Below are 144,179 nucleotides of genomic sequence, written 5' to 3'. Positions count from 1 at the left end.
TCAAAGCTGAAATATCACATTTCCATAAGTATTCAGACACTTTACTCAGTACTTTGTTGAAGCACCTTTGGGCAGTGATTACATCCTTGAGTCTTCTTGGGTATGACGCTACAAGCTTGGCACACCTGCATTTGGGGAATGTATCCCATTCATATTTGGAGATACTCTCAAGCTCTGCCAGGTTGGATGGGGAGCGTCGCTGCACAGCTATTTCTGTTCTCTCCCAAAATGTTTGATTGGGTTCAAGTCCGGGCTCTGGCTGGGCCACTTAAGGACATTCAGAGACTTGTCCCGAAGCCTCTCCGGCATTGTCTTGGCATTGTCTCCCAGTCTCTGCCGCTGAATAAAATCCCCACAGCATGATGCTGCCACCCCCATGCTTCAATTTAAGGATGGTGCCAGGTTTCCTCCAGATGTGACGCTTAGCATTTAGGCCAAATAGTTCAATGTTGGTTTCAAGAGGGTCCTTTACGTGCCCTTTGTCAAACTCCAACCAGGCTGGCATGTGCCTTTTAGTGAGGAGTAGTTTCCTCTACCATAAAGGCCTGATTGGTGGAGTACTGCAGAGATGTTTGTCCATCAGGAAGGTTACCCCATCTCCACAAAGGAACTCTGGAGCTCTGCCAGAGTGACCATTGGGTTCTTGCTCAGTTTGGCCGGGCAACCAGCTCTAGGAAGAGTCTTGGTGGTTCCAATCTTCTTCCGTTAAGAATGATGGAGGCTTTTTTTAATTTTTTAATTTCACCTTTATTTAACCAGGTAGGCTAGTTGAGAACAAGTTCTCATTTGCAACTGCGACCTGGCCAAGATAAAGCATAGCAGTGTGAGCATACAACAAAGAGTTACACATGGAGTAAACAATTAACAAGTCAATAACACAGTAGAAAACAAAGGGGGGGTCTATATACAATGTGTGCAAAAGGCATGAGGAGGTAGGCAAATAATTACAATTTTGCAGATTAACACTGGAGTGATAAATGATCAGATGGTCATGTACAGGTAGAGATATTGGTGTGCAGAAGAGCAGAAAAGTAAATAAATAAAAACAGTATGGGGATGAGGTAGGTGAAAAGGGTGGGCTATTTACCAATAGACTATGTACAGCTGCAGCGATCGGTTAGCTGCTCAGATAGCTGATGTTTGAAGTTGGTGAGGGAGATAAAAGTCTCCAACTTCAGCGATTTTTGCAATTCGTTCCAGTCACAGGCAGCAGAGTACTGGAACGAAAGGCGGCCAAATGAGGTGTTGGCTTTAGGGATGATCAGTGAGATACACCTGCTGGAGCGCGTGTTACGGATGGGTGTTGCCATCGTGACCAGTGAGCTGAGATAAGGCGGAGCTTTACCTAGCATAGACTTGTAGATGACCTGGAGCCAGTGGGTCTGGCGACGAATATGTAGCGAGGGCCAGCCGACTAGAGCATACAAGTCGCAGTGGTGGGTGGTATAAGGTGCTTTAGTGACAAAACGGATGGCACTGTGATAGACTGCATCCAGTTTGCTGAGTAGAGTGTTGGAAGCCATTTTGTAGATGACATCGCCGAAGTCGAGGATCGGTAGGATAGTCAGTTTTACTAGGGTAAGCTTGGCGGCGTGAGTGAAGGAGGCTTTGTTGCGGAATAGAAAGCCGACTCGATTTGATTTTCGATTGGAGATGTTTGATATGAGTCTGGAAGGAGAGTTTGCAGTCTAGCCAGACACCTAGGTACTTATAGACGTCCACATATTCTAGGTCGGAACCATCCAGGGTGGTGATGCTAGTCGGGCATGCAGGTGCAGGCAGCGACCGGTTGAAAAGCATGCATTTGGTTTTACTAGCGTTTAAGAGCAGTTGGAGGCCACGGAAGGAGTGTTGTATGGCATTGAAGCTTGTTTGGAGGTTAGATAGCACAGTGTCCAAAGACGGGCCGAAAGTATATAGAATGGTGTCGTCTGCGTAGAGGTGGATCAGGGAATCGCCCGCAGCAAGAGCAACATCATTGATATACACAGAGAAAAGAGTCGGCCCGAGAATTGAACCCTGTGGCACCCCCATAGAGACTGCCAGAGGACCGGACAGCATGCCCTCCGATTTGACACACTGAACTCTGTCTGCAAAGTAATTGGTGAACCAGGCAAGGCAGTCATCCGAAAAACCGAGGCTACTGAGTCTGCCGATAAGAATATGGTGATTGACAGAGTCGAAAGCCTTGGCTTTTAGGTTTAAAAACCTGTTTTCGAGACTACTGTGTTCTTGGGGACCTTCAATGCTGGAGAAATTTTTTGACAACTGTAGGACCTTATATAGGCCTGTGTGTGCCTTTCCAAATCATGTCCAAACAATTGAATCATCTCAAGGATGATAAATGGAAACAGGATGCACCTGAGAGCAATTTCGAGTCTCATTGCAAAGGGTCTGAATACTTCAGTTTTATTTAAAAACCTGTTTAAAAACCTGTTTTCGATTTGTCGTTATGGGGTATTGTGTATAGATTGGAAAAAAGGAAACAAATAATTTCCTCCATTTTAGAATAAAGCTTTATAGTTACAAAATGTGGAAAAAGTGAAGGGGTGTGAATACTTTCTGAATGCACTGAATATGTACATACAGTATCTACCTCAGCTACCTTATTTATCTATCCTTTTCTCTCAGCATTGTTGGGAAGGTCCCATAAGTAAGCATTTTAGGCTGGGTTTCTGTACAGCACTTTGAGATATCAGCTGATGTAAGAAGGGCTTTATAAATCAATTTGATTTGATCTGTTGTTTATGAAGCATGTGACAATTATATTCTAGTTTAATGTAATCCTTGTAGCCATTGTGTCTCTTAGACATTGGATTGCATGATTTACAACCCATGTAACGGATTTCCTCCTCTTCGTCTGAGGAGGAGTAAGAATCGGACCAAAACGCAGCGTGGTAGGTGTCCATATTGATTTATTTTTAAAAAACACAACTGGACACTGGAACAAAATATTAAACGTGAATCAACGAAACAGTCCCGTGTGGCGACAAACACTGACACGGAAACAAACACCCACAAACCAAAAGTGAAACCCAGGCTACCTAAGTATGATTCTCAATCAGAGACAACTAACGACACCTGCCTCTGATTGAGAACCATACTAGGCCGAACACAAAAACCAACATAGAAAAACCAACATAGAATGCCCACCCCAACTCACGCCCTGAGCATACTAAAACAAAGAATAAAATAACAGACCTATGGTCAGAACGTGACAACCCACCAAACGATATAGGTAAAAATAATAACATTCATCCTTCAGAGCTAACGTATTGCCTTTCCTCATCCTTGGGTCAATTAAAGGAAATAAACTGCAAACATAAAGCACATTATTTAGATTATAGGAAACATGTTTACTGTAGTTCTGTTTACTGTAGTTCTTGTTTTTTAGATGGTTTTATTGGGATCTGTATCTCCCTTTCAGCAACATCCCATCAAATAGGGGATGTCCTGAGGACATTATGCGACGTTCCCATTAGGTCCCTTAAGGGTTACGGCACTAAGGTATCCCTCTGGGGTTCTGAGAACGTTCTATGAACGTTGCTTAATTGTCCTAAGGGAACGTTCTCCGGGGGACCCCTCCTCCACATTGAGACTTGTGCTGTCTGCCATCCTTCACCTGAAGAAGCCTGTCTCCTCAACATCAGGTCAGTTGAATGAGCCCATCAGTCCAGCAGTCAACAGTCACCGTATTGTTTTCTACCATCTACAGTATGGCATAACCTCAGGCCTTGTCACTCAATGAGTCGCTCACAATTATACCAACATGTGAAGCTCACAACATGTCATTCTGATCCTCGTCTGTCACAATGGAGAGAGAGAGGTTGAAAACAATCTTCAAGGGACAATAGTTGTCATTTGTGTGTGTTACGGCCGTGAAAACAGGGGAGAAATAATCATGAGAGTGATACGGTGTTGTATTCTCAATTTAACGTTTAGTTGAAATGAATTTCACAAAAGTAACACATTACAAAACAACAGAAAAACCATTATACAAATAACACAGCAAAATATCTTATTAACAACGTACATGTTCATTCACAATCGACATAAAATGGCAGCTACTCTCAGTACGATGCTATTCTTCACTTCAACCGAGCAGGGCTAATATTACTCTCTTCAAACTTAACTCTAACTTCCTCAAAACGTTACTAAGACACACCTTAAACACTCTTGACATGTTAGTGAGTTATAACATTTAAATTACTATTTTTATCATCAATATAGTACCTGAAAACAGGGGAGAAATAATCACGAGAGTGATACGGTGTTGTATTCTCAATTTAACGTTTAGTTGAATGAGAAAAAGACCGCGATTTTCCCCAGGAATATGGGTGGAGACCAGAGCAATCGATCTCCGGCTCAAAGATTAAGAGCATTTCGTAGATCACAGATTAACACTTTTAGGCACTACAAAATCAAGTAGTCAATATAACATTTACACATTACTCTCACAATTCGTACCCTTTGACAGATTTGAACTTTAACACAATTATATGAATGTTATCAATCTTTATCAACTGATACTGAATGCATCTTTTTAACCTTAGATGTTTTAAGATCCTCACATACTAATACTTTTTAATATATAACAGGCTATGAATATTTCCTTTAACCTGTCACACTCTCCCCGACAAAATAAATGTTGTCCCAACATTACCAACATTGTCTTCTTCAACAGTCCGTATGCACTGGACCTAGAAAATCCTCTTCTGTAAGGTAGTACTTGAGCAGAGGTCAAGGGTCACAGTTCAAATATAACTAACAAGTTATATTCACAGTCCATATCTGTTGACCAGCTATATAACATAAGCAGTATTTTCTCATACTATTGATCAACAGTCCATCACTTTTAATGATCTATATGCATAGTATGTAAATTGTCTCTTTTGACAGTCTGTGAAATCAGACAGTAGTCCATGGTCAAACATGTCAACTCTGTAGTCTCATGTTTGCTGAAGCCCATACATGTAAGGTGGCTGAAAGTAACATTGCTGTAGTGATGGCAGCCATGGAACCAGTCCTGGTGCAGAGTAGACAGGGAACAACTGTGGCTGTGGCTGTATACTGTAGCAGGAAGGGATACCAAGCTGATCATAGGTGATACGTCTTGGAGGGTGTCTCTCTCTTTGTGGCAGTGGGTAGGCTGGTCCCTCAGGTTCAGCAGCATCAGTATATGAAGGAAAGGCACTTGGTGGACGATCATCAGGCAAATTTTCAGCAGGCAAGTTACTCTCCTCAGCAGGCAGGTCTTTAACTGTTGTTGTCTCCTCCAGCCGCTTTTCAACAAGAAGCTGTGCTGGTAGCGTATCAGGGACTGGCACTGCAACTGTCTGTTTCACTGTTGGGGGCCTGTTTTCCCACTCTCTTGCTGGTTCAGCATTCCTCTCCTCAGGTACTGTAGATGTGGGAACCTGTAGCGGCTCATGATGAAGGTCATATTCATCCCCACTATCTTCATCAGAATCTAGAGTCTGTGATGCAGGCTGGTGTCTCCTCGTTTTCTGACTTCTGTCCACTTTGGTCATTTCTGGTTGTGTCTCAAAAGGTAAGTGGTCACAGGACATGAGCAGATTTCTGTGCAGGACCCTGGAGCGTCCCCTACCCTTTTCTGGTCTCAATTCATAAATCGGCAGGTCTGAACCCATTTGTCTCACCACTGTGTGAATTGTATCTTCCCAATAGTTACGGAGTTTTCCTGGTCCTCCTCTTGGTGTCAGGTTTTTAATCAGAACTCGCTCGCCAGGCTGTAGCACTGAACTCCTAACTTTAGTGTCATAGTACTTCTTACTTCTTTCAGCGGCTTTCTGAGCATTTTCATTTGCAATGGCGTATGCTTCTTCCATCCCTCGTTTCCAGTTCTCCACGTATTCTCGCTGGTTACTGGAACCTGCCTCTGTGCACAATCCAAAGAGCATATCAACTGGAAGCCTGGGTGATCTCCCAAACAGAAGATAAAATGGTGAAAATCACTTCGCAACGGGTGCAGTTATGGGCATAAACCAGTTTGTTCAGAGACTCCTTCCAATTTGACTTTTGTGTCTCAGTTAGTATCTTTAACATTTGCTACAATGTTCTGTTCATGCGTTCCGCTTGACCGTTTCCCATTGGGTGATAGGGTGTTGTCCTGGACCCCGCCATGCCACTGAGTTTCTTTAACTGATGGAACAACTGATTTTCAAATTCTCCCCCTTGGTCATGGTGGATGCGGGACGGGAACCCAAACTTCAGGGCAAAGTCATTGAAGATGAGATTTGCAGCAGTTTTACCTGACTTTGATGTGGTGGCGTAGGCTTGAGTGAACCGTGTAAAATGATCAACAATCACGAGGATGTACTCATATCCCCCTTTGCATCTGTCGAGATGAAGGAAGTCAATACATACCAGTTCAAATGGCTGTGTTGTCACAATGTTTGTCAGAGGAGCTCTTGTTGCATGGGCTGGCTTTTTCTGCTTGACACAGCTACAAGTTTTAGTCACATAGTGCTCGATGTCAGATTGCATATATGGCCAGAAGAAGCGGTCACGTACTAGTGATACAGTGCGGTCAGTACCTTGGTGTCCCATGTTATTGTGCAACTCTTCCATCACTTTACCTTTGTACTGCTCTGATAGAACTAACTGCTTGCGGGCTGTAGTGATCACTGTCTATTCACTGTCTATTGTCAATTTGTCCCATTCTCTGAATAGGCATTTTGTCTTTGGACTGAATTTCTTTTGCTCTTTAACTGGCGGTTTGGAACCAGACAGTTTGAAATTGAGCACAGGACGGATGACCGGATCAGATTCTTGTGCTTCTCTTATCCCATCTTTTGGGATCGAGCTGGTTGTTGCAGTGGTTGTCTCACCTTCAGCTGATACTGCCATAGATGCAGCTGAAAATGACCAAGGTACAACAGCCTCTTTCTGTACCTCAACTGCTTGTATCGTGGCGGCGATGGTGTCTGGTGGAAGCTCCTCAGAACATTCTCTCATCAGTGACTCTACATCCAGTGGCATCCTTGACAAAGCATCTGCATCACCGTTCTCTCTGCCTGGCCTGTACTTTATTGTAAAGTGGAAATCAGCCAAGTCTGCAACCCACCTGGAAGTGGTTGCGTTCAGTTTTGCAGTAGACAGAATGTAGCAGAGCGGGTTGTTATCGCTGTATACAGTGAAGGTCGGAGCATAGTACAAATAGTCATGGAACTTATCAGTGATTGCCCATTTTAGAGCTAGAAATTCTAGCTTGCTCGAGTGGTAGTGATAGTTCTTCTCAGCTGCTGTTAAGGTTCGAGAGCCCTAAGCAATGACCCTAAGCTTCCCCTCTTGCTTTTGATAAAGAACTGCTCCCAAGCCTTGGTGTGACGCATCAGTGTGTACAACAAATGGCTGAGTGAAATCAGGGAAACCTAAAACTGGTGGGTGAAGCAAACACTCAATCAGCTGTTCAAGTGCCTGTTGATGCTGGTCAGTCCACAGGATTGGCTTGTTTGAGGGCACCACATGACTTACTTTCTTTGTTTTTGTTTTCCGTGGGTGGTCAGGTAATTTCTCTGAATCTGCTTTCAGGAGGTCATACAGGCAGCAGGCACTCCTAGAAAAGTCTTTGATGTACTGTCGGTAGTAAGTGAGTACACCAAGCATTTTTCTGAGCTGGCCCACAGTCTCTGGTCTGATTTCTTTCAATGCTCTTACTGCTTCAAAATCGGCTGGGTCAACTCGGCTGCCCTCTGCAGACACTATTCTGCCCAAATAACGGACCTGGGGTTTAAAGAGATCACACTTACTTGGCTTGAGTTTAATGCCATACTCTCTGAGACGCTGCAAAACTTTTCGCACATCATTCACATGGCTGTCGAATGTTTTACTGAAAACTAGCGTGTCGTCCAGATAAGGAATGCAGATGTTATCCCGGAGCCCTTCCAAACACTCCTCCATACACCGCTGAAAAGCTGCAGGAGCGTTCATGAGGCCGAATGGCATACGTATCCACTCATAGAGTCCCCACGGGGTCACAAATGCTGTCAGTGGTCTGCTCTCTTCAGAGATGAACCCCTGGTGATACGCTTTCCCCTGATCTAAGAGGGAGAACCAGGAATTACCACCTAAACTGTCCATGATGTCTTGGACCCGAGGGATGGGCTGGCGGTCGGGATGTGTCTTTCTGTTCAGGTCTCTGTAATCTATACACAACCGGAGGGTCCCGTCCTTCTTACGAACGCACACGACAGGTGAAGAATATGAAGAGTTTGACTTCCTAACCCAGCCCTGGACTATGAGGTCATAAATGTAACCCTTCATCTCCTGATACAGTGGCCTGGGCACTGACATGTATGTGCGCTTTACTGGTTCAGAGTCCTTTAGAGAAATAGTCATTTTCAATCGTTCAATGCAGCCAATGTCATTGTCTGATCTGGAGAAGGAGTGACACTCTTCTCTAAGCATTTGCCTAACAACCTCTCTCTGTTCTTCGGTTAGGTGAGTTAAATCTACTGGTGGATCCCACTGTTCAGTAGCAGTACATGGGGTTCGAACGCTGGTGTGATTCACTGTGGCTGGGGTGACAGTTTTTTCAAAGACTTGGGCAGGTAACACAGTCATAATGGTTTGTACTGTACCGATTATTGTGCGTCCTAGCAGGGCAATGTCGTGGTCAGTGGGGTTAGAGACATCAAGCAGGATAACTGGAAAAACACCTTTCCTGACTCTGACTAGTGTGTCAAAGAACTCAAGGTCGTCTGGCCACTGCGGGTTCAGGTCTGGCTGGAAAAGCATTGTCATGTCATCTTTGAAAGGCTGGGAAGCTACACGGCACTCAATCTGAATGCTACTGTGTTTTGGTACAGCAACCTTCTCTTTCTTGGTTTTCACTGCGTATTCATCTGTCTGTTCTGCGCTAACAGCCTGTATAAAAGCTCTCACCTTGTTTCTATTGAGGCTTGGGAAAGCTGTTTTTACTGTACTGTATCGTTTAGTCTTTTCGGTCATTGTCAGGATGTGCTCGATAACATTGAAACCTATGATGGGATGTGATAGGTGACAGCCTTTCATTACCAGCACCGGGATGATCAGTTCCTTTGTTTGGTCAGTTTCAGAGGCTAGCCGAAAAGTTGTTTCAATCCATCCCAGGTACGGCATTTCAGTCCCATTTGCTGCAGTCAACCTTAGATCATCAGGTGAGTCCAGAATTTCTGAAACATCTCTCAGCCTTGCGTTTGGGAGAGATTCCTCTTTCCATCGTTCATCAATGACCGATACCTGAGAGCCTGTGTCCCATAGAGCTTGGAGGTGGTGGCGATTCAGGTGACACTCAATAAGGCACTGTCTGCCTACTAGCGAGGTGACCTTACGGGGGTGGCAACCTTGAGCTAGGGATGGTAAGGAGTGGGCATTTTCCTCTGTACAGGAAAACCTTTCACTATTAGAGTCAATTTTCAGGTGAGTGCATTTTTCCTTATGTTTAGTCCAATGTTGGTTTTGACATACTTTGGAACAGTACAGTGTCTCTTTACATGATGAACATTGTTTCAGGTTCTCAAATGAATCTTCTCTGGCACAATTTGCACATTCCTGGGACTTTTTGGTAGCTACGGTTAACACTCATCCCTCAGCGGTAACCCGTTTCCGTTTAAAGGGGCCTCCCTTGATGGTCTGGCTCCCCGGATTTTACATCCAGCTTGAAAATGTTCTCCACTCCCACATCGGAAGCAGTGTGTGCAGCGTGCATCTGTTCTGGCCTGCTGGCAGACAAAACACCTCCTTGGAGCTTGAGCAGAGTGGTTGGTATACCGGTTAGGTGCATATTGATGCTGCGCAGGGTCAGGTGCTTGGGACCGACTGTAGTTGCTGTAATACTGCTGCTGGGAAACAGGTGGCTGGGGGTCCCTATTTGGCCTCCTAACTGGGGGTGGGGCATAGGCACAAGGCGGTGACTGAAACATAGGCTGCTGTAATGTCTCTTTAATCTGAGCAATCTCTGCACTGAGACCTTTTAGAGAAGCTACACCTGTCTTAAGTTCAGCTAACTCTGTTAACAGTCCTGCGGGTATCGTAGTTTTGGCTTCCTTCACAGGACACTTTGCAGATGGCGTATCTTCTAACTGGACTACACTTACAGTTGTAGCAGGCTGTGGGGCATTAAACCGCTTTTTGTTTCGTCTTTCTATCTCATTAGCACAAGCAATGTTAAGCTTCTCTAGCAAAACCTCATCTGATGTTTTGCTCTCTAGCAGGAGAGGCTGCATGTCAATCCTGATACTGTCACTCTGGAGACCCGTAAGGACTGTGTGAAAACACATGCTCTGGACTAGAGCAGGGTCATACTTAAGCCCTGATTCTGACTCGTGGGATGCAAACAGTACTTTTTGCCTCAAATCTAAAACGCGCATCAGGAAACTTTGAGGGGTCTCCTTGCTATGCTGTGCTTCTGAAGCTAGCTGTTTGTAAAGCTCTGTTGCACTCTTCTCTTGGAAGTGGGAACGCAGGATACATCTAAGTGTGGGAAGAGTTAGCTGGGGTTTACCTTCCAAGTAGCTACGTAGCTGTGAGCCTGGAGAAATAGCCCTGACTACTGCGTCTACTATTTCTACCTCGGGATATCCTCTGTTAAGTCCATTTTCAATCTGATGGACAAGGCTGGAAAAAATAAGTTTTTCTTTCTGGCCCGGTTCACCTATCTGACCAGAAATTTTAAACTCTTTGCGCCAGTATGAGCTGGGCTGTGCATTGGGTGAGAGCGGCACGCTCCCCTGAAGATTGGCATGTTGTTGGGGCTGACGCAGAGAATCACTGGCTTTGGCTGCAATAATCTGCTCAGTTCCCACCCCTTGATGTAGAGTTACAGTTCTCAATTCCTCTATTCTGTGATGTGTTCCGGCTGGTTCAATATCATGGTCAATTTGCCCTGTTTTGTTATCTATGCCACTGATCATCTCTGTCATTTCGTCTCTAAGTAGCAACAATTCCGACATGCCGCCATCTTCTAACTCTGCAACTTCCTCTCTTTCAAGGAACATCATAATGCGAGTCATTAATGCTATGCGGGATTTGTCTTTAACATCTCTTCTCTGTTCGCCTGATATTTCAAGGAAATCACATATCTCTAGTAATTTGTCTTTAGTCAGGGTGTGCAATTCTCCTACTACCTCTTCCTGTAGTTCTTCCAAGGCGCTTGTCATGTTGACAGAACAGGAGGAACTTTTACTGTGCAGGAGTTGGCTCTGAATTAGATGGTCCTTACTGTCTCTGATGGTCGATCAATGGCCTCAGTTGACACGTACTTAACCACTAACTTCCAACTTCCCTCGAACAGCAACACTTTCCTCACTGCAGCCTGCCTGAGTTGTTATGTGGAGATTTAGCTGGCTCGGAATTCAGCGACCAGGGTGTGGAAACTGGACATCTGAGCAGCAATCTCAGCGGAGCCTCCAAAAATGTTACGCCCCTGAAAACAGGGGAGAAATAATCACGAGAGTGATACGGTGTTGTATTCTCAATTTAACGTTTAGTTGAAATGAATTTCACAAAAGTAACACATTACAAAACAACAGAAAAACCATTATACAAATAACACAGCAAAATATCTTATTAACAACGTACATGTTCATTCACAATCGACATAAAATGGCAGCTACTCTCAGTACGATGCTATTCTTCACTTCAACCGAGCAGGGCTAATATTACTCTCTTCAAACTTAACTCTAACTTCCTCAAAACGTTACTAAGACACACCTTAAACACTCTTGACATGTTAGTGAGTTATAACATTTAAATTACTATTTTTATCATCAATATAGTACCTGAAAACAGGGGAGAAATAATCACGAGAGTGATACGGTGTTGTATTCTCAATTTAACGTTTAGTTGAATGAGAAAAAGACCGCGATTTTCCCCAGGAATATGGGTGGAGACCAGAGCAATCGATCTCCGGCTCAAAGATTAAGAGCATTTCGTAGATCACAGATTAACACTTTTAGGCACTACAAAATCAAGTAGTCAATATAACATTTACACATTACTCTCACAATTCGTACCCTTTGACAGATTTGAACTTTAACACAATTATATGAATGTTATCAATCTTTATCAACTGATACTGAATGCATCTTTTTAACCTTAGATGTTTTAAGATCCTCACATACTAATACTTTTTAATATATAACAGGCTATGAATATTTCCTTTAACCTGTCACATGTGCAACAAGTAACAGAGAAATATAATGTCAGTATTTATAATCTGTCTTTACGTAGAGTAAAAATACAAAGTTTGAGGTTAACAAATGATTTAAGTCAATATTAAACCAATGTCTTTGTCAAATTAGTAACTAATTCAGTCACAAATGGGAATGATTCATTCATTTTAAATGCATCTGCATATTTGAATCTAATACATTTTAAATGCAGGCATAATAAGAGATGGCAATTCCGTGTGCAGTTAATTTGGTGTCCGTCGGGACATAAAACTGCATATCATACGATAAGAGTCTAGATCAAGCAGGAACAGGTACCTTTTTTTATCGCAGATACCTTTTTTTTCATCGCAAGAAGAGTTAGAAGACAGTTATGAATTTACAATTAGCTTCATCCTGGCAAACTTCTTAAGGTTTATGACAGTGTCTCTCTGGCCTTCACTAAAGGGCATGTGTGTGAACCATGAATTTCTTACGACAGCCCTATGATACCAGAGAGGATATATTTAGTGAGGATAACTAGTACTGCACAGTATAATCTGACACTTGTACCACAAGGGAGTCATACTGCATTGCTCACAAATGACAGTGTCACTGTTGGTTTGCATCCCTGGTGGAATAGGTTAAAGAGAACAAAACATGTTTTTGCAGTGGAGTGCCGCTCCACAAGACAGATCTAATAAAACTATATTTGATTTAGGGGGTATGATCTGACTGTGCTTGTCAGTGGTGAGTGAGCCCCCAGAGCTCCCAGACAGCAGGAGGAAGGACAAAGACAGAGTCCTTCAGAGCAATCTCAGTAGACTCAAGAACAGGAGTCTGCATGACTGGCCTGCTTTTGATGGCTGACTCCAACAGTGCATTTCAACTTCCTTCTGTTGCCAAGCCTTGCTCTCAGTTGCCCTGAGACTTAGTACAAAAACAAAAGTGTGCTGTTTCTGCCATTTTAGTTATGGAGATTTGATAAGAGTAATTATAAATATATAGGAAATAGATACATGGAATGAATGCATAAACATCAGTTATTGATTGGAAAACATTGTAACAAATCCATAAAATCATTCCTGCTAGTGCTACTGGTAATGGTCTATTATTGTCACACCCTGGCCATAGAGAGGCTTTTATTCTCTATCCTTCGTTCACTTTGTATTTGTATTTTATTTTCAGTGTTCTATTCCTATTAAACCATGTGAACACGTACAACGCTGCACCTTGGTCCTCACCTTCTTCCACCAACGGCTGTTACAATTATACAATATTTCCATTGCTTCAAACTAGTCCCGATATTTTAGTTTAAACTAGAACCAACAATTAACATTTGAACAACTATCAAACTCTAGTAAAAAAATAACAACCATGTTGAAAGTGTACTCAATGAGGCAATTCGTTAGGCAATGTCAAACAGTGGTCCTCTTCAGTTTGTTGCTGCTCTTCCTTACCTCTCTCCTTGGCTACAGAGAATACACTCAGGTCCACATTCACCATGGTGATTAAACCTCAGCCTGCGTCAGCCTACACCTGCCTCCTCTCCTTCTCAAGAGGATCCAACAGTGGTTGCATAACAAAGCTATATTGACACACTATGGGAGTTCCTTTAGCAGCTCCTTCAATCACAGTCTCATGGCCATTGGAAAACGTCAAATACCAGGAATAGGGGGACTGACTGCATTGCATTTGGGGAATTTGATTTTGGATTCATGTTGATAAAAGAAAAGAAAACGTTGTCCCCTCTTATTCTGGGATGGTCTTTTTACACAAGTATTCACTAAATAATATCGCACCAAGCAATAATCCGGTATTGTGTAACAATTAGCATAACATGAAATATAATTTCTTATGTTCATTCTATAAAGATACCTTGTAGGACAAGGTCCTGCAATGAACAAACTGAATTGAAAACATCAAATTAGACTCTTCCTCAGGAGAACTCCTGAATGACGATTGGATAAAAATGGCAGTTATAGAATATTGTACAATGTGTGTGCCTAATTTAGGTTTTGGGAATTAGTAACTGGCAGGCTTTTTTTCAATGATATGTTTGAATTATTTCTCATGGGTGTTCATAATGGCGATATAAATCTTTCTGTTTGCAATTACAGACTGGCATGGTCTATTCCCCACTGGGTGATCGCCTGCGAACAATGACATATTACCGGCTGGCCGACAATGGTCATTAAGAACTGATATGGGATTTATGGCCAGTCTTTAAACATGAGATGGTATTAAAGAGATTTGAATACAGTCAAAATGGCACAGCAGAGGATTCTGCCTGTTTGAGCTAAGATGTAGCTAATGAATCGTGGTTGGTTGAAATGCTAGGGGATGAAAGAGTTATTTTGGGCAAGACCAATTTCTTATTGAATAAAATTTGTCTTTATTTCATAACTTCATCATTGGTCGTAGTCCATAAGATGGTGGATGGTTATTGTTATTTTTTGTCATTAGTCTGGTGTCATATTGCTTTAATAAAATTATGAAATAGACTATTGGACATGATTAGGACATTGTACTGCTTATTGAGTGAAATGTAGGTTTTATTATACAGTACTTTCCACTGGTATTTGTCTGGTATTTATTAGAAAAGGATGTGGTAACAATGGTTACTTTCTGGTTCTTACACAATTGGTAACTACCTGGGAGCTAATGTTGGCAAACGGTGCTTGATTTAATGAATCCTAAGAAACAACCAAGTAATCCATAGGGTTTTACTGTATTATTACTAGTGCTCGCAGAGTTAATCGAGTTAACTTTTAATAATTTGAATTCCCAAATTTAATATTTTTGTTATCGCAATTAATCACATTGTCAGAAACAGATTGACATTGAGGTTAAATAAAGTGTGCTTTCTCATTTGATCTAATTTTGCTAACGGTTACATTACACAAAATCAACCAGCAAACTCAGAACCTTCTCCGAATAATTAAAAAAAATATATTAACGTTCACTAAAATAAATTAACGTTCACTAAAATAAATTAACGTTCATTAAAATGTTGTGCGCAACATCTGTAACAACCACCACAGACCATTCCCCAGACGTTCTCATTAGGTTTCCAGATAATGTAATATCACAATGTACAAGTAATGTTTTCCCAGCAAACCAAAATTGATTCTGTTCCCAGAACATTCATTATGTTGTGGCAAATGTTCTCATAACACAACAATTGTCTAGTTGTGCTTATGATTATACAATGTTTGTATACTGTAAAACATTTGCATGATGTTGCAAGGATGTTCGCAGAACACATTTTGTTTGTTCTTTAAAGGCTCCCAGAATGTTTCCTTTTGTTGTGGGAACAGTCTAGTTGGAACATTGTGGGGACAACACAAAATATATGTTCCCAAAACACAAAAACGGTCCAGTTGTGCAAATAACTCAAAAATATATATTTTAGGGAACAAAAAACATTCACCAGATGTTACAAGAACATTCCCAGAACACATTTAGTCTGTTCTTTAAAGGTTCCCAAAATGTTTAATTAGGTTGAGGGAATAGTCTGCTGGGAACATTGTGCGGACATCACAAAAAATAAACTCACAACCGCAGACAACTTGTGCTTCTTCACCTGCAGGATAGTCTGAGACTAGCCACCCAGACAGCTGATGAAACTGTGGATTTAGTTTGGCATTGTAATCGACTTCAGTGGGAAAATGCTCACCGTCGATGGCCACTGTTATGCTGGAGAAGTGTGCTCTTCACAGATGAAGCCCTGTTTCAACTGTACCGGGCAAATGGCACACAAGTGTGTATGGCGTTGTGTGGGAGAGCTGTTTGCTGATGTCAACATTGTTAACAAAGTGCCCCATGGTGGTAGCGGGGTTATGGTATGGGCAGGCATAAACTTCTGACAATGAACACAATTGCATTTTATCAATGGCCTGCATACTCACTAGACATGTCACCAGCAATATTTCTGCTGCTTGGCCGGCTCCGAGAACATTCCTTTGTGCTTAATAAGCATATGATTTGTCATGGAGCTAGTTGTGCTGTGATAGGGTTGCATTTTCCATGCAGAAAAAAAATATAAAACACATAAGAAATATCTTTGCTGCGTTTTATAAACTGCTTGTTATTGTAATCTCCAGCAGCAGCCGCTGATTGGCTGAATACCCAGGGAGCGAGGTGGTTGGAGTTGTCAACAAAGCAGCATGAAAGAAATATGATGCCAAGTTTTCTAACTACCGGTAGTTTCTTTGAGAAGATTTATAAAGTGATCTGTGTATTTTAACAACAGCATAAATACACCTATTTCACTTTTGCATGTCAAAAACAAAATGAGTAGTGATGCACATGCTGCCACTGTTTTGAACATATTAGATTATACTATTTAGAATGAGAGGTCAGCTCACAAACAAACATGTGCATCAGGGAGAATGGTTGTCACTAGTTACCACACTACTAAGCTAACTTATGGAATTGTTTTAAGATGGTCATACCATGGATCATTAAGCTATTTAATTTGGAATTTTAGGACCCCTGTATGTATAAAAAAAAAGTATATAAAGAGAATGTTGATAGAATATTGAATTTGGCCTTTAATGCAATTTTCTTTGTTGTCACAAAACGACCTCCATCCTTCCATAAATGTGTATGGTTAACCTGCAGATGAGTCCCGTGACATTGTAGTTAGTGGGCCCAACCTTTTCTCAAGCTACAGACCTTTTCGTGAGAAGACCAATTTTCAGGATGTCTCCTGGTCTGACAAATAGCGCTGTAGCCCTGCCACTTTCCATCGCTGATGCGGAATGGCGACATAGGTGGATGTGATGGATTGAGATACAGCCAATGATATCTTTAGCTTAAACTGACAGATTTTGATGGGGATTTTTTTTAATGATGTTATTAGATTGACGCGTGGGTGTGTCAATAGACTATTAAGACTATTGAGGATTAAAAAAACACAAACATAACAAAGAAATCTAGAATTTTTACTATATAGCTAATTTGTAGTTTTTTGCTTGTGGAAACCAGGGAGAACGCAAAAGCATGCAGATGCAATAAGTGAAAACATATGATCTAACTGGGGATAGCTAGCTAACATAATGTCAGAAAGCATGTTGCGCTAGCCAGTTAACTTTTATTATGAAATAACTTCATATTTCTGAGTCAGATATGAGTTTAGAAAGACTTGAAATTGGCATGGTAATTAGCTGGCAAGCAACCAGCTAGATATAGCTAGCTAGTTGCTGATCAAAGGTGCAGTACCAGTCATAAGTTTGGACATACCTACTCATTCAATCGTTTTTCTTTATGTTTACTATTTTCTACATTATAGAATAATAGTGCAGGCATCAAAACTATGAAATGACACAAATGAAATCATGTAGTAACCAAAAAGGTGTTAAAAATTTCAACAAATATTTTACATTTGAGTAGCCACCATTTGCCTTGATGATAGCTTTGCACACTCTTGTCCAAACTTTTGACTGGTACTGTAGATTACTGTTAATTTGAGCAAAACATCACCCAAACTATTTATCAATGTTTCTCAAAATTACTGTAGCTGGCTAATTAATTTGATAATGCATTGTGATTCAGCTAGTTTTATGCTGTTTTATTCCACACGTTGCCCTGTCACCTACAGTAGAACCTGATGAATAACATGGGGGGAAACAAAATTGGCCATGCTTTTTTGCCCTACCAGATGTGCAATGAGGTTTTAGCTAGTGTATCCCTCTGTCTTTCGACTCCTGTTGGATGTAAATGTCCGGTTTATCAGGTCCCAGGCTCCCATAACTGTTATGATTATTTATTTACAAGTTCATTTCAATTTGCTTTTTGCTTTGTCACAATCTGCACCTGATCTAGTCTCACATGAGGAAGTAAGCCGTCTGGCGCGTGAGACTCATTGGGAGGGAGAGTAGAGCAGACCTAGAAGTTATGACTTAATGGACAAATATTTGAGCACCCCAGGATGGTCCATTTACTTTGTGCTGTTATAATTTTGCTATGAAATCCTGTGATTTTATTGGGGCTGTTCTCCCTCATAGCAAATAGCTGGCAAAACAATCCAAGTAATGTTTACACGGCATATGTGCCCACGTTATTTTGTTGTCGATCAATCACAAGTGGGGCGCCGCCCCTAATGCCCTAATCAACAGGGCGACGCTGGTCATTTCTGCTTGGCATCAGACTCATTTTGTGCTTCAGTTGCACTGCACTTGATATGGTCCCTCCTGTCTTATTTTTCATGATCTGAAAAGCAAAAGTGATCCTAAATCCGCACTCATTGTCTTGGTTTGTAAATATGGGCCCAGAAGTACGCAGCATATAAAAAGGATGGGTGGAGTGCTAGTGAATAAGTTAGTTATATCTAAGAACACTAAAAATCATGGAATTCCTGATTGACCATACTGCCATAGCTACTGTAAATACTGAAACAATACGCTGTAAAAGAGCTTCCCTGGTGGTGCAGAGTTTAAAAGACTTGACTTTGGAACCAATCACTGCAGGTTCACACCCCATATGTGCAGATGGACAACATGTAACAAACAAAAGATTTGTAGGCTTGAATGCTGTTCAAATGTCTTATAAATACAATTAAAATGCCATGTGTCTGTATATCACATACAGTCCTCAAATATGAATTGTCATTAAATGGGGAGAGAAAGGTCATTTGGATCTAATCCAATCTGCTGTCCTATGCTACAGAATATGCTACAGTCTTGCATGCTCAAAATATTGTGGTGATATTAGTTCAAACTTAAATATAACATTTACAAAATGTTCTAAGGACCTCCAAGACAATGCAAAATGTACACTACCGTTCAAAAGTTTTGGTTCACTTAGAAATGTCCTTGCTTTCCATGAAAACATACATGAAATGAGTTGCAAAATGAATCGGAAACATAGTCAAGAAGTTGACAAGGTTAGAAATAATGATTTTTAATTGAAATAATAATTGTGTCCTTCAGACTTGGCTTTTGTCAAAGAATCCTCCATTGGTAGCAATTACAGCCTTGCAGACCTTTGGCCTTCTAGTTCTTCTGAAAGAGATTTCATCCCATGCTTCCTGAAGCACCTCCCACAAGTTGGATTGGCTTGATGGGCACTTCTTACGTACCATACGGTCAAGCTGCTCCCACAACAGCTCAATAGGGTTGTGATACGGTGACTGTGTTGGCCACTATATTCATAGACAGAATACCAGCTGACTGCTTCTTCCCTAAATAGTTCTAGCATAGTTTGGAGCTGTGCTTTGGGTCATTGTCCTGTTGTAGGAGGAAATTGGCTCCAATTAAGCGCCGTCCACAGGGTATGGCATGGCAATGAAAAATGGAGTGATAGCCTTCCTTCTTCAAGATCCCTTTTACCCTGTACAAATCTTCTACTTTACCACCACCAAAGCACCCCCAGACCATCACATTGCCTCCACCATGCTTGACAGATGGCGTCAAGCACTCCTCCAACATCTTTTCATTTTTTCTGCATCTCACAAACGTTCTTCTTTGTGATCCGAACAACTCAAACTTTGATTCGTCTGTCCATAACACTTTTTCCAATCTTCCTCTGTCCAGTGTTATTTTGCCCATCTTAATCTGTTCTTTTTATTGGCCAGTCTGAGATATGTATTTTTCTTTGCAACTCTGCCTAGAAGGCCAGCATCCCGGAGTCGCCTCTTCACTGTTGACGTCGAGACTGCTGTTTTGTGGGTACTATTTAAGTTCAGGACTTATGAGGCATCTGTTTCTCAAACTAGACACTAATGTACTTGTCCTCTTGCTCAGTTGTGCACCGGAGCCTCACATTTCTATTTCTATTCTGGTTAGAGCCAGTTTGCGCTGTTCTGTGAAGGGAGTAGTACACAGCGTTGTGCGAGATCTTCAGTTTCTTGGCAATTTCTCGCATGGAATAGCCTTCATTTCTCAGAGCAAGAATAGACTGCCGAGTTTCGGAAGAAAGGTCTTTGTTTCTAGTCATTTTGAGCCTGTAATCAAACCCACAAATGATGATGCTCCAGATACTCAACTAGTCTAAAGAAGGACAGTTTTATTGCTTCTTTAATCAGAACAACAGTTTTCACCTGTGCTAACATAATTGCAAAAGGGTTTTCTAATGATCAATTAACCTTTTAAAATGATAAACTTGGATTAGCTAACACAACATGTTGGAATACAGGAGAGATGGTTGCTGATAATGGGCCTCTGTACACCTACGTATGTAGATATTCCATAACAAATCAGCCGTTTCCAGCTACAATAGTCATTTACAACATGAACCATGTCTACACTGTTTTTCTGATTAATTTGATGTTATTTTAATGCTTTTAAAATTTGAACTTTGAACTGTAGTCTATATTGTATGAAGATCAATAAATATTATGTTAAACCTAAAACGAATATGCTATGAACGTCATAAAACCTGACTTATTTGGAAATTGTGGAATGTGTAACATTGTGGGAATGTTCTGTGCTACCTAATATTCACAAGAATATTCTTGCAACATCCCAGACAACTCCCATAACTAAATGAAATGTTCTGAGAACCTTTAAACAACTTAGACCAGGTGTTCTGCTAACATGCTAGGAATGTCCTGTGCAACCCAACTTAAACATTGCATGAATGTCATCACAACTGAGCATATTTTGTGTTGTAAGAACCGATGTACCCACATTGTTCCCACAACCTAATATAATGTTATGTCAACATTCTAGCATCATCAAATGAATGTTTTGTGCACCCTGACACAAATATTATCTGAATATCAGCACAACAGCACAGTTTTAGTGTTTTAGAAACCTATCTCTTGGTATACAGTATCCGCACAATGTTCCCACATCCTAAATAAACATTATGGGAACATTTAAAGAACATACTAAATGTGTTCTGGGAAGGTTCTTGTAACACCAGGTGAATGTTTTTTTGCATTGTAGAATTGTACAAACAACTATACAGTTTTTGTGTTTTGGGAACATATATTTTGTGATGTCCCCACAATGTTCCCACCAGACTGTTCCCACAACCTAATGAAACATTCTGGGAACCTTTAGTTTAAATATGGTCTAGGAATGTTCTACAAACATTCTATAATCATCAGCATGACTAGACAGTTTGAGTTATTAAAACATTTGCTGCGATCTAACCAATCTCCTGGGAACTTTCACAGAATCAATTTTTGTTTGATGGGAAGACGTCAATATTCTTGTAATATTTGCATGAAATATCTTAAATTATAAAAATGTAGCATGTTCAGAATGTGTTATTTATTACAAAGAAATGCAGCAACTCCTGCAAGTTAACTCAATTATATTTTTTTATCGTTTGGCAGCCCTAGTTATTACCCTAAGACCATGTACTTACCTGGTAATTTCTGTACTGTACCAGAAATATAACATTTGTCAATCAAGAACATAATAAAACTATATTAGCCTGTAACCGGTCATGAGAAGCAAAGGCAAAGTCATACTAAAGTACCTAGACAATATAATGAATCTCTCAGCGCCGTTGCATCCTCAATAGCTCTACAAGCATCTGACTAATTTCCAGTGGCAATTAGGAGCCTTTATACATTCCAAACTGCACTGCTCCTGCAGCTGCTACCTCTGAGGGAATATAAGGAGCTTAAACATTAGATGTGTTCACTGGAAAGTGAGATATCAAGCCTTTGCCTCATCACATTAGTGCCAGCCCTTAAAGTGACTGTTTACCATGAGGTAGTGTTCACGGCTTTTAATGAGCTCTCTGCCTGTTCTAGTATTATTCCAATTAGGCCTTCTTCTCAGACTATTGCATGATTACCAACATATGAAGCCTCAGACACCATTGTATTAGGTACAGCAGTGAATGGAGCCCAGACTGTTTTTCCTGTATAAGCCAGCACCTGGTGAATTACACATAGTAGCATATGATTAAACAGGTATTGGTTTATTAATACAGAGGAGAGGAGTATACACATCCCTTAGGTCACACCTGTGAAAATTCATATGCGAATTGAATATTATTTTCTAGAATTGTAATTATAGACTACAGGAGGTTACGTGCCACCACAGGTTTAATGTGTTGAATGCCTCCTTTCTCACAATAAGATGGTGTTCTCAAAATAATATGGATCGACTGATATTAGTAGTATAGATTTTGAATGACATCATGTCTCCTGAGTGGTGCAGTGGTCAAAGGCACTGCATCTCAGTGCTAGAGGTGTCACTACAGACCCTGGTTCAAATCCAAGGCTGTATCACAACTGGCTGTTATTGGGAGTCCCATAGGGTGGTACACAATTGGCCCTGTGTTAGGGTTTGGCCATGGTAGGCTGTAATTGTAAATAAGAATTTGTTCTTAACTAACTTGCTTGGTTAAATAAAAGATCTCTGATGTGATAACAAACCATCACTAAGAATAGGCTGATCTGATGTGGTACAATTCTAGCCACTGCCATATCCCCAGCTAGCAGAAGCTATTGTATTTCTGATCAAAACACAGGCAGGAGGAGAGTCAGCCATTTACACTGACAGCTTGCGGATCTCACATCACGATGGCTGTGGCTCTCCAGGAAATGTGCCCTTTATAGGACACTACTTTTTATCAGGGCCCGTGTGGATATGGTCAAAAGTAGTGCACTATATAGGGAATGTGCTACTTGGGAAGCACCCTTAATCTCATCCTATCGTATAGTGTGTCTGTGAAGATGCTGATTTGTCAAGAAACACACTACCCAGACATTAAAGTATTTATATTTTGACCCAAGAGAATGCTGTGTCATGATGAAGGACAACATTATATAGGCTACTTTAGCTATTAGCTATGTTAGTTGCCGTCATCACTGACAGAAAGCAATATTAGAATTTAATGTATAGTAGCCTATAATTCCAGAAAATGCTATTAAAACAGAGCAAAACAGGAGACATTGATAATGGCGAAAACCGACACCAGATTTAGATTTAGCCTAGATTTGACACTCTTCACATGAAGAAGAGACAGGGGAAAAAATTATACAAGAGAAAGACCTTAAAAGAATCAATTTGGCAAGGTGTCTGGGAATGTGACTTCATACAGCACTGTGATTCCAACTGTCTTCCAGAAAGAGTGGGATGACTGTCTCTCTTCCACACTGACAGGCAGGCCGGGGCCAAATTGACAGTTCTTTAAAGCAGCTGACAGAAAGCGGAATTAATGAAGTCATTGCTGGACTTTAATTGTGTTAAGAAGTAAAAAAAGAAAATAATCTAATATAAGAAAAGGTTACCAAGTCCTCTGTGGTGTCAGATTATCTACTTCTATGAATATTAATGTGCCTAATGAAGACAATCTTTGCTTCATTACCTTCATTATTCTGTATTCAGGTGCCAAGCTTCCACTGCCATTGATTTGTTGTTAAAGAACAAATATGTCATGGGAGAAATGACAGTCTTACCTTTTATCTGAAATGTATCAAAATGCCTTTCTTTTCAGATGATGAGATTCTTTTTGTGTGGATTTTTTTCCATGCATATTTCATTTTCAAAAACAGATTTGAGTGTGTATGTAATCGTGGCACACTTGCAAGTAGGCTATATTGGATAAACTGGATAAGCAATATTATTTTATGGTGAATTATTTAAAGGGGGCAGAGGGAATGTAAAATCTATATGGACATTATACACTCCATTCCACTGGACAACAAATAAACAGGAAGCCTCTAGAGCAAAATTGTTATAAGGGTAAATTACTGTGTAGACTTATGTTAATATTTTTATCATACTATACTATACTTCTTTCCTGATTCCAAGAGATAAACACAGTGATTCTATTGTGTCTAAGCAAATAGATATTAGAGGACAAATAGAGAATCTACAAGTCTGAGGATCATCAGCTTTGCAAGGTGGGGGAACGCAAATGTCGGCCATTGTTGGCAGATACCGTTATGTGATAAGATGTTTGATGACAAGTTACGTGCTCCTTCTGCATGCTACAGTATGGGCCCTGGGGGAGGGAAACACCAAGTGCTCCCCAAACTTCAATATTAACCGAGCATTATGATCACCAGTTTCATTGAAGAGACAGAAACACAGAAATTAAAATGAACCTCGTTCTCCATGACAAGGCTACCTGAGTCCTTGTGAAGGATGAGCTATGGCTATTTCTGGAGAATTAAGTGCCGAGTCTTTGCCACAGGGCAAACCCTGAATAGCCAGGGCTGAAATTACTTGAAAAGGGACAGGACTGATGTACTCTCCACATGTCATTGAAGGAGTGTATTTTCCCCCAGAACTCATAGATCAACATGGAAATCGACTGACTGTACACGAGGACTGATATGTAATGGTGAAATCTTTTGTGGGAAATGATCCTCCCAAAGTCAACAAATATACAACAAGGAAATGTATGTTCCTGATAAAAATGTATGTTTGTATGCAATATAATGTACATCTACAGTACGTGTTAGATAAACTGTATGCCATTTGGTATCACATTGTGCACTCAATGTGAGTTGTAAATATAATCATCATGACATCGTTTTGAAGGTTTTCTCAGGAAAGTCTAAAAACAACATGGAAGATTGAAATCCCTGTTCTGTTCTAAATATTCCTATTTGTCCAGATGTCTTTCTTTGTCCTGAATGGTTAATAAAAATGAATAATCACCTTAGCTAATGTATGTCTTGGAGTGATGTATACAACTGTGTGAAGGATGGGGAAGTATGTACCTCTGGTCTTCTTTTTACTGCATCTGACAGATTACTTTTTCAGTGTCTTCGTCTGTTCTCTACATGTGGGAGTTCCAACTACTAAACTAAGATATTTAGTCAAACAATAAACTTTGGCCATCATCACTGAATTACTGATGATGATTTGAAGTGTGTTTTTGGGAAACAGTAATTCAGGCCAAGATGATTGTGTTTGTGGACACAATCATTTTGGCGGATCATGATGAAAAATTCAGATTTTTTTATTTTATAGATGAGTTATTTTCATGTAGTTTTATTTTTCAGCAGTCTGTGTAACAAATGGAACTCACAGCACACTAATATTAAACAATTTGGAAGAGATCATGAACAGTATATGAAGTCATGAACAATATTTAGCTTCATTGGAATGTTTGACTTTTCACCATGCACATTGGCTTTTGTTTGAGATGCTGCTCAACCTCAGCCATTGTATGGCAAAGCAGTCTGTGACAAATTGATTCTTTTGATTCAGATACCGTTATTCTGTATTCCTGTTGAAATTTTTAAACATTTACTTTGTGTTAATTTTAAAAAGGTTGTTCTTCTTTTCCTCGTGAGGAATTGTTGAACAAGCAATGTTCTCAAGTGTATTGACTTCCATGTCACTGTAAATACCATTCGACTTTAAGGGGAATGTACAGTACACTGTATTGTAAACAATACAGAATATCTCATCATTTTACAGTTTATTTACCTTCTTATGAATATATGAATTAGTAGTAGTGTGCCGTTTATTTTTCCATCCGATCTCTGCAACGCCACAAACGACCCAGGAGACTGTAGGAAGTGCCTGATCTGAGAGAAAAGTCATGATAAGTCCTTCAACAACGCTTTTCTCTCTTCCACAAGCCTAGTCTGGCCTACCTATTAACACTTCCTTTAAATTATTCATGCTGATGGATAAAACACCTCCACAATTAATTGCATATGAGCCACCAGCACCCTCTGAAAACTACTGATAGGGCAGATACTGCAATCACCGCATAGCCAACACCCATTCATTTACTTTGAAGCGTTTTCAGGATTTTATAGGCTCATTTGTTGCAAAACAAAAATAATAGCAATTTTATACTAACACTATTATGTAAACATCGCTTTGGACGCTGAAATGAATTGTATCAGATATTTGGTAGGCTACAGTAGATACACACAGTAAATTAAGGTCTGATGGCCTCCTCCAGTAATAATAAGCATTGAAGAGATAGAAAGAAAGAAAAGATAGACCCTTAAGATATGAAACTTTCCTAGCTTGTATACTGTATTCTGTTTCATGGACAGAACTTCAGAGAAAATGAGCACCACACGTCTGACATGCTCATGTAAATTAGATTAGATTAGAACCCCAACCTTGAGCCCGTCCGCTATGCAAAAGGCATTTCATTTCATATATTCATTATAAAACATTCAATGGATGCAGTATTAATTGCCCTACTTATTTAAAAATCTTAAAGATGGTCGGTTGGAGAGTTTTGGGATCACACTTCATACTATATACATGTGTGTTCAAATCATCATTTTTCCCCAAACCATGTATCTTCTCGAAAAGCTCATATCTGGACAAAACTTTCAAACATGTCCATTTGAACCTTACCTAATTGACTTCAGTGACCAACCACTTGCATGTAGAGTGGCAGGTAGCCTAGCAGTTAGAGCATTGGGCCAGTAACCAAAAGGTTGCTGGTTTGAATCCCCAAGCTGATAAGTGTTGATGTGACCATGGACAAGGCACTTAACCAACATTTTCTCCAGGGGTGCCATACGACTTCAGCTGAACCTGTAAAATTCCACATTCCCCTGCATATATCCGGTGTGCATATATCCGGGGTATGTGACAATAATAAAACATCTTTAATATCTCAGATGCAATTAAACATAAATTCAATCAAACATTTGAACCGTGATATAGTCAATGTTGTTATTAACTTTTCTTTAGATTTCTGTAGATTCTGTATCATCAGACATAAAATACACAAGATATAAAATAATTGTATTTTCAACTACAGTATGCATACCCACAGCTAAGGCTAATGTGTAGCCCAGCGTTTTATTGCCGTGCTGCTGAGTGCAATGCCATGCATGCAGCCCAAAAGGCTTCAAATCATTGGGGAGATTGTTAGGCTTCTGTGGAAATTATGGAAATGTAGGGGGAAATGGACAAGCAACACTTCATAACAATTAATCAGAGTCCGCTGATTAATAAAGTTCAATATTTTTTTTATTCTCGATGATTCAGGGGATTATCAAAAGGACACTGTTCTTGTCATATTGATTAAGAGAACGCCTCTGCAAGAGGACGACGCGCTAAAGGGAGATGCTCTCTCTCTTGCCCGTAAAATAAATATTAAATGAGAATATTAACTCGTTAACCTTGACAAGTATTTGTAATTTTCATAAGGGGGGAAAACTATAGCAGATTCAGCATAAAAAAATGCTGTGTGGGTTTAAGAAAGGGATGTCAGAGGGGAGCAGGGTGAGAGGGACGACGACAACACACAACAAATTACAGAGAATGAAGAATGCTACTGCATGAATCCTGTCATTTTTATGGGCTGAAATGATTAATTTGTTTGTTCAAATTCTCAATTAAGGTAGGAGGAACTGTGGAGAAATAGAGGATGAGAGCACTGCAGTGCAGTGCGGTGCTGTATTGGCTTTGCTAGGACCCAAGGGAAAGATACCTGATACAGTGCATTCAGAAAATATTATGTTACAGCCTTATTCTAAAATGGATTTAAAAAAAATAATCCTCATCAATATGCACAGTACCCCATAATGACAAAGCAAAAAACAGAAATACATTATTTAAATAAGTATTCAGACCCTTTGCTATGACACTCGAAATTGAGCTCAGGTGCACCTGGTTTCCATTGATCACCCTAAAGATGTTTCTTCAAATTGATTGGAGTACACCTGTGGTAAATTCAATTGATTGGACATGATTTGGAAAGGCACAGACCTCTCTACATAAGGTCCAATGGTTGACAATGCATGTCAGGCACAGATCTGGGGAAGGGTACCAAAAATGTTCTACAACATTGAAGAACACAGTGGCCTCCATCATTCTTAAATGGAAGAAGTTTGGAACTACCAAGACTCTTTCTAGAGCTGGCCACCCAGCCAAACTGAGCAAATGGGGGAGAAGGGCCTTTGTCTGGGAGGTCACCATGAACGCAATGGTCACTCTGACAGAGCTCCAGAGTTCCTCTGTGAAGTATGATAGTTGGCAGAATCATGCTGTGGGGATGTTTCAGCACCAGGGAGACTAGTCAGGATTGAAGGAAAGATGAATGGAGCAAGGTACAGTGAGATCCTTGATTAAAACCTGCTCCAACACACTCAGGACCTCAAATTGTGGCGAAGGTTCACCTTCCAACAGGACAACAACCCTAAGCACACAGCCAAGACAACGCAGGAGTGACTTGGGAAATGTCTCTCAATGTCCTTGAGTGGCCCAGCCAGAGCCCAGACTTGAACCCAATCAAACATGTCTGAAGAGACCTGAAAATAGCTGTGAATTAGTAAAAATTCCACAAAATCAGTTTTTGCTTTGTCATTATGGGGTATTGTGTGTAGATTGATGAGGAAAAATCAATTTAATCCATTTTCGAATAAGGCTGTAATGTAACAAAATGTGGAAAAAGTCAAGGGGTCTGAATTATATCCGAATGCACTGGTACATAGGCCTTGGGTCACGTAAGCGAACATATGTCCTTACATAGGCTGAAACAGGACTAAAAATGTACATACATAGGCTGAAACAGGGATAAATATGTACATTCATAGGCTGAAACAGGGATAAATATGTACATTCATAGGCTGAAACAGGACTAAAAATGTACATACATAGTTTGAAACAGTGATAAATATGTACATTCATAGGCTGAAACAGGGATAAATATGTACATTCATAGGCTGAAACAGGGATAAATATGTACATACATAGGCTGAAACAGGGGTAAATTTGTACATACAGTAATATAGGCTGAAACAGGGCTAAATGTTTACATACATAGGTATTCATATGGGATTTATTTTAGACATAACATTGTAACATGTATATGTAAGATCAAGCAAATACAAATCGTTTTCATTCCTCATGTCATTCTGCCTACTATATTTATTTGTCCAGGTTTCTCGATCAAGCGCAATGCCCTTAAAATGTCAGTTGTCTTCTATTAGAAATAAAGTGCAGATCACCACACACACACACACAGCAGCCTTGGCATCACACACACAGAACATAAAATATGTAGCTTGCACTTCTTTTTCCCCAGGGGACCAGTGCACTTATTATTGTCAGAGTGACAGATGTTTTTCAAATGACGCCGTCCCATGTGTGTTGAACCTTTACCGAAACCATGAGAGACTATTGAATCCTCTACACAATCTGATTGAAGAAATCTCCATGACATTAGGAGTCTCATGAGTCTGCTGGGAGTTCCACTTCTGTTGGATGCACTCGGATTGTAAAGATCTCCAGCAACCAGCAGGAGATCTCTTGACTGCAGGTCTTACGGAGGAACAGCAAATTCTATTGAGAATATCACCAATTATATGTGGACAATACAACCACTCTTAGTGTGTACATTGGATGAGGCAGCTGCTCATATGTTCCCAGAACCACTCTGAGATAGAGACTTCACATCGTTCTTGTCACTGATTTGACAACAATGCTGCATTTCGATGGCTTATAATGCTAAGTGTCTGTTGGGCAACCTGCCTAAAAACCCAAACAACAATCCTTTACTGTCCACTGCAAGCCTTACTCAACGTTAAATCATCAAAACATTTCCTAACAGAGGAAGTTATTGCATTTGGCATACACTACAGTTTTTTTAAAGACAAAGCGCAACTCCGTTATAATGTTTTAGACCGTTTTATGATTTTCCTAATGAAATCACTGTGTGTTTTCCAGATCAGTGGTTGCATTTAATGGTGTTGGCCACCTTTTCCTCCAACAAGGTGTCCTCTAAAAATCCAGAACGGCGCGGCATTGACTGGAGCCAGCACTTCACAGTGAAGTGAAAATGCTTATTAGTCAAACAATGCCCATGAGAATAATGCCAGCATCAGCCAGTAGTGAAGGATAACTCTGTCTCCATCACACTCTGGAGCCTGTGTTCCACACCAGTCCTGCTTGAGTACACAGAGTACACACATTATGTATATGAGTAAACCATACAGTACTGCAGGCCAGGCTAAGGTAAAGGACAGTCATTTTTAGCAGCACAGGCCTCCTATGAAGTATGAATTTCATGAATTTGCATACGTTTTAGGGTTTTACTGGTCAGTTTCTGCTCATTTTTTACTAATTTAGCTATTAGATACCTAAAGACATGTCACGCTAATCATCTTGTACATCTCACTATGATTCTAATACACCAGTCCCTTGTTTGCACATGTTTAGTACAAAGAGGTATGTCAAAGCACTGTGTATTTATGGGGAACATTTGCTGCGTATGGAAAAGATGGAAATCAATTTCCCGCTCCTACTGATAATTGATGGCTTTTCTGAGTGTGCTCCCAGAGAGAAAGATGACAAGCCAGGTCTATCATAGTTTGAATGGTAGTAAAGCTGCCAAGGCCTCATTTCCTGGAGGCTTCTGACCCCTGAGCAACCCAGTGTCTCTCTTACTGCCTAGAGCCAACACTCATTCATCAACCAGGCCTGGAACAGGTCCAATGTGTCAATATCACTGTCCCACATATCTTTCTATTTATATGGACTGTATGTATCTACTGTAGGTATATTTATGAATTAATCTATTGGTTATGGTAACTGTGTAAAATCACAGATTATAGATATGCACAGAGTATACAAAACATTAAGAACACTTTCTCTTTCCATGACATAGACTGATTAAATCCAAGTGAAAGTTAAGATCCTTTTTTGATGCCACTTGTTAAATTCACTTCAATAAGTGTAGATAAAAGGGAGAAGACAGGTTTTTTTAAGCCTTGAGACAATTGAAACATGGATTGTGTAAGTGTGCCATTCAGAGGTTGAATGGGCAAGACAAAATGTTTACCTGCCTTTGAACGGGGTATGGTACTAGGTGCCAGGTGCACCGGATTGAGTGTGTCAAGAACTGCAACGCTGCTGGGTTTTCCACGCCAACTATTCTGTATCAAGAATGCTCCACCACCCAAAGGACATTCTGTCACGCTTGCGCCCGCTCCCCCTCTCTGGCGCTCGAGGACGCCAGGCAGCCCATAATTACGCACACCTGTCACCATCGTTACGCGCATCAGCACTTCATGGGACTCACCTGGACTCTTAACTTTTTGATTGTCTCCCCTATATCTGTCACTTCCTCAATATCTTCCCCGTGTCTGCATTAATGTTGTTTTGTTTCTCTTGTCCAGATGCTGTCCTTGTTTTGTTTCATGTCCGTTATTTATTAAATATTCACTCCCTGTACTTGCTTCTCATCTCCCAGTGACTGTCCTCACAGAATGCAGACACCAATATTGGAAGCAACAGAGAGTTCTTTGTTTCTTGTTTGGGTTGGTGACGTTGGGTCCAGGTGTTGCTCCCGAAGGAACCGGGGGAGCCTCAGCTGACTCGTCTGGCTTCCATGTCTCAGAACCTCAGATTTCCCACTTCCTGGTTGGATTTTTCTCAGCTTTTTGCCTGCCATATGAGTTCTGTTATACTCACAGACATCATTCAAACAGTTTTAGAAACTTCAGAGTGTTTTCTATCCAATACTACTAATAACATGCATAACATGCATATATTGGTGGTAGATGGAAGGCCGTGTTGCCAAACCGAGTCCTTTGTCCTTTGAAGAATGTCCCTGGTGGTCAATTGGATACGTTGTAGTAACGTCGTTGTGTGGTAGACGGGATACTCTGTCTGTCCTTTACTAGCCCACGTTTGCAGCTGCTGTGGCTAAGTCAACGGCTAGGAGGTATCACTTCTGTAGTGAATAAGAGTTCAAAGTTCATACCATTCGCAACCAAAGCTCACGCTGATGTTGGCTTCGTTCTGTAGTTATTATCTGAACCATTCTGGCATCGGACCGTCGTCCTCACATCCTCGGAACAGGAGGTTACATTTTCGTCAAGGCTTTATATAGTGGAGCGAGAATGGTGTGTCTGAAAAGTTTTATAACCCATGACTTTTCACAGCCACTGATTGAGCAGAGCCCTAACCTTATGAAAACCCAATTCTCACATTTTAGAAGCTAAAATCACATTTCATCCCATCACGAATAATTTCATATTCAAACATTTAAATTGAACAACAATTCCATGTGAATCCGATAACTCTGATGTGTAGACTTTCCACTCTAGAGTTTATGTCATCTTATCATTGATGAGAATGTCTCAGATGACAACCGAACTGACATCATATTCATTAAGTACCACCGCATATGTTCAATTGGTTGGATTACCAGAATATAGTTAATTTCCCCCACCTTCTGATGTTCCCAGAATCTCTATGTTAACCAAGGGGTTTGCAAATGTAACATCAGTAGGGTAGAGAGAGGAAAAAGGGGGGAAGAGGTATTTATGACTGTCATAAACCTACCCCCAGGCCAACGCCATGACAACTTGGGGCGGGCACAATTACTACATAACTGTGTAACCGACAGTTATGAATGAAGACTGTCATGAAAATAAAATAACAATCACAACTGTATGCATATATTATTATTTTTTCTGGAGAGGAGGGGTGACCAGGTGACTGAAGACGGGATGACCAGGCAATTAATGTGGTTGAGTGTGTTTCTGCAGTAAATGGACTCTTAACAACGTGATGAAACTTTGTTGCTCCTTGCTAAAACAAGCAAGGTTGTTGTAGCAAACGAGTCTTCAGTTGCCTAGACAATGCACCCCTACCTGCAGCAGCACATATAGAAATATAATGGATAGAGCGGGCTTGAAACCTCTAACCCTGGCAATTTTACTGGTAAATTCATGGGTACACTCGCAGTGGCTGCATGGTATTGTGAGTCACTACTTTCCATGGTAATATAGAATGTTTATTCAAATTATGTTAACTGATGTGGCACATGCAATGGAATCTATTGTTTGTAATGTCAGTTGAGTTGAATCAACAAATCCCAGCACATATTGATGGGTACACTTCCTGGTTTTACTTCCTGCTTTGCAATGTCCGCCAGTCCACCCATTATGCCATCATTGACTTGAATGGGGACGCCGGTTTCATTCATTCCATTTCTATGGCAGCACATGCAGCCAGGAGCGGAGGAGAGGAGAAAATGTGCATATTTTTTTTAAATCCATGACCGTCACAGCCCTACCGATACTGTAAATGAGCGTTGATGTACTACAGGATGAGTTTTTAGATGCTAACAGAACAGTACCATCATAGAAAGAAGTGGTGAGTATAATATCATTAATGTCTTTGGGGCATACAAGTGAAAGATTCAGGAGTGTAAGTTGGCGTTTTCATTATAGCATAGGTAAGCTTCACAAAATAACGGTTGCATGTCTTTCGGCTCTAATTTTAGGTATGTTGTCAGGTCTGCTTCATCTCTCTTTGATGGCATCGCTGACGATTAGCAAGACGGTGCCACACAAAACCATCTGGACAGACACACATCTCTCACTGCTGAGGGAGACAGTTTTGGGTCTGACAAAAATACATTTCAAGGTCATCGTTGTTGTCACATTAAAAGTATCAGGTTCCCTTGGAGACATACATATTTACTGGATGACATTCATATTGAGATGGCAGACTCACTTGATGAAGTGTTTTGGAAAATGTTAAGTTTTGTTTTGCATCTTTTACTTTCGGTTTTGTACACCAGCTTTAAACAGCTGATTACACTCTTTTCTGTTATGGAAAATATTTTTCCCAGTGGTTTAGATGGTACAGTGATTCTCTACACTATATTTGCTTGCTTTGTCACTAACTGAAATTAGGAGAACTATTTGAATTTAAGCAATCAGGAAATGGTGGAGCGATTTCTGTATTGTCCATCTTTAAGTGTTACCAAGTTGGTTAGGTTGAAACACCAACCAAACCCATGGCTGTCCCTGCTGATTGCATTACATACAAAACAAACCATATGACACTTCAGACTGACATGTGCTAAAGTGCATTATAGTTATAGCTGGGATAAAGGTCACGTAGCCTGCTGTTATAAATGAAATCAGACAGCTTGAGCATACATGTAGTGCCAAGTCTGAAGGAAAATCCCTTGGATCTTTTAGGGACAGATGTAGACAGACCTCGAAAGATCTCTCCTTCCTTCTTTGTGAGTAGCAGACACTTAATCATCAAATTGAACAGAGAGAGAGAAGTATTTTAACCAGTTCATTACATGAGACATAATAGACCTGACATGGAGATGCTGTGCCTCATGGAGATGCTGTGCTGTGTTAAAATGTGAAAATGCCCTTTTGATTTTCACTACTGTCTTTCTGAACTAGAAGGTTTGAAACCTGCCAGGGGTCATCAGTATTCTGCATCATGCAGGAACAGTCAACGAACAGTTCATATTGGCTAATTCATCTTTCCTTCATGATATTGTCTGGTCATCATGTACATTTGGAGGTCTTATTTATTCTGTTTCTAGAATGTAGTATATCTACATATTCATTGCAGGCGTAATTGTCTGTCAACTACCCTGTCCGGAAAAGCCTGTATAAGTGTGCGAGTAGCAGACTTTTGCTCAGAGGGAGAGAGAGAGACTTGAAAGGAAGTAAGCAAATTAATGCAATGCCTCATTAGCATGGTTTTATTTGACCATGCCTGCGCGGCCAATTAGAGAGCATATGTAATTTAAAACATTCAACCTTAATAGAACAAACTTAAACCAAAAACACATTTTTCTCATGGGACTCCATTTTTGCCTTGTTTTAATGCAAATTTCGTTTTTCCCAGTATCACAATTTATAACGTTACTGAAGTGTATACATATAATATTATGGGTATATTCAGGCTTAAACGCATGTACATGGCTTATCTATCTATGGTGTGAATACCATTTTACATTAGGTCAAGGTTAAGGCCATAAATCACTAGGCTCACATCTGGCTACAGCTGACATGTTTGGCTATTGCTCTTTGTAATCAATACCTTCCATCCTGTCTTAAGAAATGGATGCTTGGCTGAAATATCTGTGTGCTGCCCTAACGACACAACGTGCAGCTCTCAGCTCAGCCCTCACGACAGAACGTGCAGCTTTGACCTAACGACACAATGTGCAGCTCTGCCCTAACGACACAACTGCGCTAACGACACAACGTGCAGCTCTGCTTGAGCCTAAGTCGCAGTCAGAAATAGATTGACAGCCAGTTCGCCAATGAATCATTCCCTTACTGAAGATTTAACAGAGCATACATCATAATCACAAACAGAGACAGCAGGGACTGAAAAATGTATACAAGTAAAAGGCTGCTGGTACATAAGACACATAGCAACTGATCTGCACCAATGCTAGCCTTATGACCAAAGCAAAATCCAGGTCCCAAATTGTTACTGTGCAGTGGACTCAGAGCCTCAGCCATGTGAAAAATAGTAACACCTGTATTGCTTATACTGGTTGTTAAGCTTTGGAATAAAATGTTGAGCAATATGCATAACCAAATGCTGGGATAATGAGACTGCATGTGTGGTCTCCTCCTTGGAGATGTCAGGAACGGAGCCATCTGTGCGGCTGCTGCCAGCTGTTTTCGTTCTTATAACATGTTTATTAAAAGCTGAAGTTGTTGTCCTCTTCAAGAAAAGGAAAAAAATATAAAGTATTGGTGGCAATGTCTGTCTGTGATCGGATTGTCTCCATTGTCTTCATTAGAAAAGGAGTTGGGATTCATTGTCTCCACTGTCTTCATTAGAAAATGAGTTGGGATTCATTTACTCCACTGTCTTCATTAGAAAGGGAGTTGGGATTCATTGTCTCCACTGTCTTCATTAGAAAGGGAGTTGGGATTCATTGTCTCCACTGTCTTCATTAGAAAGGGAGTTGGGATTCATTGTCTCCACTGTCTTCATTAGAAAAGGAGTAGGGATTCATTATCTCCACTGTCTTCATTAGAAAGGGAGTTGGGATTCATTGTCTCCACTGACTTCATTAGAAAAGGAGTTGGGATTCATTGTCTCCACTGTCTTTATTAAAAAAGGAGTTGGGAGTCATTGTCTCCACTGACTTCATTAGAAAATGAGATGGGATTCATTGTCTCCACTGTCTTTATTAGAAAATAATTTGGGATTTATTGTCTCCACTGTCTTCGTTAGAAAGGGAGTTGGGATTCATTGTCTCCACTGTCTTCATTAGAAATGGAGTTTGGATTCATTGTTTCCACTGACTTCATTAGAAAAGGAGTTGGGATTCATTGTCACCACTGTCTTTATTAAAAAAGGAGTTGGGATTCATTGTCTCCACTGACTTCATTAGAAAAGGAGTTGGGATTCATTGTCACCACTGTCTTTATTAAAAAAGGAGTTGGGATTCATTGTCTCCACTGTCTTCATTAGAAAGGAAGTTGGGATTCATTGTCTCCACTGTCTTCATTAGAAAGGAAGTTGGGATTCATTATAGTCACTGACTTCAATAGAAAAGGAGTTGGGATTAATTTCCAACTCCCATAAAATATGTAGATCATTTTAAGAGATCTATACAAAATAATTCAGACATAAAAACTGGACAAATGTAAATCAAATATCCCTTAAGACTTATGATTGCGTTTGTATGATACTACTATATCAACTGAGTCTTATCTTCATTATGCATGCATAATTATGAGATCATGAGATCAAATCAAATTACTTTCTATTTTCAGAGTCAATTAGAAAAATATTGATTGGCTACAATCAGGCAAATGTTTGCACAGCAGGCAACCACCAACCTAAACTTCTCAAGTTAGAATCAGATCAGATCTCCCATAATTGAGGGTGGCAGAACAGCAGACCACCCTCTGTAGCTGTCAACAAAATGCGTCAGGGATGCATCCTGCCATCCTTCCTGGGCTGGGTGATGGACACGGAGAAGGAGCACTGGAAATGTCCATCAGCATCCTTTAGCCAGTGCCATGTGCTGAACAAGACAGCTCAGGTCTGAACAGACACTGACAAACCCAGGGTGGACACACTGTCGACACAGACTAAAGCAATGCCAAGAGACAAGTGACAGGTTGCTTTGATGCCTTACCTAAGTGCCCACTGCAGTAGGCCCACATGCAAACAGGGAGGCAGAAATAGGCACACGGAGTGGATGCTCTCATGCTCACACACACACACACACACACACACACACACACACACACACACACACACACACACACACACACACACACACACACACACACACACACACACACACACACACACACACACACACACACACACACACACACACATTATTTTAAATATACCCTAAAGATACATATAGGCCATCACAAAGGTTTAAACTGCAGAAACTCAGGGAAAGGCAAAACGATGTACTAACAGCAGGCCTACAGTTCACTAACATGTGCAATACATTGACATACAGCTCTAGACTAGGTAAGATGTAGAGCTCTAGACAGCGTGTTCAATGTTCAGTACTTTAACAAACAAATGCTCTTTTTCTTTTTAAGCAATTACCTGCCACAGGGTGAACCTTATAGGATCAAGTGAAATGTTTGAGATAAATCATTAAAGACACTGACAGGGCATTTATCTTCACTCCTGCTTTACTGTTTCAAGTGCACAACATACACACCGACACAGACACATACCGACACACACACACACACCAACACGCATGCACACACACACACACACACACACACACACACACACACACACACACACACACACACACACACACACACACACACACGCACACACACACACACATACACACACACTCCCTGAACCCAATGGGTGTTTTTGAACAGCCCTGCTGCTTAGTCCCAGTGTGCCTCAGTGTGTGTTCTTGTAAGAACACCGTTGCATGTGTCAATCCTCCAGTGGATCCATGTTCTTAAAGCGCTTCATTTTGAAATCAAGCATGAATAATTAATTAATTTCACAAGGCTTCCTTAACGATATATTACAGGAGAGGAAATAGGTCAAGCGACTCGATGGTAGCCTATGCCAAAACTGATATATTAGGATTGATACTGGGTGGTTTGAGTCCTGAATTCTGATTGACTGAAAGCCATGTTATACCACAGGTATGACACAACATTTTGTTTTACTGCTCTAACTACGTTGGTAACCAGTTTATAATAGCCAATATACCACCAGGCACCACGTTGCGTTGCGCTTAAGAACAGCCCTTAGCCGTGGTATATTGGCCATATACCACAGCTCCTCGGGCCTTATTGCTTAAATATTATCCTAAAGATATCAAGGCCATTGTTTAGTCAACTTAGATAATAGACACCAAATTTAGAATTAAAAACAACAGAGATGTTTAGATCCAAATACAATATTCTTGGTCATTCTCTAACATGTTAGTCTTGGCAAACTTTGACAAGGATTTCTCACAGTGGAGCGTTTGCTTCAAGGTTAGCAATCAGAGCATAAAACAGTAAAACCATTGTGTTAGTCATTGTCATAAATATGTGCATTTCAAATTACTCCAAATTAATATACAAAGTTCTCATGCAACTAATTGTAATATAGTTTGATATTTTATTGAGGCTCTTAGTTCTTTTGAATAGTTTTTTTCCCAAACTGGTTTCTATATTTGATTTTGAAATGGGCATCTGCTGCTAACAGTATGCATATGTTGTTGTTCTACTTTGTAACCTATGACTCTCAAGATGGATCACTGGCTGTCCGTCTCACATGAAATTTCAGCTTTGAATCAAAAACAGGTTTGGATTCCCTAGGCCTTCCTTCTTTCATCATGGTGTCATGATGCTGGCCTAGGGGTAGGTTTATGACAGTCATAAATACCTCTCCCCCTTTTTTTCCCTCTTTCTACCCTACTGATGTGACTATTGAAAATCCCTTGATTAACATAGAGATTCTGGGAACATCAGAAGGTGGGGGGAAATGAACCATATTTTGGTCATCCAACCAGTTGAACATGTGCGTTGGTACTTAATGAATATGATGTCAGTTCGGTTGTCATCTGAGACATTCTCATCAATGATAAGATGTCATAAACTGTCCAGTGGAAAGCCAACACATTATAGTTATCAGATCCACATGGAATTGTTGTGCAATTTAAATGTTTGAATATGAAATTATTTGTGAGGGGATGAAATGTGATTTTAGCTTCTAAAATGTAAGAATTGGGTTTTCATGAGTGAATTAGGCCTGACTCAGTGGCCCGCCCACGTGAAGAGACATTGGTTATAAACTATGAAACACACCCTCCTCTCCCTTCCTATATAAAGCCTTGAAGACAATATAACTTCATGTTCCGGGGACATTAAGGCGACGGCCTTGACGTTAGAAGGACAGGTGACATCTACAGAGCAAAACCAATCTCAGCTACCTAACGAAATTAGCATTGAATTCCCACGTGAAGAGGACGATCGATACGTCGAATATGATGAATTTCGACAATACCAGCCAGAATATAGCATGAGCATATAAGCATGGCAACGGAGTATGAACTTTGAACTCTGATTCACTCCAGCCACCAAGCGTGGACTGGGAAAGGACAGACAGGGTATACCGTCTACCACACAACGACGTTACTAAAACGAGTACAGTTTACCACCAGAGACGCTCTTCAAAGGATGGAATAACTCCTGGGCAACTCGGCCTTCCATCTACCACCAACCTATTGAAGCGCAGCTCAGAGTAAATATTCATTGCATTTTCCAAATGGGCTATAATTTAGAATGCATAAGATCCTGTATTTACGATAGAGTAGCTGCCTACGGCCCGATAGAGATACCACTTCTCTCTTTGTTCTTCAGTCTTCCCGCTCTTTCACTCAAACCCAACCCCCTTTTCTCTGTGTCTAACCAACTGTCATATCTGTTCCGTCCGCTACGGACGTTTTCCTTTATGAAATAATTTGTAATCAATGTATGGTTCATTCTGTGTATATGTAATTCTGTGTGATTAGTTAGGTATTTAGTAAATAAATAATTAAACCCAATTTTGCATTGCGGATTCAACTTGTTAGCCAGGGTTTGTGAAGATAACCAAGAATTTACAACTTTCATAGGGGACTGAAATAAGGTAACGATTAATATTGACTGCTATTGATGTAAAATATTACCAGGTCTTTAAGAGTTTATTCTGAGGATAACTGCTCTATAAATATTATTTCGTGGTGCCCCGACTTTCTAGTTAATTACATTTACATGATTAGCTCAATCAGGTAATATTAATTACAGAGAAAGGATTTTATAGAATAGCATGTAATATCACTTGATCCGGCATAGCCAAAGACACGACAATGGCTAGTATATTTTAATTAGACTGGCTATGCTGCTCGGTTTTGTAGCCAACCTGCGTAACTAAATAGTTGAACCAAATATGCAAATGAGTACTGGGTTGTTGGGTTGTTGCAACATTGGAAACAGTCACGAGGAGGTGAAACTAACTGCTCTTCGTGAATTCCAGAACACTGATTTCCTTAAATAAGAAAATCCTTGTTCAACATGAGGTCGTGGTCAAAAGGTTTTTATTTTGTTTCACATACACTATATATACAAAAGTATGTGGAATCCCCTTCAAATTGGTGGATTAGGCTATTTCAGCCATGGCCGTTGCTGACAGGTGTATTAAATCGAGCCCATAGCCATGCAATCTCCATAAACAAACATTGGCAGTAGAATGGCCTTACTGAAGAGCTCAGTGACTTTCAAATTGGCACTGTCATAGGATGCTGCCTTTCCAACATTAAACTTTTTTTTTTTACAGAGACATTTGAGAGATTTTTTGACAAAAAAAATGTGACTGATTGATGTCAAAGTGCATGTTTGTGCCTTTCTTGTGTTAAGTGAACATGGATTACATGTTTCATCATTGAATGAGTACATGTGAGCAACATCATTTGCAATTGGAATATGTTATATGATTTTATAATGTTGGGGTTTTGATATCCTCAGACAGACAAAATTCTAACTAAGTATGCACAGATCAGTGTGTCTTTGTTTACGGCCTTCTCAGCATGCAGGCAACACAATGCATCTAATTGCTGCAACCCTGAACATTTTGGAAGCTTGAAGCCACAAGTGTCCACAGTTAGGAACATAATCCCACTAAAACTGGTTTGTTAAAATATGTTATGGTTGTGGATCATCAGCTATGTGGTGGAAAATCCATAAGCAGCCAAGTAAGAGAGATGCAGCCGTGTAACACTGAAATGCTTGACAAAAAGATGTGAAATTGTACTATAGCATAGACTAGTAGCAATATACAATATACTGTATATACACTGATTGTACCAAACATTAGGAACACATGCTCTTTCCATGACATAGATTGACTAGGTGAATCCAGGTAAAAGCTATGATCCCTAATTGATGTCCCTTGTTAAATTCACTTCAATCAGTGTAGATTAAGGGAAGGAGACAGGTTAAATATGGATTTTTAAGCCGTGAAACAATTGAGACATGGATTGTGTATGTGTGCCATTCAGAGAGTGAATGGGCAAGACAATATTTAATTACCTTTGAATGGGGTATGGTAGTAGGTGCCAGGCGTACCGGTTTGAGTGTGTCAAGAACTGCAAAACTGCTGAGTTTTTCACGCTCAACAGTTCCTTGTGTGTGTCAAGTTGGCTGGATGTCCTTTGGGTGGTGGAGTCAACATGGGCCAACATCCCTGTGGAACACTTTCGACACCTTGTAGAGTCCATGACCCGACAAAGGCGTTTGTATCCCATAGATATCCCATAGACATCAATGCATGCACACACGCACACACACACACGCATGCACACACACACACACACACACACACACACACACACACACACACACACACACACACACACACACACACACACACACACACACACACACACACACACACACCCTCCCATAGACATCAATGCATGATTTACACAGACGCACGCACGCACACACACAAATAAGAACACACACCCCTGAACTGAGGGGAGCTGGGTGGCGGTGTACACACACACATGCTTCTTTTGAAACACACAGCCGGGACCGGGGTGGGTGTTAAAAGCTGTCAGACAGGTATGGCTGGGGTTGCATCTAAGCCGTGATTGATCACACCGGTTCAGGCCGAGTTCAGGGGAGGTCGCTGGCATTGTGGGTAAGATGACTGATATCCACATCAATGGCATGATGGAATATTATTATGAAGCCATTTGTAATGTAGGGACGGACTGGTCAGGGCAAACCAGTTTCTCAGAAAGGGTTTGTGAGATCATGTTGCACTATGAGGACCACAGAAGTCATCCATCATATTACCTAAACCTAGTTTCTGATTATGTCATGATTATGTCTATGTAATAGGAACACAATTTGTCTAAACCCCTACTTACCTCAATAATCTAGTAAGGACATTTCTGGTGAAGCAGTTGGTCAATTTCTCCTGCAGCATTGCAATTCTCAAACAGAAATTGTAGAAATGGGCGGCGATTAGACATAATTATCACTGTACAAGATATTTCAAAAATATTAGAGCACAATATTACAGCACAAAACGTGTTTTTGTGGGGGTAAATGTGAAGTTGATGAACATGATGCTACGCAAGACTGATTCACAGATTACAAAGACATAAACAGGTGTTTTATACTTCTTATACAACTCTATAACCTCATAATATAGCATTTACTATGTTTGGAATTAATTTCAGTTTTGAAATGCCTATTTCTTTCTTCCTTTCAAAACCTCAGCAAAACATTGTGAAAACAAAAGGTAATTTAAATCGATGACGTATAGTACCTTCTTTAAAAAAAAGTTTCTACCGGGCCATATCCTGGTATTTTCTCTGGCCCCTGTCCCTTTAATAAGTTATTGAGCATAACAAATGTATGGTTTCCACTAGCTTCCATAGCCATAAAACGAAAATTGGCACAAAATAAAGTCGCTTTTTGGTCTTACTTTAAGGTTAGCAGTGTTGTTACGGTTAAGGTTAGGTTTAATATAAAACAATATTTTACATTTTAGAAATGGGCGGGGTTTAGACATAATTATGACTTTGTGGCTAGTGACGACCAAATGTCTGACTGCCTTCAGCAAGTCCAGTCGAGGAGGGAGGAGTTTTTAATGTTCAGTTTGTACTATGTATCGATGTTTGCTGGCATCGCCTCACCCTGCCTGCTCCTTGCGTGATATAGCCTACTGTACCATTACCCAAACGTTTTACGCTCTTCCTTCCATATATGCTATTTAATACAAGGTGCTCTCAGAACCTGACTGGCATCTATCTGACGGACGTCGTCCTATGGCTTTGGTGGACCGAAACGGAAAGAAAAGGAGAAGACAATCCGCCCTATATGATCTAGGAACCGTGAAAGAAGAAGAATTGCTTTGACACCTGCATTGCCCAGGCAACGTTTTCTGACTCTGGATTTTATAGTAAGGGGAAAGAAGTAGCCTACTCTGAGAGCAAAATAGAGTCGCTCGCTCTGCATGGACTAGCTTATTAGACTGCATACTGATTTCACCTGGACAGAGTGAGCTACGAGTTAAAAAATGCCAAGGAGGAAACAGCAGGCGCCGAAAAGGGCTACGGGTAAGAGGACATTCACACGTATATTGGTATTGAACAATATTAGATGTTATTATCAAACTGATATAGCCTCTTTACTGACCCAAAGCGAATATCAAAGTGACGGTAATACGAGATGACAAAGGTGCAATTTATTCAAATATACTCGAGTATTTTTTTATAATAAGTTAAAGTTTTCTGTTTTTGAATAAGAGAGAGATGCATAGGCTATTATGCGAACATATGTGGGGGTAATTTCATTGAATTAGTCTACTTTAGGGTTTGTAATTTAGTCCAAGTCATTCGAAAATAGTTTTACTAGAAAGCACAAGTTGTGTGTATTACCATAAACGATTAAGACGTGCGTAAAAGTACATTTCAGATGTGTGCTTCGAGTAGGCTGTCTGAAACAGTTTAACTTACAAATAACTCTTATTATTTGATATCACGGACAAATGGAGAACAGAGTACCTTTTGGCGTGTGTGTGTCTACTGTGTTATAATGTGTTTAAACAAGATGGAGAACACCTGAGACAATCATTGACAACCACTAACAGTGTAATGCAAATGTTATGTAAATAGTTATACCTGACTGTCACTCAGTAAACTGAATACATACAGTAGGCCTACATCATCTACAGTGCAAGGTGTAAAATATGAACAAAGCTCTGTTGCCTAAATGTAGGTGTTATGGGTCATCAGGAAAAATACATGCACATCTTTCAAATAAGGCTAGAGTTTGTGTTGCCCTTAGTTTTTTGTGTGTGTATTTCTCAGTGTGGCCTTTCTTCATGTCATGACAAATAGTACTGTAGTGCTAAAGGTCATCAGTGTGCCAATACTTGGTTTGTTATGGTGACCAACTAATTTCAGTGTTTACTAATCGGGTTACTTAAGCCAGATCGATCATTACCAAAACCATCAGGCTGTCCTACTCCTTCTTTCATCCTTTGTTACCTCACTCTGCTAAATAATTGGTGTTAATGCTCAGTAATTCAGGCCATATACATCACCTGTATGATTAACCTTGTTCTTTGACAGTGTTTCCACCATTGTAATAACGCACTGTAGTGCAGACCAGTGGCTTTATTAAAATAGGGACTGAAAATATTTGAGATGATGGATATGAATTGATTGATAAAAGGTATTGTCAGTGGAGGTGGCAGGATGGGGTGGGTATAATTTGTGCAACGTTCCAACAGGAATCTGTTCCAAAAACTAAAGAAATAACAAGGTTGCCAACAAACAACGCATACAAAGTTGGATAGCGGCCGAATAAGATACCGGGTAGGGAGTGAGCTATTTCATAGTTTTCACTCACCACGTTATTTTAGAAAAATGTCTCTAGTAGCCTATGGACAAAGATTAAGAATACGCTACGTTGGTGAGTTGATGCCTATTCGGCAGCTAGTTAGCTAGGTGAATTGATCATGCTACTTTGTATGCGTTGTTTGTTGGCAACCTTGCACTTTATGAAGTTTGTGGAACAGATTCCTGTTGGAACGTTCCACAAATTATACCGACCCTGCAGTTCAGTGGGTTTCGAAGTTATCACTCCTTTTTATGATTGCAGATGTAGGCACCAGATGGTGGTTGTTCTCTGCCAGTAATGGCAGATCAATATAGTCGCTTAAGATCGTGAAACCCTTATCTAATAGACACCCACTCAAGTGTATGGACGCACACACACAGACCGACAGAAAAGCACCTCCAAACACACACACTCATCCTTATATACACACACACACAGTGCCTTCGGAAAGTATTCAGACCCCTTGACTTTTATCACATTTTGTTACGTTACAGCCTTATTCTAAAATGGATAGTAAAAATAATAAAGAAGCACTCTACACACTACCCCATAATGACAAAGCGAAAACATTTTTTTTTTAAACTTTTGCTTATTTATTAATAATAAAAATAGAATTTATTACATCAATAGTCAGACCCTTTGTTGTGAGACTCAAAATTGAGCTCAGGTGCATTCTGTTTCCGTTGATCATATTTGAGATGTGTTTTGACAACTTGATTGGAGTCCACCTGTGGTTATTTCAATCGATTGGACATGAATTGGAAAGGCACATACCTGTCTATACAAGGTCCCACAGTTGACCGTGCATGTCAGAGCAAAAACATAGCCATGAGGTCAAAGGAATTGTCCTTGGAGCTCCGTGATGGTTTTGTCAAAGCACAGATCTTGGGAAGGGTACCAAAAAATATCTGCAGCATTGAAGGTCCCGAAGAAAACAGTGGCCTCCCATCATTCTTAAATGGAATAAGTTTGGAACCACCAAGACTGTTCCTAGAGTTGGCCGCCAGGCCAAACTGAGCAATCAGGGGAGAAAGCCCTTGGTCAGAGAGGCGACCAAGAACCTGATGGTCACTCTGACGGAGCTCTAGAGTTCCTCTGTGGAGATGGGAGAACTGCAGCACTCCACCAATCAGGCATTTATGGTAGAGTGGCCAGACTGAAGCCACTCCTCAATAAATGGCACATGACAGTCCGCTTGGAGTTTGCCAAAAGGCACCTAAAGACTCCCAGACCATGAGAAAGAAGATCCTATGGTCTGATGAAACCAAGATTGCTCAGGACCTCAGACTGGGGCAAAGGTTCACCTTCCAACCAAACCACGACCCTAAGCACACAGCCAAGACAACGCAAGAGTGGCTTCGGGACAAGTCCTTGAATGTGTCAGAACAGTGGCCTCGGACTTGAATCCAATCAAACATCTCTGGAGAGACATGAAAATAGCTGTCCAGCAACACTCCCAATCTACCCTGACAGAGCTTGAGAAGATCTGCATAGAAGAATGGGAGAAACTCCCCAAATACAGGTGTGGCAAGCTTGAACTGTCATACCCAAGACGACTCAAGGCTGTAATCGCTGCCAAATGTGCGTCAACAAAGTACTGAGGAAAGTGTCTGAATACTTATGTCAATTAAAAACAATTTTTTTTTTTTTGTATTTTTTATACATTTGCAAAAATTTCTAAAAACCTGTTTTTGCTTTGTCATTATGGTGTATTGTGTGTAAATTGTGGGGGGGGGGGACGATTTAATACATTTTAGAATAAAGCTTTAACGTAACAAAATGTACAAAACGTCAAGGGGTCTGAATACTTTCCGAATGCATTGTAATGTACATACCTACATACACAAAACACCAGTCTCAATGTCAACAGTGAAGAGGCGAGTCCAGGATGCTGGCCTTGGCAGAGTTGCAAAGAAAAAACATACCTCAGGCTGACCAATAAAAATGTACAAATTAAGATGGCCAAAAGAACACAGACACTGGACAGAGGAACTCTGCCTTGAAAGCCAACATCCCGGAGTCGCCTGTTCACGTTGAGACTGGTGTTTTGCGGTTACTATTTAATGAAGCTGCCAGTTGAGGACTTGTGAGGTGTCTGTTTCTCAAACTGGACACTCTAATGTACTTGTCCTCTTGCTCAGTTGTGCACTGGGGCCTCCCGCTCCTCTTTTCTATTCTGGTTAGAGACCGTTTGTGCTGTTCTGTGAAGGGAGTAGTACTCAGTGTTGTGCGAGATCTTCAATTTCTTGGCAATTTCTCACATGGAATAGCCTTCATTTCTCACAACAAGAATAGACTGCAGAGTTTCGGAAGAAAGGTATTTGTTTCTAGTCATTTTGAGCCTGTAATCGAACCCACAAATGATGATGCTCCAGATACTCAACTAGTCTAAAGAAGGCCAATTTTATTGCTTCTTTAATCAGAAGGACCGTTTTCACCTGTGCTAACATAATTGCAGAATGTTTTTCTAATGATCAATTAACCCTTTTAAAATTATAAACTTGGATTAGCTAACACAACATGTCATTGGAACACAGGAGTGATCGTTGCTGATTATGGGCCTCTGTACACCTATGTAGATATTCCATAAAAAATCTGCTGTTTCCAGGGATAATAGTCATTTACAACATTATCAATGTCAACACTGTATTTCTGATCCATTTTATGTTATTTTATGTTTTCTTTAGAAAACAAGGACATTTCTAAGTGACCCCAATCTTCTGACCGGTAGTGTATACACACACACACATATATAGTTGAAGTCGGACATTTACGTATACCTTAGCCAAATACATTTTAAACTCAGTTTTTCACAATTAACATAGGTCAGTTAGGATCACCACTTTTATTTTAAGAATGTGAAATGTCAGAATAATAGAGAATTATTTCTTTCAGCGTTTATTTCTTTCATCCTATTCCCAGTGGGTCAGAAGTTTACATACACTCAATGAGTATTTGGTAGCATTGCCTTTCAATTTCGGGTAGCCTTCTACAAGCTTCCCACAATAAGTTGGGTGAATTTTGGCCCATTCCTCCTGACAGAGCTGGTGTAACTGAGTCAGGTTTGTGGACCTCCTTGCTCGCACATGCTTTTTCAGTTCTGCCAACAAATCTTCTATAGGATTGAGGTCAGGGCTTTGTGATGGCCAGTCCAATACCTTGACTTTGTTGTCCTTAAGCCATTTTGCCACCACAACTTTGGAAGTATGCTTGGGGTCATTGTCCATTTGGAAGATCCATTTGCAACCAAGCTTTAACTTCCTGACTGATGTCTTGAGATGTTTCTTCAATATATCCAGGTAATTTTCCTCACTCGTGATGCCATCTATTTTGTGAAGTGAACCAGTCCCTCCTTTAGCAAAGCACCCCCACAACATGATGCTGCCACCCCCGTGCTTCACGGTTGGGATGGTGTTTTTCGGCTTGCAAGCCTCCCCCTTTTTCCTCCAAGCATAACAATGGTCATTATGGCCAAACAATTATATTTTTGTTTGATCAGACCAGAGGATATTTCTCCAAAAAGTACGATCCTTGTTCCAACGTGCAGTTACAAACCATAACTGCACACTGGCTTTTTTTATGGCAGTTTTGGAGCAGTGGCTTCTTCCTTGCTGAGTGGTCGATATAGGACTTGTTTTACTGTGGATATAAATACTTTTGTACCTGTTTCCTCCAGCATCATCACAAGGTCCTTTGCTGCTGTTCTGGGATTGATTTGCACTTTTCCCACCAAAGTATGTTCATCTCTAGGAGACACGTCTCTTTCCTGAGCGGTATGACGGCTACGTGGTCCCATGGTGTTTATACTTGCGTACTGTTTGTACAGATGAATGTGGTAACTTCAGGCGTTTGAAAATTGCTCCCAAGGATGAACCAGACTTGTCGAGGTCTACCATTTTTTTTCTGAGGTCTTGGCTGATTTAAAAAAAAGATTTTGCCATATTGTCAAGGCATTGCGTTTGAAGGTAGGCCTTGAAATACATCCACAGGTGCATCTCCAATTAATGTCAATTAGCCTATCAGAAGCTTCTAAAGCCATGACATCATTTTCTGGATTTTTCCAGGCTGTTTAAAGGCACAGTCAACTTAGTGTATGTAAACTTCCGACTCACTGGAATTTTGATACAGTGAAATAATCTGTCTGTAAACAATTGTTGGGGAAATTACTTGTCATGCACAAAGTAGATGCCCTAACCAAATTCATTAAATCCTACAATGTGATTTTCTGGATTTTTTTTTCTCATTTTGTCTGTCATAGTTGAAGTGTACCTTTGATGAAAATTACAGGCCTCTTTCATCTTTTTAAGTGGGAGAACTTGCACAATTGGTGGCTGACTAAATACTTTTTTGGCCCACTGTATATACACTGCTCCAAAAAATAAAGGGAACACTAAAATAACACATCCTAGATCTGAATGAATGAAATATTCTTATTAAATACTTTTTTCTTTACATAGTTGAATGTGCTGACAACAAAATCACACAAATTATCAATGGAAATCAAATTTATCAACCCATGGAGGTCTGGATTTGGAGTCACACTCAAAATAAAGTGGAAAACCACACTACAGGCTGATCAAACTTTTATGTAATGTCCTTAAAACAAGTCATAATGAGGCTCAGGAGTGTGTGTGGCCTCCACGTGCATGTATGACCTACCTACAACGCCTGTGCATGCTCCTGATGAGGTGGCGGATGGTCTCCTGAGGGATCTCCTCCCAGACCTGGACTAAAGCATCTGCCAACTCCTGGACAGTCTGTGGTGCAACTTGGCGTTGGTGGATGGAGCAAGTCATGATGTCCCAGATGTGCTCAATTGGATTCAGGTCTGGGGAACGGGCGGGCCAGTCCATAGCATCAATGCCTTGCTCTTGCAGGAACTGCTGACACACTCCAGCCACATGAAGTCTAGCATTGTCTTGCAATAGGAGGAACCCAGGGCCAACCGCACCAGCATATGGTCTCACAAGGGGTCTGAGGATCTCATCTCGGTACCTAATGGCAGTCAGGCTACCTCTGGCAAGCACATGGAGGGCTGTGCGGCCCCCCAAAGAAATGCCACCCCACACCATGACTGACCCACCGCCAAACCGGTCATGCTGGAGGATGTTGCAGGCAGCAGAACGTTCTCCACGGCGTCTCCAGACTGTCATGTCTGTCACATGTGCTCAGTGTGAACCTGCTTTCATCTGTGAAGAGCACAGGACGCCAGTGGCGAATTTGCCAATCTTGGTGTTCTCTGGCAAATGAAAAACATCCTGCACGGTGTTGGGCTGTAAGCACAACCCCCACCTGTGGATGTCGGGCCCTCATATCACCCTCATGGAGTCTGTTTCTGACCATTTGAGCAGACACATGCACATTTGGGGCCTGCTGGAGGTAATTTTGCAGGGCTCTGGCAGTGCTCCTCCTGCTCCTCCTTGCACAAAGGTGGAGGTAGCGGTCCTGTTGCTGGGTTGTTGCCCTCCTACGGCCTCCTCCACGTCTCCTGATGTACTGGCCTGTCTCCTGGTAGGGCCTCCATGCTCTGGACACTACGCTGACAGACACAGCAAACCTTCTTGCCACAGCTCGCATTAATGTGCCATCCTGGATGAGCTGCACTACCTGAGCCACTTGTGTGGGTTGTAGACTCCGTCTCATGCTACCACTAGAGTGAAAGCACCGCCAGCATTCAAAAGTGACCAAAACATCAGCCAGGAAGCATAGGAACTGAGAAGTGGTCTGTGGTCCCCACCTGCAGAACCACTCCTTTATTGGGGGTGTCTTGCTAATTGCCTATAATTTCCAACTGTTGTGAAATGTATTGTCAATCAGTGTTGCTTCCTAAGTGGACAGTTTGATTTCACAGAAGTGTGATTGACTTGGAGTTACATTGTGTTGTTTAAGTGTTCCCTTTATTTTTTGGAGCAATGTATATCACACACACACAGTTGAAGTCAGAAGTGTACATACACCTTAGTCAAATACATTTAAACTGAGTCTTCTTGGGTATGATGCTACAAGCCTGGCACACCTGTATTTGGGGAATTTCTCCCATTCTTCTCTGCAGATCCTCTCAAGCTCTATCAGGGTGGAATGGGAGCTTTGCTTGACAGCTATTTTCATGTCTCTCCAGAGATGTTCGATTGGGTTCAAGTCCGAGCTCTGACTGGGCTACTCAAGGACATTCAGAGACTTTTCCCGAAGCCACTCCTGCATTTTTAATTTTTTTTAATTGATTTATTTCACCTTTATTTAACCAGGTAGGCAAGTTGAGAACAAGTTCTCATATACAATTGCGACCTGGCCAAGATAAAGCAAAGCAGTTCGACACATACAACGACAGAGTTATACATGGAGTAAAACAAACATACAGTCAATAATACAGTATAAACAAGTCTATATACGATGTGAGCAAATGAGGTGAGATAAGGGAGGTAAAGGCAAAAAAGGCCATGGTGGCAAAGTAAATACAATATAGCAAGTAAAACACTGGAATGGTAGATTTGCAGTGGAAGAATGTGCAAAGTAGAAATAAAACTAATGGGGTGCAAAGGAGCAAAATAAATAAGTTAAATACAGTAGGGAAAGAGGTAGTTGTTTGGGCTAAATTATAGGTGGGCTATGTACAGGTGCAGTGATCTGTGAGCTGCTCTGACAGTTGGTGCTTAAAGCTAGTGAGGGAGATCAGTGTTTCCAGTTTCAGAGATTTTTGTAGTTCGTTCCAGTCATTGGCAGCAGAGAACTGGAAGGAGAGGCGGCCAAAGAAAGAATTGGTCTTGGGGGTGACTAGAGAGAGATACCTGCTGGAGCGTGTGCTACAGGTGGGAGACGCTATGGTGACCAGCGAGCTGAGATAAGGGGGGACTTTACCCAGCAGGGTCTTGTAGATGACATGGAGCCAGTGGGTTTGGCGACGAGCATGACGCGAGGGCCAGCCAACGAGAGCGTACAGGTCGCAATGGTGGGTAGTATATGGGGCTTTGGTGACAAAACGGATTGCACTGTGATAGACTGCATCCAATTTGTTGAGTAGGGTATTGGAGGCTATTTTGTAAATGACATCGCCAAAGTCGAGGATTGGTAAGATGGTCAGTTTTACAAGGGTATGTTTGGCAGCATGAGTGAAGGATGCTTTGTTGCGAAATAGGAAGCCAATTCTAGATTTAACTTTGTCTTGGCTGTGTGATTAGGGTTGTTGTCCTGTTTGGAAGGTGAACCTTCGCTCCAGTCTGCGGTCCTGAGAGCTCTGGAGCAGGTTTTCATCAAGGATCTCTCTGTACTTTGCTCCGTTAATCTTTGCCTCGATCCTAACTAGTCTCCCTGTCCCTGCCACTGAAAAACATGCTGCCACCACCATGCTTCACCGTAGTGATGGTGCCAGGTTTCCTCCTGAGGTGACCCATTGGCATTCAGACCAAAGAGTTCTATCTTGGTTTCATCAGACCAGAGAATCTTGTTTCTCATAGTCGGAGAGTCATTTAGGTGCCTTTTGGCTAACTCCAAGTGGGTTGTCATTTGCCTTTTGCAGAGGAGTGGCTTTCATCTGGCAACTGTACCATAAAGGCCTGATTGTTGGAGTGCTGCAGAGATGGTTATCCTTCTGGAATGTTCTCCCATCTCCACAGAGGAACTCTAGAGCCCTGTCAGAGTGTCGCCTGTCGGGTTCTTTGTCACCTCTCTGACCAAGGCCTTCTTCCCAGATTGCTCAGTTTGGCCAGGCGGCCAGCTCCAGGAAGAGTCTTGGTGGTTCCAATCTTCTTCAATTTAAGAATGATGGAGGCTACTGTGTTCTTGGGGACCTTCAATGCTGCTGAAATGGGTTGGTACCTTTCCCCAGATCTGTGCCTCTACACAACCCTGTCTCGGAGCTCCACGGACGATTCCTTCGCCCTTATGGCTTTGTTTTTTTTTCTCCAATCAACTGAATTTACCACAGGTGGAGTCCAATCATTGTAGAAACATCTCAAGGATGATCAATGGGTACAGGATGCACCTGAGCTTCATTTCAAGTCTCATAGTAAAGGGTCAGAAATCTTATGTAAATAAGGTATCTGTTTTTTATTATTTATAAATTGGCCAAAATTTCTAAAAACCTGTTTTCACTTTGTATTGTGTGTATATTGATGAGGAATAGTTTTTATTTAATCCATTATATAATAAGGCTGTAACAACAAAATGTTAAAAGTCCAAGGGGTCTAAATGCTTTTTAATTTTTTTTTATTATTATTCACACACTAAGTATTTTTGTCCCACAAAAATCCCTTTTCTTAAAAACAATGTGTCCCCAACCCACTATTATCCTGGGAACTTTTGAAAAGATGCCTAAGATCCCTTTACACGCTCTCAGCTGCCTCGTCTGTAATCTGGTAAATGTGTCAGCCCTATAGAGAAATAAGCCTTCCTGAAGAGTTTCTTCATTGTTGAGGTAATTGTCTCCTCTTTGACAGGCACATTCATCAGTGGCTTAATGGTCAATCAAAAGTTGGCAGGCAGAGTGTTTCCATTCTTTCCTATCCACTACATTAGGAATACTTAATCAAAATGTCTCCCGGTAATGGTTGTGAAGAGTTCATGACTGACTGATCCGTTGTCTGTGCCGATAGAAAATTAACAGCTCGGCACCGGAGAGATGTTGGCCTGCAGATAAACAAATTGTGTATTAATATTTCATCTTCAAGACCTGGGATGTGCTAGCAGGCAGCTGAATATTCCTGTGCGTTGTTGTCATTTTTCTCACTCGCTTTTTTACCCCCTCTGTATTCTTGAAGGCTCTTTGCAGCTGTAACTCATTTCGCTTGATGACTTTACTGGGGTTACAGAGAGTGACGACAAATTGATTACCTGGCAGAGCAAGAATGGTGCGAAGAGAGACACGGACTGACAGTCATGTTATAATAATATGTTTAATGATGTGTGGATGGGAACCGGGAGAGAGGGCTATTGAAATGAGATGCAAGGATTTTTTTTTGTGCAGATGTAGTAGGTCTATACCTCAGTGAAAATGTGATTTTGAAGGTTTAATGAAGAGAATGTCCTCCGCTACAGCCCATTAATTTATGGGACATTTTGTTTGAGGCGAAAGACATTCATGCGAATTTCAGTTACAGTATTAGATTTGCTCATCATTCATTGAACGTAAGGGTGACTTAGTTACAATTCCTTCCTGGCACCAAGGAATATGGGATGGAGTATAGGAAAGCATTTCAGTGTTTTGTTTCATATGTTGCAGACACATGCAACCCTATGACTGGACTAAATACTGTAGCTCTAGCTGTGCCTCAAACCGTTAGCCCAATTTTGCTTTTAAACAAGATACATTGGACAACAAACAAAGGCTTTAAGTGTTGCAGTGCCAGTACGTGAGTGACAGTAGCTTGTGGGGATTGGCAAGCTGAAAGTGATTTGTTCTGGAAACATCTTATCATCTAGGCAGATGTTGTTTATTCTAGTTCATGTAAAAAGAAAAGGATGTCCAGAGTAGCAGTTTGATTTGAAAGACAAAAGATGAAAGGTAAGGGCACCACCAAATATAGAAGTGATACATTTTCTGTCCTATTTTTCTATAGAAGATTATAACCGTTGCTAATTATTGTGTTTTGTACCAAAAAGTGTTGACTTTGTCAAAGGTCTTGATGGCTTAGTTTTGCTCATATTGAGTTGTCCTCATATTTAGTATAAGAGTAATATGGGGTGTGTTGTGTGATTTTGGAATGATAAATGCCGTTTAGCAAATGTTTTTTTATCCAAAGAGACTTAGTCATGCGTGCATACATTTTTCGAGTGGGTGGACCCAGCAGGATTCAACCCACAATCTTGGCATTGCAAGCACCATGCTCTACCAGCTAAGCTATAGAGATCTCATTACATTTCACGACAGTGAGGTGAGGTGACAGCAGGTGTGGATAGGTAATAGTCTGAGAGGGAGTCAGTGCGCCCCCCCTGCTATCTATGTGATAAGAACAGAGACTCCTATGCCCTCCAGCGAAATGATCTCTCCTGTGTGGAAAACAGACTGTTATGATTGGTCTCAAGGCGAGTGCCTGACTGCCTGTGCATTGTTGCACCGTACCTCCTCAGTCACAACGAGACTGCAGCCTACAACTGCAGCTTGCAACTGCTCATTCACCTTGCGTTCCCTCTGAGACCTGTACTAGTTTCCAGGCAAATTACACAATTTGATATGCCATTGGGCTGGGTGATTCAGGTGTCCATGTGATCATCGTAGCAGAAAAAGGCTTTCTTGTTATATTTTTGTTCCTCATTAAGGCAGACAATAACTAGAATATTGGGAGTTTATTTTAAGCAGGCTAAATCTCAAGGATCAAGGAAATTTGGCCACAGCACTGTGCTTTGTCCAGGTTCCAGATACAATGGTTTAATGACTGAAATGGGGAAAAGACTGAAGAGTAAGGGCTGTTCATCTAAATGTACTTTGAAGATGAAAATGGGGAAGGATTAGTAGAGATAATGTAATAAAACACTGTTCCTGCTGTGTGAAGGATGTTTGTATATGACGAAGTACAGTGGAGGATTTCCACTTGCCAAGAGCACTGCATTCTTGTAAGTATGCAATAAGCACATTTACCCTGTACATCACCTTATAAAACACAGTTTACTCCAACACAGGAAAGACGAGGACTACCTGAGAATTGTTGAATGAAATGTATGGTTGTAAACCTACTTTTTGGACATATGGCTCTGAAGGCAGTGCTGGATCAGGTATCTAGCGCCATATGCCTCAAATGGATACATCCATATAAATCCATATCTGTTCTATTTGACCCAATTCACAGAAGAATATCCTGTGTTGTATATATGATATTCTCTCATTTTAGTTGTATACACATCATATTGTAAGTTACTTAAATTGTGAAAATAATAAAAAGGTAGTGTGTGTGAGATTAGCATAGAGAAATTTCAAATTTGACGACAGCACCTCGAGAATCTATACAACATTTGAGCAATTTAGTGCTTTTGAGGTTGTTTTTGTTTTGAATCTTTTATTTTTGGGGGGTTTTGATTATTTCATTATTTTATTTATTTACACATAATGTGGGTTGAATGCTGTAACAACACAGAATAAAACAATTTAATACCAGTCCCATTGTTAGTGTCTGCCCATTACTGCTAATCGGTTATTACCCATAATGTATTTATTCACATTACTTTAATCAAATATTTCAGCGGTTGTGTATATTACATTTGATTACTTGATTATTTTATTCTCAAGTCATCAACTCATCTCTATAGAGCTGCTGCCTATACTGTATGACAAACATCATTTCAAAGTAAATAAGGCTTACTTTTATGACTGCTGAATACCTACTATCAATCACTTCGATTGGGTATTTTCAGGTAGAGACCTCGCGAATTAACTGCTCTCTATCCCTTTCCATCACGCATTCTTCTCTCTTCTCTCTCTCTCTTTCCTTTTCTTCCCCACACTAACCTAATGTGGCAGGCGTAAAAGAAACACACAGACCAGACAAGTAGGCGTGCAATGGATTATGGTCATTGTAGTTAGTTTAGCGCAGACAATGTGGTAAATGATGTAGAATTATTGGTCTGTTGGAAGCTACAACTCCCTACAACATCACACAGTTCGCAGTAGTGATCTGATTTATCTTTAGAGAAACTGTGCAAAGTGCACATTCAACTCACTGAAAAAACACACATAATAGAACTGATTGGGTCAATTAGTTGTTTTAAACAAAAAATAATCAACATTTTGGTTAATTGCTCAGTGCCAATGAATGCAAAAAAATCTAAAACGCAGTGAAAACATTCATCGGAAGTTATCTGCGGTGTACCTGATTTGCTTCTAATTAAATCCTTAATAGGCTTAAATTAAGATGTAAGATGCAAATTAACTCTCAGCAGTTACTGTCTGCAGGAGCTAGGACAATATTGTGCTAATGGTGTGATCTGTTACAATTTATAAAGGTAAGCTGACTTCATACTGTGGCTCTATGCTTTTCCTAGAGGTCAAAAGGCAGTTCAATTTGCATTGAAATGTTGTTCATATTTTAGCATTCATTCTTAGAAAAAAGGGTTCCAAAAGGATTCTTCAGTTGTCCCCATATGAGTAACTTTTAAAGAACAATTTTTATTTTCAGGTAGAACCCTCTGTGCAAATGATTCTCCATGGAACGCAAAATAGTTCTACCTGGAACCAAAAAGCTGACCTCCCTGGCCTATGCTCTCCATTCTCTAGACTGGGGTCAAACGGAGGCTTTTACGTTTGAAAGAATTTCACCAATTCAATCACATTTCGTGTCTTGAAAGAACGACTCTTGTACATTAGCCTCTTAGTATTCAACTATTCAGGAATATAAAGTGGGCAAAAAATCATGGTATTTTCAATGTCAATTACTGTATACTACTGTATTTGACAATCAATTCATTTATCAATCAATGGACTAAACAGAACCGTATATCGGTTTCTTCTGATTTTGGGCATTTAAAACTATTTTGCTATGATAGCAAAATATCAGATAGATATATAATGTCAGTCGATGGGCCTCTTAGTAACATATTGCAATAAACATTCATACTGAACAATATTCCTAAAATTCAATACAGCAAATGTAGTATGGTTACTCAAATCAGACTGTTTTCGCTCTTCACTTTCCATTGGTGTGCATTTCAAGCCTTGAGTTATTTGCCTGCATGTGCTGAGCCAGTCTTTTGAAACCAACATCTTAATTGAATCTCATTAAATAGCACTGACAGCTTGGGTGTTTTTGTTGAATATAGAGTAATTCTGCTGTGCTTGCAACTTGATTAAGAGGATTCAAGAGAACATATTATTGTATGCCTTGGTTTACTCTGGTATGTAAAATTAAGTCAATCATTAAAGGGAATAACCTGTTTAATGACTTTTTACCAGGCATGTACTTACTTACAGTGCATTCGGAAGTTATTTAGACCACTTCGACCCTTTTCCACATTTTGTATTCTGTTTTTCCTCCTCAATCTACACACAACACACTATGACAAAGTGAAAACAGGTGTTTAAAAATGTTTGCATATGTATAAAAATAAAAATATTTAATTATTTAAGTATTATTTAAGTATTCAGATCTTTTCCTATGAGACTTGAAATTGAGCTCAGGTGCATCCTGTTTCAATTGATCATACTTGATGTTTCTACACCTTGATTGGAGTCCGCCTGTGGTAAATTCAATTGATTGGACATGATTTGGAAAGGCACACACCTGTCTATACAAGGTCCCACAGTTGACAGTGCATGTCAGAGCAACAACCTAGCCATGAAGTCGAAGGAATTGTCGGTAGAGCTCTGAGGCAGGATTGTATCATGGTACAGATCTGGGGAAGGGTACCACCAAATGTTTGCAGCATTAAAGGTTCCCAAGAACACAGTGGACTCCCTCATTCTTAAACAGAATAAGTTTGGAACCACCAAGACTCCTCCTAGAGCTGGCCTTCCTGCCAAACTGAGCAATTGGGGGAAAGGGCCTTGGTCAGGGAGGTGACCAAGAACCCGATGGTCACTCTGACAAAGCCACTCAGTAAAAGGCACGTGACATGCACCTAAAAGGACTCTGACCATGAGAAACAAGATTCTCTGGTCTGATGAAACCAAGATTGACCTCTTTGGCCTGAATGCCAAGCGTCACATCTGGAGGAGTCTTGGTATCATCCCTACGGTGTTGGCAGCATCATGCTCATGGGGATGTTTTCAGTGGCAGGGACTGGGAGAAGGATCGAGGGAAAGATAAACAGAGAAAAGTACAGAGATCCTTGATGAAAACCTGCTCCAGAGCACTCAGGACATCAGACTCGGGTGACGGTTCACCTTCCAACAGGACAATGACCCTAAGAACACAGCCAAGACAATGCAGGAATGGCTTTGGGACAAGTCTCTGAATGTCCTTGAGTGGCCCAGCCAGATCCCGGACTTGAACCCGATCAAACATCTCTGGAGAGACATGTAAATAGCTGGGCAGCGATGCTCCCCATAGAACCTCTTAGAGCTTGAGAGGAACTGCAGAGAAGAATATGAGAAACTCCCCAAACACAGGTGTGCCAAGCTTGTTGTGTCATACCCAAGACGACTCGAGGCTGTAATTGCTGCCAAAGGTGCTTCAACAAAGTACTGACTAAAGGGTCTAATTACTTATGTAAATCTAGTATTTTATTTGACATTTGCAAAAAAAATATAAAAAATATATTTATCATTATGGGGTGTAGGAAACATTTTAATCCATTTTAGGACAATGCTGTAACGTAACAAAATGTGAAAAAAAGTGGGTCTGAATACTTTCCGAATGCGCTGTACGTGCCTATTCGTACTTAAATTCTCATTTTCCAGGAAAAATACAATACTAAACAAATAATTGAGCATCTTAGACAATTACTGCATGAGTTCATATGTATGTAATATCTTGTATGTTATCTTGTAATAGCGTGATATTTTGTTATTCTACTGGAACAGTGTTACCTTGGAAACTCAACATGCACAACAACAACGTACTATACAGTAACAGGACAGTTTGCATGCAACTCAAAATGTGAATCATTTTCACTTTATTGTTGCATTTATTCATGCAGGGCACAATATATTATCTTAGCTACAATAACAGAGTCCGTAGTAGACGGAGTTATGAAAAATATGCATCCTGTATCATCTAAGCTAGCAATAAAAGGCAATTGGAATTGGTTCAAAATTGTCTGTCCTTGTAATGAGAGGATGATGAATGGTATAATTTAGGGAAAGGAAATTAATGCGGGCAGACCAAAGAAATAATGGTTCTGTTACATTTTTTATTCGCCATGAAGATTCACTAATTCTGCTAAATATACCAGGAAATGTATGATCGCCAGTTAATCATTAGGTATATTCTAACATTGTTATAGTCTGGTAGTAACACAAATGATGTATGGACAATGTAGATTTGATAGATAGTGTGTGTATGAAGACGAGTAGGCTACACAAATATTTTCAAAATTGAATCCATTTCTTAGCCCACTTTTTCTTCTTTAGCCCCACCTCTTTTTTACCATGAACTCAGATCATCCTGTACTTAAGAACATGAATCATTGCAGATTCCAGTACTTGGCCCATGTATGATCTCAGATTGCAGACATCTGATTAAACTACACAAGTCCTTTTCACCATTTTTAAGATCATGAAAAGGGTGGGGGTTTTCCGAAGGAGATGGATCTAAAGCTCAATAATTTTGTCCTCCCATGATTAATAGTAGACAGGGAGGGCTTTGTACAGGAAAGAGCTACATCTAATTGTGGGCCAAGTGTATCTAAGTGAAAGAAAACAACATGATGCCAAAGGCTTCCTGTATGAAGTGACATGACTAATCATGAAAAGTTCACGTGGGTGTTAGATGCTGTGATGATGTCACAGATGAGATTTTAGAGACCGCAAATGTTTCATGACTGATTGGACAAATGAGTTTCTGGCATTTCCACACAATTCTAAAGAACACCCAGGCAACTTTTTCCAAATAAATGTTGTTAGTTGAAAGGCAGAGAGGTGTGTGTGTGTGTGAGGGCTTCCGGTAATAGCCGGCTTTTGGCGTTTTATTATAATTATTTTGGGCGAGGAATTAAATTGGTGCCGACCAATTGTCCGGGAGAATAAGAAATTCTGTTGCGAAATAATGCGTTTCAGACTCTTCATTGATGTAAATACCAGTTGATATAAATACATTTGACTGGTAATGCTATTCGGTCTATAGGTTCATTTGCATAATTTAGTGGAATTAAAATGGTGCGTGTGTACACAGTATATGCGTTATGTATCTTATTTATCACACTAGTACAGCATTCAGATACTGCTGCCGCAGTATGCATTTTGAATACATACACTACCAATCAAAAGTGTTAGAACATCTACTCATTCAAGGGCTTTTCTTTATTTGGACTATTTTCTACATTGTAAAATAATAGTGAAGACATCAAAACTATGAAATAACACACATGGAATCATCTAGCAAACAAAAAAGTGTTAAACAAATCTAAATATATTTTAGGTTCTTCAATGTAGCCACCCTTTGTCTTGACAGCTTTGCACACACTTGGCATTCTGTCAACCAGCTTCACCTGGAATGCATTTCCAACATTCTTGAAGGAGTTCCCACATATGCTGAGCAATAAATAGGCAATACATACACCATAGAGGAAAAATTATTACAATTTAGCATTAACACTGGAGTGATAGATGTGCACATGATGATGTGCAAGTAGAGATACTGGGGTGCAAAAGAGCAAGAAGATAAATAACAATATGGGGAAGGGGTAGTTGTGGTGTGCTATTTACAGATTGGCTGTGTACAGGTACAGTGATCGTTAAGATGCTCTGACAGCTGATGCTTAAAGTTAGAGAGGGAGATATGACTCCAGCTTCAGTTATTTATTTATTTGTAAATCAATCCAGTCATTGGCAGCAGAGAACTGGAAGGAAAGGCAGCCAAAGAAGGAATTGGCTTTTGGGATGACCAGTGAAATATACCTGCTGGAGTGCGTGCTACGGGTGGGTGTTGCTATGGGGACCAGTGAGCTGAGATAAGGCGGGGCTTTACCTTGTAAAGACTTATAGATGACCTGGAGCCAGTGGGTTTGGTGACGAACATGTAGTGAGGGCCAGCCAAGCATACAGGTCGCAGTGGTGGGTAGTATATGAGGCTTTGGTGACAAAACGGACGGCATCCAATTTGCTGAGTAGAGTGTTGGAGGCTATTTTGTAAATGACATCGCCGAAGTCAAGGATCGGTAGGATAGTCCATTTTACGAGGGTATGTTTGGCAGCATGAGTGAAGGATGCTTTGTTGTGAAATAGGAAGCTGATTCTATATTTAATTTTGGATTAGAGATGCTTAAGGTGAGTCTGGAAGGAGAGTTTACAGTCTAACCAGACACCTAGGTATTTGTAGTTCTCCACATATTCCAAGTCAGAGCCGTCCAGAGTAGTGATACTGGGGGGGGGCAACAATCGGTTGAAGAGCATGTATTTTGTTTTACTAGCATTTTAAGAGCAGTTGGAGGCCATGGAAGAAGTGTTGTATGGCATTGAAGCTCGTTTGTAGGTTTGTTAAGTGTCCAAAGAAGGGCCAGATGTATACAGAATGGTGTCGTCTGTGTAGAGGTGGATCAGAGAATCACCAGCAACGAGTGACATCATTGATATATACAGAGAAAAGAGTTGGCCTGAGAGTAGAACCCTGTGGCATCCCATAGACTGCCAGAGGTCCGTACCATAGGCCCTCCGATTTGACATACCGAACTCTATCTAGTAGTTGGTGAACCAGGCGAGGCAGTCATTTGAGAAACCAAGGCCATTGAGTCTGCCAATGAGAATACGGTGATTGACAGAGTCGAAAGCCTTGGCCAGGTCGATGAATACGGCTGCACAGTGCAGTCTTTTATCAATGGCAGTTATATTGTTTTGGACCTTGAGAGTGGCTGAGGTGCACCCATGACCAGCTCGGAAACCAGATTGCATAGTGGAGAAGGTACGGTGGGATTTGAGATGGTCGGTGATCTGTTTGTTAACTTGGTTTTTGAAGATTTTAGAAAGGCAGGTCAGGATGGATATAGGTCTGTAGCAGTTTGGGTCTAGAGTGTCTCCCCCTTTGAAGAGAGGGATGACCGCGGCGGCTTTCCAATCTTTGGGGATCTCGATTCGAAAGAGGTTGAACAGGCTAGTAATAGGGGTTGCAAAAATTTGCCGGATAATTTTAGAAAGAGAGGGTCCAGACTGTCTAGCCCAGCTGGTTTGTAGGGATTCAGATTTTGCAGCTCTTTCAGAACATCCGCTGTCTGGATTTGGGTTAAGGAGAAATGCGGGGGCTTGGGCAAGTTGCTGTTGGCCGGGGTAGTGGTAGTCAGGTGGAAAGCATGGCCAATCGTAGAAAAATGCTTATTGAAATGATCGATTAGTATATTCGATGCAAATGCAGAATGCCACGGGCTGTTTTTGTGCTGGTCAAGTCTGGGGTGAACCAAGGGCTATATCTGTTCTTAGTTTTTTTTATTTTATTGAATGGGGCATGCTTATTTATGATGGCGAGGAAAGCACTTTTAAAGAATAACCAGCCATCCTCTACTGACGGGATGAGGTCAATATCCTTCCAGGATACCCGGGCCAGGTCGATTAGAAAGGCCTGCTCGTTGAAGTGTTTGAGGGAGCATTTGACAGTGATAAGAGGTGGTCATTTGACCACAGACCTATTAAGCACACAGGCAATGAGGCAGTGATCACGGAGATCCTGGTTGAAGACAGCAGAGGTGTATTTAGAGGGCAAGTTGGTCAGGATGATATCTAAGAAGGTACCCATGGTTACGCATTTATGGTTGTACCTGGTCGGTTTCTTTTAATAATTTGTGTGAGATTGCGGGCATCTATCTTAGATTGTAAGCATATCCCAGTTTAGGTCACCTAACAGTACGAACTGGCAATCAATTCACATATGGTGTCTACAGCTGGGGGCTGAAGGGGGTTTATAACAAGCGGCAACTGTGAGAGACTTGATTCTGGAAAGGTGGATTTTTAAAATGTGATTTTCTGGATTTTTTTTTTCTCATTTTGTCTGTCATAGTTGAAGTGTACCTATGATAAATTACAGGCCTCATCTTTTTAAGTGGAAGAACTTGCACAATTGGTGGCTGACTAAATACTTTTTTGCCCCACTGTACACGGGAAAAGACAAACACCCATGTCCGACTGCTCCGCCATCTTGGATTAAAATAACCGTTACACAGCCTGGAGTTATGTTGAGTCATTGTCCTGTTAAAAAACAGCTGATAGTCCCACTAAGCACAAACCAAATGGGATGGCCGATCACTGCAGAATGCTGTGGTAGCCATGCTGGTTAAGTGTGCCTTGAATTCTAAATAATCAGACAGTGTCACCAGCAAAGCACCCCCACACGGACACCTCCTCCTCCATGCTTTACGGTGGGAAATACACATGCGGAGATCTGTTCACCCACACCGCGTCTCACATGGCGGTTGGAACCAAAAATCTCCAATTTTGACTCCAGACCAAAGGACAAATTTACACTGGTCTAATGTCCATTGCTTGTGTTTCTTGACCCAAGCAAGTCCATTCTTCTTATTTGTGTCCTTTTAGTAGTGGTTTCTTTGCAGCAATTTGACCATGAAGGCCTGATTTACACTGAACAGTGAATGTTGAGATGTGTCTGTTCCTTGAACTCTGTGAAGCATTTATTTGGGCTGCAATTTCTGAGGCTGGTAACTCTAATGAACTTATCCTCTGAAAAAGAGGTAACTCTGGGTCTTCCATTCCTTTGACTGTCCTCATGAGAGCCAGTTTCATCATAGCTCTTGATGTTTTTGCGACTGCACTTGAAGAAACATTCAAAGTTCTTGAAATGCTCCTCATTGACTGACCTTCATGTCTTAAAGTAATGATGGACTGTCGTTTTATCTTTGCTTATTTGAGCTGTTCTTGCCGTAATATGGACTTGGTCTTCTACCAAATAGGGCTATCTTCTGTATACCAACCCTACCTTGTCACAACTCAACTGATTGGCTCAAATGCATTAAGAAGGACAGACATTTCACAATTTTTAACAAGGCACACCTGTTAATTTAAATGCATTCCAGGTGACAACAGTACCTCATGAAGCTGGTTGAGAGAATGCCAAGAGTGTGCAAAGCTGTCATCAAGACGAAGAGTAGCTGTTTGAAGAATCTCAAATATGAAATATCATTTGAATTGTTTAACACTTTTTTGATTTTGACATGATTCCATATGTGTTATTTCAAAGTTTTGATGTCTTCACTATTATTCTACAATGTAGAAATGATTCCAAATAAAGAAAAACCCTTGAATGAGTAGGTGTTCTAAAACTTTTTTTTCTCGGTAGTGTGTACTTAGTTTGAAACCTGAACGTTTTACTACATATTATGAGGCATGTCTTACCTTGCTTCAAAGTAGCCTAGCCAAAATCAGACCAAATCTGTTGAGGCAATTATTTTATATTATAAACTGGGTGGTTTGAGACCTGAATGCTGATTGGCGGGCAGCCATGGTATATCAGACCGTATACCACAGGTATGACAAAACATTTAATTTGAATACTCTAATTACATTGGTAACCAGTTTATAATAGCAATAATGCACCTTGGGGGTTTGATACAGTTGAAGTCGGAAGGTTAAATACACTTAGGTTGGAGTCATTAAAACTCGTTTTTCAACCACTCCACAAATTTATTGTTAACAAACTATAGTTTTGGCAAGTCGGTTAGGTTGGAAATATCAATACTTATTCAGTTATAAGTGAAATAATCTGTCTGTAAACAATTGTTGGAAAAATTACTGTATCACAACTCCAGTGGGTCAGAAGTTTACATACACTAAGTTGACTGTGCCTTTAAACAGCTTCGAAAATTCCAGAAAATGATGTCAGAAGCTTTAGATGCTTCTGATAGGCTAATTGACATAATTTGAGTCAATTGGAGGTGTACCTGTGGATGTATTTCAAGGCCTACCTTCAAATTCAGTGCTTCTTTGCTTGACAACATGGGAAAATCAAAAGAAATCAGCTAAGACCTCAGATAAAGAATTGTAGACCTCCACAAGTCTGGTTCATCCTTTGGAGCAATTTCCAAACGCCTGAAGGTACCACGTTCATCTATACAAACAATAGTACGCAAGTATAAACACCATGGGACCACCCAGCTGTCATACCGCTCAGGAAGGAGACGCATTCTGTCTCCTAGAGATGAATGTACTTTGGTGCGAAAAGTGCAAATCCATCCCAGAACAGCAGTAAAGGACCTTATGATGATGCTGGAGGAAACGGGTACAAAAGTATTTATATCCACAGTAAAACGAGTCCTATATCGACATAACCTGAAAGGCCACTCAGCAAGGAAGAAGCCACTGCTCCATAACCGCTATAAAAAAGCCAGACTACGGTTTGCAACTGCACATGGGGACAAAGATCGTATTTTTTGGAGAAATGTCTTCTGGGTCGATGAAATAGAACTGTTTGTCCATAATGACCATCGTTATGTTCGGAGGAAAAATGGGGAGGCTAGTAAGCCGAAGAACACCATCCCAACTGTAAAGCATAGGGGTGGCAGCATTATGTGGTGGGGGTGCTTTGCTGCAGGAGGGACTGGTACACTTCACAAAATAGATGGCATCATGAGGAGGGAACATTATGTGGATATATTGAAGCAACATCTCAAGACATCAGTCAGTTATAAGTTATAGCTTGGTCACAAACTTCAACTGTATATGGCCAATATACCACGGCTAAGGCCTGTATTCAAGCATTCCGCATTGCGTCTTGCAATAAGAACAGCCCTTAGCCGTGGTATATTGGCCATATACAACACCTCCTCGGGCCTTATTTCTTAATGAACTATCTTTTATTGTTAAATAGCCAAAGGCACAATCCTAGTTATACTAGCAACCTATGCAATTATTATGTATTTTTTGGGGCCTGCTGGTACATTAGTATGAATTTGATCTATCATCCCACAACTGTCTGAGTCTGTTTGGAATAGGCTATTTATTTCTTGACAAGTTGACTGATGGCATTGGTAAACTTTTCTACCATGGGGGATAGTAGATTGACAGGTAAGTGATTTTGCTGTTTGTTACTTGTCTTGTTGGGTGAGAAAAAAGTACATTTGTAAAGTTATTCTAACATCTTCAAAGTGCGCATCAGAATTTGGTAAGAAGGACCGTACATCGTTGCAACCTCGACTTGCATGTCCTGTTTAATATTAATAGCATAATCTAAATGAGATTTCTGTCATTCTGAACACCGTGGGTGGACGCCCTAATCAGGTTACACACCCAATGCATATGGATCAGGTACATTTCTCAACTGACTGGTAAATTTAAATGTTCCCGGTCAATTGTCTGGCGCCACATTTTCCTAACGAAAACCCTGGGGTGTGTGTGTGTGTGTGGGAGGCAGGGCTTTGGGGGATCAGCAGTGTAATACATGCCATTACATTGCCAGGGGGAGTCATTAACGGTCAGCAGGATCCTGTTCCACATCATACTGCAGTCAAATGAATTCTGCGGTAAAACGACAATATGCAGTTCATGCAGTGGAAACCAGACTTTAATATTCTCAGGCGTTTCCACTGTTGTTCCCTGAACATACAGTGTACATATTTATTTGTCCCTTACTGTTTTTCAATCAAATGGAAAAGGGAAATATCAATACTTATTGAGCTAACAGTGATGTGATCAGGTACTGGTGGGAAGTCTTCACATTCAGAAGGAATGTTAAATTTTAGCTGTAAAAGACTATTTTTCCCCCTCCCTCTCATATCCTGCAAAACATGCTGAGTCAGCATTTCCTTTTTTGTTTTGATCAAAGTTCATTAGTTTCATATTTTTATTAATTAATTTTTTATCTTTAACTCTGCATTTTTGGAAAAGAGCGTTTCACTGTTAGTCTACACCTGTTGTTTACGAAGCATGTGACAAATACAATTTGATTTGAATTATCTCACAGTCCCCTCAGGTAATTTTGTGAAGTAAATCACAGCCATTTTCTCCATGACGTCTGTGGTGTAGTGTTTGGATAAGAGGGAAGCCATTGTCTGGAGGTGAAAGTTATCATGTTGGGAGTGAACCACGAGCCAGTCGTCCCCTTGGCCATAATAAGCCACAGCAATCCTCTGTCTGTGAGTCTGAGTGACATGACCAGAGCTCAGGGCTGTGGGAAGATCATCTCCACGACAATGTAAAAGAGGTCACACATAGATCAAAGAACGTTGCCCAGAGCCATGACATTTACACTGGACAGGCTCTTTGTCAGCTGGACAGGGTACTGCATATCTCTTCATATCTACTGGAAACATACATCCAAACAATCTGCTCCTCTATCATTGTTGTGAACTGAGCCAGACTGTTTCAGTTCTGTATGTACCCAACAACAATCATTGCATGTCTCAGTACTGTACAGTATATGCATTCATCCACAGGCTGGCTGAACAAGGCTTAGAGAAAGGGGTTGATTCAATTTGAAAAGGGACTTTGTGATTGGCTGTTCGATACGTGAAACTGTATATCAGATGTCATATGGAGGATGTAAGCGGATTCATTTCTGATGTCTATTTAACACCTATATCAGTCAAGGAGTGAAGTGTTTTGGGAACACATTTGATGTAGTTTATATAGATTTGACTTTGTGTTTGTAAACATTGTTAAATGTTAAGTGCATTTCCCTCGTATTTTGACAACACCCTGACCCCCCCCTTCAGAATAACTTTGACTCTGAACCCCTAACCCTATTTGCCGCCACTTCCATTTCCTGAAACACAAAAGAGGTGGATCCAGAAGCGCTGACTCATGCAGCTGTCATGCAGCTGTCAGGACACATGTAATATGGCCAAAATAACAGCTGCTATACATTGTCTTAGAAAATCGCTTATCCTTATGTTGTTTTTGTAGTGTGTTTGCATGTATGTCTTGTGCTCTACTGTACATACACAATTGCAGTCCTTATACATTGTGTCAGTGACGTGTTTGCACACTTGTTTGTGCGTACATACTGTATGTGTTTATGTTCCCTACATGTACTATGGCAGCCCCACCATTCTGGCATGGACCCAACTGAGAAGGTTCCGCAGTGTCCAGACGCATCCTTTTAAAAGGACCTCATCAGGTCCTGAACCCCCCCCTCTCGCCTGCCGGAGGGCATTCATATTCATTTCCTCCTCTGATTTGGGGGAAATGATAAAAGGCGAGTTTCTTCCCCCCACTCTTATTTTCTGCCTGCATTACTTACAACACGAACCTGCACACTCATTCACATTTACATTTTTAAAATGTATTTTTCAAATGCATTATTTCCCCCTAACCCTACCACCCCGCTTCTAATTGAAGTAAAGTAATGGACAACAATACTTAGGCTTCCAGTTCCAGCTTATACATTCCCATTTGATTTAGACCCTAGACTGTTAATGATTGTCATGCCATGTCAGAGGGTAGGATGAAGGAAAGCTCCATGTTAGGATCTGTGATTACTGAGTGTAGTGTTAGTGAACTCTTTGTTGGGTGTTTTTTTTTATGACATTCATCACTCAAGATATCCATATCTTAGTTGCTTCATATACTAGTATACTTTTGTGTCATCTTAAAGATGTGTTTCTCATCCTGAACTGAAAAACCCCCTCTAAATTAAGTTATTAGTGCCCAATGATATAGAGATTTGAAATAAATTACTATGATTAGACTGCTGGCTGTATATTTATTTTCTTACTGAGGACGTTGAGTAAATTAATGGTAATGAAAATAAGTCAGTCATGTAACTCAACCCTTTAATTACTGGCGTACTTTGATGTTGCTATATGATACAGACAGCATACGCATCTACCTATTTATCCAAAACTCAGGTATCATTACATCTTATCCAGAACGACTTACGGGAACAATTAGGACTAAGTGCCTTGCTCAAGGGCACATTGACGTATTTTTCACCAAGTGAGCTCAACGCTCTCAACCACTAGGCTACCTTCCACCCTATCATTTGCACAATATTAAGTATCCTTCCTCTAAATATGCAGGCCTGGGTGGGGTAGCTTAGCTATAGCTCTGTGACTCTGTAGGCTGTAGTCTGTATGGTTGCCATGTCAACTCTAAACACACATACACACAACTGCAGCACCTTTAGCTTTGAGAGGATGATCTCCACCTCTGGCTCAGATCATGAGGGGTCTCTGTCTCGGCTCTGTTCAGTCAGCGAGGAATGTGCTCCCTGCTCTCTGCCTCACTCTCGCCTACAGGCACATTGAGCAGAATGTGTCTGCGGTCTTCAAACAGCCCACATTGATCGTTATTCATGACAGAAAGTCATCGGAAGGTTTATGCTTATTCTAGTGAGAGCGGAACAGTGTGTTTGTGTTTCGATCTGAGTAACAGAAACAACTTTTTTAGTAGATAGGCCTAAACTACAGTTACTGTAAAGACACCTACTTCTTCTTGTAATAGGTGGTGCGATTCAAGTGTGGATAACGAAATGGAAACGGAAACAAAATAAATTGCCAAGGTTGTTCATTATCTTATTTGCACATACTTTTTGTGTGTGTGTGTGTGTGTGAGTGAGAGATGCTGTATGGGCAGCCTATACTGTATATGGGCTAGCTGAGATTCCAGCCTGTGAGCAATTGACTTGCTCTGGTAAACTCCTGAATGACACAGGCATAATTCACCCTAAAAGTTTGCACTGTCACCAAGATGAGCTAACTGTCTCCCACAAATATATGGGTGCAATTTTCATAATTGGGTTTATAGCAATTCTTGGGAGAGGAGAGTGAGATTGCAATATTACTGACTTTATTACTGCAGCTGAACACCATCTAGCACCTTTCCCCTCAGTATCTCTCTATTCCTCTATTGAACACTTGTGAAGGTTTACATGGCCCATACATTTGAGATATTACCAAAGCAAAGATTTTAAACAATACTTACGTACAATACAGAATAGGAGGATGAAAAGTCACCATACATAATGTCTTATTACCCATGCCTACCGTGTATTATATTACTGATGTAATAATGTCAGAAATTGTGCTCCAGTTTCCTGGTCCTCATACATACAAAATTTAACCATCATTGTAAAGCCCTAGTTATTTTGTTGCTTTGACAAAATCATCTCTGAAGATGATTATTTATTTAATGTGATTAATTTACATCTGACCCGCATTTTAAGGTCACTGTTACGTGAACTGAACTCTCGTTTTAATATTATGAAACTATTCATTTTAAAATATATACTTTTCAAAAGACACATTTTGAACATCTAGTAGTCAAATCATAGAGTAAAATCATGTGAGCTGGTTCCACTCTGGCAATCTTCTGGTGTTTTTGGTGGGAAACTGAGCTGGTCTAGCATAACACTGTTACACATAGATAGGATAGAAATGTTTTTAACAACTTCTTTGTTGTTGTGAAGGTTTCATTCAGTTTTCACTCCCTGTTGCACATAAGATTCCATTCCCCCTATAGGTGGATGAAGGGGATGTACTGTACCAGAGGGGTTGAGGGGGTGAGGCCTGGATGGGGGATCACAGGGTGATTGCTCTGGGGGTAGAGGAAGAGAGGGGGAGGGCAGATGGAATTGTCCCAGCATTCTTCTCCTCTGGGCTCCTGGCATAGAAGAAACAGGTTGGTTGGGCTGAGCTTTCCCCACCACCTGATATTAACTTTTTATTTCATCTTTATTTAACCAGGTAGGCTAGTTGAGAACAAGTTCTTATTTACAACTGCGACCTGGCCAAGATAAAGCATAGCAGTGTGAACAGACAACAACACAGAGTTACACATGGAGTAAACAATAGGGGGGGAAAAGTCTATATACATTCAAATCAAATCAAATCAAATTTATTTATATAGCCCTTCGTACATCAGCTGATATCTCAAAGTGCTGTACAGAAACCCAGCCTAAAACCCCAAACAGCAAGCAATGCAGGTGTAGAAGCACGGTGGCTAGGAAAAACTCCCTAGAAAGGCCAATACCTAGGAAGAAACCTAGAGAGGAACCAGGCTATGTGGGGTGGCCAGTCCTCTTCTGGCTGTGCCGGGTAGAGATTATAACAGAACATGGCCAAGATGTTCAAATGTTCATAAATGACCAGCATGGTCGAATAATAATAAGGCAGAACAGTTGAAACTGGAGCAGCAGCACAGTCAGGTGGAAGTTGAAACTGGAGCAGCAGCATGGCCAGGTGGACTGGGGACAGCAAGGAGTCATCATGTCAGGTAGTCCTGGGTCATGGTCCTAGGGCTCAGGTCAGTTGAAACTGGAACAGCAGCATGGCCAGGTGGACTGGGGACAGCAAGGAGTCATCATGTCAGGTAGTCCTGGGGCATGGTCCTAGGGCTCAGGTCCTCCGAGAGAGAGAAAGAAAGAGAGAAGGAGAGAATTAGAGAACGCACACTTAGATTCACACAGGACACCGAATAGGACAGGAGAAGTACTCCAGATATAACAAACTGACCCCAGCCCCCCGACACATAAACTACTGCAGCATAAATACTGGAGGCTGAGACAGGAGGGGTCAGGAGACACTGTGGCCCCATCCGAGGACACCCCCGGACAGGGCCAAACAGGAAGGATATAACCCCACCCACTTTGCCAAAGCACAGCCCCCACACCACTAGAGGGATATCTTCAACCACCAACTTACCATCCTGAGACAAGGCTGAGTATAGCCCACAAAGATCTCCGCCACGGCACAACCCAAGGGGGGGGGGGCGCCAACCCAGACAGGATGACCACAACAGTGAATCAACCCACTCAGGTGACGCACCCCCTCCAGGGACGGCATGAGAGAGCCCCAGCAAGCCAGTGACTCAGCCCCTGTAATAGGGTTAGAGGCAGAGAATCCCAGTGGAAAGAGGGGAACCGGCCAGGCAGAGACAGCAAGGGCGGTTCGTTGCTCCAGAGCCTTTCCGTTCACCTTCCCACTCCTGGGCCAGACTACACTCAATCATATGACCCACTGAAGAGATGAGTCTTCAGTAAAGACTTAAAGGTTGAGACCGAGTTTGCGTCTCTGACATGGGTAGGCAGACCGTTCCATAAAAATGGAGCTCTATAGGAGAAAGCCCTGCCTCCAGCTGTTTGCTTAGAAATTCTAGGGACAATTAGGAGGCCTGCGTCTTGTGACCGTAGCGTACGTGTAGGTATGTACGGCAGGACCAAATCAGAGAGATAGGTAGGAGCAAGCCCATGTAATGCTTTGTAGTAGGTTAGCAGTAAAACCTTGAAATCAGCCCTTGCTTTGACAGGAAGCCAGTGTAGAGAGGCTAGCACTGGAGTAATATGATCACATTTTTTGGTTCTAGTCAGGATTCTAGCAGCCGTATTTAGCACTAACTGAAGTTTATTTAGTGCTTTATCCGGGTAGACGGAAAATAGAGCATTGCAGTAGTCTAACCTAGAAGTGACAAAAGCATGGATAAATTTTTCTGCATCATTTTTGGACAGAAAGTTTCTGATTTTTGCAATGTTACGTAGATGGAAAAAAGCTGTCCTCGAAATGGTCTTGATATGTTCTTCAAAAGAGAGATCAGGGTCCAGAGTAACGCCGAGGTCCTTCACAGTTTTATTTGAGACGACTGTACAACCATTAAGATTAATTGTCAGATTCAACAAAAGATCTCTTTGTTTCTTGGGACCTAGAACAAGCATCTCTGTTTTGTCCGAGTTTAATAGTAGAAAGTTTGCAGCCATCCACTTCCTTATGTCTGAAACACATGCTTCTAGCGAGGGCAATTTTGGGGCTTCACCATGTTTCATTGAAATGTACAGCTGTGTGTCATCCGCATAGCAGTGAAAGTTTACATTATGTTTTCGAATAACATCCCCAAGAGGTAAAATATATAGTGAAAACAATAGTGGTCCTAAAACGGAACCTTGAGGAACACCGAAATTTACAGTTGATTTGTCAGAGGACAAACCATTCACAGAGACAAACTGATATCTTTCCGACAGATAAGATCTAAACCAGGCCAGAACATGTCCGTGTAGACCAATTTGGGTTTCCAATCTCTCCAAAAGAATGTGGTGATCGATGGTATCAAAAGCAGCACTAAGGTCTAGGAGCACGAGGACAGATGCAGAGCCTCGGTCCGATGCCATTAAAATGTCATTTACCACCTTCACAAGTGCCGTCTCAGTGCTATGATGGGGTCTAAAACCAGACTGAAGCATTTCGTATACATTGTTTGTCTTCAGGAAGGCAGTGAGTTGCTGCGCAACAGCCTTCTCTAAAATTTTTGAGAGGAATGGAAGATTCGATATAGGTCGATAGTTTTTTATATTTTCTGGGTCAAGGTTTGGCTTTTTCAAGAGGCTTTATTACTGCCACTTTTAGTGAGTTTGGTACACATCCAGTGGATAGAGAGCCGTTTATTATGTTCAACATAGGAGGGCCAAGCACAGGAAGCAGCTCTTTCAGTAGTTTAGTTGGAATAGGGTCCAGTATGCAGCTTGAAGGTTTAGAGGCCATGATTATTTTCATCATTGTGTCAAGAGATATAGTACTAAAACACTTGAGCGTCTCTCTTGATCCTAGGTCCTGGCAGAGTTGTGCAGACTCAGGACAACTGAGGTTTGGAGGAATACGCAGGTTTAAAGAGGAGTCCGTAATTTGCTTTCTAATAATCATAATCTTTTCCTCAAAGAAGTTCATGAATTTATCACTGCTAAAGTGAAAGTCATCCTCTCTTGGGGAATGCTGCTTTTTAGTTAGCTTTGCGACAGTATTAAAAAGGAATTTCGGATTGTTCTTATTTTCCTCAATTAAGTTAGAAAAATAGGATGATCGAGCAGCAGTAAGGGCTCTACGGTACTGCACGGTACCGTCCTTCCAAGCTAGTCGGAAGACTTCCAGTTTGGTGTGGCGCCATTTCCGTTCCAATTTTCTGGAAGCTTGCTTCAGAGCTCGGGTATTTTCTGTGTACCAGGGAGCTAGTTTCTTATGAGACATTTTTTTAGTTTTTAGGGGTGCAACTGCATCTAGGGTATTGCGCAAGGTTAGATTGAGATCCTCAGTTAGGTGGTTAACTGATTTTTGTCCTCTGGCGTCCTTGGGTAGGCAGAGGGAGTCTGGAAGGGCATCAAGGAATCTTTGTGTTGTCTGTGAATTTATAGCACGACTTTTGATGTTCCTTGGTTGGGGTCTAAGCAGATTATTTGTTGCAATTGCAAACGTAATAAAATGGTGGTCCGATAGTCCAGGATTATGAGGAAAAACATTAAGATCCTCAACATTTATTCCATGGGACAAAACTAGGTCCAGCGTATGACTGTGACAGTGAGTGGGTCCAGAGACATGTTGGACAAAACCCACTGAGTCGATGATGGCTCCGAAAGCCTTTTGGAGTGGGTCTGTGGACTTTTCCATGTGAATATTAAAGTCACCAAAGATTAGAATATTATCTGCTATGACTACAAGGTCCGATAGGAATTCAGGGAACTCAGTGAGAAACGCTGTATATGGCCCAGGAGGCCTGTAAACAGTAGCTATAAAAAGTGATTGAGTAGGCTGCATAGATTTCATGACTAGAAGCTCAAAAGACGAAAATGTCATTTTTTTTGGGGTAAATTGCAATTTGCTATCGTAAATGTTAGCAACACCTCCGCCTTTGCGGGATGCACGGGGGATATGGTCACTAGTGTAGCCAGGAGGTGAGGCCTCATTTAAAACAGTAAATTCATCAGGCTTAAGCCATGTTTCAGTCAGGCCAATCACATCAAGATTATGATCAGTGATTAGTTCATTGACTATAATTGCCTTTGAAGTAAGGGATCTAACATTAAGTAGCCCTATTTTGAGATGTGAGGTATCATGATCTCTTTCAGTAATGACAGGAATGGAGGTGGTCTTTATCCTAGTGAGATTGCTAAGGCGAACACCGCCATGTTTAGTTTTGCCCAACCTAGGTCGAGGCACAGATGGTCTCAATGGTGATAGCTGAGCTGACTACACTGACTGTGCTAATGGCAGACTCCACTATGCTGGCAGGCTGGCTAACAGCCTGCTGCCTGGCCTGCACCCTATTTCATTGTGGAGCTAGAGGAGTTAGAGCCCTGTCTATGTTGGTAGATAAGATGAGAGCACCCCTCCAGCTAGGATGGAGTCCGTCACTCCTCAGCAGGTCAGGCTTGGTCCTGTTTGTGGGTGAGTCCCAGAAAGAGGGCCAATTATCTACAAATTCTAACTTTTGGGAGGGGCAGAAAACAGTTTTCAACCAGCGATTGAGTTGTGAGACTCTGCTGTAGAGCTCATCACTCCCCCTAACTGGGAGGGGGCCAGAGACAATTACTCGATGCCGACACATCTTTCTAGCTGATATGCACGCAGAAGCTATGTTGCGCTTAGTGATTTCTGACTGTTTCATCCTAACATCGTTGGTGCCGACGTGGATAACAATATCTCTATACTCTCTACACTCGCCAGTTTTAGCTTTAGCCAGCACCATCTTCAGATTAGCCTTAACGTCGGTAGCCCTGCCCCCGGGTAAACAGTGTATGATCGCTGGATGATTCGCTTTAAGTCTAATACTGCGGGTAATGGAGTCGCCAATGACTAGAGTTTTCAATTTGTCAGAGCTAATGGTGGGAAGCTTCGGCGTCTCAGAACTCGTAACGGGAGGAGTAGAGACCAGAGAAGAATCGGCCTCTGACTCCGACCCGCTGCTTAATGGGGAAAACCGGTTGAAAGTTTCTGTCGGCTGAATGAGCGACACCGGTTGAGCGTTCCTACAGCATTTCCTTCCAGAAACCGTGAGAAAGTTGTCCGGCTGCGGGGACTGTGCCAGGGGATTTACACTACTATCTGTACTTACTGGTGCCACAGACGCTGTTTCATCCTTTCCTACACTGAAATTACCCTTGCCTAACGATTGCGTCTGAAGCTGGGCTTGCAGCACAGCTATCCTCGCCGTAAGGCGAGTACAGCGGCTGCAATTAGAAGGCATCATGTTAATGTTACTACTTAGCTTCGGCTGTTGGAGGTCCTGACGAATCGTGTCCAGATAAAGCGTCCGGAGTGAAAAAGTTGAGGAAAAAATAAATAAATATATGAACGGTAATTAAAAAGTGAAAACCGTAAAGTTGTCAGGTAGCAAAACAGGTTAGCAACAAAACGCACAGCAACTCGAAAACAAGCCTGCAAGTTGTGACCGGAAATGACGTCAGACGTTCACACACGTGAATGTCAGTGACGTCCTCCTCCTCACATTGTGTGCAAAAGGCATGAGGCGAATAATTACAATTTAGCAGATTAACACTGGAGTGATAAATGATCAGATGGTCATGTGCAGGTAGAGATACTGTTGTGCAAAAGAGCAGAAAAGTAAATAAATAAAAACAGTATGGGGATGAGGTAGGTAAATTGGGTGGGCTATTTACCGATGGACTATGTACAGCTGCAGCGATCGGTTAGCTGCTCAGATAGCTGTAATTCGTTCCAGTCGCAGGCAGCAGAGAACTGTAAGGAAAGGCGGCCAAATTAGGTGTTGGCTTTAGGGATGATCCGTGAGATATACCTGCTGGAACGCGTGCTACGGGTGGGTGTTGCCATCGTGACCAGTGAACTGAGATAAGGCGGAGCTTTACCTAGCATGGACTTGTAGATGACCTGAAGCCAGTGGGTCTGGCAACGAATATGTAGCGAGGGCCAGCCGACTAGAGCATACAGGTCACAGTAGTGGGGGGTATAAGGTGCTTTAGTAACAAAATGGATGGCACTGTGATAAACTGCATCCAGTTTGCTGAGTAGAGTATTGGAAACTATTTTGTAGATGACATCGCCAAAGTTGAGGATCGGTAAGATAGTCAGTTTGGCGGCGTGAGTGAAGGAGGCTTTGTTGCGAAATAGAAAGCCGATTCTAGATTTGATTTTGGATTGGAGAGTCTGGAAGGAGAGTTTACAGTCTAGCCAGACACCTAGGTACTTATAGATATCCACATATTCTAGGTCGGAACCATCCAGGGTGTTGATGCTGGCAGCGAGTGCGTGCAGGCAGCGAACGGTTGAAAAGCATGCATTTGGTTTTACTAGCGTTTAAGAGCAGTTGGAGGCCACGGAAGAGTGTTGTATGGCATTGAAGCTCGTTTGGAGGTTAGATAGCACAGTGTCCAAAGAAGGGCCAGAAGTATACAGATTGGTGTCGTCTGCGTAGAGGTGGATCACGGAATTGCCCGCAGCAAGAGCAACATCATTGATATATACAGAGAAAAGAGTCGGCCCGAGAATTGAACCCTGTGGCACCCCCATAGAGACTGCCAGAGAACCGGACAACATGCCCTCCAATTTTACACACCAAAGTAGTTGGTGAACCAGACAAGGCAGTCATTAGAAAAACCGAGGCTACGGAGTCTGCCGATAAGAATATGGTGATTGACAGAGTCGAAAGCCTTGGCCAGGTCGATGAAGACGGCTGCACAGTACTGTATTTTATCGATGGCGGTTATGATATAGTTTAGTACCTTGTGCATGGCTGAGGTGCACCCATGACCGGCTTAGAAACCAGATTGCACAGCGGAGAAGGTACGGTGGGATTCGAGATGGTCAGTGATCTGTTGGTTGACTTGGCTTTCCAAGACCTTACATAGGCAAGGCAGGATGGGTATAGGTCTGTAACAGTTTGGGTCCAGGGTGTCTCCCCCTTTGAAGAGGGGGATGACCTCGTCCGCTTTCCAGTCCTTGGGGATCTCAGACGATATGAAAGAGAGGTTGAACAGGCTGGTAATAGGGGTTGCGACAATGGCGGAGGATAGTTTCAGAAATAGAGGGTCAAGATTGTCAAGCCCAGCTGATTTGTACGGGTCCAGGTTTTACAGCTCTTTCAGAACATCTGCTATCTGGATTTGGGTAAAGGAGAAGCTGGGGAGGCTTGGGCGAGTAACTGCGGGGGGTGCGGAGCTGTTGGCCGAGGTTGGAGTAGCCAGGAGGAAGGCATGGCCAGCCGTTGAGAAAAGCTTGTTGAAGTTTTCGATTATCATGGATTTATCAGTGGTGACCGTGTTACCTAGCCTCAGTGCAGTGGGCAGCTGGGAGGAGGTGCTCTTGTTCTCCATGGAGTTTACAGTGTCCCAGAACTTTTTGGAGTTAGAGCTACAGGATGCAAATTTCTGCTTGAAAAAGCTGGCCTTTGCTTTGACTGTGTGTATTGGTTCCTGACTTCCCTGAACAGTTGCATATCGCAGGGACTATTCGATGCTATTGCAGTCCGCCAAAGGATGTTTTTGTGCTGGTTGAGGGCAGTCAGGTCTGGAGTGAACCAGGGGCTATATCTGTTCTTAGTTCAGCATTTTTTGAACAGAGCATGCTTATCTAAGATGGTGAGGAAGTTACTTTTAAAGAATGACCAGGCATCCTCAACTGACGGGATGAGGTCAATATCCCTCCAGGATACCCGGGCCAGGTCGATTAGAAAGGCCTTCTCGCAGAAGTGTTTTAGGGAGCGTTTGACAGTGATTAGGAGTGCTCGTTTGACTGCGGACCCGTAGCGGATACAGGCAATGAGGCAGTGATCGCTGAGATCCTGATTGAAGACAACGGAGGTGTATTTGGAGGGCCACTTTGTCAGGATAACGTCTATGAGGGTGCCCTTGTTTACAGATTTAGGGTTGTACCTGGTGGGTTCCTTGATGATTTGTGAGATTTGAGGGCATCTAGCTTAGATTGTAGGATTGCCCGGGGTGTTAAGTATATTCCAGTTTAGGTCACCTAACAGAACAAACTCTGAAGCTAGATGGGGGGCGATCAATTCACAAATGGTGTCCAGGGCACAGCTGGTAGCTGAGGGGGGTCGGTAGCAGGCAGCAACAGTGAGAGACTTATTTCTGGAGAGATTCATTTTTTAAATTAGTTCGAACTGTTTGGGTATGGACCTGGAAAGTATGACATTACTTTGCAGGCTATCTCTGCAGTAGACTGCAACTCCTCCCCCTTTGGCAGTTCTATCTTGACGGAAAATGTTATAGTTGGGTATGGAAATCTCAGAATTTTTGGTCTTCCTAAGCCAGGATTCAGACATGGCAAGGACATCAGGGTTGGCAGAGTGTGCTAAAGCAGTGAGTAAAACAAACTTAGGGAGGAGGCTTCTGATGTTGACATGCATGAAACCAAGGCTTTTCTGATCACAGAAGTCAACAAATGAGGGTGCCTGGGAACATGCAGGGCCTGGGTCCTCAGAGGAGGAGTAGGATGAGCGTGCGATTAAAGGCTATCAAAACTGGTCGCCTAGAGCGTTGGGGACAAAGAATAAAAGGAGCAGATTTCTGGGCGTGGTAGAATATATTCAGGGCATAATGAGAGGTTGTATCTCTGGACATGCTGGTTGTAATGGGCGAGGTCACCACATGTGTGGGAGGTGGGACAAAGGAGGTATCAGAGCTATGAAGAGTGGAACTAGGGGCTCCATTGTAAACTAAAACAATGATAACTAGCCTGAACAACAGTATACAAGGCATATTGACATTTGAGAGAGACATGCAGCGAGGCATAAAGTAATCGCAGGTGTTGATTGGGAGAGCTAGCTAAAACAACAGGTGAGACAACAACAGCTAATCAGCTAACACAACAACAGCAGGAAAAATGGCGATGGCTAGGCAGAGAGGGTCGGATTAACTACACACAGAGCCTGAGTTCGCGGCTGGGGCCATCAGATAGAAAATAAATAAACAGAATGGAGTACCGTGATTAATGGACAGTCCAGCAGGCATCCGCTATGTAGCCAAGTGATTATAGTGTCCAGGGGGCAACAGTAGATGGAACAGGGAAGCCGCCAATACGCTAGCGACACTGCGTTTAAAGTTAGTAGCCCTGGGCTAGTAGGAGCGTCTGCTCCGACGGAGGCTGGATGAAGACACAGCGGATGGAGTATTTGTCGGCAGACCAGTCGTGGTGGTGCGGCAGGGCGCCGCGTCGACAGAGAATCCAAGCCAGATGCCGAAAGAGGTATTGTGGAATTTAGTTTGCTAGCCGGGAGATGTGCCTGCCTGTATGATTGGGGTTCGGGTGAACAGCTGAGTAGGCCGGGAGGTGGGCCTCGGATAGCTTCGGTACTGGGTACCATGGTGAGTGCAAGCTAGATGTGAGCTAGCTAGCTGCAAGCTGTGAGCTAGCTAGCTAACTAGCTAGCTTCAAGCTAGCTGTGAAGATCAGAAGTAGTGGTCCAGGGATTACGGCAGGAATCCGGAGTTGTTGTGGAGAGACAGTCCGATACTGGTAGACTAGCGAGTATTATCCAGGCTAAAAACAGGGCTGGTATCTGTGCAGAAGGTAAAAGCCGCTAGCAGTAGCTAACAATGACTAAATAGCTTGTAGCTAATTAGCTGGTTATCTTCTGGAGGTTCTTGAATGTGTTCTAACATTTAAAATAATAACGATTCCGTATCACATTGGGTGAGGCAGGTTACCAGAAGGTATAATCGAGTTAAAAATCGAAAAGAGATTGAAAATACATTTGAAATACATATACAAAAAATGCAATATTACACGAGAGGACAAACAAACAAACACTCACTTATTGCCACTCACTTTTATTTTATTTATTTAACTCTTGAGATTGGAAAACTAGCTTTTTTATGAAGTTGAATATGTGTTCTTATTGTCAGAATGTTAAAATTAGTTGAAATCAAAAGTTTTTTTGACAAAGTTTCACTTCTCAAAAGGCAATGAATTGGTGGAAAGAGCCATTAACATTTGAGTTGGCTTGTATTATGTTTTATGTTTGCCTTCTAGTAGTCCGGACTAAAAAGGCAAACGTGTGGTTCAGTTGGTACAGCATGGCACTTGCAATGCAAGTGTTGTGGGTTCGATTCCTACGGGGGACGAGTAGAAACAAAATATGAAAATGTATGCACTCACTACTGTACGTCGCTCTGGACAAGAGTGTCTGCTAAATTTACTAAAATGTAGAATGTAATGAACCACAAAAAAATAAGAATGTTTCTGAAATTAATGATTTTACTTTACACAAACAAAATAAGAATTTGTGCCAAGGACTACAAAGGACTACAAATGAGATCATGATGTATGAGTTGTTGTTTTTGAGCTATAAAGCAAAAACAAAATGTATTTAAATGTCATCTACAAAAACCTTCCCTACTAAAGCAAACAGGTTCTCTACCAATCATGATGCATTTTCAATCGTCTTTTTTATTAAAATGAAATCAAACTTTATTGGTTGTGTAGACGGTGTAGCAGATGTTTTAGCGGGTTCCGCGGGATGCTTATGTTACTAGCTCCTAACAATGCAGTAACATTTCAAACAAGTACAAAAACATGAATTTTTTTAAATTAAATTTAACAAAATCAAGAAATGTCTTAACAAATCGAATTAACAACCCAAATAGTCCAAATGCATTCTTTACGTATATACACCGGATGAATTTACACAAGATACAGTTGAAGTTGGAAGTTTACATACACTATACATGTATTTCAAGGCCTACCTTCAAACTCAGTGCCTCTTTGCTTGACATCATGGGAAAATCAAAATAAATCAGCCTACACCTCAGAAAAATAATTGTAGACCTCCACAAGTCTGGTTCATCCTTGGGAGCAATTTCCAAACACCTGAAGGTACCACGTTCATCTGTACAAACAATAGTACGCAAGTATAAACACCATGGGACCACACAGCTGTCATACCGCTCAGGAAGGAGATGCGTTCTGTCTCCTAGAGATGAATGTACTTTGGTGCGAAAAGTGCAAATCAATCCCAGAACAACAGCAAATGACCTTGTGAAGATGCTGGAGGAAACAGGTACAAAAGTATCTACAGTGCCTTGCGAAAGTATTCGGCCCCCTTGAACTTTGCGAACTTTTGCCACATTTCAGGCTTCAAACATAAAAATATAAAACTGTATTTTTTGTGAAGAATCAACAACAAGTGGGACACAATCATGAAGTGGAACGACATTTATTGGATATTTCAAACTTTTTTAACAAATCAAAAACTGTAAAATTGGGCGTGCAAAATTATTCAGCCCCCTTAAGTTAATACTTTGTAGCGCCACCTTTTGCTGCGATTACAGCTGTAAGTCGCTTGGGGTATGTCTCTATCAGTTTTGCACATCGAGAGACTGACATTTTTTCCCATTCCTCTTTGCAAAACAGCTCGAGCTCAGTGAGGTTGGATGGAGAGCATTTGTGAACAGCAGTTTTCAGTTCTTTCCACAGATTCTCGATTGGATTCAGGTCTGGACTTTGACTTGGCCATTCTAACACCTGGATATGTTTATTTTTGAACCATTCCATTGTAGATTTTGCTTTATGTTTTGGATCATTGTCTTGTTGGAAGACAAATCCCCGTCCCAGTCTCAGGTCTTTTGCAGACTCCATCAGGTTTTCTTCCAGAATGGTCCTGTATTTGGCTCCATCCATCTTCCCATCAATTTTAACCATCTTCCCTGTCCCTGCTGAAGAATCTGGCTTTAAACTTCTTCACAACAGTATCTCGGACCTGCCTGGTGTGTTCCTTGTTATTCATGATGCTCTCTGCGCTTTTAACGGACCTCTGAGACTATCACAGTGCAGGTGCATTTATACGGAGACTTGATTACACACAGGTGGATTGTATTTATCATCATTAGTCATTTAGGTCAACATTGGATCATTCAGAGATCCTCACTGAACTTCTGGAGAGAGTTTGCTGCACTGAAAGTAAAGGGGCTGAATAATTTTGCACGCCCAATTTTTCAGTTTTTGATTTGTTAAAAAAGTTTGAAATATCCAATAAATGTAATTCCACTTCATTATTGTGTCCCACTTGTTGTTGATTCTTCACAAAAAAAATACAGTTTTATATCTTTGTTTGAAGCCTGAAATGTGGCAAAAGGTCGCAAAGTTCAAGGGGGCCGAATACTATCGCAAGGCACTGTATATCCACAGTAAAACGAGCCCTATATCGACATAACCTGAAAGGCCGCTCATCAAGGCCGCTCATCAAGGAGGCCAGAATACGGTTTGCAACTGCACAAAGATTGTACTTTTTGGAGAAATGTCCTCTGGTCTGATGAAACAGAAATAGAACTGTTTGGCCATAAGGACCATCGTTATGTTTGGTGGAAAAAGGGGGAGGCTTGCAAGCCGAAGAATACCATCCCAACCGGGAAGCACTGGGATGGCAGCATCATGTTGCGGGGTGTTTTGCTGCAGGAGGGGCTGGTGCGCTTCAAAAAATAGATGGCAGGAAAATTATGTGGATATATTGAAGCAACATCTCAAGACATCAGTCAGGAAGTTAAAGCTTGGTCACAAATGGGTCTTCCAAATGGACAATGACCCCAAGCATACTTCCAAAGTTGTGGCAAAATGGCTTAAGGACAACAAGGTCAAGGTATTGGAGTGGCCATCACAAAGCCCTGACCTCAATCCCATAGAACATTTGTGGCCAGAACTGAAAATGCATGTGGGAACAAGGAGGCCTACATCCTGACTCAGTTACACTGGCTCTGTCAGGAGGAATGGGCCAAAATTCACCCAACTTATTGTGGGAAGCTTGTGGAAGGTTACCAGAAACACTTGACCCAAGTTTAACAATTTAAAGGCAATGGTACCAAGTACTCATTGAGTGTATGTAAACTTCTGACCCTCTGGGAATGTGATGAAAGAAATCAAAGCTGAAAGAAATAATAATTTCTACTAATTATTCTGACATTTCACATTCTTAAAATAAAGTGGTGATCCTAACTGACCTAAGACAGGGACTTTTTACTAGGATTAAATGTCAGGAATTGTGAAAAACTGAGTTTAAATGCATTTGGCTAAGGTGTATGTAAACTTCTGACTTCAACTGTATACTAAGAATGATATGTACAGCAGTAGATGCAGTATATTGCAGTGAGCTATGTCAAGAATCCAGTATATAAATAATGGAACATACAGTAGTAGAATGAACGGCTCATTGTTGAACCCTCTCATTGGATAATTTTCTCATCTTTACTCATGTGCCAAAACATAATGTGAACTCATAAAAAATCTAATATACATAGGCTGTATACACATCCCATAAATTGATTTTGACTCAAGCGTTTGAACAAAAACATCACTGTTACATTGCCCATGTTAGAGAGCTGATGCCACTCCCCTCTCTGGCTCCCTGTGAATACTCTCCTTTAATAGTGTGATGGGTGGTAGCTGAAAAGGTAGCTTACTTTGTGGGTTGAGGGAGAGGAGAGGTAGGATGGGGTTTCTTTGACTGGCAGCAATCAATCACTTTGTGAGTGCAGGCTAATGAAGCGGCATGTGGTTTATTAAAAGCTAGCAGGGAAAAGATTACTGCTGGGCCTGGATTTCGACAGGCAGGCAGGCAGGCAGGCAGGCAGGCAGGCAGGCAGGCAGGCAGGCAGGCAGGCAGGCAGGCAGGCAGGCAGGCAGGCAGGCAGGCAGGCAGGCAGGCAGGCAGGCAGGCAGGCAGGCAGGCAGGCAGGCAGGCAGGCAGGCAGGCAGGCAGGCAGGCAGGCAGGCAGGCAGGCAGGCAGGCAGGCAGGCAGGCAGGCAGGCAGGCAGGCAGGCAGGCAGGCAGGCAGGCAGGCAGGCAGGCAGGCAGGCAGGCAGGCAGGCAGGCAGGCAGGCAGGCCATAAAGCAGTCAAGGTGTGACCTGGGTATATATATGAATGCAAAGCTTTATACATTCTGTATTTTAGGAGGAGAGAGAGAGAAAAAAAAAAAAGGATTTTTATAAGAATCCCCATTAGCCGACGCAAATGGCGACACATAATGACGCCATCCTGGGGTCGACACATAATGAAAAATTAATTACAGACAAAAAGGCTTTACAATTGACATACATTTAAAATCAAATCACATTTTATTGGTCACATACACATGGTTAGCAGATGTTAATGTGAGTGTAGTGAAATGCTTGTGCTTCTAGTTCCGACCGTGCAGTAATAACAAGTAATCTAACAATTTCATAACTACCTTGTATACACAAGTGTGAAGGAATGAATAAGAATATGTACATATAAATATATGGATGAGCGATGGCTGAACAGCATAGGCAAGATGCAGTAGATGGTATAGAGTACAGTATATAGATAAGAGATGAGTAATGTAGGGTATGTAAACATTATGAAGTGGCATTGTTTAAAGTGACTAGTGATACATTTATTACATGCAATTTTAAATTTTAAAGTGGCTAGAGATTGAGTCAGTATTTTGGCAGCAGCCACTCAATGTTAGTGATGGCTGTTTAACAGTTTGGCCTTGAGATTGAAAAACAGCTTCGATCACTCGGGCCCAGCTTTGATGCACCTGTACGTACTGACCTCGCCTTCTGGATGATAGCTGGGTGAACAGGCAGTGGCTCGGGTGGTTGTTGTCCTTGATGATCTTTTTGGCCTTCTTGTGACATCTGGTGGTGCAGGTGTCCTGGAGGGCAGGTAGACCTCACTACCCTCTGGAGAGCCTTGCGACTGTGGGCGGAGCAGTTGCCGTACCAGGCGGTGATACAGCCCGACAGAATGCTCTCGGTTGTGCATCTGTAAAAATGTGAGTGCTTTTGGTGACAAACCAAATTTCTTCAGCCTCCTGAGGTTGAATTAGACCTTCTTTACCACACTGTCTGTGATGTGTATGCTGAGGAACTTAACTTTCCACCTTCTCCACTACTGTCCCGTTGATGTGGAAAGGGGGGTGCTCCCTCTGCTGTTTCCTGAAGTCCACGATCATCTCCTTTGTTTTGTTGACGTTGAGTGTGAGGTTATTTTCCTGACAGCACAGGCCGTCTCGTCATTGTTTGTAATCAAGCCTACCACTGTAGTGCCGTCTGCAAACTGATCAAATCAAAAATGATTTATAAAGCCGTTCTTACATCAGCTGATATCTCAAAGTGCTGTACAGAAGCCCAGCCTAGAACCCCAAACAGCAAGCAATGTAGGTGTAGATTCACGGTGGCTAGGAAAAACCACCTAGAAAGGCCAGAACCTAGGAAGAAAGCTTGAGAGGAACCAGGCTATGAGGGGTGGCCAGTCCTCTTCTGGCTGTGCCGGGTGGAGATTATAACAGAACATGGCCAAGATGTTCAAATGTTCATAGATGACCAGCAGGTCGAATAATGGTGGTTGTCGAGGGTGCAACAGGTAAGCACCTCAGGAGTAAATGTCAGTTGGCTTTTCATAGCTGATCATTCAGAGTATCTCTACCACTCCTGCTGTCTCTAGAGAGTTGAAAATAGCAGATCTGGGACAGGTAGCATGTCCGGTGAACAGGTCAGGGTTCCATAGCCGCAGGCAGAACAGTTGAAACTGGAGCAGCAGCATGGCCAGGTGGACTGGGGACAGAAAGGAGTCATCAGGTCAGGTAGTCCTGAAGCATGGTCCTAGGGCTCAGGTCTTCCGAGAGAGAAATGGAGAGAGAAAAAGCGAGAGCATACTTAAATTCACACAGGACACAGGAGAAATACTCCAGATATAACAGACTGACCCTAGCCCCCCGACACATAAACTACTGCAGCATAGATTCTGGAGGCCCTTCCCGACAGGAAGGGTCGGGAGACACTGTGTCCCCATCCGACGACACCCCCGGACAGGGCCAAACAGGCAGGATCTAACCCAACCCACTTTGCCAAAGCACAGCCCCCATACCACTAGAGGGATATCTTCAACCACCAACTTGCCATCCTGAGACGAGGCCGAGTATAGCCCACAAAGATCTCCGCAACGGCACAACCCAAGGGGAGCGCCAACCCAGACAGGAAGATCACGTCAGTGACTCAACCCATTCAAGTGACGCACCCCTCCTAGGGACGGCATGAAAGAGCACGAGTAAGCCAGTGACTCAGCCCCTGTAATAGGGTTAGAGGCAGAGAATCCCAGTGGAGAGAGGGGGACCGGCCAGACAGCAAGGGCGGTTCGTTGCTCCAGTGCCTTTCCGTTCACCTTCACACTCCTGTGCCAGACTACACTCAATCATAGAACCCACTGAAGAGATGAGTCTTCAATAACGACTTAAAGGTTGAAACCAAGTCTGCGTCTCTCACATGGGTAGGCAGACCATTCCATAAAAATTGAGCTCTATAATAGAAAGCCCTGCCTTCAGCTGTTTGCTTAGAAATTCTATGGACAGTTAGGTGGCCTGCGTCTTGTGACCATAGCGTACGTGTAGGTATGTACGGCAGGACCAAATCGGAAAGATAAGTAGGAGCAAGCCCATGTAATGATTTGTAGGTTAGGAATAAAACCTTTAAATCGGCCCTTGCCTTAACAGGAAACCAGTGTAGAGAGGATAGCAGGGGAGTAATATGATCATTTTGATGCCATTTCAGGTATAATCAGAACCAGCTTAGAGCAGAAGGTCTTTCTATATGCTGACAACCTCTTTTTGTTTATCTCCAACCCTGATACCTCATTGCCACATGCCTTATCTGTTCTTAAAAAGTTTGGATCAGTCTCAGGGTACAAGCGTGAGCTTTTTCCAGTAAATATTTTTACAAGTTTTCAGTTTAGGATTAGTATTTAGTATTTTATTTGGGATGGCAAGTTACGACGGATTGGTATAAAACATTTACAGAAGCCGAAAGCATTGGGTGGTTTAGCTCTACAAAATGATCAGACATACTATTGGGCTGCAAATTTCAGAGCCCTTTTGTACTGGCTGCAGACTGACCCTACTGGCCCTAGACCACTCTGGGTCCAGATGGAGTCTGTACCGTGTAAATCTGCTGCACCTACTTCTGTGTTGTGCTCGTCTCTCCCAGTGTCCCTAGGCAAAAGGTGTGTCAACCCAATTGTAATTCAGTCTCTTAGATGATGGGGCTTTTGGCATCTGGCACTCACTAGGCCTCTCCTCACTAGCCAATTATTCTATGATACATTTGCTTCCCTTGCTCAGCTACAGGAACAGTTCAACCTCCCCCAATCCCACTTTTTCCGCTATCCCCAGACTAGAAACTTTGTCAGAGCTAACACACCTGAATTTCCCCATAGGCCTGCGAACACAGCTTTAGAGAGCATATTTGAGCTGAACAAGCTTCCTAGGGGCGCAATTTCAGATCTATATGCAATCATTAATGACTTACAGAACCCTTTGGTGCCTTCAAAGACTCGATGGGAAAAGGATTTGGGGGAGGAACTTGGGGAAGATACCTGGGAATCTGTGCTGCACAGGGTGCATTCGTCCTCTTTTAGCACCAGACACCGCCTCATTCAATTCAAGGTGGTTCACCGTATCCACTGGTCTGGGGCCAAACTTGGAAGAATATTCTCTGATTTTGCTTGTACCTGTGTCCGATGTAAAACGGAATCAGCCACACAGGATCATATGTTTTGCGTCTGTGGCAAACTGTCAGGTTTCTGGGAATTAATATTTAAATGTTTCTCTGATATATATATATATATATATACAGTGGGCAGAACAGGTATTTGATACACTGCCGATTTTGCAGGTTTTCCTACTTACAAAGCATGTAGAGGTCTGTAATTTTTATCATAGGTACACTTCAACTGCGAGAGACGGAATCTAAAACAAAAATCCAGAAAATCACATTTGTATGATTTTTAAGTAATTAATTTGCGTTTTTATTGCATGACATAAATATTTGATCACCTACCAACCAGTAAGAATTCCGGCTCTCACAGACCTGTTAGTTTTTCTTTAAGAAGCACTCCTGTTTTCCACTCATTACCTGTATTAACTGCACCTGTTTGAACTTGTTACCTGTATAAAAGACACCTGTCCACACACTCAATCAAACAGACTCCAACCTCTCCACAATGACCAAGACCAGAGAGCTGTGTAGGGACATCCGGGTACAATTGTAGACCTGCACAAGGCTGGGATGGGTTACAGGACAATAGGCAAGCAGCTTGGTGATAAGGCAACAACTGTTGGCGCAATTATTAGAAAATGGAAGAAGTTCAAGATGATGGTCAATCACCCTCGGTCTGGGGCTCCATGCAAGATCTCACCTCGTGTGGCATCAATGATCATGATGAAGGTGAGAGCTCAGCCCAGAACTACATGGCAGGACCTGGTCAATGACCTGAAGAGAGCTGGGACCACAGTGTCAAAGAAAACCATTAGTAACACACTACGCCGTCACGGATTGAAATCCTGCAGCGCACGCAAGGTCCCCCTGCTCAAGCCAGCGCATGTCCAGGCCTGTCTGAAGTTTGCCAATGACCATCTGGATCATCCAGAGGAAGAATGGGAGAAGGTCATGTGGTCTGATGAGACAAAAATAGAGGTTTGGGTCTAAACTCCACTCGCCGTGTTTGGAGGAAGAAGAAGGATGAGTACAACCCCAAGAACACCATCCCAACCGTGAAGCATGGAGGTGGAAACATCATTCTTTGGGGATGATTTTCTGCAAAGGGGACAGGAGGACTGCACCGTATTTAAGGGAGGATGGATGGGGCCATGTATCACGAGATCTTGGCCAACAACCTCCTTCCCTCAGTAAGAGCATTGAAGATGGGTCGTAGCTGGGTCTTCCAGTATGACAACGACCCAGAACACACAGCCAGGGCAACTAAGGAGTGGCTCCGTAAGAAGCATCTCAAGGTCCTGGAGTGGCCTAGCCAGTCTCCAGACCTGAACCCGATAGAAAATCTTTGGAGGGAGCTGAAAGTCCATATTTCCCAGCGACAGCCCCGAAACCTGAAGGTCTGTATGGAGGAGTGGGCCAAAACCCCTGCTGCAGTGTGTGCAAACCTGGTCAAGAACTACAGGAAACGTATGATCTCTGTAATTGCAAACAAAGGATTCTGTACCAAATATTAAGTTATGCTTTTCTGATTTATCAAATACTTATGTCATGCAAAAAAATGCAAATGAATTACTTAAAAATCATACAATGTGATTTTGGGAATTTTTGTTTTAGATTCCGTCTCTCACAGTTGAAGTGTACCTATGATAAAAATGACAGACCTCTACATGCTTTGTAAGTAGGAAACACTGACGATTTTGCAGGTTATCAAATACTTGTTCTCCCCACTGTATATACACTGCTCAAAAAAATAAAGGGAACACTTAAACAACACAATGTAACTCCAAGTCAATCACACTTCTGTGAAATTAAACTGTCCACTTAGGAAGCAACACTGATTGACAATATATTTGGGGTTGTGCAACATGCTGTTGTGCAAATGGAATAGACAACAGGTGGAAATTATAGGCAATTAGCAGGACACCCCCAATAAAGGAGTGGTTCTGCAGGTGGGGACCACAGACCACTTCTCAGTTCCTATGCTTCCTGGCTGATGTTTTGGTCACTTTTTAATGCTGGCGGTGCTTTCACTCTAGTGGTAGCATGAGACTGAGTCAACAACCCACACAAGTGGCTCAGGTAGTGCAGCTCATCCAGGATGGCACATCAATGCGAGCTGTGGCAAGAAGGTTTGCTGTGTCTGTCAGCGTAGTGTCCAGAGCATGGAGGCGCTACCAGGAGACAGGCCAGTACATCAGGAGACGTGGAGGAGGCCGTAGGAGGGCAACAACCCAGCAGCAGGATCGCTACCTCCACCTTTGTGCAAGGAGGAGCAGGAGAAGCACTGCCAGAGCCCTGCAAAATGACCTCCAGCAGGCCACAAATGTACATTTGTCTGCTCAAACGGTCAGAAACAGACTCCATGAGGGTGGTATGAGGGCCCGACGTCCACAGGTGGGGGTTGTGCTTCCAGCCCAACACCGTGCAGGACGTTTGGCATTTGCCAGAGAACACAAAGATTGGCAAATTCGCCACTGGCGCCCTGTGTTCTTCACAGATGAAAGCAGGTTCACACTGAGCACGTGACAGACGTGACAGAGTCTGGCGACGCCGTGGAGAATGTTCTGCTGCCTGCAACATCCTCCAACATGACCGGTTTGGCGGTGGGTCAGTCATGGTGTGGGGTGGCATTTCTTTGAGGGGCCACACAGCCCTCCATGTGCTCGCCAGAGGTAGCCTGACTGCCATTAGGTACCGAGATGAGATCCTCAGACCCCTTGTGAGACCATATGCTGGTGCGGTTGGCCCTGGGTTCCTCCTAATGCAAGACAATGCTAGACCTCATGTGGCTGAAGTGTGTCAGCAGTTCCTGCAAGAGGAAGGCATTGATGCTATGGACTGGCACGCCCGTTCCCCAGACCTGAATCCAATTGAGCACATCTGGGACATCATGTCTCGCTCCATCCACCAACGCCAAGTTGAACCACAGACTGTCCAGGAGTTGGCGGATGCTTTAGTCCAGGTCTGGGAGGAGACCATCCACCACCTCATCAGGAGCATGCCCAGGCGTTGTATGGAGGTCATACAGGCACATGGAGGGCCACACACACTACTGAGCCTCATTATGACTTGTTTTAAGGACATTACATCAAAGTTGGATCAGCCTGTAGTGTGGTTTTCTACTTTAATTTTGAGTGTGACTCCAAATCCAGACCTCCATGGGTTGATAAATTTGATGTCCATTGATCATTTTTGTGTGATTTTGTTGTCAGCACATTTAACTATGTAAAGAAAAAAGTATTTAATAAGAATATTTCATTCATTCAGATCTAGGATGTGTTATTTTAGTGTTCACTTTATTTTTTTGAGCAATATATATGACACTGTTCTTGATCCGTCTCCCCTTACAGCCCTTACTGGAGTACTGCCCATAGGTACCCCCCTGTCAAGATTTCAGTTGGACACTGTTGCTTATACAACTCTTTTAGCTAGACGACTAATACTATTAAGGTTGATGTGCCTATTGATTCTTATTGAATGTGTCCTGCGGGTGCCTTTTTCACCTTGCCCTGCCAGAGACTAATATGTGAGCTTGTTTTGCCCTGTTTTTTATTTGTTTTGTTTTGTTCACTCTTACATAAAATTATCATACATTTTTTTGTTGTTGAAAGCATTGTAAACTTTTTTCTTTTTTTTTTGTCCAGTGGATGGTCAGTCTCTGTCCATGACTGTCTGTGAGTGGTTGCATTTCTTCACCCCTATCCCTTGTCTGTTTTCAGGAACAAAGTTGAGGTGTCTGCTCTGTCCCCTTTAACCTTGGTAGTCTTCTGCCCCGATGTGTTTAACTTGTCCAAAGTACGGTATCTTTAAAGCTATTCTTTTTTATTTGTATTTTTTCTAATTGAGTATATTATTTATGTTGTCCTGTGTGTAAAACTGAATCTGAAGTTTATACGTAACTTTTTCTTTTCATTTTTTTTTTAACTGAGAGAGCTTTTAAATTAAGGCACACACATATAGTTAGGAAGACAAATGAGTAGCAAGAGTGAAAAATGCTAAGAATATATTTCTCTTTATTTTAATGGTGGTGAAACATTACGGATGCCATTACAGAGACCTTTTATTGCCTCCTTTTTGTCCCTCAACCCGCCCGCCCAGAGGAAAGAAAACACTTGTGGTGCGAAGTAGCCTCTTTACTTTTAAGAGATAATTTGAAGCCATTTCCAATTAATTCCCTTATCTGTCAGCAGGCTTTACAGGGCTTCCGATGCAATTACTCTACTAACTGAAATGAGGTAAAGAAAGATAACTGAGGTAAATCTATCGTATTAGTTGTCTGTCTTTAGATTGATACCATCAACTAAAAATGGCTCTTGCTGATCATGAACTGTACCAAAAATGGAAAATCCTTTGAAAACAGAGATTTACCAAACAAATTCTCGTCAGACATTCTAATTACATATCCTGCTCAGATTTACATATGGTGGGTGTGAGTCATACATTTCCTCCCTGCATCAGGTCCAACCTGCAGGTCTCCCAGGGGTCTGACTCTGGGATGGGGTGAGATTAACTATATGGCTCCATCCCACAGTCCAGACGGTAGTATATCATCGAAATCGCAGCCGCATGGGTGTGTGTGTGTGTGTGTGAACGCGCTGCTCATAAATATCCCCTCCCCCATAGTGGCCCCTCTGATGGTGATGGCGAAAGGATGTTGCTGTCTGAGTGATTGAGTGCTCCTGATCCTGGCCCTGGGCACATCCCTGTACTCAGCACCCAAATGGGAGGCCTACCGCTGAGCAGAGCACTCGGCTGGCTGGCCTGAGGGGGCTCTTCTACTAACGCAGGCCGATCAGTCGCAGACATACAGCTACACACACAGCATAAAAGCTGCAGAGACCCTTTCTCCCTTTCAGACCAAAGACAAAGGAACACTTGCAGTGCAGCCAGCTATACCGTGAACACAGTGTGAATGGGGTATTGTCTCATAGTAGGCCTAAATCTGTGGGGAGAAACATACATTAATTTATGAAATGTGAAACTTGGTGTGCTGAATTGTTTTATTGTAGTAGAAAAACATGATACAATTTATGGGGGGTAGATCATGTGATAAATGTGTCTTCACGTAACCTCCTAAAGGCATCAGCAGACTTCATTTCGGCTGGCGGCTAGGCGAACCGAACGAGTATGCTCGCAATACTCCCTTAAAAGATTCAATAGTACTGTTTGTACATTTTGAGACACCATGGCCAGCATTCACTTCCTCAAAATAATCAGAATTAATCTAAAATATCTCAAGAAATCTGTCATTCATTTTTTTGTTTTTGCGGAGTAGATCTTAGTTAAATGTAAAATTGTGCGACTAAGACGTTTGGTGCAGGGTTTCTCAATAAAAACAAATGTCCCTCGTTGAATGACAACAAAGAAGAATTCCCAATGTTGACCAGTCACCAACGGAAGGGCATAGAAACATTTTTGTGTGCCGGAACAGCCCCAAATAAACTCACCAACGTCCAAACAAAAACGCCACAAAATGTCATCATAGTATATACACAAACTCTTCTGAGCGGTTTCGGCTGGGAAGCATGCGGGCTCCTTAAGTACTGTAACATTATCAATACAGTATTGTGTGCCCTGCTGTTAACTTCAAATAGGAATCTCCCCCTCTCTCTCGCTCTCTCTCTCTCACCTCTTGCTCTCTCTTTCTCTCCCCTCTTTCTCTTCATCTCTCTCTCAAACCCTCTCTCTCCCTCCTGTCTATCACTCACTCTCACAGGAATCTGAGATAATCAAGGAGCGGTAATTAGCCTGACTTGCTTCATGGTAATTGGGGGCAGGAGGATCTTTCTCTGTTTTTCTTTTCTTTCTGATAATTACGTACTTTAGGTTGCTCAAGCCAGCTTTTTTCCTTCAGTCTTTTCCTCAACTCGTCCAGCTGAAGTGGATAGCAGCCATTTTATGGGCTCCTGACCACTTCTGCTGTTTGGGGTGGTTTTTTACACTGATATTAACCGTTTTGTACAATATGTCTTCGCCATGATTTCCTATGACCGAAAAGAGCTTCTGGGCATCAGAACAGCTATCAGAAACCTCAATTAGAATGACAATTTCTATTTCAACAAGTTCACAGCTCTGGACGTTATGCTTACTTTCAACCAGGCCCTTATCCCTTGGATTCGAAAGAGGAAGCGACGGCGCAAGAGAGGCAGGCGAGCCGGCATCCTGACGAGACTACGTTGGCAAGCAAATAAATCACTTCTACCCTCCGTTCTATTTGCAAACTTACAGTCACTAGAGAACAAACTGGACAAGCTTGGTTCGAGACAATCCTATCAACGGGACCTGAAGAACTGTAATTTTTGTCAAGACAGGTCAGCAGCCTCGGGTAAGCGAAACAACAGCTGGTGTGCGATCTCTGATGTTAAGGAAGTCTCAAGTTTTTGATCACCTGAGTTAGAAAACTCATGATAAGCTATGCAACTAGAGGCGACAAAACTACAGATCACCTTTACTCCATACACAGAAACACAAAAGGCTCTTTCTCGCCCTCCCTTAGGAAAATCTGAACATAACTCTATCCTCCTGATTCCTGCTTACAAGCAAAAACTCACAGGAAGTACCAGTGACGCACTCAATACGGAAGTGGTCAGATGAAGCGGATGCTAAACTAAAGGACTGTTTCGCTAGCACAGAGTGGAATATGTTCCTGGATTCATCCGATAACATTGAGAAGTTTACCACATCAGTCACCGGTTTCAGTAATAAGTGCATCGGCAACGTCTTCCCCACAGTAACTGTACGTACTTATCCCAACCGGAAGCCATGGATTACAGGCAACATCTGTACTGAGCTAAAGGCTAGAGCTGCTGCTTTCAAAGAGCGGGACACTAATTCAAATGCTTATAAGATATCCCGCTACGACCTCCGATGAACCATCAAACAGGCAATGCATCAGTACAGGACTAAGGTTGAATCCTACTAACTGGCTCTAATGCTCGTTGGATGTGGCAGGATTTACTATCACGGATTACAAAGGGGAACCCAGCCATGAGCTTCCCAGTGTCACACACCTCCCAGTGTCACACACTAATTCAAATGCTTATAAGATATCCCGCTACGACCTCCGATGAACCATCAAACAGGCAATGCATCAGTACAGGACTAAGGTTGAATCCTACTAACTGGCTCTAATGCTCGTTGGATGTGGCAGGACTTACTATCACGGATTACAAAGGGGAACCCAGCCATGAGCTTCCCAGTGTCACACACCTACCAGACTAGCTAAATGCCTTCTATGCTTGCTTCGAGGTAAGTAAAACTGAACCCTGCATGAGAGCACCAGCTGTTACGGTTGACTGTGAGATTTTGCTCTCCGTAGCCGATGTAAGACCTTTAAATAGTGTAACGTTCTCAGTGTCGTGGGGCCAGACAGATTACCAGGACGTGCACTCAGAACATGCGCTGACCAGATGGCAAGAGTCTTCACTGACATTTTCAACCTCTCCCTGACCCAGTTTGTAATAACTACATGTTTCAAGCAAACCAGCCTGCCCAAGAACTCCAAAGTAACCTGTCTAAATGATTATCGCCCCGTAGCACTCACTTCCGTAGCCATGAAATGCTTTGAAATGCTGGTCATGGCTCACATCAACACCATCATCCAAGAAACTCTGGACCCACTCCAATTTGCATACCGCCTCAACAGATCCACAGATTATCTCTATTGCACTCCACACTGCCCTCTCCCACCTGGACAATTGGAACACCTATGGCAGAATTCTGTTCATTGACTACAACTCCATGTCAACACCATAGTGCCTTCCATGCTCATTGCTAAGCTCCATACTTCTGGTTGGGATATGTACATATGGTCCCTGTGGGGTCCCAGGGAGTGAACACCTCCCTCTGCAACTGGATCCTGGACTTCCTGACTGGCCGCCCCCAGGTGGTTGAGGGTAGGCAACAACACATCCGCCACTCTGACCCCTCCTGTACTCACTGTTCACCCATAACTGCGTGACTGCGCATGATTAAGTTTTCTGACGACACGGCAATGGTCACTGTTAGTCTACACTGATGCATGTGACAAATACAATTTGATTTGATTCTTTTATGTTTGTTTTTTACATAATGACCCTTGCATTTCATCATCAGTCAGTAGCAGCTCAGGCATTTGAGAAAGGTTAGAGTTCATGTATTGAAACCATTGTCTATTCCTTTTTATGTTTAGTCAGCCAGTGCCTCAGTCCTTGCTGAACTTTCAGCCTGAGTATTGACACTGTCCAGGTCTGTCCCACTTGGTAAGAGACACTGCAATAGAGGAAGGGAGAGTTTATTTCCTGTTCTTGCAAATCATATATCAGTACAAATCCCCTCTGTGCTGTTTGGCAACGGCATAATGAAGGGTGTCATTTATCATACAGGTTGAAAGAGGCTGTGGGAAAAGGGATTTGAATTTTTTTCTGAGTGTGTGGATTCTCCTTAGTGGAGGATGATTAAATGCTGGAGATTTTCAAGCGGGGATATAAGTAGCACCTCGTCTAGATGTTACTTTGTGCCCTGTTGTATTTCTTGGCTCTATCACTCATTGTGTCAGAAAAAATGAGATTTTGATGGTTTCGTATGGCGATGAAGACAGAAAAATTGGGACATGTCGTTAGCAGTATTATTTTTAAACCTACTGGCACGTTCATTAATAGACATTGCAGTATTTATTTGGTTGTCAATCTATAGCATTATGATCAGTGGCGACCCGTCATTCAGGCCCCCACCTGTTTAGCCTAAAAACATTATAATAATGTATTTATTTTAGTTGTTGCCTGTTTTGCATGTTATTTTGGCATTAATATGTGTCACATATAGGTCTGCAAAAGTGTATGTATGGACGTATACAGTCAGTCAGTCAGTTGTGCGTGCCCAAAAGTTTTGAGAATGACACAAATATTAGTTTTCACAAGTCTGCTGCTTCAGTGTCTTTAGATATTTTTGTCAGATGCTACTATGGAATACTGAAGTATAATTACAAGCATTTCATACTTGTCAAAGGCTTTTATTGACAATTACATGAAGTTGATGCAAAGAGTCAATTTTTGCAGTGTTGACCCTTCTTTTTCAAGACCTCGGCAATCTGCCCTGGCATGCTGTGAATTAACTTCTGGGCCACATCCTGACTGATGGCAGCCCATTCTTGCATAATCAATGCTTGGAGTTTGTCAGAATTTGTGGGGTTTTGTTTGTCCACCTGCCTCTTGAGGATTGACCACAAGTTCTCAATGGGATTAAGGTCTGGGGAGTTTCCTGGCCATGGACCCAAAATATCATTGTCTTGTTCCCCGAGCCACTTAATTATCACTTTTGCCTTATGGCAAAGTGCTCCATCATGCTGGAAAAGGCATTGTTCGTCACCAAACGGTTCCTGGATGGTTGGGAGAAGTTGCCCTCGGAGGATGTGTTGGTACCATTCTTTATACATGGCTGTGTTCTTATGCAAAATTGTGGAGTGCCCACTCCCTTGGCTGTGAAGCAACCCCACACATGAATGGTCTCAGGATGCTTTACTGTTGGCATGACACAGGACTGATGGTAGCGCTCACCTTGTCTTCTCAGGACAAGCTTTTTGGAAAGGGGAGTCTTCAGAGAAAATGACCCCAGTCCTCAGCAGTCCAATCCCTGTAACTTTTGCAGAATATCAGTTTGTCCCTGATGTTTTTCCTGGAGAGAAGTGGCTTCTTTGCTGCCCTTCTTGACACCAGGCCATCCTCAAAGTCTTTGCCTCACTGTGCGTGCAGATGCACTCACACCTGCCTGCTGCCATTCCTGAGCAAGCTCTGTACTGGTGGTTCCCCGATCCCGCAGCTGAATCAACTAGAGGAGACGGTCCTGGCGCTTGCTGGACTTTCTTGGGTGCCCTGAAGCCTACTTCACAACAATTGAACCGTTCTCCTTGAAGGTCTTGATGATCGGATAAATGGTTGATATAGGTGCAATCTTACTGGGAGTAATATCCTTGCCTATGAAGCCCTTTTTGTGCAAAGCAATGATGATGGCACGTGTTTCCTTGCAGGTAACCATGGTTGCCAGAAGAAGAACAATGATTCCAAGCACCACCCTCCTTTTTGAAGCTTCCAGTCTGTAATCCGAAGTCAATCAGCATGACAGAGTGATCTCCAGCCTTGTCCTCGTCAACACTCACACCAGTGTTAACGAGAGAATCACTGACATGATGTCAGCTGGTCCTTTTGTAGCAGGGCTGAAATGCAGTGGAAATGTTTTTATGGGATTCAGTTCATTTGCATGGCAAAGAGGGACTTTGCATTTAATTGCAAATCATCTGATCACTCTTCATAACATTCTGGAGTATATGCAAATGTGCCGTCATAGAAACTGAGGCAGCAGACTGAAAATTTATATTTGTCATTCTCAAAACTTTTGGTCGCGACTGTACATGTATATATGCATGTGTGTGTATGTATGTATATATATATATATATATATATATATATATATATATATATATATGTATATATGTATATATATGTGTGTATATATATATATATATATATATATATATATATATATATATATATTATACACACACACACACACATGCATATACAGTTGGGAGAACAAGTATTTGATACACTGCCGATTTTGCAGGTTTCCCTACTTACAAAGCATGTAGAGGTCTGTAATTGTTATCATAGGTACACTTCAACTGTGAGAGATGGAATCTAAAACAAAAATCCAGAAAATCACATTGTATGATTTTCGGCAGTGTATCAAATACTTGTTCTCCCCAGTGTGTGTGTGTGTGTGTGTGTCATAGTAATTTAGTAACATTTGCTTATAACTGCCTTATAATTGAAGCTATCGTTGAAGTACCTTGTTGAGTGTGAAAACGTCCAGGTGTGTTGAATTCTGATTAGTGATCAAATAGAGCTATTATTATTTTGTATTACTTTAACTGATATCTGTAAACTGTGTTGATATCCAGTGGTTTCTGTGGTGTATTTTGTTTAATTGACACATGGCAACCATTGAGTATTCATTAACATAATCACTAACTACCAGCTGTAAGATTTTCTTTAACCTTTATTTAACTAGGCAAGTCAAACAGAAATTTGCATCCTATAGCACAAACTCAAAAAAGTTCTGGGACACTGTAAAGTCCAGGGAGAATAAGAGCACCTTCTCCCAGCTGCCCACTGCACTGAGGCTAGGAAACACTGTCACCACCGATAAATCCATGATAATAGAGAATTTCAATATGCATTTTTCTACGGCTGGCCATGCTTTCCACCTGGCTACCCTTCCACCCTGCACCCCCCACAGCAACTCGCCCAAGCCTCCCCATTTATCCTTCACTCTCACTGAGTGCAGGGTAGAGCAGAGGTGTGTCGGGGTGTTTTCTAACCCCAACTCGGAGTGCATGACCTTTTCCAGTAGCAATAGAGTCTGTAGCCAGTATCTTGACATGTAAGGCTGCCACTGCCTGCTGAAGGAGAGTGTAGCTGCCCCTGAGGTAAATGAAAACATTTGGTTCTTGCCAGACCTGCTCAAGTCATGTCTCAACTGGGCCACATGGGCAGGCAGGCGAGCAAGCAGGCAGGTGGCACTTGTACCAGAGGAGAGGAGATCTACACTAGAGACTGTACCATGGTGGTGGCCTACTTCTTCTTCTGTCTCCATGCAGGCCAGTGCCACAACCCAATGAATCCATTTGTCTTGTTTCAGAAACACACCTGTATAAAGCATGACCTGCATGCATTGAGGTGGGTTAATCTTCTACAGACTAAGCCCTGTCTAAACTGGGAGGGGGGGGGGGGCAAAATTGAGAACACCATCGTGTTCAAGTCTCATCTTTCCATAGAGGAGTCATAATAGGTTTTAGGCCAAACCGCTCAGACGCTACAGACAATTTTGTGAGAAGACCATTTTTTTTGGGGGGGGGGGCTCATGGTCTGACAAATACCGCTCTAGCTCTGTCACCTTTTTACCGCAGATGCGGAAGTACAACATTAGCGGATACGATGGATTGAGACACATCCAATGCAAAAAAAAACAATGTCGCTAGCTTAAAATGACAGATTTTTATGGGGAGCTTTGTTAATATGCTAATTAGATTTCCTCAGGGCGCAGACATCGAATCTAGGGGGTTTTAAATGGTGTATGCAACCATTTGCCACGGTCTTTACAGCATTAAACCATTATTTAATTTACACTCTTAGTAAAAATGGTTCCGAAAGGGTTCTTTGGCTGTCCCTATAGGAAAACCCTTTTTGGTTCAAGGTAGAACCCTTTTTGGTTCCAGGTAGAACCATCTGTGGAAAGGGTTCTACATTGAACACAAAAGGGTTCTACCTGGAACTCACTGTTATCCTGAGGACACCCGAAGAACCCTTTTTCTAAGAGTGTACAGTATGATGATAAAAACATCTTACTACAGTAACCTATATGTGGTATCCTGGGTAAAAATGTTTCTATATCAATATGTTCTATTGTTCTTCTGCATATTAACTTAGCATTATTGCAGTGGATAGAATGGAAACACAGAGCATATTCTTCCTGTCATCCAGTGTAGTGATGTTCCGTAGACAGGCATGACTAATCAACCTGCTGGCCTATCTGTTTTCTACTCTGAAAATTCACCATGGAGGGTTGATACTGTCACGAACTCATATCAACATTCGCAATTACTGAACAGCCCCCATATGAGTCCCTAAGGGAACCATGATTGCAATTAAAAAGCATGGGCCAAATGTAAATTAAGTAAACTACTTGAAACGGGAAACAATGAATGCTTGAAATTCCTTGACTCTGTGCTACAATTTATCTTTGTTGCCTGTTGCCCATTAAGATAATAATAGAGCTTTATTTCACTGGCATACTCATTATAGTCCCTGTGTCTAAAACAAATTGCTTCATTTTGAAAAATATTGCTATTAAACATAATTATGTTAAGGATAGCTGATACTATGGTATCATAATATAAAAATTAAGAAACTGTAATTTACAGCTTTCTTTTAAAATCAAACCCCCATTAAATGTTTATTTTTTATTTTTGTGTTGCTCTTCAGCTGAGTGAAATTTAGTTGTAGATAGATAGGGAGAGGAGAGACGAGGAGAGCACTGCAGTTCATGGGGTTATTAAAATCAGTAGAGCAATAGCAGCTGAACTTCTGTATCCAACGTGATTGATGACCCAAGCTTTATTTGCTGAGGCGGAGTGTTTGTTCCTGTGTAATTGTCTACCAGATGGCTAAGCGAAGTGTTCTTAAATGCCTTTAGACCTGCAGGGGTCTGAGGTCCAAACATTTTAAGTACTAATGGTATATTGTTGTTCTTAACATCCTGCAGTTTGAAATGCTGTTTGAGATCATGATTCACTAGCAAGCATTGAGTTGAAATAAGTCCTCCTAAACTCCACCTACTTAATGTGTTCAACCTAGATCTTTTCCAGTGATGGTATTTGTAAAACTAAAACAACCCGTCTTCAGATCAAATTTTATTGGTCACATACAAGTGTTTAGCAGATGTTATTGTGGGTGTAGCAAAATGCTTGTGTTTCTAGCTCCAACAGTGTAGTAATATCTAACAAGTAAGAATGTTGACAGAAGGGAAAAGAGGAAAAAACAGACTATTTGTATCCGCTAGCTAGGCTGGCTGAGGTAGAGTAGCCAGATTGTGCAGAAAAGTGGATCTAGGTGGCAGTGTGATCATCAATCACAGGCCCTCAAGGGGAGCTGCAGCTAAAGCTGGGCTGAAGTGCTATCTGTCAGCTGCTTCTCTGATACAGGCCCGGAGAGGAGATGGGCCCTTACAGCAGCCATCAGCTCATATTCCAGAATGCCATGTAAACACGTACAAGTGCTCCTGTCAAAATAACCCCTGTCCCAGTTCAGCAGGTCACACATATTTCCACAAATGGATGGATAGTCGGTCATCCTTGTTTAGTGGGATGAAGGAGGACTCGTTGCATTGGGATGTTTTACATCCTGGCTCTTCTAGATAGACTGCTGCCATTGTTTTTTCTGTTGGCATCAACGGCTGGTTTTAAACTACCATTCAATATTTGTCATTTATAAGGGTATGTACTGTGTGTACTGTCTCGCTCCCTCTACATCCTACTTTTGAATAAATCCACCAAGAGCTTCTCCACTGAACAACTACTGTCAATGCCCCTCAAGATGGATAGTTGTTTTGCATGCTTGTTTATTCGGCACTGGGAAGATATATACTACCGTTCAAAAGTTTTGGGACACTTAGAAATGTCTTTGTTTTTAAAAAAAATTCAAAAGCAATTGTTTTGTCTATTAGAAATACAGTGTAGACATTGTTAATGTTGTAAATGAGTATTGTAGCTGGAAACTGATGATTTTTATGGTCTATCTATATAGGCGTACAGAGGCCCATTTATCAGCAACCATCACTTCTTTGATGACCTTCTAGGCAGAGATGCAAAGAAAAAGCCATATCTCAGACTGGCCAATAAAAATATTAAGATGGGCAAAAGAACACAGTCACTGGAGGAACTCTGTCTAGAAGGCCAGCATCCCGGAGTCGCCTTTTCACTGTTGAGAGTGGTGTTTTGCGGGTAGTTTTTAATGAAGCTGCCAGTTGAGGACTTGACACTCTAATGTACTTGTCCTCTTGCTCAGTTGTGCACCGGGGCCTCCCACTCTTTATATTCTGGTTAGGGCCAGTTTGCGCATTTCTCAGAACAAGAATAAACTGATGAGTTTCAGAAGAAAGGTCTTTGTTTCTAGCCCTTTTGAGCCTGTAATCATACCCCCAAATGCTGATGCTCCAGATACTCAACTAATCTAAAGAAGGCCAGTTTCATTGCTTCTTTAGTCAGCACAACAGTTTTCAACTGTGCTAACATAATTGCAAAAGGGTTTTCTAATGATCAATTAGCCTTTTAAAATGATAAACTTGGATTAGTTAACACAACGTGCCATTGGAACACAGGAGTGATGGTTGCTGATATTGGGCCTCTGTACATCTATGTAGATATTCCTTAACAAATCTGCCGTTTCCAGCTACAACAACATTAACAATGTCTACACTGTATTTCTGATCAATTTGATGTTATTTTAATGGACAAAAAAATAGCTTTTCTTTCGAAAACAAGGACATCTCTAAGTGACCCCAAACTTTTGAACGGTAGTGTATATAAGTATAATTGGTCATTTCTATAGCTATGTGGAGTCCTAGTTAAAAGCCCAGAGTGGGGGGAGGTAAGGAGTTTGGGAAATAGCGAATTGTCTGATGCTTTGATGAATGACTCCACGGGTTTTTGTTTTTTACTGCAAGTGCTGGGTCCTTTTAGCTACTATTTGCTTTCACCACTGTCCAAGAAAAAGTATGTGATGGGTCCAAGGACTGAGTAGCATTGTCGTGTCATGTGCAGCTGCAGCCACACAGCGAACAGGGTGGTCCGAGCTGAGCAATAGTTACATTCTGCATATGCGTAGGCGCAGTACACTTGACTGCAGTCTGCTGGTCTATGGACTTGGAATGAATTTGCCTGTTTAAATACAAATATTCAGGATATGTTGAATATAAATATGCATGTTGTTTTGTCAATTTTCGTCAATTGGAAGAGCAACACTACTAGGAAAAAACACGTAGTCAAAGCTACAGTAGTATCCCTGTGATTCTACTTTGATTATGTTCCACTTTGGGCTTGGAGCCAACATGAGCACTCGCTTCGTTACTGTATGGATCATCTTTTAAGACCATTTAAGATCACAGTGCCCAGAGTCACAGTCAAGTAATGACTACTTCAACAGACTCAGATGTTCATTAAGCTCTTTCATTCATTCAACTTGAGGAGCACTTCTTCTTTGACGTGCTTGTCTTTTTTCGTTTATTTCTGTACAGAATAAACATACCACCGGTGTTATGACAAATTCTTATTTTCATTTAAAGCAGATATGCTATTTGTGTTACTTCTGAGATCTCCCTCGGTGGTTTGAATTTGAAAAATAATTATACGAGTTGGAACAACAATAAGAAAACAGAGAAAGAAAAACTGAAACGGATGAATGGCAAGCAATTACTTCAGTTGTCCATCAAACTGTTTTGATCCATTGTTGAATCAAACATGATTGATATACAGTATAAAATCTCACCTGAAAATGATTACTACTGTATTTGAAAAGCTGTTTATGTCAGTGTGCATGTGAGCTTCTGCATTCAATATCCACGGTATTCCACTGCCACAGAGTTTCAATTCTAGATGGCCATTGTGTCTTCAGTTGCATTTTAGACTGACAAAATGTATTTTCCCAGCTGGAATGAGTGCGCTTTTGCTGTCGTTCAGCAACAACGGAGAATATCCCACAAAACGCTGTTTGTGTCTTGGATGTCCCCAGTCTCCCTCTACAGCCATTGAATATAGGACAGTTAGGACAGTCCACAAGGCCTTGGTAATCTTGCTACATACTCATCACGTAGCCCTTTCCTCCCCTACACATTATAAAACCTGGCTGCTTGGATCCTGGATGCTGATTGGTTGATAGCAGGGAGATAACACACAATTCCTGAAAAATACAAAGATGCTGTAATGGCATAACTTCTTTTCAAGTATCAATATGTATCCACTGTCCCGCACCCCAGCCAGGCAATTAAACTTCAAATGTCCTCGGACGGGTGGGAGGGGGGGGGCGTCTAGAAATGATTTCCCCATGCTTCTTACCTAGCATTTGGTTTGGTACAGCGGGGGTTAATGTAAGCCTCACTGTCTGACTATCTGACCTCGGTAACAACGTTTCACTTTTAAGTTGCAATCTGCCCTGTACGAGTGAACGGTGCCCAGACGAGACACATTTTTCTGAGCCAAGCGAAATCACACATCAACATCATTATCATGGATATATCCAATTAAATAGCAATAGAAAAAGCTAAAACAAATAAATGCAGCTAGTGTACTGTCATTCCAGTGCAATGTTTGATGTGACTAAATTAGCACAAGTTGGCTAGCTAGCTAACAAGTTGCTGTTCATATCAACATCACCAACTACTAGCTTTCTATAATATGGACTGGCCAACCATTGACTATATTTATTTATTAAAGTGATTCTCTGTTACTATTGTATACTTTTTAGTCAGGAGTTCTGTAAGTAGTGCTCACAAGACAAAAGTGGTCCCGAAAAATTGATTGCGTACTATATCACATGTGCGCCACGTCATTTCTCTCTTTCTCTCTCGCTCTCTCTCTCTGCTGTAGCTGTCAGTCAAATTGTGAGGCACTGAAGCTCACAGCTTCTGGAAAACAGCTGCTTTCAAACTAGGGATTTTGTGACTAATTGAGGCAAGACAGTAATTCTGCTCATTAGGCATGTATGACCTACACATTTGATAAATACAGCCCAAAGTCTGAGTTTAAAAAAATACTTGCTAGTTGCCAAAGGGAACATGTCTTTAAGTCATTAATTATTGAAGTTCTTGTCTCTCATCATCATTTTAGCTCTGCTAGCTAGCTAACTATATAGCTAGCTAACAAGCTACATGCCAGTGATTTGTTTAGCATAGCAACGTGGAATAAATAGAATGAACAACTGGGTCAAAACATGAGAACAACCAGCCCATTTGGATATCAACATCAGAATCTCCGAACTAACGATTGGTTTTTGCCCAGATTATTTTGTATGGTGGAATTTACTCAATATACTTGTTTTGAACCCTTTACACTCGTGGGAATTGGCCTATATGGATAAGGCTAAATTGAAAAGCATACAGTATGCATAACAACGGTAGGAATTTAAAGGGAACAGTTTGGAGATAATGGGAAAATTATTAGACCAAATGTGAGTACACAACAGTTCACCTGACACAGTACTGTATCCACAAATGTTTACATTATGTGCATTTTACAGTGAAATCTGAAAATCTGGATACATTCAGTAATGTAAAACTAATCCTGGAAAATGTGGGGTAGCTGCAACATAAGACAAAAACATGACAAGAGTCTCAGTGAGAGGACTAACTGGTGTCTCCAAAAGGCCACACACCTCTCCAAAGTGTGCACAATTCCTAAGCAATTTCAATGCACTTTTATGACTCAGTCTTATAAGGTATTTTTGTAGCTCTTCTAGCTGTGCCATTGAGGGTCTAGAGCAAGCACACTTGTTGTTTCATTTGAAACACAACCTTGCATTCCCACCATCACACAATTACTGTTGCTGTTTATACAATAAAATAAACGGTCCATTATAAATCGCAATCTGGGTTAGGTGGGCATAATTTGAAAGCTTGTTCTATTGGCAACATAAATTATAAAATATAATCTTACTCTTAGGCTTTCACAATGCAATTCAGTGAAACCGTTTTTGTAATTTTGGTGAGACAGAACTCAAGAGTGCGTTCAGGTGCCACAGCAAATTTTCTTCACAATTAACAGAGACAGGCTCATTCTGTTCAGAACAACCCAGGGTATGATGCCATGTCATCTTGTAACTGTACATCAAACATAGTGACACTGTATATGATTTGGAAAGTGCATGTTTTGTTTGCTTGTTTGAAATCAAAGCAGTATTTATTATAATCCTCAACGTCTCACCTTTGAAAATACATTGAGTCATCTTAATTTATAGCGTTTCCCTCACTCAGACATTTGTATTTTTTGTTGCAAGTTGACCAATTAAATCAAATCAAATCAAATGTATTTATATATCCCTTCGTACATCAGCTGATATCTCAAAGTGCTGTACAGAAACCCAGCCTAAAACCCCAAACAGCAAGCAATGCAGGTGTAGAAGCACGGTCGCTAGGAAAAACTCCCTAGAAAGGCCAAAACCTAGGAAGAAACCTAGAGAGGAACCAGGCTATGTGAGGTGGCCAGTCCTCTTCTGGCTGTGCCGGGTGGAGATTATAACAGAACATGGCCAAGATGTTCAAATGTTCATAAATGACCAGCATGGTCGAATAATAATAAGGCAGAACAGTTGAAACTGGAGCAGCAGCACAGTCAGGTGGAAGTTGAAACTGGAGCAGCAGCATGGCCAGGTGGACTGGGGACAGCAAGGAGTCATCATGTCAGGTAGTCCTGGGGCATGGTCCTAGGGCTCAGGTCCTCCGAGAGAGAGAAAGAAAGAGAGAAGGAGAGAATTAGAGAACGCACACTTAGATTCACACAGGACACCGAATAGGACAGGAGAAGTACTCCAGATATAACAAACTGACCCCAGCCCCCCGACACATAAACTACTGCAGCATAAATACTGGAGGCTGAGACAGGAGGGGTCAGGAGACACTGTGGCCCCATCCGAGGACACCCCCGGACAGGGCCAAACAGGAAGGATATAACCCCACCCACTTTGCCAAAGCACAGCCCCCACACCACTAGAGGGATATCTTCAACCACCAACTTACCATCCTGAGACAAGGCTGAGTATAGCCCACAAAGATCTCCGCCACGGCACAACCCAAGGGGGGGGGCGCCAACCCAGACAGGATGACCACAACAGTGAATCAACCCACTCAGGTGACGCACCCCCTCCAGGGACGGCATGAGAGAGCCCCAGCAAGCCAGTGACTCAGCCCCTGTAATAGGGTTAGAGGCAGAGAATCCCAGTGGAAAGAGGGGAACCGGCCAGGCAGAGACAGCAAGGGCGGTTCGTTGCTCCAGAGCCTTTCCGTTCACCTTCCCACTCCTGGGCCAGACTACACTCAATCATATGACCCACTGAAGAGATGAGTCTTCAGTAAAGACTTAAAGGTTGAGACCGAGTTTGCGTCTCTGACATGGGTAGGCAGACCGTTCCATTAAAATGGAGCTCTATAGGAGAAAGCCCTGCCTCCAGCTGTTTGCTTAGAAATTCTAGGGACAATTAGGAGGCCTGCGTCTTGTGACCGTAGCATACGTGTAGGTATGTACGGCAGGACCAAATCAGAGAGATAGGTAGGAGCAAGCCCATGTAATGCTTTGTAGGTTAGCAGTAAAACCTTGAAATCAGCCCTTGCTTTGACAGGAAGCCAGTGTAGAGAGGCTAGCACTGGAGTAATATGATACATTTTTTTGGTTCTAGTCAGGATTCTAGCAGCCGTATTTAGCACTAACTGAAGTTTATTTAGTGCTTTATCCGGGTAGCCGGAAAATAGAGCATTGCCGTAGTCTAACCTAGAAGTGACAAAAGCATGGATTAATTTTTCTGCATCATTTTTGGACAGAAAGTTTCAGATTTTTGCAATGTTACGTAGATGGAAAAAAGCTGTCCTCGAAATGGTCTTGATATGTTCTTCAAAAGAGAGATCAGGGTCCAGAGTAACGCCGAGGTCCTTCACAGTTTTATTTGAGACGACTGTACAACCATTAAGATTAATTGTCAGATTCAACAGAAGATCTCTTTGTTTCTTGGGACCTAGAACAAGCATCTCTGTTTTGTCCGAGTTTAATAGTAGAAAGTTTGCAGCCAAACTGATATCTTTCCGACAGATAAGATCTAAACCAAGCCAGAACATGTCCGTGTAGACCAATTTGGGTTTCCAATCTCTCCAAAAGAATGTGGTGATCGATGGTATCAAAAGCAGCACTAAGGTCTAGGAGCACGAGGACAGATGCAGAGCCTCGGTCCGATGCCATTAAAATGTAATTTACCACCTTCACAAGTGCCGTCTCAGTGCTATGATGGGGTCTAAAACCAGACTGAAGCATTTCGTATACATTGTTTGTCTTCAGGAAGGCAGTGAGTTGCTGCGCAACAGCCTTCTCTAAAATTTTTGAGAGGAATGGAAGATTCGATATAGGTCGATAGTTTTTTATATTTTCTGGGTCAAGGTTTGGCTTTTTCAAGAGGCTTTATTACTGCCACTTTTAGTGAGTTTGGTACACATCCAGTGGATAGAGAGCCGTTTATTATGTTCAACATAGGAGGGCCAAGCACAGGAAGCAGCTCTTTCAGTAGTTTAGTTGGAATAGGGTCCAGTATGCAGCTTGAAGGTTTAGAGGCCATGATTATTTTCATCATTGTGTCAAGAGATATAGTACTAAAACACTTGAGCGTCTCTCTTGATCCTAGGTCCTTTCAGAGTTGTGCAGACTCAGGACAACTGAGGTTTGGAGGAATACGCAGGTTTAAAGAGGAGTCCGTAATTTGCTTTCTAATAATCATAATCTTTTCCTCAAAGAAGTTCATGAATTTATCACTGCTAAAGTGAAAGTCATCCTCTCTTGGGGAATGCTGCTTTTTAGTTAGCTTTGCGACAGTATCAAAAAGGAATTTCGGATTGTTCTTATTTTCCTCCATTAAGTTAGAAAAATAGGATGATTGAGCAGCAGTAAGGGCTCTTCGGTACTGCACGGTACCGTCCTTCCAAGCTAGTCGGAAGACTTCCAGTTTGGTGTGGCGCCATTTCCGTTCCAATTTTCTGGAAGCTTGCTTCAGAGCTCGGGTATTTTCTGTGTACCAGGGAGCTAGTTTCTTTATGAGAATTGTTTTTTGTTTTTAGGGGTGTAACTGCATCTAGGGTATTGCGCAAGGTTAGATTGAGATCCTCAGTTAGGTGGTTAACTGATTTTTGTCCTCTGGCGTCCTTCGGTAGGCAGAGGGAGTCTGGAAGGGCATCAAGGAATCTTTGTGTTGTCTGTGAATTTATAGCACGACTTTTGATGTTCCTTGGTTGGGGTCTGAGCAGATTATTTGTTGCAATTGCAAACTTAATAAAATGGCAGCCTACAGAATGGACTGCGCCCAGGGGCATTAGTGGGTGGGCTGTTGAAGCAATAAGGCATGAGAACCTGGGAATTATCATGTGATAACTCACGACTAGGGGCAGTTATTAGGCCAGAGGCCCATTTTCAACCCATATACAGGTACGAGTGTAAAAGGCTACTGAAAACATGTCATTAATCTTTTTTTATATGTTGGCAACCGGTTCATGAAAGCAATAAGTTCCTCAAACCCAGGAATTATTGTGTGATAACTCCACCCTAAGGGCTGTTTAACCAGCCCTTGGCTTTGCCTCTGGCCTAATAACTGCCCCTAGTCGTGAGTTATCACATGATAATTCCCAGGTTCTCATGCCTTATTGCTTCAACAGCCCACCCACTAATGCCCCTGGGCGCAGTCCATTCTGTAGGCTGCTTAATGTCACAGTATGTCAAAGCATCCATATGCAAACAGAGATGTAGAGCACCCAATAGGCTTTTAATATTGAAAAATCTAAGTGTTACCATTAGAGCAGTCATTTCCATTTTGTTTGACTGAGCAGTGACGCAACACACAACAAAATAACCGTTTGCATGCCAAATCTCTTTGGAAAGCTAGGACATGAAATTACATATCCCTCTTTCTCTCTCCCTCTTCTTCCTCTGCTTGCTAATGTCTTTCCTAGAACTTGAACAAACAGCGTGTGTGTATGACACATAAGACAGATGTTTAGGATTACTTTCACCTTGTTTGCACTTTAACAGAGCTTAGCTGATGTGGAATGCCACTCATTCAGCCTCCTTGCTACCCCAGGGCTTTTCTAGCCTTTTTTCCATAGAGCCATCTGTACTGGACAGAGAGTAGGTCTAACCCACTTCTCAGGCCATAATCTCCGCAAGTGGGATTTGTATCCAAAGAAAAAGGTTAAATAGACTGTTATCTTAAATACAACCAACTTCTGTTATCAAAAACTGAACTGATGTGTATTACTCTATTGAATAGGCCTCATTCAAACACGGTTTACTATTTGCATGGCTATGTTATCACTTGTGTGTAGGCCCGCTGTATGCTTTTATCAGTTTGTGCTGTCGGGTCTGTTTGCAGACTAGGCCCTCATTGATATTGTTGAGGAGTGACTATCTTTAAGCAGTGCACTTATCTAATCCGTCTGCTGTGCTTTGGGAAGCCAGAGGAAGCGGCTACGGGACAGAAGCAGAGAGAGGGGATAGGGACGGCTGTGGATGCTACTGCATATTTAATTATCGTTGATATTGCCACAGCGAGAGAAGGAGAGAGAGGCAAGAGGAGAGGATAGAGGAGCAGAAGGAGGGAGGGGATAGAAAGCGAGGACCCGCCATGTTCACTTTTTAATTAAGGCTCCGTAGTGTAACTCGTCAATGTACATTATTGGAAGAATGAACGTCAATGCCATTGCTTCTTCTCCCCCTCCTTTATCTCTGTCAATGATTCAAAGACATGATTTATGGTTTGTCTCCGTCTTTCAGGATCATCCATCAAGTTCCGGCTCTGCCGCCGCGCCACCCGTTGTAAATCATTCTGAAAGCCTGTCACTCATTACCATTAACCCCTCTGTCGCTCTGGTCTGCGGTTTCCTCAACCTCTTTTTTTTTCTCTCTCCTTCCCTCCCTACTTTTCCTCCCCCTCAATGCACAACCTACAGCCACACAGGGTATCAGTTCCGTTTCGCTGCCCCGTCCGTCCGCCCGCCTACCTTCTTTTCAATAAATTAACCAATGAATAAAAAGGCCCTGTACTCGTCAGGCAGGCAGGCAGCTCCTACTCCTCCTCCATTACATTAATGCTGCTTTAATAACCAAGTGGGAAGTGGGAATTTACCACATATGACTGGGACAAATCCACATAAGCAGCCCTCCACCTGATAATTACTAGTTGGAAACCGGTCTATTGCCACGTTCACGCGCTAGTCGGGACTAGGAAACTCAAATGTCCAACTTGCTAATTGGTTGAACGCAGCACCTGTATAACTACAACCAATTAACAAGTCAGACATTTCAGTTTCCTAGTTCCGACTAGTATATCAACACAGCATATCATCCTAAGCCCCCACTTCTCCTACATGGTGACCTCTGACATTGCCTACTAAGGAAATTACCTTGATAACAGCATTTTCAGCAGTTAAATGCAACATCAAAACATTATTTATAAAAAGCAATTTATGAATATGGTTTTTGAATGCTATAATTTATTTGCGTTTCTCAACAAGTTCAAAGCACATGAATGCATCCAACTGGTATTTACAATGGGTAAGTTCCCACCTCATACTTGGTTACGAATGCAGCATAACACCTCAGCTCAGCGTAATTGAGGATGTAGCACATAGAAAACAACATTTTTTGTGGTTTTGCAATGGAAATATTTGAACACCTATATGTGCACATAATTGTTTTACTCAGTTACATACATATACTATGTAAATCTATGGATTTAATAACCTAACAAACTAAAGGAATATCATCACAAGGATTTTGTTATTTGTAGCCAGGGTTATAAAGTTACTTTCAAACCAGTATTTGTGGTGGGCCCTTCCACTAAATTATATAGCTTTACTGGAAACGTTAATGCTTTACAAACCGAGGCTTACAATGACTGTACTCTTTAACCAGATCTTATAGAAAAATGTTTTTATGAACTGAAACATTGACTCAATGGAGTGAATGTCAATCTCTCAACAATAGATGATGCGCCGCCGCAGGAAGCTTCAATTCACTAGCTTCTTTCTTTTATCATTCTAATCCACATCTAGGTATCAACGCTACAGAATATCCACGAACAGCGGAAAGAAGCCATGAGCCACAGTATTGAGGGGCAACTTTCAGAAATTTGGTGCCAACACATTTCACTATTTGGGCAACCATTGTTCTCAGAACGGGCTGTCAAAGTGACAATGCAGCGGCAGGCAAATCCAGAAGTTTGCGCTTTTCAGAAAAACTGCGAGCCCTAATCATTTTTGCAGAAGAACATTTGACAACAAATTTGCCATTAAAATGAATGGGAGGGAGGCTGGGTTGTTTTGAAGCATTTCTGCCTTTCTTACTTTTTAGCTTGTCTCGTCCCCCAAAGCTGTTGCAGGTTTGGCGGGTCTGCTTCTCCCCTTTACACTTGCCATGAAACAGCCTTTGGTCCCACAAGAAACCATCTGACAGTACCACACCTCTGTTGTATTTAATGAAGGGAAAAAGCAGCAATCTACTATTAATGAATTTGGAATATAAAAATGCCCCCTTTGCTGAAAACGGCACAAAACTGCTTATATAGGGAAAGCCTCTTCTGGATTCCCGTCCAGATTCTAATGAAAGATCCATAGAGCCAGAAGAGGGAGGGAGAGTTAGTGAAATGCAGATTGTTTTAATAGAATACACACTTCACCAGGCAGCTGCAGTATCAGATTCATGATGGCCAGGGTTTTTGTGAAGTTCATGATGCTGTGACTATATACATTCACTTATCTCGGAGAAGAGGAAATGTAACAGAGAGTGAACCATGTAGTGACAGAGGTGGACCACCAGCAGCCTTTATATTTCATGTTGTACACTGAACAAAAATATAAATGCACCATGTAAAGTGTTGATCCCATGTTTCATGAGTTGAAATAGAAGACCACAAATGTTCTCATGTTGTGCACAAATTTGTTTACATCCCTGGGCAGAGCCCTACAGAAGGCAAATAAAATAGAAGTTGACTCTTCCAACCCACTCCACTCCAAATTCCAGCTCCTTCCCTCTGGCCACAGGTAAAATATATATATATATTTTTAAGTACTCTGTAATGCAATTCTGCAACTTAACAAAATGTTGGACTAATTGCACATTAGCACTTGCACTGAAATTGCACTACCCTGCAAACATCCTTTGCTTTTTTACATGTGCTATGTTTTATGAATTGCCTCTCTGAAGACATTAAAGTTTTCTGAATCTGTTAGTGAGCATTTCTCCTTTGCCAAGATAATCCATCCACCTGACAGGTGCGGCATATCAAGAAGTTGATTAAACAGCATGATCATTATACAGGTGCAACTTGTGCTGGGGACAATAAAAGGCCACTCTAAAATGTGCAGTTTTGAGGGAGCATGCAATTGTCATGCTGACTGCAGGAATGTCCACCAGAGCTGTTGCCAGAGAATTGGATGTTAGTTTCTCTACCATAAGCCGCCTCCACAAGAATAAGACGCCTAAAGCATTTGGCAGTACGTCCAACGGGCCTCACAACTGCAGAATACGTGTAACCACGACAGCCCAGGACCTCCACATCCGGCGTCTTCACCTGCGGAATCATCTGAGACCAGCCACCCGGACAGCTGATGAAACTGTGAGGTTGCACAACCGAAGATTTTCTGAGCAAACCGTCAGAAAATGTCTCAGGGAAGGTCATCTGCATGCTCGTTGTCCTCACCAGGGTCTTGCCCTGACTGCAGTTCACTGTCGTAACTGACTTCAGTGGGTAAATGCTTAGCTTCGATGGCCACTGGCACGCTGGAGAAGTGTGCTCCTCACTTATGAATCCTGGTTTCAACTGTACCGGGAAGATGGCGTGTATGGCACCCTGTGAGCGAGCGGTTGTCAATGTTGTGAAAGGAGTGCCCCATTGGGGCAGTGGAGTTATGGTATGGGCAGGCATAAGCTACAGACAATGAACACAATTGCATTATATTTTTATTTTAATGTACAGAGATACCGTGAAGAGATCCTGAGGCCCATTGTCATGCCATTCATCCACTACCATCACCTCATGTTTCAGCATGATAATGCACGACCCCATGTCGCAAGGATCTGAAAATGTCCCAGTTCTTCCATGGCCTGCATACTCACCAGACGTCACCCATTGAGCATGTTTGGGATGCTCTGGATTGACGTATACAACAGCGTGTTCCAGTTCCTGCCAATATCCAGCACCTTCGCACATCCATTGAAGAGAAGTGGGACAACATTTCACAGACCACAATCAACAGCCTTATCAACTCTATACACTGCATGAGGTAAATGGTTGTCATACCAGATACTGGATGGTTTTCTGATCCACGCCCCTACTTTAAAAAAAATATTTCTGTGACCAACCGATGCATATCTGTATTCCCAGTCATGTGAAATTACATATGTATATGATATGTATATGATATGTAATAGCTTATTGCCACAACACAATGTGTTATATAGCAAAGGACCAAAATATAATGTATAGGTTATTTAATTAATTTAGGAATTTTCTCTAAAAAGATTCAATTCAACCACTTTCACTTTGTAAAATAAGAATATAGCAAAATCTAATTAAATAAAAATCTCTATTTGCAATCAAATTACTTGGTAAATGTATAATGCATTTGTTTTATTAGTCTGTATGTGGCAGAACTACTGGGCATCATAAAATCCCAGTCTGGTCAGACAAGTGTAGAATAATTGTCCCATCCTCCTCCTCCCAGCCTGTGGCTCATAAAAGCTTTGAACAAAGACCTAATCTGTGCGAGGCAGTGGTCCTTTAAACGATGGCCCACTTTCCCCTACCCTGCCTGCCAAACCTCGCAAACATTCCTGACTGACATTCAATCAGAGAAATTTGAACCGAAGCAAGATGGTCTTTTATTAGTACCTCTGTTTGCTTGACTGGTCAGCTCCAATATGCACAGTTTGGATGGGTGGCGTACAGTAAGATGATGGGTTCTCTCTGATAAGGGTGAATGAGGGGTAAACTGCTATTCTGCAGAAAGGAACCATCAGACCTCATCACGTCGCTCCTGGAGAGCCATGTCACAAGCTCTTCAAAAACCAAGTGACAGAGAGGAGCAAGCAGCAGCACGCTGGGCTGTACTGAGTAGCAGCTCTCTCTCTGTCCCCTTGTCTCTCTCTGTCCGTCTGTCTGTCTGTCTGTCTCTGTCTGTCGCTCTCTCTCTCTCTCTCTGTGTCTCACTCTCTCTCGCCCTCTCTCTCTCTGTGTCTCCCTCTCTCTCGCCCTCTCTCTCTCTGTGTCTCCCTCTCTCTCGCCCTCTCTCTCTCTGTGTCTCCCTCTCTCTCGCCCTCTCTCTCTCTGTGTCTCCCTCTTGCTCGCTCTCTCTCTCTCTGTCTCCCGCTCGCTCTCTCTCTGTCTCCCACTCGCTCTCTCTCTCTCTGTCTCTCTCTCTCTCTGTCTCCCTTTCTTTCTCTGTGTCTCTCTCTTTGTGTCTCTCTCTGTCTCTCTCTTTGTGTCTCTCTCTGTGTCTCTCTCTCTCGCTCTCTCTCTCTCTCTCTCTCTTTCTTTTTCTCAGATAAAAATGTTTATTTTTTATTATATTGACAGTAGTATTTGCTGTTCATGATTAAATGTACTGTTTTCCTTTTCCTAAGAAAGTATTTGTTGCATTTGCCAGAAACAAAATCCTTGAACTTAACAATGGACTGTAGTGCCACTTCCAGTGAGGCAATATTCTCGTGGTTCCATCTATATTTTTTGAAAGGGTGTGTAGAATGTCCCCTGCCAGCCCTCAAAGCGGGGCCCTCCTCTTCTGGTGAGAAGAGGAGGGCCCCGAGGCAACAGTACTGCATGTGAGGCGGTGGCAGGCAGGCGTCATGGCGGCTGGCGTTAGCACGGTGGCACGCTTAAGTGATGACTTGGGTGCTAGAGTGCAAATTGCATTGCTCTCCTGCTATTCACTTCCAATTAGGCAGCGGGCCGAGTGATGCGTCTCGGAGCAGGAGCTTCTAGCAGCCAGGCATCAAAAAGAGCAGTGTCGCTCAGTGACATCATTGAGGGAGGGAGGGGAAGGAACTCCTGGAGCTACAGTAGGATGGCAGCCACAGCTTAATGTGACTAGGTGAGAATTGTGATTAGTATCGATGAAGAAACGGGGACACTGACGATTGACAGCATTTTTATTTTGAACATGAAAATCCCCAAATCAGAAAGATAAAAATCTCCAAATAGATTCAGTTTTAGTCTTACAGTCTTGAAACATATTGTAGCTGTTTCAAGATCAAGTGTCAATGGTGTAGGTTAGTAAGGTTTTCAATGTTTTACCGTCATTCACTAACCAACATGTTGGTTGGGAATGTGGAAATGTTGTTTTGATTGCCAAAATTATTGTGATGTTTTTTGCCCAAATCAACCACCAGATGGTAGGGTATGGTCTGGCGTCATATTTGTGATCCTATCATATGAATCTGTCCATCCCAGTAGCTACATCGTGCTGCCTTTAGCACAATTCACAATCTGCCTTTCTTCACATTGTCCACGTTGTCTGATTTAAAATGTTGAGGTTCTTTATTTGATCATATTAGACTATGAAATATTGAATGTGCCGGTGTATGAAAGCAAGGCATTTATCTGCATGAATAGCCCCTGTTTAGTGAAGTAGGTAATGCGCTTTAAGTATCATCCCATTCATGCATGCAAAAATGTACACTAAACTCTGTCACATGGTTTCGCACTGCAGCAGAGCCCTCCGAGAGATCTTAAAGCTGCAATATGTAACTTTTGGGGCGACATAGAAATGTGAGTTATAGATATGTCATTCTCGTTGAAAGCAAGTCTAAGAAGCAGAAGATCTGTTCTGTGTGCATTATTTCTATGATTCCCATGCTTAAGTTTTTTGTTTTTGCATCTTTTACTTTCGATCTAGTATACCAGTTTCAAACAGCTGAAAATAAAATATGTTTGGTTATGAAAAATATATTTCACAGCGGTTTAGATGGTACAATGATTCTCTACACTCTACTTGCTTGTTTTGCCACATAAACTGAAATTAGGCAAACTATTTGAAATTTTGTGATTTCTGCAACCACTCCATTCTGACTTAATCTTATTGTTGGTGGTAACATAAGTGTTCTGGGTGTATTTATGACTGTGGGGGTGATGTACTGTATCAAGCCAAATAAACCATCTAGGCTATAGGTGGATTGTGAGAAAGATCGTAAAAGTTATTTAGGCCTACTTAATTTACCATTTTTTTAAATGTCTTGTCTATTACCTTCCAGTAATAGTTAACTGGATCACATAGGCTAAGCAGTTTGTGAACCCTGTAAACATGTCCCTTCATTGTTTCGAGACTGTTTGTCTTTTATACTATCTGTAAAATAAAGCAATGATTATTGAGTTTACAGTAAACTATTGGCCCGGATTAAAAATTAACTCATGCAATGTCAGCCGTGTATCCAGTCTCAGATTGATCTAGATAAACAGCATACTGTAACCTGACTTCAACTGACTGACGTCTGTCAGATAGTACATCTCTGTCAAATATTACATAGCTGGTATGTCTCTCGGTCTTATGACAGGCTTGTGCATTAAGCATAAGTTAATACTGTACATAATGATGACTAACCACTAGAAAACGTGTAGCCATCTTGCAGACACTATGAAGTCAACAACAAAAGTATAGTTTTAGTAGATATTTGATCAAAATTACAGTACAGTGTGTCAGCCCCCCACAGCCTCTCTTTGAGATGTCTCCCTTCACACTACAAGGACTCCAACTCCATAGAGGGCTCTGGAGAGGAACCTACAGCATATCTATCTCACTTACCTTATTATAGAACTGAAATCTATAGTGACGACAATATGAAACTGCTCATTTACAACAATATATCAACAAAAGTCTTGCAGAAGTTAGGGAGAAAATTTGACTCCAGAAGACAAAGTCTGTAGATTGCTTTATTTGCCCGACCTGTTTTATTAACATGTAGACTCTAGAAGCTGTATTCTTATGTGGGACAGCATAGACGGACGGACAGCATAGACGGACGGACAGCATAGACGGACGGACAGCATAGACGGACGGACAGCATAGACGGACGGACAGCATAGACGGACGGGCAGCATAGACGGACGGGCAGCATAGACGGACGGGCAGCATAGACGGACGGGCAGCATAGACGGACGGACAGCATAGACGGACGGACAGCATAGACGGACGGACAGCATAGACGGACGGACAGCATAGACGGACGGGCAGCATAGACGGACAGGCCTGCTGTTTTATTTTTTTCTATTTAGCGTGCCATAAATCCGGGAGATGAAAATGTCATGGAGCAGGATCATTTTCCAAAGAGGTTTTGATTGCTATGAGCGTGTAATTGATTGTTCCAAGGACAGGGGGAAATCTAGAAATGTCATAACAGTCCTGCTTAGGTCGGTCCCACTGCCAGGCAATCAATGTGAAGTAAAAAGGGATATTGATTTGTGAGCTGCGAAAACTGTAGCTTGAGACAACCGGAGAGCAGTTCAGGAAAGTGGCACAGACATGCAGACCTGTCACTGGCACCTATGAATTACCCAATTTTCTGTGAAGATAGTATTACCTGGGATATTCAGGGTATTACAGGCAGCTGTCCATTAGCTAACCCTGTCAGGCTGCTCACTGACTGCCTTGTCACTTTAATGAGGGAAATATTGACCTTCCATGGGATAAATGTTGATATCTTTACCATTACAAAGTTAATACTAACAGGCTAATAGTGGAAGTTAAATACTGTTACTGGGGAAAAACACAGACTAATTTCAGCATGCTAACTTGGAAAATGCCGAGATTGTCATACATTTTTAAATGTTTGTATTTCTGTATTCTGACATGTTTAATACCCATTCAGTATTGTTTTAACTGGGGGGGAAAAATCATTCCTGTAAGTGTGAGAATATGATATCTTATACTACGTCTACCACTACCCATTCACTAGGCTGTGTTCTAAAATTGCCTTGGCTCAGAAAGTGACTGCTTCTCCTGGATATTCAGGCCTTGTTGTGCCAGGGGTCTGTTCTAACGGATTCATGTTATAAACACCTCAAGTAGCTGTTTTATGATGGACACCGTAGGTTTTTTGACCTTTGCATATCCCTGTCTGAAGATATACATTTGTAGTGACACCGATTGGAGGCTTTGCAGGGGTTTATGACATGATAAATCTCAGCCCTGGCATGCCAACCCTCTCATTTTACAAGCCTAGTTAGACTGAATGCTGCCTATACCAGACTAAAAGGCACAACATTTCCTCAGAAGGTCTATTTTGTAGTTTAGGAAACATTCATAAAAGTTGATGATCACTGAAATGATGACATCATCAGTATTATTGCATCTTGTTTAATCTTGTACTGTATTTTGACAGTTGTAGCAATTGTAAACTACAGGTATTCAGTTGACGATTTACTACTAGGGTGGAGTGTTCCAGTATTGCATTGACACATTTTGTCATCATAAAGTTTTAGGATCTTAATTTGAGACTGTTTGCTACAGCAGGAAAAGAATCCAGGAAATGTGAATTATTATGTGGATTATGCTTAATGGACATCGATGTAGGAGTTTCTATATTTTTTTGTAAGAGAAATTCAAGTCTGAAATTTGGAAATTAGTGGAAATTACAATCTTCAGAAGCCTTTTCAAGCCTCAAATAGACTACAAGTTTTACATTTCCTGCCTTCCTGGAAAGTTATTCTGCAAAAGGTGATCAAATTATGATCATACATTTGTATCAGAGATGTAGACTACAATGTCCCTAAGTAGCATCAGAGAAGGCTCTGCCCTTGCATTTGATATTGCTAATTGGCATCAACCAAGGGTTGGCAAAATGGAGTTACAAAGAGTGTGATAAGTGGAAGTAGACATGTGGGTATCTTGGAGTCACCCCTGCCTGGTGCCTTTGGATGTTGATAACCAAAGATACTGTATATAATGACGAGATGGTCTTGTCTCCGCCCTAACTATGGGAGTGGTTGTCGCAAATGTGGGAAGGCAGGCGGTCTGTATTCCCGCATGGATGGGAGTGGAACTTCTCGCGTCACATCTTTTTCACTGATATTACTTCTGATCAAATGGGCAGGAAATGCTGCTGATAATTTCTCTCAATTTCGTCTGGAAATACAAAATATACTGAATGTAGACTGTTCTCACATTCTGTTACTTTAGGATTCTAATTCCTTATAATTAAGTTTTTGTTTCATTAAATAGCCATGCTGTGTTTGATAGTGCTCTATGGCAGTGTAGATAAAGCTACTTGAACATAGTAAATTGTATCATCTAATTGCCATGAAATAACAATGTATTGGATGCATGTCAGCTCCATTGCTGTATGATTGCTAAATGTCTTAGTGAAATATTTATTAATGCTAATTCCTAATCCATGAATTAGTTAGAAGGTTCACTATCTGCATGAAGTAGGCTAAGTAAAGCTGTTCTGCTATATCTGCAATATGTCACCAGACAATCCTTGAAACTTCTACTTGAAAAAGCTCTTTTATCAATCAATATTTGGTAATGGTCGATATAAGTGAAAGGTTCTACGGTAATTAGAATTTGCCAAAAAAGCAATGTGCTATAATTGACTTCTGTCCATAGTCTCGATCAAGACTTTCAAAATAGAAGACTTTAACTAGAAGCTTGTCATAGGCGGTAGTGTTCTTGTTTATCTGTGATAACTACAGTTGAAGTTGGAAGTTTACATACACCTTAGCCAAATACATTTAAACTCAGTTCTTCACAATTCCTGACATTTAATCCTAGTAAAAATTCCCTGTCTTAGGTCAGTTAGGATCACCACTTTATTTTAAGAATGTGAAATGTCAGAATAATAGTAGAGAATTATTTAATTTCAGCGTTTATTACTTTCATCACATTCCCAGTGGGTGAGAAGTTTACATACACTCAATGAGTATTTGGTAGCATTGCATTTAAATTGCTTGACTTGGGTCAAATGTTTTGGGTAGACTTCCACATGCGTGCCACAGTAAGTTGGGTGAATTTTGGCCCATTCCTCCTGACAGAGCTGGTGTACCTGAGTCAGGTTTGTAGGCCTCCTTGCTCACACACGCTTTTTCAGTTCTGCCCAAACATTTTCTATAGGATTTGAGGTCAGGGCTTTGTGATGGCCACTCCAATACCTTGACTTTGTTGTCCTTAAGCCATTTTGCCACAACTTTGGAAGTATGCTTGGGGTCATTGTCCATTTGGAAGACCCATTTGCGACCAAGCTTTAACTTCCTGACTGATGTCTTGAGATGTTGCTTCAATATATCCACATAATGTTCCTTCCCCGTGAGGCTATCTATTTTGTGCACCAGCCCCTCCTGCAGCAAAGCACCCCCACATCATAATGCTGCCACCCTCGTGCTTCATGGTTGGGATGGTGCTTTTAGGCTTGCAAGCCTCCCCCTTTTTCCTCCAAACATAGCGATGGTCATTCAGACCAGAGGACATTTCTCCAAAAAGTATGATCTTTGTCCCCATGTGCAGTTGCAAACCATAGTCTGGCTTTTTTATGGCGGTTTTGGAGCAGTGGCTTCTTCCTTGCTGAGCAGCCTTCCAGGTTATGTCGATATAGGACTCGTTTTACTGTGGATATAGATACTTTTGCACCTGTTTCCTCCAGCATCTTCACAAGGTCCTTTGCTGTTGCTCTGGGATTGATTTGCACTTTTTGCACCAAAGTACGTTCATCTCTAGGAGACAGAACGCGTCTCATTCCTGAGCAGTATGACGGCTGCGTGGTCCCATGGTGTTTATACTTGCGTGCTATTGCTCGTACAGAGGAATGTGGTACCTTCAGGCATTTGGAAATTGCTCCCAAGGATGAACCAGACTTGTGGAGGTCTACAAAAATTCTGAGGTCTTGGCTGATTTCTTTTGATTTTCCCATGATGTCAAGCAAAGATGCACTGAGTTTGAAGGTAGGCTTTGAAATACATCCACAGGTACACCTCCAATTGACTCAAAGGATGTCAATTAGCCTATTAGAAGCTTCTGAAGCCATGACATCATTTTCTGGTATTTTCCAAGCTGTTTAAAGGCACAGTCAACTTAGTGTACGTAAACTTCTGACCCACTGGAATTGTGATACATTGAATTATAAGTGAAATAATCAGTCTGTAAACAATTGTTGGAAAAAATTACTTGTGTCATGCACAAAGTAGATGTCCTAACCAACTTAAACAAGAAATTTGTGGAGTTGTTGAAAAATGAGTTTTAATGATTCCAACCTAAATGTATGTAGACTTCCGACTCCAACTGTATGTATAAAACAATAAAACATGTCTCTGTACTCTGACAACACTCCCTCTCCAGCATGGGGGGAAGAGGGTGTTTGAGGCCATCAATGATCTCAGTTGGCCAATCAAGAAGTTTCTCTTGTGGTTGAGGGTCATAGCACATTCGGGAATCTCTGGTGTGCTGCGTGGCTCCTTGTTCTCCATGTTTGTTTTGAAGTTTTGTGTCCCATGACCATCTTCATCCATTAGCTGGCAACCAGTTCACCTCTAGAGCTTGTCCTGAGGCACTTGTGAAATACTGATAAAAAAAAACAGTATTTTTTTTCCAAATGCGAAGGAGGATGACATTCTTCATTCTATGGGCTGACCCAGTGTTCTGTAGTACTTGGAGTGCTCCTTACATTCAGCATTCCATAGAGTGCCCCTAAATCAAAGGTGAAATATTACCCACATTAAATGCATAGGTTCCTAAACAAGGTCGTTGTGTCCTTTTCATGTTTATCTAAAAGCACATCTGCCATAAGAACATACTGCAAGATGTCTCTTCCAAAGTATTTTTTAAGTAGTTTGTTTTCATATTGTAGACTGGCCTTAAGGGGACCTTAATTCAACAGAGAAGAGTTTGACTGTTTTGTATTGATAATAGTTTTACTGATTCATTTACTGTATGAATATCTGATCCTCCAGCCTTGTTCAAAACGGCTTAATATGCTGTATCACAAGTAATGCAAATTAGATTATGTTAAATATGTCAATTAGATTTTTTTTTGTTTAATTATCAGTTAATTGATGCAATAACATTGAGCCCCATGAGTGTGAACAAACAGGTGAATATTGAAATGGATAATTGTCGTTTGAGACTGTCAAGGACAATATAACAATGTGACAGATTGCCAGCAACTTCTAGAAATGTTAGATAATGATCTTGTTATGATAAATACATATATTTTCAACAATTTACTGGTTCTTTGTTGTGCTGTGATTCATGTGTTAATAATTATCCAGATTTAGGTTTACATTTGCATAAAGAATTCAAATTTCACTGTCAAGAAAGACTGTCTCACTCTGTAACCACTTAAATGGAGACAGGATACATTTCATCTCATTTTGAAATCTGAAATGTAAGTAAACCCCTCATCTTGCAAGGCTCAGGCTTTTTCATTTATTCATAGAACAATTGTGGAATATTAGAATATCGCTCAGTCTTTGTAATTTGCTGCAACACAATCTGGTGGATCCAAGCATGGAAAGATATTATCCAACTGAGAAAGCTTCAGTTTTTTCATTGCAAGTTCATTGCAGTTTGGAGATACTCATAATCACTTTGGAATAGGCCACTTGCAATAACACTTAGTAAAACCCTACAAAAAATCAATTGCCTTTTGCCTGTCATTGGCCAACGATTGTTGTAAACATTTCAACATGAGGCAGGGAAACCTTTGACACAGCACTAAGTCAATGGCCCGCCGTGAATCACAAGGAGCTGCTTGACCTCTAGTAGTTTGTTAAAAAAGGCATGTGACATCCACACTGTTGATCCTCTCATGATCCCCTCAGGCCTGCATTGTGCATGTAGCCTTGTGTGGATTTCACAGTTTCTCTGAAAACGGAACAAACAAAACCTCTTGTTTTGACGTACTTTGCATATTTTTCCACTCTTGTAAATATTTCAAATGCTCAGAAGGGATTGCAACTCAACTAATTTCCCTCTCCTATGGTGATTTCTTACTATTATGTAGTCTAAACAGAGATAGGGGTCTTGTAATGAATAACCTCGTCCCCAGGCTATTGGGCATATAAACCTGGGATATCAACGATTCAAATTTGGCCTTAGAATTCTATGGTCACTCCCACTATGGGAGTTGCCTACTGAGTCAAGTATTTGTCATCATTTATCACATGACTGTGAGGTGTGGGGACGGTTACAAGGAAGATGTTGTAGATTAAGCCAATGCCTATGCACTGGGAGTTTCTCCCCGTCTTTCTTTATTGGCTAACGAAGACACAGTTTGACGCGTAGGTCCACCAGATCTTCATTGGACGGAAGTGTCTGGGAACGAGATTATGTGAAGCTTAATAACAAAGGCCTCTAAATTGTATCTCTCTTTCTCCTTCTTTTTCAGTATACGAGCCTGATGAACATGGCGTCATGCGAGAGACCATCCCTGAGGATGACAGAGAGAATGACACTCCAACTGAAGAGAAGACGAGTCCCAAGGCCTCAGAGGACAAAGAGATGGACAACAAAAGCAGCTACAGCTACCAGGACTCCCCCGTCAGTGTCCTTTCCCATCAAGAAGCCGAGTTGGAGTCGCGCCTTAGCGACGCCAGCGATAGACTCTCACTCTCAGATTTCAAAAGTTCCTCACCACCTGAAAGCCAGAAGGACGAGGGGAGCAGCAGTTCAAAATACAAGGATGACATGCACAGCAGCCTGGAGAAAATGAGGGCCGCCTATGCTAACTTCCTCTCAGATTCCTACTGCACAGGGATCGGAATGGACTTGAAAATTAGCAAAACTCCCAGCAAGGCTAACTGTGACAGCACCAATGTTAGCACCAAGAGTGAATTTGACTGGCATCAGGATGCACTATCCAAAACCTTCCAGCAAACACACTCCCCAAAGCCTGTGTCCAAACCCAACCTCTTCAGCTCGGTCCACCTCTACAGACAAAGCAGCAAAGCAGGTGGGACAGTGTTTACAGGGGCCAGCCGTTTCAAGTGTAAGGACTGCAGTGCAGCCTATGACAGTATTGTGGATTTGACAGTGCACATGAACAAGAGTGGACATTACCAGGACAACAATCATGGCAAACCAAGCAATGCCTCCACATCCTCTTCCAAATCAAGGAAACGAAATTTGCAAGACATGGAAGGGAAAGAGGATGCACAGAAAGTTCTGAAGTGTATGTTCTGTGGCCATTCTTTTGAGTCCCTCCAGGACTTGAGTGTCCATATGATAAAAACTAAGCATTACCAAAAAGTACCTTTGAAAGAACCTATTCCAGTACTCTCACCGAAATTACTGCCACCAGCAAAGAAACGGACCTATGAGGCCAACAGACCTTGTTCTCCTGATTCTACCACAGGGTTAGCTGGCTACAGCGAGGCCCAACGGTCCGCTGCTATTTCAAATGCTAACAGTAATCGCTATGGTTATCAGAATGGGGCTAGCTACACTTGGCAGTTTGAGACATGCAAATCTCAGATTCTAAAATGCATGGAGTGTGGAAGCTCACACGATACCCTGCAACAACTCACCACTCATATGATGGTCACTGGACATTTCATGAAAGTTACAAACTCAGCCTCTAAGAAAGGGAAACAGTTAGCTCTGGATCCCTTGGTTATAGAAAAGATGCAGGTATTAGCTGAGCCGCTTGCTAACGAAACTGATGGCGATAAAGTGTCTCCAAAAACATATTCCCCAAGGGTCAGTGAGAAAGATAGCCAGAGGGATGACACATTGGACAAAATGGAAGAAAGTGAAGTGAAAGATGACAAGGCAGACAGTGAGGATCAAAAGGCAGGGAACAGGGTGATTAAATATCGCTATCTTCGTGAGGAGGATCTGGAGCAGCAGGGATTGTCAGGTGGAGGAGGGGATATCCTCAAGTCTTTAGCCAACACAGTGGCCTCTGCAATCAACAAGGCTCAGACTGGGACCCCCAGCTGGAGTGCCTACCCCAGTATCCACGCTTCCTATCAACTCTCTGGGATCATCAAGAGCAGCACTCATCTCTCAGCGTCTCCCCCCATTCAGATAAAGCACACATTCAACCACAAGCTGAGACCGATTGCCCCAAAAGGGAAGTTTCTTCAGGGTGCTGGGGGAGTTGACACTCCACAGCAACCGTATCGAAAAGCGGACACCAAGAAAGAAAAGATTGGCATTAGCGATGGTAAAGAACGTCTGAATATTAAGTTTGATCTGGTGGAGAATAATGACAGCGATTGTCAGGACGATTCCTCTACCTCTTCAAAGCTCAATGCAGACTGTCTGAATGAAGGGAGTGATGTGATCAGAGGGAAGTTGAGCCCAGATTTCTCAGACAGAGGCAAGACACCAAGCCCTCCTGCCACCGGTGGACAAAGCACTACTTCAGAGCTTGTCAATGACACCCCGGAAATACTCGGCATAAACCCTCTAAGTGCACTGCAGTCAGTTCTGAACAGCCATTTGGGTAAAGCAAATAAGCCCACCAATTCAAGATCTGAAAATAGTAAACCATCTGCTCGCTCTCAATCTATATTAGCTGAACTCAACCAGAGTATGGAGAAACCAGCAGTGGTGCATGCTACCCCTGCTAGGAACAGCGCTAACATTGCCTTCCTGTTTGCTAGCAATGATCAGCCAATAGACCTGACAAAATATAAACCTAACAAGCCAAGTTCCTCCCATCTACAAACCTTTGCCCCAATGCCACAGAAACACGCTCTGTCTGACATTGCTGACATGGTTAAGGTTCTTCCTAAAGCCACCACACCAAAAGCCTCTATGCCATCAAGGATACCCACCATGAAACTGGAATCAGACGTGAGACGCTCTGAGGACGTGTCGGCTGAGGTATACTCGGTTCACAAGCGCAAGGGAAGGCATTCGAACTGGAACCCCCGACATCTTATCATCCTCCAAGCCCAGTTCGTCTCCAGCCTCTTTCTGACTTCTGAGGGCAAGTACTTACTCTCAGATCTTGGTCCTCAGGAACGAATGCACATCTCTAAGTTTACTGGACTGTCCATGACAACCATCAGCCACTGGTTGGCCAATGTGAAATACCAACTTAGGAAAACAGGGGGGACCAAGTTTCTGAAGAGCATGGACACTGGCCATCCGATATTCTACTGCAATGACTGTGCTTCCCAGTTCAGGACACCACCAGCATTCATCTCTCACCTGGAATCACACCTAGGGTTCCAAATCAAAGATATGCGCAAATTGCCTATTGAGCATCAGATGAAGGTAGAGGAGCCAGAACTGTCAAAGGCTCTCAGTGTCCGAGCGACAGAGACGCTAGTCACAGAGGAGGATGTTGACACTAAGTTCAAATGTAAGCTGTGTTGTAGGACATTTGCTAGTAACCATGCAGTTAAACTCCACTTGAGTAAAACTCACAGCAAATCACCTGATAACCATTCACAATATGTGGAAATGGATAAAGAGTAGGAGTTGTTCATTTTTGCTACCTTTTTTGTTGTTGTCCATTTTTGAAACATTGGTTAGATATTTCAGCCATGTTTCCAGTAGCATTGTGTAGTATGAATAAAGACATTGAAAACATTTGATTGAATATGACATGGACACACTGGCTAGACTAAACCCTAAAATGTTAAAGAATACACCAACTTATACCTTTGCACCCTTCTCAAATGCATCACCAGTAATGAAATGTATTACTGCTTGAAATATAATTGCTAACGTTTGCATGCAATAGCTCTGGCTATGACTACTATTTATTTGTATAATATGTCAAGTTTCAATTGTATTATTTCAAAGACAATGTAATGGATAAATTGTAATGTTCATCTCCAATGCTACACCTTTGTAAAATATGCAGCTGTTTTAAACAGGTAGCCAGACACATGTTAACACATTTATTGCACTGTACATTGAACTGTACAGTGAATTGCTATGTCAAAATGTTTTGTGTTTCATTGATAGAACAGAAAAGCACTTTAATAAATGTTAAATCACCAGTTTAGACTCAGATTATGTACATGAACCCAACAAATATAGACAGGTTGGAAACAAGGAAAAATCTAATATAAATGTGTTTCATTTTAAAAGGATGACAGTGAGACAAATGATACCTGCACCTTCTTTTTTTTACCAATTGAAATAAAGAATTAACATTTGATACCAGACTGTGTTCATTTTAAGTTTTCATGAGCCTCCTGTACGTCTCCTGAAATATTGTAAATTAACAATATATGCGTAGATCAATGTGTGGTTGGGAATGACTGTGTTCTTCATAACAAGTAGACATTTTCTTCAGCTCTTTTATTTCACAGCTATAAAATATAATTGCCTGCTAAATTCATAAACATTTTACACAATTTATCTCTCTTCTTTCCAGCAATCAAGTCCCTCAATTACCACCACCATCAAATCTCTGTTTAATAACAGGCGGCTGACATTTGATGGCAAATGGAGAAAAGCACATGGGCTCTATGGTGATTTGAATACTGTGACACCAACTTGCCCTCTGTTGGAAATGAGCAGGCAATCACAATTGTTCATCAGATGACTCCTAATGCAGTTAAAGTATTCAGCTATAATTTCTTCTTGCATTTATAATTACTGTCATATACCACACACCTCAGTGAGCAGATTAAAGCTATAAATTATGTAATGCCTCGCCTCACCAATGGATCCCCTAATTCGTCTGTAGAGCCATTATGTTGTAGAGCAGCAACTTATTTTAAATTGAGACCAGCACAAATGATCTAAGATATGGGAAGATTCTAGTGGGAAAACCGATTGCAATATTCAGATCATTTGTGTTTATTCATGGAAATTAAAATGTGAGATTGAATTGTCTTATTAAAGAGGAGATATGCCTCAGTACTGCTGCAGTCGTAAGCATTCAGAATGTCACAATTTTGCTTAAGTTCCTTTATCCTTTGTGAAATTACTATAGAAATTCACTGCAGTATTGGATGTGGGACAACAGGCGTATATAGTAGTCTGGCTCTATCAGCATAGCATGCAAGTGATTAACATTAGGTTAAGGCTTACCATTGATACAATGCTGTCATCAATGCAATCAACTGGATTGTTTCTTACCTTAATTTGGTCTAATAAGTCAGTCACATTGGTGATTTATTGTTACTGTACAGGGAAGTGATACACTTAGGAACATGTGCTCTTTCCATCACATAGACTGACCAGATAAATCCAAGGCTATGATCCCTTATTGATGTCACTTGTTAAATCCACTTAAATCATTGTAGATGAAGGGGAGGAGACAGGTTAAAGACGGATTATTAAGCCTTGAGACAATTGAGACATGGATTGTGTGTGTGTGTGCCATTCAGAGGGGGAATGAATAGGCAAGTCAAAATATTTAAGTGCCTTTGAACGGGGTATGGCAGTAGGTGCCATGTGCACCGGTTTGAGTGTGTCAAGAACTGTAACGCTGCTCGGTTTTACACCCTCAACAGTTTCCCGTGTGTATCAAGAATGGTCCACCACCCAAAGGACATCCAGCCAACTTAAGACAACTGTGGAAAGCATTGGCGGCAACGTGGGCCAGCATCCCTGTGGATCACTTTTGACACCTTGTAGAGTCCATGTCCCAACGAACTGAGGCTGTTCTGAAGGCAAAAGGGGATGCAACTCAATATTAGGAAGGTGTTCCTAATGTTTTATACACTCAGTGTATCATCTATAAGTAAAATATATGTACTGTATATGTGACCATGAGCTAAAACAAATATTCCACAAGGTTCAAATTCCATTTTATCAAACAAAAAACAGACTCTGGTAAGTGAGTTGCTAAACAATCCAGGCGTCATGATTTTTCATATGGAATGTTTCCATTTGCATACAGTTAATCTTTGTACACCGGGCATGATTATTAAGATTTTTGATTTTCATTTGCAAAATAACTGGGCACCTCCGCAATGGCTGACGGTGGTAGTAGTATTGTATCCCTACTGCACTTCATGGACTGAAATATATGGTTAGCAGCAGGTGGGTAACTTTGGTGGGGGGGACATAATAAAAAAAAATGTAAATGTCCATTTTTGTATCCAGTCCGATGAACACTCCAAACACCCTACCCGACCGCTCGGAAGTGTCAGTATGGTCCTAAAGCACACCGCTGCCTTGTTTTGTATCACATTCCAATTAGAAAATTGGGCTCCCGAGTGGTGCTGCACTGCATCTCTGTGCTAGATGCATCACTACAGACCCTGGTTTGATTCCAGGGTCTGGAATTGAACCATACCCTGGGAGTCCCATAGAGCAGCACACAATTGGCCCAGTGTGGTCCGGGTTTGGCTGGTGTAGGCCGTCATTGCAAATAAGAATTTGTTCTTTACTGACTTGCCTAGTTAAATATGGGTTATATAAAATAATAAAAACTGGGGGGGACAAAAATACAATTTCAGAATGTTTGGGGGGGGGTTACACCCCTGGTTAGCAGAGACCGTAGTATACACAGTACTGTAAATCCAGCAGTTGTGGTGAATTGTTAAAGCTAGATTGTGTTATGTGTCATCACATTTCCTCTCATCCATGGAAATTGAATGAAGGAAAAGTAAATGAAATAAACTTTGGAAAAATATTAGTACTGATGTGAAATTCTCTGTCTTAGTCATATCGGGTTTAAGAAATTATTCTTGCCTAATGTTTTGCAGTCAATGAAAAGTAACAGCCTCCCTATACCATGATGTGGTTTGTCTAGCTGTAAAATTGTTTTTGAAACATTTAAACTGTCTTATTAAGGTCTATAAATGTCATGATTCTGATTATTCACAGTCTGGTGGATCCGAAACATCAAAACAGCTTACTCTCTCCACACAGGCTAGGGCTTGGAGATTCTTTTTAAAAACTGTACCAGTGGCTTAGTAGAAAAATCGAATTATGCACATAACTATGCTAGCATTGCAGACACAGCCGTGAAAATCGAACTTAGCAAAATTGATGCCAGCTCGCATTTGCAAATCCTTTGTCAATCTGCCATTAAACATGTTATCAAATAATGATAAGTGTACGCCCATTGCTTGGTCCGCTATGATGTTGATGTGCTGTAATGGGACATTGGAATTTGCCTGCTTGGATACACACAAAACATTAACTATATGCCTGACTTTGTTTCTTTCTATGGGTTAGACAGGGATGTGTTTTCTGCATTTTCTGTGAATCACAGAGGAAAAGAGGGTTGTCACACAACATCATCATAATAAGTGAATCTCATTTGTTTAATGAATTACCATGAAAATAATTACCTGTTAGAGATAAGGGACAGAGACCGAGCCCTTGAGTATAATTTCTTCTTCCCTGAAATCTTTATGATTTGTAATGTCCATTTTACACCATTACACCTCATTACTTCTAGGCCTCCATTTTCAGTCCTCGTACTGTATGCATGACTTATTGCATGAGCTAAGAATGGATTGCAATTTTCACATAAAAGCGCTCATTGCACAGATTTTACCTATAGATGAGGTCAAAATTTGTAGCCATCTCCATTACACGCCTCCTTCAGTAGGCCTATCTATCATGTTATTTATGTTAGATTGCTGTGTTGTTACAAATGTGCTAATCATATCAAACACTTGATTAAACTTCAAAACATTTCATCAATCAAGTGGCATGATACTGCATATTCATCTTGCATCATACATTATAAACTCCTTGTTATTTAGCAATTATGGCACATGCATGTCTTATCAATCATGTAGCCTGATACCTGATTCTAAAAAGAAAAGATAAGGGTTGATAAAGTAGTTGAGAACAGGTGAAAACTCAGGAACAGTGCTGTATTCCATTAGAAGTCTACAAAATGTTCTATCATAATAGTTCAAACATGTTTTCATAATTTAGGCCGACTCATGATTTCTGCCATCTTTTCTTCTAATCATCCTCTCTTCCTTGTGCTTTCTCTGTCTGTCTCTTATGGTTTAACTTATAATGGTCATCCTTAATTATTCATTTTGTTTCATTTCTTGTTCAATGCGAAATACATAGGCCAGTCAATGATTGAGTCATATCATTACTTCTCTGTGAGAGGAGAATAACATTTGAAAGGCTTCACCATTGTGTCAGTCAGTAATCTGATGTCAGGGAGATTTGAAGAGTCTCCCTCCCTCTTGAAGTGCTGTATGTTGCACTGTCAACGCAGAGTCCAACGCAGTGGGGTGTATTCATGTATTCATGGATGTATTCATGAATGCCAAGGGAGGCCAGGTTTCCCCCCAAAAAATGTACCAATGTCAACAAAAAAAAGATCTTTCATATCTCTGTATTTCATCATTCTCCTTCAATTTGCAAGGAGCTGAATGTATCTCACAGGAGAAAGCACCCGAGCAATCCGAAACTGTGCCCCTCTGTCTCTCTACACGTAGGCCATCTATCTGATGCTGTCTTGTCGAAACGAGTATGACATTGTTGCCACCTGTAGCATTGAAGGCAAGGGAAGCCAGAGAGCATTTGGGCTCCCTTGATAAAAAAGTATACAAAATTTGCCAATCAGCATTGAGCTAAACTGAGCGAGCTCAACTGTACATCCCATTGAGAGCATCCGTCATGGACAGAAAAACTTGAATTGTTGCATCTCGTTGTGTTGTTGTCCTCCGGTGGCTAGCTATATAAAATTGGCACTTTCCTAAATTAGCCATGGATGGAGATCGGGACTTGGACTTGTGGTTTTATTTCATTCGCCATACTAGCCAATGATTAAAATGGCGATTTTGATCCAACCATTGTTATGCCCTTGGCCTGAAAGGATGGAAGTTCAATATGTAGCTAGATGTAGAAGGCTAATGTTAACTAGCTAATGTTGCCCATGTATGGAAGTTAGGCTAGTGAACAACTATTTAGCCATGTAGCCAAGGACAACAAAAAATTAAAATGTGTACTGTATGATAGTGATAGATAGTGGTAGTGATAGACCATTTCGTCAACGTGAAAGAGAGGAGGATAGTATTGGCGTTTCAAGTCTGAATTTGTCCTGCTAGGTGACCTAAACTGATACATGCTTAAACCACCTGACCAAGTCCTAACGAGACTCCCTAAATATTTCTCAGATTATTACCAACCCCACAAGGTATGACTCCAAACACCCAGAAAAGGCTACTCTTCTTGATGTAATCCTCACAAATAGTCCTGACAGGTATCAGTCTGGTGTTTTCTCTAATGACCTTAGTGATCACTGTTTTACAGCCTGTGTTCGTAATGGCTGTTCACTGAAATGACCTGTCCTGATTTGTCATAGACGCTTGCTAAAAAAATTTCAAGAGCAAGCCTTCCTTCATGAACTGGCCTCTGTAAAATGGTATAGAATCAGCTTGATCCCCTCTGTTGAAGACGCTAGGACCAGTGGTATTGTTACCAAACACACCCCCATAAACAAAATGAGAGTTAAAAACAGGTTCAGCCCCTGGTTCGACCGTGATCTTTCAGAGTTACTCCACCTCAAGAATTGCATTTGGCAAAAGGCTCGGCACACGCATACTCAGCCTGAGTGTACTTATTTCTCATTTGTCTGAACAAAAGCCAGTCAGCCTATCTGGAAGGCCAAAGTTATTTACTTTAAGGAGCAGTTCTCTCTCTGTGTGTCTAACCCCAAGATGTTCTGGAAAACGGTTAAAGACCTGGAGAATAAACCCTCCTCCTCACAGCTGCCCATGTCCCTTAAAGTTGATGATGTGGTTGTTACTGACAAGAAGCACATGGCTGAGCTCTTTACTCACCACTTCATTAAGTCAGGATTCCTATTTGACTCAGTCATGCCTCCTTGCCCATCCAACATTTCCACATCTACCACCCTTTCTAATGCGACTATCCCCGATGCTTCTCTCTCTTTTTTCCCCTGCCCGCTTTTTTCCCCTGCCCAAAAAACATCTGGGTCAGAAGGTTTAGACCCTTTCGTCTTTAAGGTTGCTGCCCCTATCATCGCCAAGCCTATCTCCAACCTTTTAACCTGTCTCTCCTTTCTGGGGAGGTTCCCATTGCTTGGAAGGCAGCCACGGTTCGTCCATTATTTAAAGGGGGAGATCAAGCTGATCCTAACTGTTATAGGCCTATTTCTATTTTGCCCTGTTAATCAAAATTGTTGGAAAAACTTGTCAATAATCAACTGACTGGCTTTCTTGATGTCTATAGTATTCTCTCTGGTATGCAATCTGGTTTCCGCTCAGGTTATGGATGTGTCACTGCAACCTTAAAGGTCCTCAATGATGTCACCATTGCCCTTGATTCTAAGCAATATTGTGCTGCTATTTTTATTGACTTGGCCAAAGCTTTTGATACGGTAGACCATTCCATTCTTGTGGGCCGGCTAAGTATTGGTGTCTCTGAGGGGTATTTGGCCTGGTTTGCTAAGTACTTCTCTCAAAGAGTGCAGTGTATAAAGTCAGAACATCTGCTGTCACAGCCACTGTAACGGTCTGAGTGTAGTGGGTGAGGAGTCAGGCGCAGGAAGCAGAGAGTTCAGGGGAGTGCTATTTTAATGCACTGAGAAAACGCTGAACATAAGCCAACCCTCACAAAAACACAGGGCGTACTGAACAAACAAATGCCCCAAACAGGGGGACTTAAACTGTCCAGGGAAAACCCACAAAATGGGAAAACACAAAACCCATAGATGTACACCAAACAGATGATCACAATAATTAATCCCGCACAAGGAACCCTGCGGGCCGGCTGACTAATAAAGCCTTACTACCTAACTCAAAACAGGTGCACACAATCAACACATAAGGAGGGGGAGGAAATAATCAGTAGCAGCTAGTAGGCCGGCGACGACGACCGCCGAGCGCCACCCGAACGGGAAGGGGAGTGTCCTTCGGTCGGAGTCGTGACAGTACCCCCCCCTTGACGCGTAGCTCCCGCAGCGCGCCGACACCGGCCTCGAGGTCGACCTGGAGGACGAGGCGCAGGGTGATCCGGATGGAGGTGATGGAAATCCCTCAACATTGACGGATCCAAAATGTCCCTGGTGGGTACCCAGCACCTCTCCTCCGGACCGTACCCCTCCCAGTCCATGAGGTACTGCAGGCCCCTCACCCGGCGTCTCAAGTCCAGAATGGCCCGTATCGTATACGCCGGGGACCCCTCGATGTCCAGAGGGGGAGGAGGGACCTCCAGCACCTCACCGTCCTGTAGGGGACCAGCTACCACCGGCCTGAGGAGAGACACATGAAACGAGGGGTTAATACGATAATAGGAAGGGAGTTGTAATCAATAACACACCTCGTTTATTCTCCTCAGGAATTTGAACGGCCCTACACACTGCGGCCCAAGCTTCCGGCAGGGCACGCGGAGGGGCAGGTTTCGGGTCGAGAGCCAGACCCTGTCCCCTGGTACAAACACGGGGGCCTCACTGCGGTGGCGGTCAGCACTCCTTTTCTGCCGTCCACTAGCCTGTTGAAGGGATTCCTGGACGGCCCTCCAGGTTTCTTTGGAGCGCTGCACCCATTCCTCCACCGCAGGAGCCTCGGTCTGGCTCGGATGCCACGGTGCCAGGACCGGCTGGTACCCCAACACACACTGAAAGGGGGACACATTAGTAGAGGAGTGGCGTAATGAGTTCTGGGCCATTTCCGCCCAGGGGATGTATCTCGCCCACTCCCCTGGCCGGTCCTGGCAGTACGACCGCAGAAACCTACCCACCTCCTGGTTTACTCTCTCCACCTGCCCATTACTTTCGGGGTGATAACCGGAGGTCAGGCTGACCGAGACCCCCAGACGCTCCATCAACGCCCTCCATACTCGGGACGTGAACTGGGGACCCCGATCAGAAACGATGTCCTCCGGTGTGCCCCCATAGTGCCGGAAGACGTGGGTGAATAATGCCTCCGCAGTCTGTAGGGCTGTTGGGATACCGGGCAACGGGAGGAGACGGCAGGACTTAGAGAACCGATCCACAATCACCAGAATCGTGGTGTTGCCCTGAGACAGGGGAAGGTCGGTCAGGAAATCTACGGATAGATGTGACCATGGCCATTGTGAAATGGGGAGGGGTTGTAACTTCCCTCTAGGAAGGTGCCTAGGAGCCTTACTCTGGGCGCATACCGAACAGGAGGAGACATAAACCTTAACGTCCCTAGCCAAGGTAGGCCACCAATACCTCCCCCGAAGGCTCCCTACTGTCCTCCTCACCCCAGGGTGACCCGAGGAGGATAGGACGTGAGCCCACCGAATCAGTTGGTCCCGAACACCAAGCGGCACGTACCTCCGCCCCGCCGGACACTGAGGAGGCGCTGGTTCAGCCCGTAACGCCCACTCGATGTCCGAGTCCACCTCCCATACCACCGGTGCCATCAGCTTTGAGGCCGGAAGGATGGGAGTAGGTTCGGTGGACCTATCCTCCGTGTCGTAAAAGCGGGACAGTGCGTCCTCCTTCACGTTCTGGGAGCCCGGTCTATATGATAAAGTGAACCGGAATCGAGTGAAAAACATGGCCCACCTTGCCTGCCGTGGGTTCAGTCTCCTAGCTGCCCGAATATACTCCAGATTTTGGTGGTCGGTCCAGATGAGAAAGGGGTGCTTAGCCCCCGCAAGCCAGTGTCTCCACACCTTCAGAGCCCTGACCACCGCTAACAACTCCCGGTCCCCCACATCATAGTTACGCTCCGCTGGGCTGAGCTTACTCGAGAAGAAAGCGCAGGGGCGGAGTTTTGGTGGCGTACCCGAGCGCTGTGATAGCACGGCACCCACCCCAGCCTCGGACGCGTCCACCTCCACTATGAATGCTAGAGAGGGGTCCGGATGCGCCAACACGGGTGCATCCGTGAACAGCGCCTTCAACCTGTTGAAAGCTCTGTCCGCCTCTGCTGACCATTGCAACCGCACCGGGCCCCCCTTTAGCAGTGAGGTAATTGGAGCCCGTACCTGGCCAAAACCCCGGATAAACCTCCGGTAGTAGTTGGAAAAACCCAAAAATCGCTGCACCTCTTTTACCGTGGTTGGAGTCGGCCAATTACGCACGGCCTTACTGCGGTCACCCTCCATCTCCACCCCCGAGGTGGAAATGCGATAACCCAGAAAGGAGACGGCTCGTTTGGAGAACACACACTTCTCAGCCTTGACGTATAGGTCATGCTCCAGCAGTCTACCAAGCACCTTGCGTACCAGAGACACATGCGCGGCGTGAGTGGCTGAGTAGATCAGAATGTCATTGATATAAACAACCACTCCCTGCCCGTGCAGTTCCCTGAGAATATCGTCTACAAAGGATTGAAAAATGGCTGGAGCATTTTTGAACCCATACGGCATGATGGAGTACTCATAGTGGCCCGATGTGGTACTAAATGCGGTTTTCCACTCGTCTCCCTTCCGAATACGCACCAGGCTATACGCGCTCCTGAGATCGAATTTTGTGAAGAACTGCGCTCCCTGAAAGGATTCCACTGCCGTAGCAATGAGAGGTAGTGGGTAGCTGAACCCCACTGTGATGGCATTTAGACCTCTATAATCAATACACGGACGCAAACCTCCCTCCTTTTTCTTCACAAAAAAGAAACTCGAGGAGACGGGTGAAATGGAGGACCGAATGTACCCCTGTCCCAGAGACTCCGTGATATATGTCTCCATAGCCAACGTCTCCTCTTGGGACAATGGGTACACGTGACTCTTGGGAAGCGCAGCGTTTACCTGGAGATCTATTGCACAATCCCTTCCCGGTCGATGTGGTGGTAATTTAGTCGCCTTCTTTTTACGAAAAGTGATTGCCAAATCGGCATTCTCGGGGGGAATGCACACTGTGGGACCCTGGTATGGACTTTCCACCGAGGTGGCACCGACGGAAACTCCCAGACACCTTCCAGAACACTCCTCTGACCACCCCTGGAGAACCCCCTGTCTCCACAAAATTTTAGGATTGTGCCGGGCCAGCCAGGGAATCCCTAACACCACTGGAAACGCAGGCGAATCAATAATATAGAGACTGATACGCTCCCTATGATTCCCCTGCGTTACCATGTCCAGTGGGATCGTGGTCTCCCTGACCACCCCTGACCCTAATGGCCGGCTATCTAGGGAGTGCACGGGAAAGGGAGAATCTATCGGCACAAGCGGAACAACGAATTTAATAGCAAGTCCGCAATCCATAAAGTTCCCAGCTGCGCCTGAATCGACTAGCGCACTATGCTGGGAAGAGGGGAAAAAATTAAGGAAAAAAATCAAGACAAACATGTGACCAACAGGGGGTTCTGGGTGAGTTTGGTGCTGACTCACCTGGGGTGAACGGACCCCCCCAGCACCGATCGACCGTGTGTCCTCTCCGACCACAGTTGGTGCAGAGGGAGCCGCCTCCTCCGGTACCCCTCGGCAAAGCCCCTCCCAACTCCATCGGAACAGGAGTGGAGGTGCTGGGTGGTGGAACACACAGGACCCTCTCCGAACGCCCGCGGGCAGCCAGCAGATTGTCCAGTCGGATGGACATGTCAATTAGCTCATCCAAGGAAAGAGCGGTGTCCCGACACGCTAGCTCCCTGCGGACGTCCTCCTGGAGACTACACCTGTAGTGGTCGATAAGGGCCCTGTCGTTCCACCCGGATCCTGCTGCCAAGGTACGGAACTCCAACGCGTAATCCTGGGCGCTCCTTTTCTCCTGCCGGAGATGGAATAGTCGTTCTCCCGCCGCTCGGCCATCTGGAGGATGGTCAAACACGGCGCGGAAGCGGCGAGAAAACTCGGGGTAGTGCTCCTTAGCTGAGTCTGGGCCATTCCAAACTGCATTTGCCCACTCCAGAGCACGACCCGTGAGGCAGGAGATGAGGACATTCACCCTCTCTGCTCCCGAGGGAGTAGGTCGGGAGCAGACAGCCACTGCCTGTCACCAAGGGAGTAACCCAAGGTTAAATCCTAGGTCCCACACTCTTCTCAATTTACACCAACAACATAGCTCAGGCAATAGGAAGCTCTCTCAACCATGTATATGCAGATGATACAGTCTTATACTCAGCTGGCCCCTCCCCGGATTTTGTGTTAAATGCTCTACAACAAAGCTTTCTTAGTGTCCAACAAGCCTTCTCTACCCTTAACCTTGTTCTGAACACCTCCAAAACAAAGGTCATATAGTTTGGTAATAAGAATGCCCCTCTCCCCACAGGTGTGATTACTACCTCTGAGGGTTTAGAGCTTGAGGTGGTCACGTCATACAAGTATTTGGGGGGTATGGCTAGATGGTACACTGTCCTTCTCTCAGAACATATCAAAGCTGAAGGCTCAAGTTAAATCTAGACTTGATTTCCTCTATCGTCATCGCTCCTCTTTCACTCCAGCTGCCAAACGAACCCTGATTCAGATTACCATCCTACCCCTGCTAGATTACGGAGACATATTTTATAGATCAGCAGGTAAGGGTGCTCTCGAGCGGCTAGATGTTATTTTCCTTTCGGCCATGGTCATCTCTGTTTGATGCTTATTTATAAAACCCTCTTAGGCCTCACTCTGTCACGCCCTGGCCATAGAGAGGCTTTATTCTCTATTTTGGTTAGGCCAGGGTGTGACTAGGGTGGGCATTCTAGTTCCTTTATTTCTATGTTTTCTATTTCTTTGTTTTTTGCCGAGTGTGGTTCCCATTCTTTGTTTTTTGCCGAGTGTGGTTCCCAATCAGAGGCAGCTGTTTATCATTGTCTCTGATTGGGGATCACATATAAGTTGTGATTCTCCTATTGGCGTTTGTGGGATCTTGTTTTTGGTTAGCTCTGTGAAGCCTGCAGAACGTGACGTTCGTTATTCTTTTGTTGTTTTGTTTGGTGTTCTGAGTAAATAAAGAATCATGAACACTTACAGTGAGGGAAAAAAGTACTTGATCCCCCTTCTGATTTTGTACGTTTGCCCACTGACAAACAAATTATCAGTCTATAATTTTAATGGTAGGTTTATTTGAACAGTAAGAGACAGAATAACAACAAAGAAAAACCAGAAAAACGCATGTCAAAAATGTTATAAATAAGTATTTGACCCCTTTGCAAAACATGACTTAGTACTTGGTGGCAAGTAGAGATCAGACGTTTCTTGTAGTTGGCCACCAGGTTTGCACACATCTCAGGAGGGATTTTGTCCCACTCCTCTTTGCAGATCTTCTCCAAGTCATTAAGGTTTCGAGGCTGACGTTTGGCATCTCGAAACTTCAGCTCCCTCCACAGATTATCTATGGTATTAAGGTCTGGAGACTGGCTAGGCCACTCCAGGACCTTTATGTGCTTCTTCTTGAGCCACTCCTTTGTTGCCTTGGCTGTGTGTTTTGGGTCATTGTCATGCTTGAATACCCATCCACGACCCATTTTCAATGCCCTGGCTGACGGAAGGAGGTTCTCACCCAAGATTTGACGGTACATGGCCCCGTCCATCGTCCCTTTGATGCAATGAAGTTGCCCTGTCCCCTTAGCAGAAAAACACCCCAAAGCAACAACAAAAAAAGCATTTAGCTGCGTAGAGAAAAATGTGCAGCTTGAATGTGAATGTCCTGCATTTTGCCATGGGTCGTAGATCAAATGTTGCTGTTTTAAAACACATTTTCTGCAAATACTACACATTTTTCCATGGGTCAGAGACAAAATGTTGCAGTGTTAAAACTAAGGTAACACTTTATTTGGATAGTCCATCTGTAGATGCATTACAGATTATCTACAGACAATCGGTACCATTTCAACTAACTATCTACTAAGCCTATCTCTAGCTCTAACCTTAATTCCTATCCTAACCCAAACTTAACCCTTACCCTTATACTAAAACTAACCCTAACCGTAGCAAGCAGTTGCTTATTAAAATATAGTTTTTTGATAGTATGATCATCTGAGCATCTACAGATGGAACACCCAGACTATTCAAATAAAGTGTGACCAAAACTAATTTCATCTGATTCTACTCATTTTACAATGGAATGGAGATAATATTTAGCAGTTTTAAAGCTAATGCCCTTCAGTTCTACACATTTTTCCATGACTTAAGCCATCTTCATATGATATCTGAGTGAGAGTAACTGTCAAAATTAATGGGGGCCCCCTGAAGGTCAGGGGCCACTGTGCACGGTCAGTAATTCGGCCATGATGACTACAAGGTTTTAAAATCTGGTTAGACTAACTTACTTGGCGATCTAAAAAAATTTATGGGATGGGGTAATTGAGTAGTTCAGAGGACGATAAGGTAGCTAAGGTGAAACAGTCCCCCCCGTTTATCCAATATTCTCCTATTTGCTTTGGATAGTGTGATTATTTTTAGCCAGACATAGACCATCTATTCAAATCCTCTTAATTCAAATATTGTTTAAAGTCCACGTTTAGCATTTCTGTATTCCCCTTCCAAAGTTTATTTTTAAACAGGATGAGTTTGCCACAGAGAAATGTGGACGAATTTCAGCGTAGGAATGCATGGCCAACATTTTCATTGCCATCATTTACTGGAGGAGAAAACAAACACTTGATTGCCAGCAGTTCATCAGTGCATCCTTCAAATGTGTCACCCAGCCTGACTCAAGGCACCATGCTGGCTCAAATTGAAGCTGACATGTCCCAAATATGAACACAACAAATCACACATTTTTATTGGAGCCTAATCTAGCCCCCTTGCAGACGTCAGCACAATCACGGACGCCTCTCTAATTCCTGCCGACTGGCTGCTTGTGCCTCCCAAGCATCTTCAGACTCACAGACCAAACACTAATGGCTGGACGCCAGAGATGAGGGTGACACCTATGCTTATCAGATGACTTTAATACCGTTGTAAAGATGTGTGAGGGGAGAGAGGAGGACTCTGCCTCGGTAAATACATGGTTGAGATGTAAAAAGAGCTTACATCTGCAACAATGTCTGTGTTCTGTCAAATCAAATGTGGTTGTTTGATGGAAGACAGTGTGGGGGCTAAACCAACTCTGAATGTAGCTATATTGTCTGTATGGTATTTGGTCAAAAGCATTCAACTAAATATAATTGTCAATGCATTAATGAAGTCTTTATAAACCTTTTATAAAGCCTACAGTTGAAGTCGGAAGTTTACATACACCAAATACATTTAAACTCAGTTCTTCACAATACCTGACATTTAATCCTAGTAAGAAATCCCTGTCTTAGGTCAGTTAGGATCACCACTTTATTTTAGGAATGTGAAATGTCAGAATAATAGAAGAGAGAATTATTTAATTTTAGTTTTTATTTCTTTCATCACATTCCCAATGGGTCAGAAGTTGTTTAACTTTGGTCAAACATTTAATGTAGCCTTCCACAAGCTTCCCACAATAAGTTGGGTTAATTTTGGCCCATTCCTCCTGACAGAGCTGGTGTAACTGAGTCAGGTTTGTAGGCCTCCTTGCTCGCACACACTTTTTCAGTTCTGCCCAAACATTTTCTATAGGATTGAGGTCAGGGCTTTGTGATGGCCACTCCAATACCTTGACTTTGCTGTCCTTAAGTCATTTTGCCACAACTTTGGAAGTATGCTTGGGGTCATTATCCATTTGGAAGACCCATTTGCGACCAAGCTTTAACTTCCTTACTGATGTCTTGAGATATTGCTTCAATATATCCACATAATTTTTCTGCCACATGATGCTATTTAATTTCTGAAATGCACCAGTCCCTCCTGCAGCAAAGCACCCCCACAACATGATGCTGCCACCCCCGTGCTTCACAGTTGGAATGGTGTTCTTCGGCTTGCAAGCATCCCCCTTTATCCTCCAAACATGATAATGGTCATTATGGCCAAACAGTTATATTTTTGTTTCATCAGACCAGTGGACATTTCTCCAAAAAGTACCGTCTTTGTCCCCATGTGCAGTTGCAAACCGTAATCTGGTGGTGGTGGTATTTGAGCAGTGGCTTCTTCCTTCCTTTCAGGTTATGTCAATATGGAACTCGTTTTATTGTGGACATAGATACTTTTGTACCTGTTTCCTCCAGCATCTTCACAAGGTCCTTTGCTGTCGTTCTGGGATTGATTTGCACTTTTCCCACCAAAGTACGTTCATCTCTAGGAGACAGAACGCGTTCCTGAGCGGTATGGCGGCTGCGTGGTCCCATGGTGTTTATACTTACTATTGTTTATACGTACCTTTGTACAGATGAACTTGGTACCTTTAGGCGTTTGGAAATTGCTCCCAATAATGAACCAGACTTGTGGAGGACCGCAATTTTTTTCTGAGGTCTTAGCTGATTTCTTTTGATTTTCCCATGATGTCAAGCAAAGAAACACTGAGTTTGAAGGTAGGCTTTGAAATACATCCACAGGTATCAGAAGCTTCTAAAGCCATGACATAATTTTCTGGAATTTTCCAAGCTGTTTAAAGGCACAGTCAACTTAGTGTATGTAAACTTCTGACCCCTGGAATTGTGATACAGTGAATTATAAGTGAAATAATCTGTCTGTAAACAATTGTTGGGAAAATTACTTGTGTGATCCACAAAGTAGATGTCCTAACCGACTTGCCAAAACTATAATTTTGTGGAGTGGTTGAAAAACGAGTTTTAATGACTCCAACCTAAGTGTATGTAAACTTCCGACTATATATGGATTTTTCAGAAATTATTCATAAAAATA

At 42.1% G+C, this 144,179-nt stretch overlaps 1 protein-coding gene across 1 annotated transcript; it reads left to right on the top strand.

Moving 5' to 3' along the window:
• Nucleotides 1-42,890: 42,890 nt before the first annotated feature.
• On the top strand, nt 42,891-128,831 carry LOC109908253 (teashirt homolog 2). Its single transcript, XM_020506843.2, has 2 exons — nt 42,891-43,409; nt 125,092-128,831. The coding sequence occupies exons 1-2, from the start codon at nt 43,370-43,372 to the stop codon at nt 128,133-128,135; spliced, it is 3,084 nt and encodes a 1,027-aa protein (XP_020362432.1). The 5' UTR covers nt 42,891-43,369; the 3' UTR covers nt 128,136-128,831.
• The last annotated feature ends 15,348 nt before the right edge of the window (nt 128,832-144,179 follow it).

This window comes from Oncorhynchus kisutch, linkage group LG17, assembly GCF_002021735.2.
Source record: "Oncorhynchus kisutch isolate 150728-3 linkage group LG17, Okis_V2, whole genome shotgun sequence".
NCBI lineage: Eukaryota > Metazoa > Chordata > Actinopteri > Salmoniformes > Salmonidae > Oncorhynchus > Oncorhynchus kisutch.
The sequence above is the reverse complement of the archived record's forward strand: the minus strand, read 5'-3'. Positions and strand labels throughout refer to the sequence as shown.

What these genes read in the sequence shown, in the direction of transcription:
- LOC109908253 (XM_020506843.2), top strand. Translation starts at nt 43,370, where the DNA reads ATGCCAAGGAGGAAACAGCAGGCGCCGAAAAGGGCTACGG. An exon ending in GGCGCCGAAAAGGGCTACGG is followed by an intron (nt 43,410 to 125,091) that starts GTAAGAGGACAT and finishes CTTCTTTTTCAG; the next exon opens with TATACGAGCCTGATGAACAT.